The sequence below is a fragment of the Aotus nancymaae genome, unplaced genomic scaffold, assembly GCF_030222135.1.
Source record: "Aotus nancymaae isolate 86718 unplaced genomic scaffold, 86718_ANA_hifiasm-v0.15.2.pri h1tg000046l, whole genome shotgun sequence".
NCBI classification, from domain to species: Eukaryota; Metazoa; Chordata; class Mammalia; order Primates; family Aotidae; genus Aotus; species Aotus nancymaae.
The window spans coordinates 20,865,796-21,009,974 of record NW_026988460.1 but is presented as its reverse complement, the minus strand read 5'-3'; the positions used below and the strand labels follow the sequence as shown (position 1 = coordinate 21,009,974).

General features: G+C 45.2%; 1 protein-coding gene and 1 long non-coding RNA gene across 5 annotated transcripts; one reads left to right on the top strand and one right to left on the bottom strand.

Annotated features, from left to right (window-relative positions):
• The first annotated feature begins 25,008 nt into the window (after nucleotides 1-25,008).
• On the top strand, nucleotides 25,009-140,823 carry HRH1 (histamine receptor H1). Of its 4 annotated transcripts, none has more exons than XM_064361981.1 (2): nucleotides 25,009-25,162; nucleotides 137,382-140,823. In XM_064361981.1, exon 2 carries the CDS (start codon nucleotides 137,417-137,419, stop codon nucleotides 138,878-138,880), a length of 1,464 nt encoding a protein of 487 aa, XP_064218051.1. In that variant the 5' UTR covers nucleotides 25,009-25,162; nucleotides 137,382-137,416; the 3' UTR covers nucleotides 138,881-140,823. The 4 variants fall into 4 exon arrangements, with proteins under 4 accessions (XP_064218051.1, XP_064218052.1, XP_064218054.1 ...); XM_064361982.1 differs by lacking the exon at nucleotides 25,009-25,162 and adding an exon at nucleotides 39,245-39,290; XM_064361984.1 differs by lacking the exon at nucleotides 25,009-25,162 and adding an exon at nucleotides 109,853-109,896.
• LOC105731407 (uncharacterized) lies at nucleotides 29,161-33,059 on the bottom strand. Its single transcript, XR_001110717.2, has 3 exons — nucleotides 32,926-33,059; nucleotides 31,425-31,597; nucleotides 29,161-29,428 (listed from the first exon to the last, which is right to left on the bottom strand). It is a non-coding gene; the product is annotated as an uncharacterized LOC105731407 (long non-coding RNA).
• Nucleotides 140,824-144,179: the final 3,356 nt, after the last annotated feature.

The window sequence follows — 144,179 nt, the reverse complement described above, 5'->3', positions numbered from 1 at the left end:
CCTATAATCCCAGCACTTTGGGAGGCCGAGGCGGGTGGATCACGAGGTCAAGAGATCGAGACCATCCTGGTCAACAAGGTGAAACCCCGTCTCTACTAAAAATTCAGAAAAAAAATTAGCTGGGCATGGTGGCGCACACCTGTAGTCCCAACTACTTGGGAGGCTGAGGCAGGAGAATTGCTTGAACCCAGGAGGCGGAGGTTGCGGTGAGCCGAGATCGCGCCATTGCACCCCAGCCTGGGTAACAAAAGCGAAACTCCGTCTCAAAAAAAAAAAAGAAAAAAAAAAAAGGACTACCCTTTCTCCAATGAATTGTGTTTGCACCTCTGCCAAAAACCAGTTGGCCGTGTCTATGGGTCTCTTTCTGAACTCTTTATTCTCTTTCATTCATCTATATATTTATCATTTTGCAAATGACTCATGGTGTTTACTGTAGCTGTATAATAAAAATCATGAAATCAGGTAATGTTAATCTTCCAATTTAGTTCTTTTTCAAAATTGTCTATTCTAGTTCCTTCACTTTTCCATACAAATTTTAGAATCAACTTAACATCTACCAAAAAAAAAATTGGTAGATTCTAGAGGGAATTGCAGGTAATCTATATATAAAATTACAGAAAATTGAAATCTTAACAATCGTGTCTTTTAATCCATGAACACATTGTGTCTCTCCATTTTACATTATTCTAACCCTTTTTGTTTCCTAATGTAAATATTTAAAGCTATAAATTTAAACATTTATAGTTGCAGCATATAATTTTGCCTATCAAAATTATCATTTAGTTCAAAAAATGTCCTTAGTTTCCTTGTGATTCCTTTGACCATGGCTTATTTAGAATTCTTGCTTAATTCTGAGATTTATAAATTTTTCTAGTTTTACTTACTGTTAATCTTTTGAAATGTATCAAGACATTTTAAGGCCCAGTTTATGGTCTATCTTGGTAAATGTTCTATGCATCTGGAAAGAATAAGTATTCTGCAATTATTTTGTGTAGGTTCTATAAATGTCAGTTAGTGCAAGGTGATTGATAGTGTTCAAAGTTTCTATATCCTTGCTGATTTTTGTCTACTTTTCCATCAGTTACCAAGAGAATTGTTAAATTGCCAAACATGATGGTAGATGTATCTATTTTTCCCTTAAGCACAGGGCTTTGCTTCATTTATCAAGAAATTCTGTTATTAGGTGCATAATACATTTGGAACTGAACTGACTCTTATTCTTATGAAAAGTCTCTATCTCTGATAGTACTCTTTATCTTAATGTCTGCTTTATCTGATGTTTACAGAGTAACACCAGCTTTCTTTGGCTTACAGAGTAACTGCACCTGGTGGAGTAACACCAGCTCTCTTTGCATTACAGTTTATGTGGTATATATTCTTTCATCCTTTGATTTCCAGCCTATCTGTATATTTATATTTTCAGAATACTACTTGTGTCTGGATGCAGTGGCTCACACCTGTAATCCCAGCACTTGGGGTAGGCCGAGGCTGGTAGATCACCTGAGGTCAGCAGTTTGAGACCAGCCTGGCCAACATGGTGAAACCCCGTCTGTAATAAAAATACAAAAATTAGCTAGGCATGGTGGCAGGTGCCTGTAATCCCAGCTACTCAGGAGGCTGAGACAGGAGAATCACTTGAACCCAAGAGGTAGAGGTTGCAGTGAGCCAAGATTGTGTCATAGCATTGCACTCCAGCTGTGCGATAAGAGCAAAACTCCATCTAAAAAAAAATAAGACTACTACTTGTAACAGGATGTAATGAGGTCTTACCTTTGTTTAACATAGTTTGACCATCTCACCTTTTAACTGGAATGTTTAGTCCATTTACACAAAATGTAATTATTGATAGAGTCGAGTTTTAGTCTACCAATTTCTTATTATTTTATAGTTTTCTGCTTTTTGTTCTTCTGTTCCTCCTTTCATACCTCTTTTTGGGTTACTTAAATATTTTTCAATATTCCATTGTAGTTTATCCACTGTCTTCTTTGCTGTACCTTTTTGTATTAGATTTTAATGGAACTACAATATGAGTCTTTATCACAGTCTACTTAGAATATTGTATCATTTCATGTCAAATATATGATCCTTTGAACAGTGTATGTCTTCTTACAATGGTATGTGTATGTGTATACAAATCTATATATATACACACACACAATATTTCATTCCTTGTAGGATTAGTGTTTTATATTTTACTTCTACATATATTATAATGCCATAATATAATCTTAATATTCTTGCATTTATCAGTTGTCTTCTAAAGAAACTAAGAGAATATTTTTTAATTGTCTGTTATATTTACCCCCACCCCTTTTGTTGAAGTGTTAGGGCAGGGTTTTGAGTGATAGAGTGTGCTGGGCGGTAGTGGTGAGGAGGGGCTGAAAAGGGAGAAAGAGCTGGCTGGTCAGGACTGTGGGCCTGGGCCTGGTACAGGAGGTGGAGACGCGAAATAGTGGCTATTGAGAAGGAGGAAATATGCTTTCCCAAGGAAGGATTAACAGGACAGGTTAGCCACCACCTCTGAATGTCACATCCAGTTTTAGATAACACATTTTAAGATGCCTGTAAATGAGAGATTGCATGCTGGTGCCCAAAGGTTTTTGGTGGCCTGCATAGTGTTAACGCATATAGTTCAGTCTTATTATTAATTAACAATCAACTTAAAATATACAGACTTTTAAATATAAATCCACATTCTTTGTTTCTACTGGAAAATGAGGTCTGACAATGCTGGGGCCTCTCTTCTGCATGGCAGCAATTGGCTGAAACTCCTTTTGCCACAGTCCCCACCACTCCCTGTTATTATACTGCACCCACCTCCCTCACTGGTGTCACTTGCTTGGCCCCCATAAGCATTAAGTTTGCAATACCTGATTTAGATAAACTGGAGCATGTTTGAAGGAGAGGCCAGACTGGCTAGTGACTTAAAACCACTTTATATGAAGACCAGCTGGAGCAATGGGGGATATTTACCTTCTGGGGGCATGAACATAGCCCTCACATTTAAAGGACTAAGAGGGAGAAGGGGTTTCCATGAAACCTCAGGGTGGTCAGGAAGAGGGGAAACTAGGACCAGAGAAAATGCATGGGATGGGAATGGCACGGGGTGGAGAGGCAACAGTATTTACCCACACATATACCATTTCCATGGGTCTTCATTTCTTCCTGTGGATCTGAGTTTGCATCCAATATCATTTACCATAAGCCTAAAGAATCTCTATTAGCAATTCGTATGGCCAAGTTCTGCTTACAAGAAATTCTCTCAGCTTTTGTTGATCTGAAAATGTCTTTTTTTAACCCCTCATTTTTGATGGATATTTTCACTGTGTACGTGATGGTTTGATAGTTTTTCTTTCAGCACTTTAAATATGTCATCTACTGTGGTTTGGATATTGTTTGGCCCTGCCAAACCCCATGTTGACATTGGGTCACCAGTGTTGGAAGTGGGGCCTGGTGGGAGGTGTTTGGATCGGGGGCAGATCCCTCATGAATGACTTGGTGCCATCCTCAAGATAATGAGCCTGTTCTTTCTCTATTCATTCCCATGAAAACTAACTGTTAACAAGAGCCTGGCACCTCCCTCCCCTTTCTCTTGCTTCCTTCTTCTTGCTACATGACGTCTGCTTCTGCCATGAGTGGAAGCTTCTTGAAACCCTTAGTAAAAGCAGTTGCTAACATCATGCTTCTTGTACAGCTGCAGAACTGTGAGCCAAATAAACCTCTTTTCTTTATAAATTACCCAGCCTCAGGTATTCCTTTATTTGCAAGGGAAATGGACTCATACATCATCCTGCTGTCTTCTGGCCATCATTGTTCTTCGTAAAAATGCAGCCATCATTCATACCATGGTTCCCCTGTAGGCAATGTCTTTATTTCTCAGACTGCCTTTAAGATTGTCCTCCTATCCTTGATTTTCATCAGTATGATTCTGATGGACCACAGTGAGGTGCTCTGTGTATTATCCTGCTTAGGGTTTACTGAGCCGCTTGGATTTATAAATTGGATTGTTTTTTGTTGTGCTTATTGTTTTTTATCAGATTAGGTTAATTTCAGCCATTATCTCTTGAAATTTTTTCCACTTTTTTTTTTTTTTTTTTTTTGAGACAAAATCTCACTCTGTCACCCAGGCTGGAGTGCAGTGGCATGATCTTGGCTCACTGCAACCTCTGCCTCCCAGGTTCAACTGATTCTCCTACCTCAGCCTCCCGAGCAGCTGGGACTGCAGGCATGCACCACCACACCTGGCTAATGATTTTTTGCATTTTTAGTACAGACAGGGTTTTGTCATGTTGGCCAGGCTGGTCTTGAACTCCTAGCCTACAAGTGATCCTCCCACCTCGGCCTCCCAAAGTGCTGGGATTACAGGCCTGAGCCACCATGCCAGCCTTTTTCTGCCACATTCTTTGTGTCTTTCCCTACTGAAGTTTTAATTAGATGCCTATTAGACTGGTCACTGCGCCTCTGTTCATTTTCTTTTGCTATCTTGTTGTTATTCAGATTTTTTTAACTTATTTTTAATTGACAAATAATAACTGTGTATATTTATGGGGAACAATATTATGTTTTGATCTACGTACACCCTGTTGAAGATTCAATCAGCCAGGCACAGTGGCTCACACCTGTAATCCCAGCACTTTGGGAGGCCGAGGCGGGCAGATCACGAGATTAGGAGATGGAAATCATCCTGGCTAACATGGTAAAACCCCGTTTCTACTAAAAATAAAAATAAAAAAAATTAGCTGGGGGTGGTGGCACATGCCTGTAATCCCAGCTACTCAGGAGGCTGAGGCTTGAACCTGGGAGGTCAAGGTTTCAGTGAGCCGAGATTGTGCCACTGCACTCCAGCCTGGGCAACAGAGTGAGACTTAGAATCAAAAAAAGAAAAATTCAATCAAGCTAATCAATCAAGAAAAATTCAATCAATAACTAACATATTATTTTTCTCCTGTTCTCAGATTGGAAAATTTCTGTTGATTTGTCTTTAAGCTTATTGACCCTTTTCTCCTGCAGTCTCCAATATATTCTTAGATTCACCCAGTGAATTTCTTATTTATCGTATCGTATTTCACAGTTCTAGAATTCTTAGCTATTTTCCATGTCTTTATTGGATTTCTAATCTGTTCTCTCTAAAGTTCATCTTTTAAGTTTATGGACATATTGATACTAGCTATTTTAAGGTCTTTATCTGCTAATTCCAACATCCTGATCATTTGGGGATGTCTGTATCTCTTAACTGCTTTTTAATTTTATGTGGATCAGAATTTCCTGCTTCCTCACGTGTCTAGTGATTTCATTTTATTCTTCACATTGTTGGTGACACTGTAGGAATTTTAGATCAGGTTTTCTTCCTTTAGAGAGTATTGAGTTTTGTTCTGACAGGCAGTTAAATTGCTAGCACGTCCTCTTGGCCCTGTCGGGTTTGGTTTTGTTCTTGGTTATGGCTAGGGTTTTTTGCTATTGTCCTCTGTACTAGAATGTGGCCCTCATGCTTAATCCTTCTGCCTAATGTGTGGCCTTTCTGAGGTCTCAACTCATTGTCCCAGCTATTCAGTGAGGCCTGTCCTCTCTGGCTGGGATGAAGTTGCATTATGTGACCACCAGGACCTCCACTCAGCTCTTGGTGACAGCATTCACTGTCTGCAGGGCTTCGTGGAGTCTCACCCTGTGCATGTGCATACCAGCCCTTGGCCAAGATCCTACTAGAAACCCTTCTGCAGACTTCTTCTTCCCCTGCCACCCTCCCTGCCTAACTCTCTCCTCCCTGGTACTCTGCCCTGCAGATGTCACCTGCTCCAGCAGCTTCAAACTCCAATCTCTGCCACCACCCCACACTGTGGCCTGGACAGTGTCCCCAGGCTAGATATCAGGGAACCTGGGACTTCCCTCATGCCCTCAGGTGCTTCTCTTTTTTCAAAGGTCACTCCTCCATGAATGAACATGAAATTCCTATCATCATTTTTTAATTTCATAAATTAAAACACACAGTAAAAAATTAAAAGTACATAGAAAGTTACACAGTGAAGAATGTCTCAACCATCTTGACCCTAAATATTCTACTTCTTCTCCCCAGAGGCAACACCAGAATGTTATTTGTCCCTTCAGAGCTATTCTCTATATGCATATAAAGATCTATTCCTTGGTGAATATGGAAATGGCAGTGCACCAGAAACACTGCATAACAGACACCAGCAAGGTCTTCCACCCAGGCACCATTTCTATAAACACCAACCCTGCTTCAAACCCCAGTGCCTGATATTCTTTGCACCGAGCAGGCTGAAGTGCCAGGAAGTCAGTGCTCCCCTCTAAGGGCCAATCTCAACCAGCGATTCGTGGGAGTTGGTATAATTGCACTGTTCTCCTGCCTCTCCTACTGGGACAACTAAGAGACGCATCCTACACCACAGGAATCGAGCCCCAGTTTTGCAAAGCAATAACCTCAATAACACACCTTTGCTGGCCTCCTCTCCCTGTCTCTCGTCCCTCTCCCCTCCCAGTGCTTCCTGGGATAAACTGTTTTCATTCCCTTCCTCTCAAGATCTGCTTCTGGGAAAATGTGGGCTAACACACTGTCCTTTGCATCTTGATTTATCGGTGTAACAGTATGACTCAGATCATTCCACATCAGTTCATATTGATCTGTCTCATTCCTGTATCCAGCAGCCACCCACTTCTCACCACTACCATCTGGCGCAGGCACCACCATCTCCATCTCCCACCAGGATGACTGCAGTGGCATCCTAACAGCCTTCCTGTCCCCCACCTATCAGGAGGTATCCTGATACCTCATGCAATGTCACTCGCGTGCTCAGAGATCTCCCTGTGGCTCCCCTCTTTCAATCTCAGAATGAAGGTTTAAGTCCTTCCTGGCTATCAAGGGCCCCACCCTCTCCTCCTTACTTCATTCCAGCCACATCGGCCTCCTTGCTGTTTCTGGACCAAGCCAGGAACTCTTCAGTCTTAAGCCTTTCAATTCACTGTTGCCTGTGCTTGGGGAAATCTTTCCTGGGTATCCTCGTAGCTCCTCCACCACTTCCTTCAAGACTATTGATATGGGCCTTCCCAGAGAGGCCTCCCCTAGAAACAAGCTAAATTTCAACACCCCTCTCTCACCATTCCTGTCTTCCTTCCCTCCTTATCATTTTTTTTCTCTTTATCACATCTGACTAGAATGCAATGCCCTGGAATACTATGATCTCCTCACTAGCCAAATAGGAAGCAATCCCAATATGGTCTGTTTGTTAGTATCACCATCACCAGGATCACCATCCCTGTCCAGATCTGGTTCATAACCTGGGCATACCACACTGCAATTATTCTCATGTCTGTCTTCCTCACGACACCACATCCTCCTCAAGGGGTTGGCTAAGCCCTGTTCCAGCTCCGTGTCCTCCTGCTCAGGACAGAGATTAATAAAACAAAGGCCCTCTGAGTGTTTGCTTAATGAAGCCAGGAGGCCCTTTTCTGGTGCCAAAATAAGACGGGACTTAGATAACCAGACCAAAAACTAAACTGGAAGGAGAAAGCTTTCTTGGGCCATCTGGGACTGACCTGGCTGCCCTCAGGGCAGTAGGAGGAAGGCTCTGATTCCCCAGGCTTAGCTGGTAAAGCCCTGAGCACACACATCAGGACTGCTAGGTGCCAGGGCAGACACAGCTGGGGACTCAAGGGGAGCCGAATTTAAAGCCAGATCTGAGCCCAGCAGTGTGATGTGGACAAGTTTCCATAGCCTCGTTGCCTCATCTATAAAGTGGGCATTGTAATACTCACCTCAGACTGGCTGTGTGCATGGGGGAGCCACTATGGCGCCCCACACAAAACAGATCCTGAGCAAATGACGGTAAGGATGGACAAAGTTGACTGAGCCCTTGCCATGCACCAGGCACCACAAAACAGCCCTATACAAACACGGTCTTCTTTAATCCTTGCTGCATCTCTCCTCATCAGAGAGAAGCACTGTCAGCCCTGATAAGGTTGTGTCGTCATCCCCATTTCACAAATGAGAAAATCAAGGCTCAAGAAGTAATGTGAGTTTGCTGAAAGTGACGCAGCTGATTCATCACAGAGACTTGGAGCCCAAATCTGTCCATTTCTCTCAGCCAGCGCCACACTGATAAGTCAGCAAGTGCACCCTGTGACTCTCCTTACCCTCGACCTCTCCAGCGCCACTCTCAGGATCCTCCTCCCCTCCTGCCCCTCAGAGAACAGGGGCAGCGCTGCCTCCTCTGAGCCCCAGCTGTGTCACAGGTGTGTGGCACTGGGCAAGCCCATTCTGACCTTCAGTTTCCATACGAGTCTCCAAGGGCTGCTATGACAAATCACCACAGACTTGGTGGCTTAAAACAACACAGCCTTGGCCAGGCACGGTGGCTCACACCTGTAATACCAGCACTTTGGGAGGCCGAGGCGGGCAGATCATGAGGTCAGGAGTTCGAGACCAGCTTGGCCAACATGGCAAAACTCCATCTCTACTAAAAATACAAAAATTAGCAGAGCATGGTGGTGTGCACCTGTAATCCCAGCTGCTCGGGAGACTGAGGCAGGAGAATCACTTGAACCTGGGAGGTGGAGAGGTTGCAGTGAACCAAGATCATGCCATTGCACTCCAGCCTGGGTGACAAGAGCAAGATTCCGTCTCAATTAAAAAAAAAAACACACACACACACTTGCTATTGCCAGTTCTGCAGGTCAGAGGCCCAGGGGGCTCAGCCAGGTACTCTGCTTAAGGTCTCTCAGGTTGAAATCAAGGTGGTGTCTGGCCTGGGCTCTTATCTGGAGGCTCTGGGGAGAAGTCACTTCCAAGTGAACCTGAGCTCAGATTCAGATCCTGCAGCTGTAGGGCTGAGGTCCACTTCACTGCCAGCCATCAGCTGGGGCCAGTCTTTGATTCTAGGGCTGCTCACCTTCCTCTCCTGCTTTCCATGTGCTCCGTCCAACCACGGCAGGTCAAGTCTCTCACAGGCTTTCAAACTCTCCAGCTTCTTCTGTTGCATCTTTCTGGCTGCAGTTGGAGAAAGTTCTCTGCCTTTAGCAGCTCATGTAATTAGACTGGGGCCACCAGGATAATTTTGGTTAATCCACTTATTTTAAGACCTGTAAGTTTAATTACATCTGCTACAGCCCTTTGCCATGTAACATAACATACTCATAAGCCATTGGGATTAGGGCATTGATATATTGCGGAGGCCACTCTGCCTATCACAGTAGCTTTTCCTTTGCTCATTCTTTCAACAAGCATCCGTTAGCTTTGTAGCAGACACCATGGGTGCCCTGCTATACCTCTCCCTCTGTGCACTTCAGTACTCACCCAGTTCCCCACTGCCAGCACCCATATCACCTGGCCCGAGACTTTCTGACTTTTCAAAACCCATAGAGTCAGACAGAAGTGCTAGGGAATTCAGCCCCACCCAAGAACAACCCTCAACCTAGGACTGATGGGATTTGGTGGATAAATATCCCACCTCCATCACCCCTCCAGGGGGGATAACTAGAGGTGTGTGCCTGTACTGGCTCCTAGCAGGCTTCCTTTCCTGGTGCTCATAGTAGCAACTCAATTCCTAAAGCACCCCTATTGGTGACCTTCCCTTCCCTACTTCAAATCACCCTAAACAAAATACTTACACTAGTATCCTTGTCTCAGGGACTGCTTCTGGGGTAACCAAGACAAGCACTTGATCTATGACAGACACTCCTCTAGACACTGTTATCATCTCCATTTTATAGATGAGGACACAGACATGGAGAAATTAAGTAACTTGCCTGTGTGGTTAGCATCTGGCAGAGCTAGGATTTGAACACAGGCAGTCTGGCTCCTGGGTTCCTGCTCTAAAATAAACTTGTAGCAGTTTTTTCTTTAGCTGCAATTTGAGGGCAATATTCCCTATTTCACAGTGTCGCTGTGAGGATTAAGTGACATAGTGCTTGCAAAGAGTTATTTGGGATATGGTACACAGTGAGTGTTCAATAAATAACAGCTTAAAACACTACAGCTACTATTACTATACTGCCATTGAGAGCTGAAACCAATCTCTGAGGCCAGAGGCTGGGCCAGTGGCCTGCCAGCTTAAAGGGACTGGTCACTTGGAAGGCAGATCCATTATCTAAGAGGGAACAGACAGCTAAGTGTGGAAGAAGGTGGTGGGTGTTATAACAACTGGTGAGACTTTTTGTGCCCTCAAAGCCAAGAAGGTGGTGAAGCAGGGAAGGAAGAAGCTCCTGCCAGCACCCAAAGGAAGCCAGCAGGAAGCTAAGGGGGATCAAGACCCATGGGAGACCCCCTCTCAGCTAGACAAGTCCTGTCTCTCTGCGCTATCATGGCCAGGGAGCCCCGACTTCCATACCCTGGGCGGGGACCAGCAGGGGGCCAGGCAGGTGCTTCCCTGCTGAGGCTGAGGGAGAGAGATACTCAGAGGCCAGGCAAGGAGAGAGAACAGGGAAGGCCACAGCCCCCAGGCCCCAGCTGTGGGCAACCACAGGCAGTAAGCTTTGTGGATCAAGGAAAGCACATCCCTTACCCTGCGTGTAATTAGTGCTCCAGAGACACTGTCCAAACCCAAGGTCTGGCAGCTCCACGAAGGGACAGCCTGGCCCTCGTGGACTCTGACAGAAGAGCCTGCCAGTAGCTAACAGTATAACCATCCAACCTGAGAAATCAAGTCGCCTTCCTTCTGTCTCTCTTCCTCTTCATCTTATATGGTACTGATTTATATCTATGCATTGTCTTCCTCCATGATTGTGAGCTCCTCATCCAGCCAGCCATTGATTCATCCACCTTCCTATCCAACCTTCCACGCATCCTTTAATCCATCCATTTGTCCACCCACCCATCCATCCACCTATCCATCCATCCATTCATCCATCTATCTATTGATTCACCCATCTATCCATATATTGAGCTATAGTATATGCCAGGAGGCATGCAAGATTTGGCTGTAAGCAAATGAATCATGATCTCAGCCCTCTCAAAGCTCATAGTCTTATGAGAAAAGCAAATAGGCAGATAGGCATTGACTACACTGAGAAGGAAGCACATGATGTCAATGGTAGGCTGGGAGTTTCAAGCTGATGGTCTACAGGATATATTAACCACAGATGTGTTTTATTTGACCTTCAGACTGATTGAAAATAAAGAAAACTTTACATCAATTTTTTAATTTTCAGGTTTTCATGAAAACCCAGGATATCTGGCCACACTGAGCTTTCATTCTTACATAGCAACCATCACTAGAACCTAACAGCAGAAACTCTCAAGTTCTCCCCATTCACCAGCCGTTCCTACTGCCATACACCTGGCCTGACCCCTCCAGCCATTTTAGTTAGCCTGCCCAGAGATAGTTTCAAGAGGACTTAATATGGGGAAAAAAAAAAAAAAAAAAGACCTGAACCTCAAAGGTTTTTCTTCAAAATAGCAAACAAAGCTGTGCGGAAATCACAAACCCTCAACTCTGGGGATGTCATGAATAGTGGTATGTAAGCTGGAATGGGAGGGCTTGGACTGGAATATTCAGGGAGCATCAGCCTATGCACAGGCTCTGGGGCCCTCAGGCTGAAACCACCAGGTATGGAGCCTCAGGAACATAAACCACCCCAGCTAAGCCTCCAACACAGGTGTCCTGGCTGCCTCTCCAAGGCCACATCCACCTCTCCAGCTTGCCTGACTCAGGGCATTCTCAGAGCTCACTTCTCCCTTGAGATGGTTCTGGGCTTTCCTAGCACTCTGGCTTGTCTTATCAGACTTGGGATGAAATAATTAATTCTTCAGTTTGTGACTAACGGTCTGTGCTTCAGTTAAGGGTCTTAGGATGCAAGCAACAGAAATGCACTCAAGCTAATATTAATGTAAGCCAAAGGGAATTTACTGGATTCATACTAGGGGCTCAGAACCAAGTGAAGGCTAGAGAACCCGGCTGGAGCCAAGGCAGAAAGCAAAGCAATGTCTGAGGGCTGGCTGATGGGCCATGGGTCACCCCTTCAGGGAAGAAGGAGGATCCTATGCTTTACTCCCATTAGCTGTAGCCAAAGAGTGGAGGAAGCCATCAAAGGGAAATTGTCAGGAAATGATTCTAGATGTGCCCTGGTATAGGTTTCAGTGGGGAAGTATCCATCCAAATATTTTATACAAATGTAAGACAAAACCAAAATAAAAAAAAAAAAACACTAAAGGTAAAGTAGAATGAAACAAACCTACAAAAACCAACCACACAAATAATTATTTTTAAAAAAAACAGTAATTTGATTATACATCCTTGGTAGGATATATCCTGAAATCCTTAAGAACAAGAATAACTGCAAAAAAGGAAAAAGGTACTTAGTACCCACCATGCGTCATGTCTGTGTAGATGCTATGAAATAGTGAAAAACAAGGCAGGCATCTCTACCTTCCTCTCTGCCCTCCACTATCCATATCCCTTTCCAATACCATCCCAATTTCCTTAAAAACATTACTATGGAAAACCTCAAATGCATACAAAACTATACAGAATCATATAATAAACACTGATGTATCCACTACTCAGCATCCCCCATTATCCATCTTACTTCATTTCACCCCACCCATTTTCCCCCTCCCATATAATTCTGAAGCAAATTCCAGACAATATAATTTCAGTATGCCTTCATAAATATTTCAGTATATCTCTCTAAGTGACAACTTTAAAAAAATTAATGCAATACCATTATCACTCCTAAAACAAATAAATCCTTAATATCATCAAATATTCAGTCACCATTCAGATTTCCAATTATTCCATAAACATTATAAAATGTCTTAAAGATGGTTTCTTTCAACCAAAAAACAAACAAGGTTCACCCACTGTGACTGCTAGATATGTGTCTGAAGACTCTGTTCATTTATAGGTTCCCTCTCCATTGCTTTCTCCACCTTTTAAGGTATGCCTCAAAAAAAGGCCAGGTGCAGTAGTCTTGCCAGTAATTCCAATACTTTGGGAGGCTGAAGTTGGAGGATTGCTGGAAGCCAGGAATTCAAGACCAGCCTGAGCAAAACAGTGAGATCCCATTCTACAAAAACTTAAATAATTAGTTGGGCATGGTGGGACACACCTGTAGTCCTACCTACTTTGAAGGCTGAGGTGAGAGGATTGCTTGAGCCCAGGAGTTTGAAGTTTAGTGAGATATTATGGCACTCCAGCTTGGGCAACAGAACAAGACCCTGTCTGGGAAAAAAAAAAAAAGCTGGCATGATTTTCCTGTAGAGTTTCCCACGATCTAGGTTTTGCTGATTGCATCCCTGTGGTGTTGTTTAACATGTTTAACATTTTCCTCTGTCCTCTGAATTTCCTGGAAGCTGGTAGCTGATCTAGAGCTGTGCTGTGCAGTGCCATGGCCACCAGCCACATGTGGCTACTGAGCACTTGAAATGCAGCTGGTCCAAATTGCAATGTGCTGAAATTGTGAAAATACAGCCCAGGTTTAAAGATTTCATATGAGAAAAGAAGAGAAACTATTACATTGCTCACTTTTTCTACTGATTATATCCTGGAAAGCTAATATTTTGGATATACTGAGTTAAATAAAATGTATTATTAAAATCAATTTCACTTCTTTCTTTGTGCTTTTAAAAATGTGATTTCTAGAAAATTCCTAATTGCAGGCATGACATGTGTGACTCCCACTGACGTTTCATTGGAAATTGCCAGGCTAGAGGCTTGATCAGATTTAAGTTCCATTTTCTGGTAAGGCTCCCTTCAAGGTGTTGTATTCTTCCACCAGGAGCCACAGAGTGTCTCCTGGCCTCTCCTTCTGTGAGGTTTGCAGCCACTGGCACACAAAGTCTGGATACATTAATCCATTGGGGATTGCAAAATTATGATATTCTCCTTCTACTATTTTATCTTTATTAGCACTTTTCTGTAAAGAACAACTTCTTGTTGCCTTAGGGTAATGAAGTCACCTCCTCAGAAATGTCTTCCCTGATGTCCCTGTTTAAGGGAGTCCACAGTAGTTCCTTTCAGTGCACTGTCTCCTTCATGGCCCTCTCCTGTTGGCCATTAGCAATGTATTTGCTTGCTCGCCTGTTGATTGATGGCATCCTCCACTGCAGTGGAGGCCCCATAAGAGGAGGGTCTGCCTCTGGCTTGGTCATCCTCAAAGGCTTAGCCTCCCAGCCCTAAATGCCAGGGGTCTATGAGTGGAAGGGATAGAGGGATTCTGAAGCAGACAGAACTCCAGACCCTAACACGGGAAACCTGAGTTGTAATCTTCACTCTGCCATTTACCAAGGGACCCTGGGTCAGGCCCAACTTCTTTGGGCCTCAGTTTCTTCAAAGGGAGCAGGCAAGTGGGCAGGCTGGTTGCTGAAGCGTGGTTGCAGCTCTGAAGGGCTCTCCCTCTGCAAGACTGGCCTTTTATCAACTCATGCTTCTAGAGGTCTCTCTCCCACCAGGGCTGCACAGGGGCCAGGTGGCAGATGATTAAAGAGACACCCTGCAGCTAAGAAATCCAAAAGCTAATTAACCCCAGCCCAGCCGACTTAAGAGAAGCCAGTCTGGCACTGCAGTGATGGTGGGTGGCATTATTACCTAATGGTTCATAAATCACCCTCCTTCCCGAAATTCCTCCTGTTTCCAAAAGCACTTTCAATCAAGCAAAAAGCATCCACAAAGTGCCTCTGAGCCCTATCCCCTGGGAGAAAGAGGGCATGAAACAAAGCCACCCCACCAGGAGCTAATGAGAGAGCTGAATAGACAGGATTTAACATTCAGACCCACACCAAGCAGGGCAGGGTGAGGAGTTTGCTTGCCCCCATCACACAAAATTGAAAAATTCAAGGAAATAAGGGATGTGAAAGCTTTAACACTGCCTGGAGCATTCTAAATGCTCACAGCCAGTCTTGGTCTCTCCCAGTTCTGCAAGGTCATGTCAGTAGACAAGAATATCCCCACCTGGCCTTTTGGGAAACTGAGGCTCAAGATAAAAACTGATTTTGGCCAAGGCTATACAGCTAGTGGGTGGCAGAGGTGGAAAGCTAGCTCATGCAGACTTATTTGATCATTCAGAAATACTTCCTGGCACCTGCTGTGTGCTGGACCCTATGCCAGGCGTTCAGGACAAATAGGTGTGAGTCAGGTGGGGCTGAGAGCTAAGTGAGGGTGTGATTTCTGAGAGAAGCTGGCTTCAACCTGTTCTTCAGGGTAGGACCACTGAGTTGGTAAAGAGGCAGGATTGGTATCCTATGTCAGTCACTGGCCATGGCTTGTCCTGGGTATGAAAGGCAGGAACTCTCAAACAAGGGGTGTATTAGTCTGTTTTTATGCTGCTGATAAAGACGTTACCTCACACTGGGTAATTTATAAGTAAAAAGAGTTCCATGTGACTGGGGAGGCCTCACAATCATGGCGGAGGGTGAAAGCGTGTCTTCCATGGTGGCAGACAAGAGAAGAGAGCACGTGCACAGGGAAACTCCCCTTTATAAAACCATCAGATCTCGTGAGACTTATTCACTATCATGAGAACAGCATGAGAAAGACCCACCTCCATGATTCAATTACCTCCCACCAGGTCCCTCCCACAACACATGGGAATTGTAAGAGCTTCAATTCAAAATGAAATTTGGGTGGAGACACAGCCAAACCATATCTAGGGGGCTCCCTTTTGGCTGAGGACAATTCTCAAAACTGGAGGGGCACCAATGGTATCCACCACAGATGATAAACCAGACAAGATGCAGCCTCTACTCCCAGGGGCCTCACAGTATCAAAGGAAACCATCAGAAAATTCACTAAGGCCTCCTAATACCATATTATCAAGGTTCTCCCTTTTTATGGGAAGCCAAAGGGATTAACATTCATCAAAGACAATTTTGTGAGAACCTACTGCATGCCAAGCACTGTTGCAAGCCCTTGAGAAACAGAAGTGAAAAAGCAGAGCTTATATTCCAGTGGAGGGCAAGGCTACCCTGTTGTCCAACTTCAGGAGTTGCCATTGCTGCATCACATTGTAGTCAGTGAGAATGGTGACCTCTGTGGCTGTGCAGTGCACAGCCTGTGCCACAGGACATGACTGTCCCAGTTGGGGGAGGCAAGTAACAAGCAACATAGATAAGATACCATGTTACGTGGTGATAAATGTTGATGAACAGAAAGCAGGGATTGCAGAGATGGTGTGGGCATCAGTGAGGGTGCTGTTTTAGATAGAGTGACCAGGACAGCTCACTGAGAAGATCACTGCATCAGTCAGGGCCCAACAGAAAGTGGGTTGTTGAAGGAGAGTTAGGAAAGGGACTATTTACGGCAACGTGGGCAGGATGGCGGGAAACTACAGGGAGAGTGGGGCTATTCTCCTCTTGTGGCAGGAAGGGGAGGACACGGGACAGATCACAAAGAGAGACGGCAGTATGGAGAGGCCACTTGACAGTAGCCTGGGAAGCAAGCCTGGGAATAAATGCCTTGGCTTCACTCCTCTCTTCCCTCAGTCAATGCTCACACAGTACCCCCATGGGCCAAACCGGTGGAAGCCAGAGGACCAGGGAGGATGTTGATTTCATCCTGATCAGCACCTGGAGCACAGCAGAGTGGACATGCTATTGAGTGGATCTGGATGGATGGACCAAAGACTCTCACAGGACACTGAACAAAGCCCCAAAGGAGGCAAGGAGAAGGTCAGTGATGCCTGCAGGAGGGCGCCCCCAGCAGAGGGGATGGGCTGGGCAAGTCAGTAGACACCTGCAGGAGAGGGGCCTGGACGGAGGGGATGGCCTGGGCAGGTAGTGATGCCTGCAGGAGAGCACCCTGGGCGGAGGGGACGGCCTGGGCGAAGGCCCTGAGGTAGGAGTGTGCCTGCTGCATCCACGCAATAGCACGAGCGTACAGGCCTCTGTGGCCATGGCAGAGCGAGAGAGGGAAGGAGGAAATCAGAAGAGAGCAGGGTGCTGTGCAGGGCCTATCGTCTTGGCTTTCGCATGAGATAAGAAGCCCTGGAAGGATACTGAGTTGGGAAGGGGTATGATCTGACAGGTTTTAAGAGCTCCCTTTGACTGAGTTGCAGAGAACAGAGGGTACCAGGGCAGAGGTGGAGTCAGGAAAGTCAGGGAAGAGGCTGCTGCAGAGGTCCAGAAGAAAGATGAGGCTGGAACAAGAGTGAGAGGAGTGAGCTAGTCACACGTGGTTGGATAGTAATTCTACTTGAAAGTAGAGCAATAAGATTTGGCTGTAGGGTGGTCCTATGGTTTGAATGTTTGTCCCCCACAAAACTCATGGTGAAATTTCATCCCCAATGTGGCAGTATTGACAGGTGGGGCCTTTAAGAGGTGACTGGATCATAAGGGCTTTGACCTCATGAATGGATTAATCCATTCATTTATTAGTAAATTAATAGGTTAATTAATTAACGAGTTATCATGGGAGTGGGACTAGTGGCTTTCTAAGAAGAGAAAGACACACCTAAGCTGGCATGCTCAGCCCCCTCACCATGTGATGCCCCGAGTTGCCTCAGGACTCTGCAGCGTGTCCCCAGCAGCAAGAAGGCCCTCACCAGATGCAGCCCCTCAAACTTGGACTTCTCAGCCTTCAGAACTGGAAGAAATAAATTCCTACTCTATAAATTACCCAGTTTCAGCTATTCTTCTGTAAGCAACAGAAAACAGACTGAGCCAGATGTGAAAGGAAAAGAAATTGTAACTCTCTGCTGGCATCCTTAAGCAACTGATCCGCAGCCTGTGTGTGCCCCTTTTGAGACATGGCTTGCTTGTCATTGGTGGAGAAGGAGAACCTATAATGTCTGCAAATTCCCTGTAAAATCTCCAGAGATGACTGTTGGCTGGGGGCAGGGGAAGGAGCATAATATTAGTGTTACGGTTCTGCTTAAAAGAAGATGTCCTTGTCTCTTAGCGTTACATTCTGAAATACTTGCAGCTGAAATGATGAAAAGCCTGAGATATACTGCAAAATAGCATGAGGGTAGGTGAGGCTATAGAGGAAACAAAACTGGACATGGGGAGTTTTGAAGTTGGGTGATGGTACATGGTTGCTTATTATACTATGCTCCTTACGTTTGTGTAGTTTAAATTTTTCCCAAATCAAAGTTTAGGCCAGGCAAGGTGGCTGGCCAGGTGCAGTGGCTCACACCTGCAATCCCAGCACTTTGGGAGGTAAGGTGGGTGGATCACCTGAGGCCAGGAGTTTGAGACCAGCCTGGCCAACATGGTGAAACCTCATCTCTACTAAAAATATAAAAATTAACCAGGTGTGTTAGCTGGTACCTGTAATCCCAGCTGCTCAGGAGGCTGAGACATGAGAATTGCTTAAACCCAGGAGGCAGAGATTGCAGTGAGCCAAGATCGCACCACTGCACTCTAGCCTGGGCAACAGAGCAAAACTCCGTCTCACAAGAAAAAAAAAAAAAAACCTAGTGGTTTTTAAATTCTTTTCAGGTGTCCATGTGATGGAATTGTTTTGTATTTTGACTGTGGTGGTCACATGAATCTACCTATGTGATCAAATTACATTAATTATACACATGCACACACAGAAATGAGTGCATGTGAAACTGGCAAAATCTGAATAAAGTCAGTGGATTCCATCAATGCCAATATCTCTGGTGTGATATGGTGCTATAGTGACATGAGATGTTAACTGGGGAAAAATGGTGGAAAAATATGCGGAACCTCTCCATAGTAGTTCTTACAAGTAGCTACATGTAAAACTAAAATTATCTTAAAATTAAAAAAAAATAAGTTCCTAAAAAAATAGGGGAGAAAACAAAAAGTATTGGCAAAGATGTGGAGAAACTGGAGCTTTTGTAAACCGTCAGTGGGAATGTAAAATGGTGCAGTCGCTGTGGAAAATAGAATGACACATCCTCAAAAACTTATACATAGTATTACCATATGATACAGCAATTCCATTTTGGGTTTATCCACAAAAGAGTTGAAAGCAGGGACTTAAACAAATATTTGTATGCCCAAAGTTCATAGCAGCATTACTCACAATAGCCAAAAGGTAGAAACCACCAAGGGTCTATTGATGGATAAATTGGTAAGCAAAATGTGGTCTCTCCATACAATGCAATATTACTCAGCCTTAAAAAGGAAGGAAATTCTGACCCATGCTACAACATGAATGAACCTTGAAAACATCATGCTAAGTGAAATAACCCAGTCACAAAAAGACAAGTGCTATATGATTCCATTAATAGGAGGTACTCAGCATAGTCAGAAAGGAGAGGTATAAGGAGTGTAATGGGTACAGTTTCAATTGAAGATGAACATGTTCTGGAGCTGGATGGTGGTGATGCTTGCACAACACTGTGAATGTACTTAATGCCACAGAACTTCACACTTAAGAATGGTTAAGATAAGCCGGGTGTGGTGACTCACACCTGTAATCCCAGCACTTTGGGAGGCCAAGGCAGGCAGATCATCTGAGGTCAGGAGTATGAGTCCAACCTGGCCAACATGGTGAAACTCCATCTCTACTAAAAATACAAAAATTAGCCAGGCGTGGTGGTGATGCTTGCCTGTAATCCCAGCTACTCGGGAGACTGAGGCATAAGAATCTATTGAACCCGGGAGGTGGAGGTTGCAGTGAGCCAAGATCGCACCACTGCACTCTAGCCTGGGCAACAGAGAGAGACTCTGTCTCATAGAAAGAAAAAAAAAGAATGGGTAAGATGGTAAATTTTATGTCACATATATTTATCATTAAAAAAAAAAGATTAGGGGAAAACAGGTCCATCAGTTTCTCAAAAAAGGTAGAGGTGGGTTATAATTGGATGCCGCCAGGGCCCCTTGTTTTCTGCCCTGAATGACACAGTAGAAGGCAGAGGGAAAGACTTTGACAGACTCTCCGGGTGCCCTGCATTTCCATTTCAGTGCCATATAAAGAATTGCAGACAGAGCTCTCTCAGACAAAGGCAACATCCCTGATGTGGGAGTCCCTACAACAGTGAGGAATCAATTGTCAGACAGTCAGCCCACGCCGTGGTGGCAGCCATCCAAGACAGGTCCCTCTGCTTTGAGAACATGTAAAGGGATCCTGAAGCAACCAGCTAACTGCTACACATCCTCCAGATTCAAGCTCCAGTTCCCCTTTCTCAAGAAAACCTGTGATTTTCAGGACTAGGTCTTGCTTCTATATCTCAGGATCCCTGTATATCCCAATTTCTCCAGGAGAGTCCCAGTTTATGCCAGTTGTCCAGGCGTAATTATTAATGGCAGCGACTTCTACTCTTAAAGGCTCCAGGCTTAGTAAGTAAATCATATGGTCACCCCAGCTATTATAGACTTACAGAGCTGCTCAAAATTGACTGAGAAGGTATAATGTCTGTCTCCCTGGCTCCTAGAGGGCAGGGACATGCCTGTCTTCTTCACTGTCACATGTACAAGGCCTAGCGCAGAGCTTTGTGCATAGCACGTGTACTATAGCATACAAGAGCCCTCCCAATAAATCCCCTGCACATCTACTGTCTCAGTGTCTGTCTTAAAGGATCTGAACCGGCGTTCCAGCCACTGCAATAGCCCTGTGATGTGGGACCCCTACTCTGTTTCTCTCGTGCTGGCCAAGACACCCTGCTTCCCTCGGTAAGGAGGTGAGACCCTGCCCAGCCTCCTCCTCCAGTGCTCACAGCCGGTAGTGGAGAAATGCAGTCTCTGGCCAGTGCCCTTATACCTTCACAGATTTTTCTTTTCCATTTCTCCACCTTGACCAGTTAACTCTGGAAAATATCATTCTCTCTCTCCCTCCCTCTCTCCCCTACCTTCCCTCTGGGTCTCAACCTCTGTGAGTTTCTCACCAACTCTTACGTTCTCCCCTGCACCCACATTTAACTCTCCCATCCAAAATCAGCCTTATAAACATGAGATTCATCCATGGCATAAGCTAAATCAAGAAAAGGTATAACAAGAATTACACGACATGTGAAACTGTTGAAAGTATCCAGACATTGTCATCTGCATCTTCACAAATGTCTGGCCTCCACTAATTAAATTTGCCTTTCTCCAGCTGTAATATTCAAGATCAATTAAATAGAAAAGGGCATTGATTAAACTGCTCTAGCTCTAGGGGTGCATAAGCCTGGCTGCACATTAGAATCCCCAGGAAACTTCTAAAAAACAGCGATGCCCAGTCCCCACCCCAAGAGATTTATATTTAATTGCTCAGAGGTGGGGCTTAGCCATCAGCTTCCCCGGGGTATGAGAGTGTGTGGCCAAGTTAAGAACCACGGTTGCAAGAAGCTTTCTACATGCTTTAGCTAATTGTGTCAGGTGAGCGCTGGGATCTCATTTTGCAGCATGAGGAAACTGGTGCCTAGCGACCTGGAGGGAAGTAGAACTCAGATGTCCCAAATCTGGGTCCAGTGCTAGCCAGAGGCAGCCTGGGAGCAAGGAGAATGCACCAAGCAAGCATTTCCCCCTCTCCATCCCCAGCCCCCTCCACCCAGCTAATTCTCCAGCTGTTGCTTATGTCGCTGTTCTTTACCTTAAGATGCCAGTCCCTGGGTTGGGTTGGGTTTTCTTATGCAAACATCCTGGAACAGTTATTTATCCAATTATGCTCTGTAAGATAGTGCTTAGTTGTCATGTCTGTCTTCCCTGTCCCACACATCTGGGTCTTATGGTCATGCATTTGACTGTAGAACCCAGCACAATACTTGGCTCACAGTAGATGCTCCAAAAATGTTTGTTAAAGATTGTTTGGGCCCATGTTGAATGGGACAGAGGGACAGGTGAACAGTCAGACAGACAGGCAGGAATGGATGGTTGTGTGGGTGATAAATGGATGAATAGATGGAGAGGAATGCATGGCAATCAATTGGACAAGTGGATGGGTGGATAAAGAATGAATTTGTCTGTGCCCTGCCTTGTGTCACAAAGAATTTGAGATGCTTACAGTACAATTTTAAAATAAAATGTTAGCACTCTCTCTGTACCTGGCTCTGTTCTAGACACTTGGAATACATCAGTGAGCAAAAAATAAAGATGATTCCCCTTGCAAAGCTTATATTTTAGCTGCATGAGATAGACAATTAACAATAACCATAATAAGTAGATTATGAAATATGTTAGAAAGTTAAGGGCTAACAAACAAGAGAAAAGTACAGGGAAGAAACAGTGGGAAAGGCAGGGAGGTAGGGGTGGGACGCAAGTCTAAGTGGGGAGGTCAGGGAAGGTCTCGTTGAGAAGCTGAGCAAACACTTGAAGGAGGTAAGAGAGGTGCCTGCAGAGAGTGGGGCTTGAACTGCCCAGGTGGGGGAAAGGCTTGGAGTAGACATGTGCTGCTATGTTTGTGGGGCCACAGCAAAAGAGCCAGAGTGACTGGAGGAGCAGAGAGTGAAGCGGGCGGTACAAGGGGGTCAGAGGTCACGGGGTGGCCAGGTTCCATAGGGTCATGTAGGTGATGATGAGGACTTTTATGCCAAGTGACACGGGAGCATAGAAGGGCTATGATCTGGGTAGTTTTTGTTGTTGTTGTTGCTTGAAACAGAGTCTTGCTCTGTCGCCCAGGCTGGAGTGCAGTGGCGCGATCTCAGCTCACCGCAAACTCCGCCTCCCGGGTTTAAGCGCTTCTCCTGCCTCAAACTCCTGAGTAGCTGGGATTACAGGTGCACGCCACCACGCCCAGCTAATTTTTGTCAGGTGCACACCACCATGTCCTGCTAATTTTTGCATTTTTAGTAGAGACGGAGTTTGACAATGTTGGCCAGGATGGTCTCGATCTTCTGACCTCGTGATCCACCCACCTCAGCTTCCCAAAGTGCTGGGATTGCAGGCGTGAGCCACTGCACCTGGTCAATCTGGGGTAGATTTTTTAAGGATCTCTCTGGCCACTTTGTTGCAAATCAGTAAACCATAGGAAGTCAGGAAAGAATTAGAAAGAGGCACAAGAAGTTGTCCAGCTGAGAAGGGATGGTGGCTCTGATCAGGAGAGGAGGTGGTCAGAGTCTGGATACATTCTGAAAGTAGATCCATTCTTCATGGTGGCTTGGACATGGGGTGTGAGAGAAAGAAGGGAGTCGAGTTTAATGCCAGGGTTTTGGGACTGAGCAACTGAAAGAAAGGAATTGTCATCAACTTAATTGAGAAAATCTGGGGTCAGGTCAAGGGACAGGGAGGAATTGGGAGTTTGGTTTTGGACACAAAGGGTTTAGATGAGCATTGGCTGCCCACTGGGGATGTCAAAAAACAGCCAGAAGCCAGGTGTGGTGGCTGACGCCTATAATCCCAGCACTTTGGGAGGCCGAGGGGGGCAGATCACTTGAGGTCAGAGGTTTGAGACCAGCCTGGCCAACATGGTGAAACCCCATCTCTACTAAAACTACAGAAATTAGCCGGGCATGGTGGCATACACCTGTAATCCCAGCTACTCGAGAGGCTGAGGGAGGAGAGTCACAGTGAGCCGAAATTGTGCCACGGCACTCCAGCCTGGGTGACAGAACGAGACTCTGACTCAAAAATACAGTTGTATTATTAGTTAGAATTCAAGTGAGAGGTCGAGGTTAGAGATGTAAATGTGAGAGTCACATGTAAATGATATTGCAAGTGATGAGATTGGGTGAAATTACCAAGAGAGTGAATACAGATGGGTAAGAGAAGAGAACTGAGCCCCAGGTTATCCTAACCTTAAGAGGTTGAGGAGAGGAGAGAAAAGACAGGGAGTGAGACCAGTGAGGTAGTAGGAAAACTAGGAGAGCATGAGGCCCTGCAATCACGCAACGCAGGAACAGTCAACTGTGCCACGCCCAGTAGGATAAGGGCTGAGACTTGCCCATGGATCTTGCCATGTGGAGGCCATTGGTGACCTTGATGAAGGGCAACAATGGAGCAGTGAGAGTGAATGCCTGATTGGAATAGATTTAAGAAAAGTGGGAGGGAGGAACTGAGAGATTGAGGATGGACAGCTCTTTAGAGGAGTTTTGCTGCAAAGGGGAGAGTGCTGGTTTGTGGCTTGGTGGCCCACAAAGAATCTCACCTCCTGGTATTCAAGTCTTTGTGTATTTCCTCCCCTTGATCTGGGCTGTCCCTGTGATTTGCTTTAACCAACAGAATGTGGCAGAACCAACACAGTGTCAGTTCTGACCTAAAACTTAGCAAGGGTTTTTGTTGGTAGTATTCTTGTTGTTGTTTCAAAGATGGGAGAAATAATAGCATTGTGTATGCTTGATGAGAATGGTCCAAAGGAGGTAAAAAATGATTGCTGTAGCAAGAGGGGCAATTGCTGGAGAGATGTCCTTGAGCAGATGAAAGGCGCAGGGTCCACGGCACAAGTACAGACACGTAAGTGCACCATCAATTCATCTCTGGTGGAGCGTGTGGGTGGAGATGCTGGTGGACAGGGAGGTGTGTGGTGGGGTCTCAGGACATTCTAATTGCTTCCATTTTCCCAGTGAATAGGAAGCAGTCAGGTCAGGAGAGGAGTCAGTCTCTAGCAGAGCTGGAGAGAGAATGATGAGGGGAGCAGAGTATAATTGCCAGGCAGCATTGAGAGTGCTCTCAGCATTCAAGGTCATGACTCAAGTGAACAGAGTCAAAATGGTTGTGAAACACCATATGAAAAACATAGTTTTTCTCTAGACATGTTCTGCATGGGGGTATGGCAGGGTTGGTGCTGGGGTTTGAAGATCCTAAGATGATCTAAGGAAGGCAGCTGAATCCGCCTTCCAAACCCCTAGGTTGGACTCAGGCTCTCACACACCCGGGAGAGCCATTTCTAGGCACACCTTCTCGGGTGACTCATAAGCGCCAAGGCAGGCCTGTGTGTCCAAGCACCTGCACAGGCAGGAGCAAGGCTCTCTCCCCTAATCGGAATCCTTACCTTGCCCCTGGCAAACTCCCAGCTCCTGCCTGACAAGTTACTGCCTAACCCATGACTTATTTTGGGAATCCCTGACCCATTTCTTTATTATCCCTCATTTCAGAGCACACCATGCCTGCAGGGCTTGGAGGCGGGATGGGCTGGGAAGCTGACGGTTCAGTCAGACTGAGTCACTTCAAGAAGGGGAGTGGAGACAGCAGCGGGTGCCAGATGACACGGAGCTGTCGGCTTCCGTGTGCTTTTTCTTTTGACAGCAGCCGTAAAGAAGTTGTCAGCAAGGGAGCTCCCTAATGGGATTTTCCATTTAAGAAAAAGCACTCTGCTCGGGCACTGATGGAGAAATGAACTACGAGAAGCAAAACCCTGAGGTCTGGAGACAGGAAGCTACTGAAATCAATCAGGTGAGAGTCAGTGACCACCTAGACTCGGCTGGGTGGTGGGGAAGACAAAGGAGGGGTGACTGGCTCTGGGGGCTGAGTAGATGCTGGGATAATGGGGGATGAGTCACCATGGGCTGAGGTGGCTGATTGGATGCTGGGGTGATAGGGAGGAGTTACCATGGGCTCTGGTGGCTGATTGGATGGTGGCACAAGGTGAGGGGGAGGAGTCTTCATGGGTTGTGATGGCTGATTGGATGCTGGAGTGATGGGGGAGGAGTCCAGTCAGTCCTCAGTGTTCTGGCTTGAGCGTCTGAGTGATTGATTTCGTCCTTCATAAGGATGAGGAACATGAGCGGCAAGGGACCTTTCCCTTCAGATTCACACCCTCCATGCCTGGCACATAGCAGGCCATCTGTAAAGATACTGAGGTACTGAGTTGTCCCCTTGAGTTTAGGCCACCGATGCACTTTTGTTATGGTGTGAGAGTGTCTGATGCTCTGGCTGAGGTACTAAGATCCCTACCAGCCCAAAAGGAGCCCCGGTGTAAATTAGAAAAAGGCACTGTAATCCCAGCACTTTGGGAGGCCGAGGTGGGCAGATCACGAGGTCAAGAGATCGAGACCATTCTGGGCAACATGGTGAAACCCTTCTCTACTAAAAATACAAAAAAAGCTGGGCGAGGTGGTGCAAGCCTGTAGTCCCAGCTACTCTGGAGGCTGAGGCAGGAGAATCGCTGGAACTCGGGAGGCAGAGGTTGCAGTGAGCCAAGATGGTGCCACTGCACTCTAGCCTGGCAACAGAGCAAGACCTCGTCTCAAAAAAAGAAAGAAAGAAAGAAAGAAAAAGGCAGTACCCAGAGAATGGGAGAAAATATTTTCAACTCACATAGCTGATACAGGTGTACTATTCAGAATGCACAAGGAACTCTTACAACTGAACGCTAAAAAGACAGGCAACCCAACCAAAAAATGGGTAAAGAACTTGACCAGACATTTCTCCAAAGATACACAGATGGCCTACCACAATGAGGTACCATTTCACACTCAGCAGGAGTGCTATAAAAAGATGGACAGTAATAAATGTTGGCAAGGATGTGGAGACATTGGAACCCACAAACATTTCTAGATGGAATGTACCACGATGCAGTGACTTTGGAAAACAGTTTGATAGTTCCTCAAAAAGTTAATCGTGGGATTACCACATGATCCAACAAATCCATCCCCTGGTATATGCCCAGAAAAATGGAAAACATCTGTTCACACAAAAACTTGTACAAGAATGTTCAGGGCCAGGCGCGGTGGTTCACACCTGTAATCCCAGCACTTTGGGAGGCTGAGGTGGGTGGATGACGAGGTCAAGAGATCCAGACCATCCTGGCCAACATGGTGAAACCCCATCTCCACTAAAAATACAAAAATTAGCGGGGCATGTTGGCGGATGCCTGTAGTCCCAGCTACTCAGGAGGCTGAGGCAGGAGAATCACTTGAACCTGGGAGGTAGAGGTTGCAGTGAGCCAAGATTGCACCACTGCACTCCAGCCTGGAGATACGGTGAGACTCCATCTCAAAAAAAAAAAAAAAAAAAAAAAAAGAATGTTCATGGCTGCTTGTTTGTTTGTTTAGTGCAATGGTGTGATCACGGCTCACTGCAGCCTTCCTCTCCCAGGCTCAAGCAGTCCTCCCACCTTGGCCTCCCAAGTAGCTGGGACTACAAGTGTGTACCAACATGACAACCTACATTTTTTATTTTTTATAGAGACAGGGTTTCACCATGTTGCCCAGGCTGGTATCAAACTCCTGGGCTCAAATAATCCTCCCACCTCAGCTTCCTTAAGTGCTGAGATTACAGGTGTGAGCCACTGTGCATGGCCATAGCTGCATTATTCTTCTTTTTTTCTTTAGACAGAGTCTCGCTCTGCCACCCAAGCTGGAGTGCAGTGGTGCGATCTCAGCTCACTGCAACCTCTGCCTCCTGGGTTCAAGCAATTCTCATGCCTCAGCCTTCTGAGTAGCTGGGCTTAAAGGTACCCGCCACCATGACTGGCTAATTTTTGTGTATTTAGTATAGACAGCATTTCACCATGTTGGCAAAGCTGGTCTTGAACTCCTGACATCAGGTGATCTGCCCACCTCAGCCTTCCAAAGTGCTGGGATTACAGGCATGAGCCACCACACCCGGCCTGTTCTTAACAGCCAGTGGATATAACTCAAATGTCCATCAACTCATGAATGGATACACAAATTGTAAAATAGTCACACAATGAAATTGTTATTCAGTCATAAAAAGGAATGAAGTGCAGACACATACTACAACATGGGTAAAACTTGAAAAGTTTTAATTCTAAGTGAAAGAAGACGGTCACAAAAGACAGCAAATTATAGAACTCCATTTATATGAAAGTTCAGATTCATGGTTGCCAAGAGATGGGGAAAGGGGGGAATTGGGAATCATGGAGTTGTTTTTTGGGATGATGGAAATATTCTGAAAATTGATAGTGGTGATGGTTGCACAACATTGTGAATATACTAAAACTACTGAATTTTATACTTTAAAGTGGTTTAAATGGCAGATTCTGTTATGTGAATTTTAGCTCATAAAAAAACAATTTTTTAAAAGAAAAGAAAAAGGAAGCATTCCCTCTGGGCACATGCAGCCTTGCAAGCAGATGGCTTAGCAAACAAGGGGCAGCCCAGATTTCAGTCCATTTTGGCCTAGTGCCCATGTGCAGTGAACAAACTGTGCAGCTGTTCTTAGCTGCCCTGCGATGGGACATAAAAATTTCTGCCCACATCTGGACCTCTACCCACTGCATCTTACAGAAAGACAGAGTAAAGATTGAATGCATTTGCTAAGGCTGGATGAAACCCCAGCCCCACCCCCAGGGAGAACTAAATCACAGGAATGATTCCCACCCAAGAAGCAAAATAAGCCTCTTCTTCCCACCTTAGGCATAGCAATTGACTTTGGCCCCAATACCAAGACCTCTCATTGTACACACACCCTCCAGCTGCAATTCCATCTAATGTACCAAGCCTTTTCCACACGCCCAGGCTTGCTCATTCTTTCAGCTCCAGGTATGTTCCCCTCTTCGCCCCTTATACCCTGGGAGCCTCCTAGGGAGTCACTCTGCTTCTTCTCAGACCTTCCCAGGCACCATCTTCTTCCCCAAGCCACTTCCCCACTCTCAGAACCTGCCCCTGGCTGACCTCTTCCTGGAACCTCCCTCAGAGGAGCCCTGCCTTCCTCCTGCTATGCCCTTAGCACTTGTAAAAAACACCCAGTTGCTGGGTTTTACCTGAACTCTGCCACTTCTAGGTTGCTTGGCTCTGCAAGAATCCCACAACTTCCCTGGCCTCAGTGTCCCCATCTATAAAGTGTACAGGGCCATGCTTACCTGCCAGGTGGGATTCTGTGGAATTAAGGATGTGTAAGGCTTTGTAAGTGCAAAGTCCCAAGCCCTTAAAATGGGTTGTTGCTTTTCATCATTACTGTACATGCCTGTGTGTATTTCTCTGCAGAGAACTACCACACATTATGCATAGGCATCTGAACTTTGTTCCCTTGATTAAGCAGGTGCTCAAGGGCAGGGAGGGTGTTTGCTGCCTTGAAGTGTACCCTCTGTCATCCCAAGCTATGAGGCCCAAGTAGGAGCCAGAATCCAAAATTCCTCTCTCCCTCATGGGATCTCAGAGCCATATTTTGCCTGCATTCACAGGTTTTTGAGCTTCTATCTCTCAGATCTGACCATAAAATCCTTAAGGTCTGGGACTCTGCAGGGAAGAGATTTCACTCTTTCTGAACCTCAGTTTCTATATCTGCAAGATGGGGATAATAAAAGTATCTATCTCACAGCATTATCGGAAATTTAAATGAAAAATCACATACTATGCTCCCAACAAACATCAGGAATGAATACAAGGGTGATGTATTTGTTATCTTTCTGCATAATGAATCACCCCAACATGTAGTGGTTTAAAATAATAATAATTTATTATCTTTCATAATTTTGGAGGTCAGGATTTCAGAGCAGCTTCGTTGGGCAGTTTTAGCCTGTGGTCACTCATGAGGCTGGGGCTTCAGTCATCTGAAGGCTTGACTTGGCTGGAGGATCCACTTCCAAGTGGTTCACTCACATGCCCCAAGTTGATGCTGGCTGTTGGTGGGAGGCATTGGTTCTTCTCCCAATGAGGCTCTCCACAGAGCTGCTTGAGTGTCCTCACAACATAGCAGCTGGCTTCCCCCAGTAGGTGATATAAGAGTCCGAAGTGGAAGCCACACTTTCGTGATCTAGATTCAGAAGTCACACACTGTCACTCCTGCAGTGTTCTGTTGGTCATGCAAATCACCCCTAATTCAGTGTAGGTTACCCAAGAACATGAATACCAGAAGGTGTCAGGGCCCTCCTGGACACAAGGTATCATAGATGATGCTGTGTACATTCTTCATGTGTGATTACGTGTAGGGCAACTAGAAAGTGACACGGCCAAGATTTGAATTCATGTCTGCCTAGCTCCTGTTCCCAGCTCCTAACCACTGCCTTGTGTTGGCACCCATTATCTTCATGCAAGCAAAATCTTACTTGTTCAACAAGCCTTATCTGAGCACCAACTGTACTAGATATAGGTAATCTCCTCTGCCCTCAAGGAGCCCTCAGTCTACAAGATACGTGGTGGCAGAGCTAGACCAGCTCCCAAGTCCCCTGGCTTCTAGTTCACTGCTCTTTCTACCCTGACATATGCACCAGAGGGGGAAATCACCAAAGACTGGCAGCCCCTTTAGCAGAAAAGGGTGGAAGAGAATTACAGAAAATGAACTGACCTTAGTGACAGTAGTCCTGGAATCTAGGTCTGTCTCTGACATTGATTTGCAGGATACCTTTGACAAGTCCCTTCTCTTCTCTGGGCCCTGCTGCCTTGTTTGCCTAAGGACCTTGCCTATGCAGATCATCCATTCAATTACCATTTATTGAGGACCTGCTATGGGCCAATCGTTGCTCTAAGTTCTGGGGGTACAGTGAGGAACAAGATAGAAACCCTGTGTTTGAGTCACTTGGATTCAGATGGATGATTAGACACAATAAACAAATAAACAAAGAAAAAGACTATCAGAGATAGTGATGAGGACTAAGAAAGCCAAGTGATAGGCAGGGGCACTACCTTACCCAGGAAAGCCTTCTCCAATGAGCCACAAGTGAGCAAAGATTGAATGATGAGGCCAGGTGCACTGGCTCACGCCTGTAATCCCAACACTTTGGGAGGCCAAGGTGGGCGGAACATGAGGTCAGGAGTTCAAGACCAGCCTGGCCAACATAGTGAAATCCTGTCTCTACTAAACATACAAAAAATTAGCTAGGCATGGTGGCGGGCACCTGTACTCCCAGCTATTTGGGAGGCTGAGGCAGGAGAATTGCTTGAACCGGGTAGGCAGAGGTTGCAGTGAGCCGAGATCACCACTGCACTCCAGCCTGGGCGATAGAGCAAGACCCCATCTGGAGGGGGTGGAGATTGAATGATGATGAGGTGTCCGTGGCAAGATCTGGGGACTGAGTGTCCCAGGCATAGAGAACAGCAAGTGCAAAGGCCCCAAGACAGGACAAAAGCTTGCTGTGCTTGCAGGGCTGCAAAGAGCTGGAGGGCAGTGAGCCCAGGGAAGAGTGAAAGGAGGTGAGGACAGAGAGGCGCAGGGATCAGATGATGTGAAGCCTCATAGGCCACAGGGAGGTGTGCAAAGTTGCTTCTAAGTAGGGTAAGAAGCGGAGGGTTTGCAGTGAGAGTGTTCTGATGTGTGTCCATAGGGTCCTCAACTGCTGTGTGGAGAGTTGGCTGCAGAGGGCAAGAGTCTTAGTTCTTTTTGGTCAAGACCTCCAGATAACTCAGCCTGAGAAGGCTGTATGACCTGGGGAAGGAGAAGGGAGGGACATTACCACCCTGTATTACTGGGACACTCCACCAGTCTCTGAGCTCTCCAACTAGCCAACTCCTGTGGGACCAGGGCAGGTGGAAGTTGGCTCCAGGGAAGCCAGCTGATGGGAAAGACAACACGGAGCTCTGACCCCAGAAGCCATTCCTTATATTCCCCAGGGAGTTTTCCCAAACATCCCTGGAACATCCAGATGCCTATTCTAGTACACAGGTTCGTTGGTCGGGTTAATCCAAACTCACCCTGGCATTCCAGATCCTTCTGGTCTGACTCTTCCAGTCTCCCTTGTAGAGGAGTAAATGAATGGTGACCCCTGGTCTGACCCCTGCAAATGAATCTCCCTGCAGACTCATCTAATACTCACCATCCCCTGAGTGTTTCCTCTTCTTTCCTGCCTCCAGGGGTTTGATTGTGCTGTTCTCTCCTTTTGAAACACATCCTCGCCCTTCAAGCCAGATTTTGTTTAGTTATCTTCTAGCTCCATCCCAAAATGCACATCCTCCATGAAAAGACATTTTTCAAAAGATATACAAGAGGCTAAAAAACATGAAAAAATGCTTAACATAACTAATCATCAGAGAAATGCAAATTGAAACTAAAATGAGATGTCATCTTACACCGATCAGAATGGCTATTGCTAAAAAGTAAAAAACCAACAGATGATGGCAGAGATGCAGAGAAAGGGGACCACTTATACCCTGTTGGTGGGAATGTAAATCAGTGCAACCTCTAAGGAAACCAGTATGGAGATTTCTCAAAGAACTAAAAATAGAACTACCCTTTGATCCAGCAATCCCACTACTGTCTACCCAGAGGAAAATAAATCACTGTATCCAAAAGACACCTGCACCACGTGTGTGTTTCTTGCAGCACTATTCACAATAGCAAAGTCATAGAATCAAACCAAGTGTCCATCAATGGATAATTGGATCAAAAATGTGATATGTATATGTGTGTGTGTATATATATGTGTGTGTGTATATAGGTGTGTGTGTATATATATGTGTGTGTGTATATAGGTGTGTGTACATATATATATGTGTGTGTATATATGTGTGTGTGTATATAGGTGTGTGTGCATATATATATGTGTGTGTGTATATAGGTGTGTGTGCATATATATGTGTGTGTGTATATAGGTGTGTGTGTATGTATGTGTGTGTGTATATAGGTGTGTGTGCATATATATGTATGTGTATATATATATGTATACACACACACATACATACACACACATCATGGAATACTACTCAGCCATGGCAAAGAATAAAATCATGTCTTTTGCAGCATCTTCAAGCTGGAACTAGAGGCCATTATCACATGTCCTACAGCCCAGAGATGGGGTCATCACCACTTTAACTACATAGCCTGAGGGCAGGGAGGAGCAGGGCTTCCCGGGACCAACAGTTTTGTCTTAAGCAAAAAGGGAAGCAGGAGCCGAACAGAGAAAAACAACATCTGGCCAACCACAACTTATAAATGTACCTCCTCCTAACTTTTTCTCAATAAATGGCTCTACCTTGCCATGAAAGGCAAGAACCCATGAGTCTCCTTAACAATTTCCTCTCCTGTCCTCCTATATTCCCAGTTACCAAAATCTTCCTCCTAAGTATCACTGGACACTCCTCTCCCAACCCCAATCCCCATGGCCCCTGCCCTAGCTCAGGCCACATACCCCATCTATGGATGACTGCAACCACCTCTAAACCGCCCTCTTCCCTTCCTCCAGAGTGATATCCTTAAAGTCCAACTCCAATCACAACTCTTCAGAGCCTCCCTGGGGCCTCCCTTTGGTTTGTGTGGCTGTCAGATCTGACTCCCATTGATGTTTGTGGCTTCGTCGTTTGTCCTTTCCCCACACTTACCTTCTCTCAGTCAACTTCTCTTGGGATGCAGTGAGTGCCCTTGCATGCTGTTCCTTGCTTGTAATACACATTGGCTGCTCTGTGGTCCATAGCATGGCTCTCTGCTTCCAGCAAGCCTCCAAAAATTGTTCAACTGAAATAAATTTAAATGTTCTTGACCTCAGTTTCCCCATTTGTAACACAGGTATAAATGGCCACAAAGGTCAACACAGTTTGGACATTCTTAGTGTCTATTATATGAAATTTGCAAACTATAGAAAAACATTTTTTAAACTAGCCAGAGATAGCCATTGTGTATAGCTTTTGATCTTTATTTCTTCTGCATAAACACATATGCATGCTTTGCATATAAATAGAAGCCCACTGTACATACCATTTTGTAATCAGCCATTTTCACTTAATAACACAGGAAGAAACTTTTGCTTTTGCCTATGAAAAAACTAGCCTGTGGCCAGGCACGGTGGCTCACACCTGTAATCTCAGCACTTTGGGAGGCCAAGGCAGGTGGATCACCTCTAGTCAGGAGTTTAGCCTAGCCAATGTGGTAAAACCCCATCTCTACTAAAAATACAAAAAATTAGCTGGGCGTGGTGGCGCACACCTGTAATCCCAGCTACTTGGGAGGCTGAGGTAGGAGAATTGCTTGAACTTGGGAGGCAGAGGTTGCAGTGAGCGGCGATCACACCATTGCACTCCAGCCTGGGCAACAAGAGAGAAACTCCATCTCAGAAAAAAGAAAAAACTAGCTTGTAAAGATCAATCTTTTCCATAAACAATTAGAAAACCTGGGTAAAATTGTTCAAAGAAAATAAAAATGTTAGAAGGCACGAAAGAGCTATCCAGGAAGCCAGAACTTGAGGGATCAAGATCTCAGAGTGAAGAGAAATGCATCATGCGAGGGCCTGACATTCTATGTGCTCTTTTCCATGAATTTGCCAATTCATAAACAGCTAAATCAAGAGACTGAGATACTGAGAAGAAAGCAAATGCTAAGAAGCAGAGAAGCTAAGCAGAACTTTCAGCATTCTCACAGGGCTGGAAAGACAAACGGAATTTATGCTGAACACATTTCTGAGCCATTACATGTTCTCCTACAGGACATATGAACATTCACTGGAGCTCAAAGACCATATCCATAACAGAGAATTTCTGGAAAGAACTCCAGAGATAACGAAACCAAACATCTATTGCCTGGATGTGGCAACAGAAACCCAGAGACACTGAGTGACTTGCCTAGGAGCACAGAGCCAGTTGGTCCCACCTCCTGGTCCAGCCTTCATTCAATGCAGTGCTCTGCAGCTGTAGCTTCTGCTCCCAGCATTAACCTCCCCATTTCTCCCTGCACATCCTTGCCAGAGAGAAAGATCAATTTAATCTCACTTCTCATTGTGATCTTTTAATAAATGAAAGTGCCTTTCTAAAAGGAAATCAAATACAAATCCTTTTATAAAAATTACTGGTCATTTTTTCTAATTGCTAAAATAATACAAATTTGATAAAGAAATGTTAGAAAATACAGATAAGTAAAAGCAAGTGAAAGCCAAAACTCTGGAACTGAATTAGGGCCACACTGAAAATGGTACATTTTGATCACTCTAATAACATGCTGGCCCCTGGGCCACTTTGGTCCTGAAGGATGCACTTTGACTCTCATAATGTGAGCAGGAAATAAATCAAGAGAAGGGCCATCTTGCCCACTTGGGGCAGCTTCATATAAAAGAACCATTTGAATCTCTCAGCACCCAGTGGGTGCAGTCCCCAGAGGAAATGGCTGACTCCATGATGCGATGGGTGGGGAGCTGGACTGGGCTCCCTGCCCAGACCTCCCAGTCCTCAGCTTGTTGCATAGCCTGGTAGCCCAACTCAGTGACACTCATTTCCTCTGGACCTTAAGGGCTTTGCGATTTTCCCATCTCCCCTGTGCAAATGCAAAGATGACTCCCTTGGTTAGTAGAGGATTTAAAATTATCAGCGAAGACTTTAACTGGAACTTGTTTCAGAGATGGGGGACATGGGTTCTGTGGCTATTTAGCTAGGCAGCTTGGGCAAGTCCCTTCCCCTCCCTGGGCCTTCCTTGGTTTCCCCATGTGAACAAGGAAGCAGTTCGGCTGGATTTGGTGAGCCGCGATTCCTGTTTCCTACAGGAGGGAGGAAGGGAGAGGATTCAGTTACTGAGCATCTACCAGAGCCAAGCACCATGCTGAGCACTTTGCCTGCGTGAGCTTATCTAATCCTGACAACAGCACTGTGAGGGAGAGGGCATCTGTGTTCCTGCCTGTCTGGGACCCCAGTTATTCTGCTAATGGCACCTTGATTTTCTTTTAAGGAACCGTCTCTCACCCACTCCTAGTTCCAGCGGCCTAGCAAGGGCTGACCCTACCCCTTGACTTCAGACACAGGCATGTGACTCAGGCTTAGCCAACCAAAACAACTATAATGGTTTCAGGACTGGACATGTGATCCAAGCCAAGCTAATTGGAGTCGACCCTGGGATTTTTGCTGGAAGTATTTAGAAAGATGTGATATCTTTGCCTTCAGGTTGTTTAGCCATTTCCACCTCCCTGTGGAAAGAGCCAGCCTGCTAATAAAACTGGCACATATGTATAAAATAAAACTGACAGAAAAGAAAACAGAGTCAGCACAGAGGGAGACAGATTCATGACAATTACCTTTGAGCTTTTGGAAGCATCTGAATCCAGGCCTACCTCCTAAACATTTCCGTTTAAGAACTTTTTAACAAAAGCTGGTTATAATTGAGTTGTTACCTGCAATCAAAAGGCTGTGGCCTGTATGTTGTTAGTAAATTGATTATGCTGTCCTGCTCCCCATCCTTCATACAGCCTGGGATACCTCCTGATCTGCAGTTCCAAACGCCACCGCAAAACAACACACACCCTGATTACCAGGGGCTTGAAATCATGTCTAAATGCTTGAAATGCTGTCTAAGATGCTAATTTTTCTAAAAGTCATGAATATTCTTTTTTTTTTTTTTTTTTTGGTCTTGCTCTGTGGTCCAGGCTGAAGTGTAGTGTTCAATCATATCTCACTGCAGCTTTGATCTCCCAGGTTCAAGCAATCCTCCCACCTAAGCCTCCTGAGTAGCTGGGACTATAGTCTGGTGCCCCCATGCTCAGCTAATTTATTTATTTTTTGCAGAGACAAGGTCTCCCCATGTTGCCCAGGCTAATCTCACATTCCTGGGCTCAAGTGATCCTCCCACGTTGGCCTCCCCAGTCCTTCTTGGGGATTACAGGGGTAAGCCACCATGCCCAGCCCATCACTAAAATTCTGGGTGTGACACAAACATTACTATTCTCATTTTACATACAGATGAGGAAACTGAGGCTCAGAGCAGCAAAGTAAACACAGAGCTAGTAAGCGACAGAGCAGGTATTTTTAATCTACTTATTTCTTCTCATTACCTTCAGTCTCTACCCAGGGACTGAGGTTGTCCCCTTTTCTGTTTCTTCCACAAAGCACAGAAGTAGGAGTGGGGCTGTGGATCCAGACTGCTCTAGGCTCCAGATCTGGCTCATCTGCTTCCCACCTGTCTGATCTTGGGAAGACTTACTAGCTGTATACTCTGAACAAGCTCCTTCATCTCTTTGTGCCTCAGTTTTCTCGTCTGCAAAATGGGATGACAATAGTACCTACCTCATGGAATTGTGAGGAATCGATGTATTATTTAATTACGTAAAGCTCTTAAATTGAGCCTGACACACAGTAAGCAGTAAGCATGGGGTTAGCTGTTGTTTTTCTGCTGTGGCCTGTATGTTGTTAGTAAGTTGATTATGCCCTCCTGCTCCCCCATCCTTCATACAGCCTGGGGTACCTCCTGATCTGTCAGTTCCAAATGCCACAGCAAAACAACACACACCCTGATTACTAGGGGCTTGAAATCACGTCTAACGTGCTGTTTCTAAAAGTGCTGATCACTATGGGTTTAGCAGGCCTAAAACTAGCCCAGGAAGTGGAACTTTGGGGAGGAATTCCAAATAACCAAGCCTTTGCTGAAATGCAGAATGGAGAGAGGAGGGATGAAAGTGGACACAGCCTCGGCCGGGCGCGGTGGCTCACGCCTGTAATCCCAGCACTTTGGGAGGCCGAGGCAGGCAGATCACGAGGTCAGGAGATTGAGACCATCCTGGCCAAACATGGTGAAACCCTGTCTCTAGTAAAAATACAAAAAAATTAGCCAGGCTTGGTGGCGTGTGCCTGTAGTCCCAGCTACTCCAGAGGCTGAGGCAGAAGAATCCTTTGAACCCAGGAGGTGGAGGTTGCAGTGAGCCGAGATCACACCACTGCACTCCAGACTGGGCGACAGACGGAGACTCTGGCTCACAAAAAAAAAAAAAAGAGAGAGAGAAAGTGGACACAGCCATTTCCCAGGTTTCCCTCTGCCCTGCCCCCTTCCCCCCCGACTTCTTCACCTCCTGTAAGCCCTGCAGTTGTAGAGAGAGGAAATGTATTTCCTTTAGAGTTTATAACAATTGCTATCCTGACTGCTGAGTTCCAAAGGGTGCATTAGTCTGGTAAAGTGTAAAATATGGAGGCCCTGGAGAATCACCAGGGCCTGGGAGAGGGCTTATGTGGATCCGGGGTGAGTCTTGGCTGTGGGGTTGTGCTAATGTGCAGAGGGCTGGCCAGAAAACCAAATGGGACATCCCTGACCTCTCACATCCATAATGCCCAGAACAGTGACATGGCCTACCATTATCCCAAAGCAAGAGTCCCATATCTCTGGGCAGATAAAGGTCCTTTAATCCCCACCTTGCAGATGGGATCAGTGATCTCTGAGCTACCATTTATGGAGCACTAAGCCCCTTACAGAAATGGCATCATGAAACTTTCCAACAGCCCCACTGAGATGAAGTTATAATGTAACAGAACCTTGGACCTTGGGGCCAGGCTGCATAGGGTGGGTGCTCAGTTCTCCTACGTGTGACCTTGTGCAAGTTACTCAACCTCTGTGCCTTCATTTTCTCATCTGTAAAATAGGGATAATAATAGTTCCTACCTACTAGGACCTATTATTGTTGTGAGGATTAAATGAGTAAGCACCTGTAGCATTTAGAAGAACATCTGGCACAATGGCAGCTGTCTATTAACCCCTGTGTTACTGACGTGGGCACAATGGCACCTGTCTTTATTAATTCCCGTGTTACTGACATGGGCCCTGAGACCAGGAAAGGGGACCATGCACCTACCATACACAGCTTATGAAGCTGGGCCTCAGACCCAGTCCACAACCAGTGCTGGTGCGACTGCTCGTACTGGAAGGTGATTTAAATGCCCCTCTGACTCCTAACCCTCACACCCTAACCCACCACGTCCCACCTTCTCAAACACCCTCCCCTCCCTGTGAGCTTGGGTCGTCCTTCGCAAGTGCTGGGGTAAGATCTGAAGCCATAACTGTTCAGAGGTTCAAATGGAGTTTTCTAGAAGCCGAGGAGGGAGAAAAAACTCAACCTCTCTCTCTCAGCTCTGGAAAGGAAGGCAGCCAGGAAGAATCCTCAGGCTCCCAGAGCCAGGGACAGAAGTTCCCTGGGACCTGCGGAGGGGCCTCACCCTAACCCCACCCCTCCCCTCTCCTCGCTGCCCAAGGTGGCACAGGATGCTAATTAAAACACAGCCTATTTTGAAATGCGGACCCATTCATCAGGACGGGCTAGGGAGAAACAGAAGAGAAGTGTGAGGTTGCAGACCCTGGGGTCTCTTTAGTTCCCCACGAAGCCTCTAGGGGTAGGGTCCCTATTTGTCAATCTTGTTCCATCTCTGTCTGACTTTGCCTTTTTCGATTTTGGCGCCCCTAGCAGGAATGAGGGCACAGGTATCACTATTTGTCTTTTTCAGTCTACCTGTGATTGACTCTGCCAACCATCGTTTCATCTCTATTTCCATCTCTGCCTGTTTGTCTTGATTTATCTGTGTCTGTCGTTTTGTGTGCCTCCAAGTGCGTGGGTGGGGAAGGAGTTGTCTCACCAAGGTTCTGACCCTTCTGCCACCTCTCTTTCCAAACCCAAGGAGCCATCCACCGCGCAGATCCGGCGCTCGGGTACCCAGCGGGAGCAGCTCCAAACCTGGGGCGAAAGCCTGGAGAGGGTGTCCGAGCGAGAGGCGCGCCCCTAGCGTCCCCACTCTCGGCGGGGGCGGCCCTGGGCGCGTGGAGCCGGGTGCGGGGGCGCTGCAGGCCCTCAGGTCCCGGGTCCCGGCCTTCCCCGCTGCTTGCGGGTGGGCCCCTAGGCGCGGCTCCTCCTCCTGCGCCCCGCCTCCCCGAGCTCTCCCCTGCGCCCCCGCCGCCGCCCTGGAGGCACACCGAGCAGCCTGGCAGCCGCACCACCAAACTTTCCCGGGAGCCAGCGCCGGTGAGTCGCAGCGGGGCGCAGGCTTGGGCGGGAGCGGGGCCGCCGCAGCGGGACGAGGCTGTGCGCTGGCAAGGCTGGGATCCGGGCATCCCTGCGGGGCAGCGGGGACCCCCGGAGCCGGCCGCTTGAAATGGGCTCGCTTGAGTACCCTCGCGACGCGGGTGGCCTGGGTAGGGTGGCGGAGCGCAGTTCGCTCGGTGGCACCGCTCCCCTCTCCGCATTATGGCCCCAGCACTCGACATGCAGACACCTTTAGCTTCCCCAGGCTTGGGCAGGGTGCGCGCCCCGAGCGTCGGTCTTTGGGGTCCGGTGCGCAGAGAGGGAGCCTTGTTTTCTTTGAGCCTCCTCATGGTCTGAGTTTGCTGCTAACCCTAGTGCCAGCCCATCGATTGAGAGCATTCTCTGTGCCAGGCTTTGGGCATACGTTATCTGTTGCAATTCTCCTTGTAACTCGACGAACCGGGTATTGTTATACTAATGTTACAGAGGAGGAAACTGAGGCTCGGGGAGGCAAAGTTGTGCCCAGGAGCACCAGCTAGTTAAAGGGAGAGAGCCAGGATTTTGATCGGAGTCATCCTGACCCAAATCACTTGACTACACTGGGGTGAGCCCCAGGCTCGGTGTCACCTGGAGTCGGAGGTGGGGAGTGTCCCGACCACCACCCACCCTCCTCCTGCAGTTTGGTGGCACCTGGGGGTGTGGAGCAAGAGGCGGATCACCTCCTCCTCATTGTACTCGAAAGAGGATGCTTTGGGAGAATGAGTGGATATTATGGCCAGGGAGTGGATTCTGGTGACAGAAGCGCACCGGGGCTGCTCTTTTAGAGATCAGATTCTGGAAGTTGCTCTCAGTTTTTCTGGAAGGAGGCCAGGAAGCCAGGAGCAGGAGCCGGAGTACAGCAGCTCCTCAAGGAAGCCACCTCTCCCTCTCTGTTACCCCACCCCCTAACCCCCAGTCCTCCATGAAGATCCCACTCCTCCCCTCCTAATTCCCTGATCCCTCCGAGATGTCCGCTTGCCTGGGAGCTGGTCATGCAGAGATGTTCCAGGCAGAGTGGCTGTCCTCCAGCAGAGGGCTCCCACCTCAGACTGGAGCAGACAGGAGGGGGCAGCCTGGGAGTCCCTGTGAGCAAGGTTCCCAGGCTGGAAGGTGCCTGAAGATCGCATTTTATGATTGAGGGGCCAGAAACCTGTGACAGGAGCACAGACAGACTGTGTCCCTGGAACATGAAGGAGAGGGGAATTGAGGGACTTATAGGAAGGGTCTTGGAGACAGCCAAAAACCAGCAGGGACTGGGAGAGAGGGAGGGTGGACACATGAGAGCATCATTATGCATTATTTCACTTAATACTCACACCATTCTTGCAAGGTAATTACTATTACTGAACAGATAGTCTACTGAGGCTCAGAGAGGTTACGTGGCTTGCTTAAGATTGCCCAGCTGGCCCATGGCAGAGTTGGAGTTTGAACACCCATCTTGCCTGACTCCCTCTAGATTATGAATGAAACTCAGGTGGCCGATGGGACCTTAGGTCCTTCTGTGCTTGTGGCTGGCAGCAGCAGAGGTGAATAGAGGGAAGCCAAGTAGCAGGTCTGCTGTTCACAGGAATCCCGGACAGCCCCATGTAAATCCCCAGTGTGATTCAGGCATTTCTCCTGGGGAGAGTCTATGGAGAAGGGCAGGGGATATCTGGCATTGATTTTGTTTTCAAATGTGACAGAGAATCCTGTGAAGGCAGGAGATGGGCATGTGCCACCTGTCCATGATTTCAGAGCTGGGTGGAGGCCGGAGTTGCTTGCCAAGAGACCCTGCACCCCAGAGTAGTTTGGCCAATGCTGGGCTGGGAGTGGTCCTTCCTAGCCCTCAGCTGAGTGTCCAAGGGAGGAGGGACTTGTATGTGAGCCTCCTCCTCTTCAGCTCTCTCTGAATTCTGTGTTCGCACTTTCCTCTTCACAATGGAGTGTCTGGCTTTTCCTTAGCAGAGAAAACACATAGCAAAGACATAGAGAGTGTGGGATTCTGAAGCTTACCTGCCTGGGTTCAAATCCCAGGACTGTCGCTTATGAGTTTTGTGGCCTTGGTCAAGTTGCTACATGGCTCTGTTCCTTAGTTTCTCCATTTTTAGAATGGGGGTATTCCTGGCACCTTCCTCCCTGGGTTGGTAAGAGAATTCGGTGTGTTCATGTTCATAAAGCACTTGAGTGGTGCCACGTAATACCTGTCAGTGTTAAGAGTCAGTTGTTATTATTGTTGCTATTAAGGTCAAACAGTACCAGCTCTGTATCCTGGCTCTGCCACCTGCAAATTGCCCAGCTTCTGCAGGCCTCTTGTCTTCTCATCTGTAAAGTGACAGCAGGTCTGGTTAGATAGAGTGTGTGCCCCCGAAGTCTTACTGTAGTCTCAAGCTTTAAATAGCCTGAAACTTGAAGTCTTAGTGTGGACCTGTATAAACTTCTGACACTCTGCTAGGCACTCAGCAGGCGTTGGGCATTGTCATGAGTGTCACTCGTGTGGCTGATATTGCTGCTGCACAGTGCAGCTTGAACTTTGTACTCTGGCTTGGTTCCGAGGAGCATGGATTGGGACCGTTTTCAATCAGATGTTTTCTAGAGGGACAGAAAGCTTAGGGTGGAACCTCAGCTCTGGCCCTTAGAACCGAGTGACCATGGGCTTCGGTTTCCTCATCTGCAAAATGGCCATTAGTTCTGTTTGCCAGTATCTATTTCTCCGGATTAATGTTAGGTTGGAAATGTGGAGAAAAGAAGGAATAAAGCAGATGGTATAAATGGCAAAGAATTACATGCAATTGTAAGTGATTCTCATTAGCATTCAGGCTGGGCATTAGCTCTAATTGCTCCTGATCTAAGATGTTTTATCTGAAAGATGTACCTGGCAGAGGATCATTCAAGCCCCAGTCACCTGCTGCCCTCACTTTCACAGTGACGCTGAGCATTTCTGAATCTTGGGATGTAATTATAATAAAGCTCCCGTATCTTATTTATAAGTGACTCACTTCTGCCATTAATGGTTGTGGAGGACTCAGACGCATACTCTTCGGGAACAATGCTGCTGATGCTGTTGGGGCGGGGGGGAGCAGGATGCCTGCCTCTTTTATGCATTCATCCTCCCTGCTGTAATTCTCCAGTGATAATGCAGGGGGATCACATGGGCCAGGATCAAAGCTGGCAGCTCTCAATTTGTGCAGCAGCTTGAATGGTGAGGGCCATTGAAACTTGCTGCTGCCGGAAGAGTGCACGTTAGAAACTATCACATTCCAACAGAGGAATGAGCAAAAGAGGTTGAGGAAACTGCCCCCAAGGAGTTCTTAAAAGCACGGACTTGGATTCCAACGGACCTGAGTTTGAATCTGAGTTCTGCCAGTGTGTTCATTGAAGTGTGATTTCTGACTGTTTTTCCAGCCATAATGTCGGCTCTAATAGATCAGGGAGCACATTTGTCTTATGCACCAGGACATTCACAGCTCCTAGCACATAGAAGGTATTCTTGAATGTCTACAGAATGGATGAATATGTGAATGACAAATTGCTTAACTGGGTCTCAGCTTTCTCATCTGTAAAACGGGGCTAATATAGCACCCACTTTACAGGTTGCTGTGAGGACCAAATGAAGAAATGTTATGAACAGAGTAAACATTCAGCGATGCCCTTGATGGCATATAGATGGGCATAAGCAAGCAAGTTGGCTTAGTCTGGGACATTTCACTTTTTCCCCACCCTTAGACCAACAAGGGGCAAAAATCCTAGTTGTAAGAATGTCCTGTATTTATATGGCACTCTGCAAAGTGCTCTCTTATCCATTGACTTCTAACAAGAAATTATTATCCATATTTTATAAGAGAATAAATAGATTCAGAGGGGTTGGCAAAATGTCCAAAGTCACAGAGTTTAGAAGCAGCAGAAATTGGAATATAAATCCAGGTTGCTCTGATTTCTAAATACCAGCTGTTACACTGAGCTTTCTGTTGCCTTCTAGAGGGTGGAAGGTGTAGTATTTAGTCTTTCATGAACATGATATCTCTCTACTTATTTAGGATATTTTTAACATCTTTAACATTTCGTGGCATAGTTTCTTAATTTTCCCTTGGTTTTTTTTTATATCTTTTGTTAGATATATTTCTATTATTTGATAATTTGTACGCTATTATACATTTTTGATAAATTAGTGCTCTGTTAGTTATTTGTTGGAGAAATGTGCTTGCCTTTTGCATATTGATCTTATATCCAGAAATCTTGTTTTTTTTTTTTTGTTTTTTTTTTTAGAAAGAAAGAAAGAAAGAAAGAAAAAGAATAAAGAAGAGGAGGTAAAAGGAAGAGAAAGAGAGAGAGAGAATGGGAGTATTGCTTTCTTGCCCAGGCTAGAATGCAGTTTAGTAATGGGTATTGAAAACCTCTTTTATACCAATAATTATACTTGATGTAAACAGGAAGGAATAAGGGAAGAAAATAACAAACGAGCAGCCAACCAATATTTCATTTAAACCTACGAAATGCTATGCGATTACTGAGGAGTGATTTACTTCCAATTATGTAGTCACTTATGGAATAGGTGTGAGGTGGTAATGTATGTTTTATGTATTTGAAGTGGAGAGTTCTATAAATGTTTATTAAGTTTACTTGTTCCGGGTCTGAGTTCAAGTCCTGGATGTCCTTGTTAATTTTCTGTCTTGTTGATCTATAAAATCGTTAGCTCTTCTTGTTACATTGATCCTTTTGCCATTATGTAATGTCCTTCTTTGCCTCTTTTGCTCTTTGTTGCTTTAAAGTCTACTTTATCAGAGGCGAGAATTGCATCTGCTGGTTTTTATTTATTTGTTTATTTTTACTCTCTGATTGGTTGATAAATCTTCCTCCTTCTCTTTGAGTCTTTGTGTATCATTGCATGTGAGATGGGTCTGGATGCAGCATACCAATGGGTTTTGGCTTTTTATCCGATTAGAATATATATAACTTTAATACTGGCATTTGATGCTAGCTGGCTGTTTTGCCCGTTAGTTAGTGTAAATTTTCGTTGTGTTGATGTTCTTTTCTTTTTGATATATTTTTGGAAAGGCTGATATTGGTTGTTCCTTTATATGTATAGTGCTTCTTTCAGAAGCTCTTGTAAAGCAGGCCTGGTGGTGGTGAACTCTCTAAGTACTTGTTGGTTCGCAAAGGATTTAATTTTTCCTTCGATTATAAAGCTTAGTTTGGCTGGATAGGAAATTCTGGGTTGAAAGTTCTTTTCTTTAAGGATGTTAAATATTGGTCCCCACTCTTTTCTGGCTTGTAGGGTTTCTGCTGAGAGATCTGCTGTAAGTCTGATAGGTTTCCCTTTATGGGTAACCTGACCTTTCTCTCTGGCTGCCCTTAGTATTTTCTCCTTCATTTCAACCCTAATAAATCTGGCAATTATGTGCCTTGGGGTTGGTCTTCTTGAAGAATATCTTTGTGGTGTTCTCTGTATTACCTGGAGTCGAATACTACCCTGCCTTGCCAGGTTGGGAAAGTTTTCCTGAATGATATCCTGAAGAGTATTTTCCAACTTGGATTCATTCTCTTCATCACATTCAGGTACAACTATCAAACATAAATTAGGTCTTTTCACATAGTCCCATATTTCCTGGAGACTTTGCTCGTTCCTTTTCATCCTTTTTTCTCCAATCTTGTCTTGTTTCATTTCACTGAGCTGGTTCTCGACTTCTGATATCGTTTCTACTACTTGATCAATTCGACTGTTTAAACTTGTGCATGCTTCGCGAAGTTCTTGTGTTGTGTTTTTCAGCTCCATCAATTCACTTATATTCCTCTCTAAATTGTCCATTCTCGTTAACATTTCATCAAACCTTTTTTCAAGGTTCTTAGTTTCTTTGCATTGGGTTAGAATAAGTTCTTTTAATTCACAGAAGTTTCTTATCACCCACGTTTTGAAGCCTGCTTCTGTTATTGGAACACACTCGTAATCTATTAAGCCTTGTTCCGTTACTGATGAGGAACTGCGATCCCCTGTAGAGGGAGAGGCATTCTGATTTTGAGTATTCTCTGCCTTTTTATGCTGATTTCTTCCCTTCATTATATATTTATCCGTCTGTTGACTTTGTAATTACCGACTTTCTAACTGGGTCTCTGAGCAGACGTCCAACTTGTTGATTCCCAGTGCCGAAATCTGAGCAATCCACTGCGCCGGCCAAAACAGCAGTGTTAAGATTGATGGTGCTTTTCTGCCCGGGAATCTCCAGACTCTGCACCAAAAACTGGCGCACTAAGGCACCAGCAAAACCGCCGCGCCAGCCACAAGAGTCGCCCTGGCAACCTGTGGGGCTCCTCTGCTGGGAATCTCCTAGTCCGTGAGCAACAAATATTCATCTGAAAGTGTGGCGTCCTCTCGTTCTCTGTGCTTTCACTGGGAACTACGAGCCCGAGCTGCTAGTGATCAGCCATCTTGGATCTCTCTCTCCCAGAAATCTTGTTAAACTCTCTTACTAATTTTAAAAAAATGTATTTGTAGATTCTTTTGAAAACACTTTATATCATTGTAAGAAGTACAAATAACAGTTTCGTTTCTTCCTTTCTAATCCTTTTATTCTTTCCTTTTTATTCTTGCCTTACTACCCTTCTAAGACCTCAGTACAATAATGAATTGAAGAAATGGCCGGGCGCAGTGACTCACGCCAGTAATCCCAGCACTTTGGGAGGCCGAGGTGGGTGGATCACCTGAGGTCAGGAGTTCGCGACCGGCCTGGCCAACATGGTGAAACCCCATCTTTACTAAAAATACAAAAATTTGCTGTACATGGTGGTGTGTGCCTGTAGTCTGAGCTACTTGGGAGGCTGAGGCAGGAGAATCGCTTGAACCTGGGAGCCAGAGGTTGCAGTGAGTTGAGATTGCAGCACTGCTCTCCAGCGTAGGCAACAGAGTGAGACTTTGTCTCAAAAATCAAAACAAAACAAAGACAGTGGACAAATTGTCTTTTGAAGCTCTATGGAAGAGCTGTCCACATTTGATAATGAGGTATCATGTTTACTCTAGGTGTTTGGTAGATACTCTCTATCAGATTAAAGAAGTTCCTTTCTATTCCCAGTTTGCTGAGTGTTTCTTTTATTTTTAGTCATAAATGGAAGTACAGTTTTAACAGATGCTTGTTCTGCATCTGCCCAGATGGTCACATGATTTTTCTTTTTCAATCTGTTAACATGATGCATGACGTCGACTTTTACATTTCTGGAATAAACCCAATTTGAGTCATCTTGTAGCATCATTATTGCCAGCTTATATTTACAAACCCTTTTTCTTAGGATTTTAAAATGATGCATTCGTGAGTGATATTCACTGGTGATTTCCTTTCTCATGCTTACTTTTCAGGCTTTAGTACCAAGGTTATGCTGGCCTCGCAAAATGAAGTGGGCAAGATCCCAGTTTTCTGTTCTCTGGAAGAGATTGCACAAGATGGGTGTTGTTCTTCCTTGAATATTCAATGAAACTCACCAGTGAGGCCCCAGTGGATAAATGCTAAGGTGGAGAGTGCGGAAGAAAGCCAGTTTTGAAGGAGGAACTTACTACCAGTCAGAGGCTCACCCTGCCTCTGGTGGAAGTAAACAGAGATGAACCTGTCTGTCCTGAATGTCATGGGAGAGCCCAGCCTTGAATTTTGGATGAGAGTTCTCCTAACCAGACATCCAGATGAAGGGCACTCAGCCCAGGATAAAACCCTAATATCTTCTGAAGTCTCCATTCACTTCTAAAATTGCGGCTGCTGCAGACAGTATACTTGTATATTTTTGTTCCCTGGTGGCCACAGATTGAGGGACAATCCAATTCCATTGACCATTCCTGTGCCAGTTTTTAGGAGAGGCTCTCCTTCTCTGTCATGTTATCAGTTTTTGTGGAATCTCCATATTATGACCTAAGGACTGTGCCCCTTTCTGCCAATTCACCCTTTCCCCACCCCTAGGATAACTAGATTTGAGCAAGTTTCTCAGCTGGAATCTTGCCTCAGTTCTCTTTTTAATAAAGTGCCAGGCACTGTCCTAACTTGGATCATCTCTCTTAACCCCCATAGCAATGCTATGAGGTAGTTACTCCTATTCCTATTATTCAGATTCGAAAAACAAGGTTTCTCATTGTCATTAGTTTAATGGGTTTATATTTTAGACTAAATTATCACTCTCTAACCTATTTGGATTTTGAAGAAAGATAAAAGTCTAAATTAATTTTCCTTTTCACATACTTAACCAGTGGTCCTCATCCTATTCCTCTTCCTGTTACTAAATCTTTCTTCCTTTGCTCCCCACCTTTCTTTCCTCCATCACCTGCAGCAGCACTAAATTACAATATATCTTTGGAGGCAGAGCCACCAAATCACCGCACTCAACTCTAGGGAACACCATTTGCACAGTTCTCTATCTTGGCCTTAGGGCATGTAACCTGGAAACCCAGTCATTGGCAGCAGGTCTCTTTCTGGGCTGTCTGTTCTGATCTGTTGAACCGTCTGCTGATTCTAACAGCTGACTATCAGATAGGGCCATGGCAAAAAACAGAGGGCACATGCTAACTGGGTGATTGAGAAGGGTTTTTATAAAGGGCCTGTTACCTTGTATAGACTTTTCGGTCTGGGGAACTAACATGGGACAGTGCAGTACCCTAGGATATCAATGGGGAGAGGAGAGTTGTTTCTGCCTCTTAGTTTGGAGGGGCAAGAGAAGGGAATAAACACTCAATGTCATTCTCCTCCTGCCCTGCCTGTGGCCAAACCCAACCAGAAGTCGGTGGACAAGCAAGAGAGTCTTTGATGTGGTTCTTCGTCACAGAGCACAGGAGGAGGACTGGGGATCTGTGCCATGCTGATTTGATGATTATTCCTATAGGTTGTATTTTAATAGCTAGCAAAGGCATCTGCTTTCCCTTCTTTTTTCATTTCTTTCAGACTTTTCCAGGCAATTTTCACTTGGTTTTCTCTTTCAGGAGCGTTCCTTTTATTTACTAGCTAGCTTTTCCTTGTTCCTGGAGAGAATCACTAATCATCATTAATAAGTACATCCTGCTGCCCCTTGCCCTGGGTCCAGGTGAGGCGCATTTCCACCACCGGTCCACACCTGTGGTCTGGAGAGTCTGTGGATGTGACTGTTGATCCCAGGCTCATATGGGAAGCCTGGTTTTCTTTCCTCCGTCCTGGGCGTCTGGCTGCTTGAGTGGCGGGGCTACCCTGATGAACCTAACATGGGCCTCAGGTAGGGTCTGCATTCATAACACAGCACCTGGCACTTCATGGTGCTCACAAACCTTTGAATGGAACAGCTTTCTAGGCATCTTGAAAGTGATAAGAAACACTGGGCCAGGGTAAGATTTTTTCCCTGTTATATCAGGAGCTCAGTAAATATTTGTCAGTCGTTTATTGATTGATTCTCACGGCACCGGCTTTGACCAAGCCTTGAAAAGCTCCATTAACAAGTCAGGACCTCAAGATGGGGTTTTCTCCCACTGGTCTCTCCTGTCGGGGGACGGGTTGGAAGGGCCAATAAATAGCACTCCTTTGCCCAGCCTGAGTTTGTGCCAATCGAGAATGAAAACAAAAGGCAAGGCAAGGCAGCTGGAGAACAAAATGTCACGGTTATTACTAATCAGAGCGACAATGGAGCATGTGGGCTTGCAAATGCTAAAGGCCAGGATGGGCTGAGTTGCCCACTCAGGTACAGGCAGTGCTGGGCTGTGCCGGGGGTGCCCCCTCCCTGTCCTTCCTGGAGAGGATGCCTGCTCCCTGCAGGCACACTGGCTCCCAAAAGAAAGGGCTGAGTTATAGTTGCCTGTTTCATCTCTCAGATTCACTCAGAAACAGGGCACCATGCAGGGAACCAGGGGAGAAGCCAGTGAGGAGCTGGAGAGGGGCCAGGGTTATTAAGGTGATGAAGCTCCCATCGAATGGCAGGAGATATGAGGAATGGGCAGGAAGAATTTTCCTCTCCTTGGTGGGGGAGTGTGGGAAGGGGGTTGGGGTGATCCAGAGGTCCCTAGCACCTGCTATTATCTGGACCAGCAGGGTATGGGAGAAATAGAGTCCCTGACCTTTCTGACCCTCCCATCCTGGTGACTGAGGAAAGGCACTGCCATCTGTTGAGAAGGCACTCCAGGGCGTTCCATTTGTGATGTCACCCAGTCCTCTCAACAGCTCTACGAGATACATTCGTGTGCCCAGTTTATTGATGAGACAACTGAGGCTACAGACATGGAGTAACTTATGCTAGAGTGTAACTGGGGAGACCAGTAATGAGGCTATTGCTGTTATCCAGATGGGAGAGGATGGCCACTTGGACTGGCAGTGGCCAAAGAGAGAAACAGACAGATGGAGACTGCTGCGGAGTCCATGCCTAGGACTGGATGGGTGGCTAGGTGTGGTGAGGCTGGATGGGCTGTTACTAGGAGGCAGAGTTAAAGCAATGCTCTTGGGTAATATGTGGTTATTCTTGGGTTTTGTTTTGTTTGGGGGTTTTTTTTGTTTTGTTTTGTTTTTGCAAAATAGATGTGAAACTCCTAGGCAAAGATTATTCAAAGAATTAAGAATTCCACAGGCACCACCACATCTGCACATCTTAGTGGAACTGAAGCTGCTGCTCGCTTTCTCTTAATTGGAAGTGCTAGCTGGAGCGTGCTTAGTGGGGGTTAAAATGTGCAGACCTGGAAGAGGTCTAGTTGGGAAAGAGATCCTGAGACAACCTTCCCGACTGCCTTCTTGCCCTTCTGATCACCCTAGAGGTGGTCACTGCTGCATCCCGCTGCAGCACCGTGTTTCTGGAGCTCCTTCCCACTGTGAATCTCCCCATCCCAGCCTGAACATGGGCCTCATCCTCCTCTGCACCCCCAACACAGGCTTCTCTGTCTCCAGGTAGGCCCCTCATGTCCCTAGAGGTCCCTTTCCCAGGGACAGATCTGACCATTTCACTTTCCTGCTCAAAATCCAGTGACATTCCCTGCAGCCATTAAATAGAAGGAAACCTGAGTTGTACCATCTGGAAAGATGTCATGATAAGTACATTGGACAAGGGCAAGTGGCAGAATGACCTGGTCAGCCTCAAATGGCAGAGTACAGTGATCAAAACATGGGCTGGGAGACTCCAGTGAGTTTGAACCCCAGCTCTGCCACTTAGTCACTGTATGACCAGGAGCAAGTCCAGAATTTCTCTGTGCCTCAACTTCCTCATCTGTGAAATGGGAATGATAATAGACCACACCCCTACAAAGTTAATGCATCAAATGTACTAGTCCAGCAGTGCTGCTCCTAGTAGCATCCAATAAATACTAGTTATTACAATAGGTTATGAGTACATGTGAACACATACAATCATAAGTCACATCGATGGCTATGATTATATGTGTTCTTATGTATTTATATGTACCTCTTTTCACCTAATTCTCTCTCTTTTCACCTAATTCTTCAGCACTCTGGTTAGAGGTATGCTCTTCCAGAAAGTCTTCCCTGAACACCCCCTACCCCTAAAGCTGGATTTAGGATCTTTCTCTGGCCTCACACCACTTCTGGACTCACATCTTTCATACATGTCCTTATTGTCATCATCGCCCCCCACCCCCTTGGCTGTGAGCAGCTTGAGGACATAGGTTGTAACTGATTTCCCTCTGGAGATACTTGTTGAATGAATGAATGAGTGACGAGGACTTTGAAATATAAGGGATCAATGGGTAAAGACATGGAGGGAGGACAGCCAGGCATAGAGGTTGGCCTGAGCCAAGGTACAGAGGTGGAAAGGGATGCTCCAGAAAGAGCACACGGCCGGGGCTGGCCAAGCTTTAGAGAGTGACAGGGAGGTTAACAGGAAGTAATTAAGATGCTCAAGGTGGGTAGGGACCAAAGGAATATTCTGTGTAAAGAAGGGAAAGGAGCTGTGATGGGTAGGCATGAAGAAGAAAGGGGTGGATTGAGGGCAGTATTGTTTCTTTCATTTAAATCCTTATCCCCCAGGCTTGCTTAGATGCTTCCATGGCACTGTGCACTCATCAGGATGCAAAATGAATACCTGGTTTACTTGTTTCTACCACCAGGCTAGAAACTCCTCGAGAGATGGTAATTTATGGTGTTTTTTTTCCTAAAAATTTTGCACACAAAGATAAGCTATTTCCTCCCCCACGCCTACTTTTTCTCTGCCACGTAGGGCTATAGATATAGATAGTGTTGTGCATTCTGATAACTGGATATTAATAGAAGTCACTCCAGTTCTTGCGGGAATAGAAAATTTATAGCTTCTCCAATTCAGTGGAACTCATTCTCTCAACCCTACTTCCTTGAATCAAGCTGGAAACAGGAACAGCTGGGCAGTTCACTCTTGGGTCAAATGCAGACACAGGACTTTTGAGCAGTGACCTGCAGAAGAACAAGTTCTCACTGAATTTCTTGGTGCTGAACTGAATGGACTTGAACTGCTTGCCACACCCAACTGGGAAGGGTCCCAGCAGCGAGGTGCAGGAAGGTAAAACAGGAGTTGGAATCTGTTCATGGCAATCATGTGCCTGCTGTGTGGTAGGGATGCTAGGACAGACACAGCTGCTGCCCTTACGGGTGACAAAGTAAAGAAGACAGCTGCTAGACCAGTAAGAACAAAGCAGGATGTGACATTCTCAGATGAGAAAACACAGTGCTAAGAGAGGCTCAGATAGGCTAAGTGACTCGCCTAATGTCACGCAGCTCATAAGTAGCAAGGTTGAAACAGAGACCCTTGACTCCTTTACATTGTGCTGCAAACCCCCTCAAAGTATGATGCTAACTGCCTGAAACATTTGGGGCAATAGCCCAGCACTTTGTAATCCTTCTCATTCTCTGCTTGGTATCTCACATTGCAATCAACCCTTAATTCCGTCCACCTATAAATGTCAAAAGTGGCTATTTCTAGGTACCGGGCATATATCCTTTTTCCTGAGTTCCAGGCTGGATAACAGGAATAAGTCACAAAATTAATCCTGGAGTTTCTGATGTTGATTGCTCCCTGATACCCAGAGATGTAGTTTTTTTTTTTTCTCTGTTACAGAGAAAACACACACATACACACAAGAAGAGAAGAAAAAGCAAATGATCAATTAGCTCTGTAGATTGAAGCACAAACTTTGTGTAAGTTTCAGGGATTTGGACATTCAAAGTTTGGAACTAACAGTGGGCCAGGTTGCACCATCAGTGCCAAGAATCGTAACGGTGATCTCACTGTGCCAGTTCTGAATACAGAGGGCTTTCTCTGCGTTGGTCACTAGGAGAAACCTCTCTCTGGAATCAAGCATTTTTCTGATGAATGCATTTTACTTCCTTTCTTCCCAGACACAGAGCCGTGTGTCTGTCTGTGCACTAAATGTTACTCTGAAAACACTGCAGTTTGGAGCTGAGCCCAGCTTCTGTGCTTATTAGTTTGTAATATTGCCCTCCCAAGCTTTCTTGGCATTGCCTAACACAGAGTAAGGGAATAATGACGTATATTGAGCGTCTCCTATGTACTGGGCTTCGTGCTGAGAACTTTGTATCTGTCGCTTCATTTGCTCTCCTAAACAACCTTGTGAGGTCAGGACTATGATGATCTGCATCTTGGCCCTAAGCCGAGCCCCATAGGCGCTGTGCACCCTGGTCCCTCCACACTGGGCAACCAGCCCTTCCCCAGACACATCTTACGCATTCTCATCAGCTTGTCTCCACGGCCCACATGTGCGCCCACCTTCTCAGCCCACACAAACCCCACGGCCCCATCGAGTTGTACACTTAAAACAAGTGAATTCTGGGATATTTTTTAATTGTGATAAAACTACATAGCAACATGAGTGAATGCTAAAATATGTGAATGATTACTCCATGAAGCTGCTGAAAAAGAAAGAAGGGGAGAAATGCTCTTCCCAAGTTCCCCAGTCCATGCACGTACCAAATAACTCCTCTATTCTCCACTCCACCATTCATTCAACAACATCGATTGAGCACCTCTGGTATACGAGGCGCTTCTCTAGACACATGGTATTCCTGCAGAACAGAGCAGACAAGCATTCCTGCCCTGGTAAGGCCTGCATTCTACTTTCTGACTTCTCCAGGCCCATGACACCTGCTATCCCCTGGATTCTCCAGGCCCGTGACACCTGCTGTCCCCTGGATTCTCCAGGCCCGTGACATCTGCTATCCCCTGGATTCTCCAGGCCCGTGACACCTGCTGTCCCCCGGCTCCTCCAGGCCCATGACATCTGTAGTTCATGGTTTGTGGAGCCTCATGGTTTTTGATTTCTGCCCCTGAGCCCAATCAACTGCTACTTCACTGTATGTTTCATACTCAGCTTCCTAAGAGGGAATTTGTTTAGTTCAGTCAGTCGGTATCCGCTTGGCCAGAAATGTTGCTGTAGGCTGCCCTGTAGGTAGCCTGTGAATGACTGTTTTGGCCAAGTGCTCACGGGTGGTCCAGTCCCCAGTAACGGGGTCATGACATCACGTGCTCAGCTCTCCTCAGAGGGAGGGGCCCAGCAGGCCTTGCCCATTCACTTGACAAATATTTATCAACAGTTAATATTTTCTCTGCCCAGTAGGTGTCAGGGATTGTTCTGGGTGCTGAGATACAAGGATGCACAAGGCGTGAGAGCCTGCCTTCCTAGGCTTCCACCCCAGCAGAGGGACATGCAGGAAATGAATCAAGGTGTGAGGTGAAACGCAGTGTGAAGATGAGCTGGCACCGTGTGGAAGAATGGGAGGGTTCCTTCTATATAGGGTGGGATCGGTGACGTTCAAGTCAAGGGAGGATTGAAGCATGCGTGTTCATATCTGAGGGAAAAGCATTCTTGGCAAAAGGGACAGCAAGGCCTGGCTAGAAGTGGTTTGGGACGTTCCAGAAAGAGTGAGGAGGCCAGAGTGGCTGGGTGCAGTGAGTGAGGGTGAGTGTAGGAGATGGGGTCAGAAGTCACTGGGCCAGATGTGGAGGGCACTGCCAGCACTAGGAGGACTCGGCTCTTTTCAGAAGACACTGAGAGCCTGCAGGGTTTTCAGCCTGCAAGGATGCAATGGGATGTGTGGGGGACACACAGAGGAAGGTGGGGACCCCACTGGAGGCCAGTGCTATCCAAGCTTGGATGGCAGAGGCCTAGGCCAGGGTGCAATGTGCAGGCAGTGAGAAGCGAACAGCTTCCAGGTCTGTTTCGAAGGCAGGGCTGAGCGTAAGGGACATCTCTGATGTGCCTGCTCCAACTTACGCCGCATGGTGCCACAGTGGGTTGCCTGATCTATAACATGAGCGTAATCCTTGTGTCTGCGTCCCGGGGTGGCGGTGAGTATGCAGGACCCTAGCAGGACTCTTGGCACAAAGTGGACACACAATGATGACAGGTGCCCCTGCTGTGAGGAACCCCGGGGCTGGGGGTGCAGGCTGTGTGTAAAGAACTCCTCTAATATGGGTTTTGCCCCATGGCTTTGGGATACCCACTAGCCATGTGCCATCCAGGAACTGGGGAGTAAGTTCTCTCTGGTTGGAAATGAAGGAAGAGACCCTTTTACTGAGCTCCAACCAGGAGCCTGGGGTTTTCTCCAACTTATTTAAATCCTCACAGCCCCACAGAGCAATGGGACTTTCAGTCCCATTTTGCAGAGCCTCAGGGAATGAAGAGATTCACTCACAGGTCAGCAGCAAGGAGCAGAACTCAGGCCTGAACCACTGACCCCGAGCCACAGGACAGGGTGGTGTAGTGATTAAACACCTGGGCTCGAGGCCTGCAGGAATCTGAGTTTGAATCCTGGCTCTGCCACTGACTGGCTATGTGACACTGAGCATGTCCCTTCCTCTCTCTGTGCCTCAGTCTCCCCATCTGTGGAATAGGATCATACTGGGCTCCTCACCTGTTGGGGGTGAAGACTAAGGGAGGTGACGGATGTAGAGTCAGACAGAACCCATATGTGGGTGCTTAACAGATAGGGGCTCCATTCCCTCGCTCCCCAGCCCTGTGTCGCGGGCTCCTGCATGACATCCCTGCCAGCAGTTTGAAGTAGATGCCTCATTGCCAGCTGCTGTCATGGAAACCAAAAGATGGGGAAAGTAAAAGAGGCCTGGAGGAGTGAGGAGGGGCCGTCATTCCATTGCTCACACTCCTGGCCCACCTTATCCAGCTCATTATAACAGGGAGGGCTCAGAGCACAGAGTAGGGGTGGGAAGACAAAGTGGTGGACGGGACAAAGGCTGGCGGGGGGACTTGGTTCCTATAGGAAGTGTGTGGTAGGGAGCACCACCTACGAAGCCGGGGCAGGCTGGAGCCGGGATGTGACTCATTCTAGAAATCCTCATTCATCGGCCCTCCTCTCTGCACTCTTCAAGAGGCAACACATTCTATTTCCCTTTGATAAAGCTCCCCACCCCATCTCCATCAAGACAAAGCTGATGAGCCTTCTGGCTACTTTTGCGAATCAATATCCACGTGAGTTGCTCACTGTCTTACAGACAAGAACCACTCCGTTTGGGGTTTGGACCTGGTCCTCCTCATCCAGGTGTCCTTTAATAACTAGATCCTTTTTTGACACCTCATCCTTAGAAAAGGTTCCCATCCCCCTTCTCATGCCCCAGCCCTCTTGGACCCTATCCCGCAACTCTTACTGCCTCCTCCTCCTCCCCGCAGCATACAACCTTGTTAGGTCCCCCTCTCCCCAGCTTTGCAGGCCCCAGAACTCAACAGAAGGGTGCCTTGGAGCCACCCAGAGCTGAGTTGGAATCCCTGCTCTGCCACCACAAACGAACTGCATGACAGGTGAATGACCCCTCTGAGTCTGTGTTATGATCTGTTCAAGGGGTGGAAAGCTGGAGCTGCTTTCCATAAGTTATCCCAGGCCAAGCTCTTGCAAACCGTATTATCATGACTGTCCAGCGGGCATGGTGGCTCATGCCTGTAATCCAAGCACTGTGGAGGCCAAGGCGGGCAGATCACCTGAGGTTGGGAGTTCAAGATCATGACTGTCATTTCATGCCTTTTTAAAACTCAGGAACAAAGAAGGAAGCAGAAAAGCAAACCATAAACAATCTTTATTTATAAAATTAAGTCATTTGTCTTAGAGATGGAAAGAAGCTGCTGAACTTTTCCCTTGGAGATGTCGCCAGCTTTGAATCAGCTCGACACACAACTATTTGCACACCTACTGTGTGCCACACCCCACACTGGGCAGTGGGAAGATAAATGGGGACAAAGCATGCTCCATGCTTTTGAACCTGCAGCCTGGTGGGGAAGGCGGAACCGGAACAGGCAGTCTTCCATGGGCAAGGAGCCCACTATGATCCTATTCCACAGACTGAGGCACAGGGAGGGGAAGGGACATTCTCAGAGTCACACAGCCAGTCAGTGGCAGAGCCAGGATTCAAGATAGGTGTCATAATCACATGAACACAAGGATTACAAGCACACAGAAGTTAGCAGGGAGCACTTATCTCAGCCTGTGGACCCTGGGAAAGCTTCCTGGAGGAGGAGGAGGTATGCCAGGAAAATTTCAAAGAGGAATAGGATTTAATTCAGCTAAGTAAGGTGAGAAAGGCTTTCAGGCAGGAGGTGTAGCTGAGCAGAGTATGATGGTCTGAAATAGCAGGAGGTAGGTGAAAGTCAAGCGTGAAGTCAAGGTTAAGGGCAGGGTTGTGGGAGATGAACAAACTAGAGAGATAAGCAAGGTCATATTTTTGGGGGACCTTTCAAAGTTAGGGATTGCCTCCCTCCCTGTCTTTCTCTAACCTAGAGTCTCTTCGTGGAAATGAGTCTGTTTGAGGATCACCAGGAAACCAAGAGGAGTAGCAGGGTTTTGGAGTTCTTTGTTTTTGTTTTTGCTTTTTTATTATTTTGTTTGTTTTTCAGACAGAGTCTCACTCTGTTGCCCAGGCTGCAGTCCAGTGGCACAATCTCAGCTCACTGTAACTTCCCATACCCAGGTTCAAGAAATTCTTGTGCCTCAGCCTCTCAAGTAGCTAAGACTACAGGCAGGCACCACAATGCCCAGCTAATGTTGTATTTTTAGTAGAGTTGGGTTTTCACCATGTTGGCCAGGCTGGTCTCAAACTTCTGACCTCAAGTGATCCACCTGGCGTGGCCTCCCAAAGTGCTGGGATTACAGGCGTGTGCTACCGTGACTGGCCAGGGTTGCAGGGTTTTGTGAGCCCGTTCATTCTCTGGGATCTTGCTCATCATGCAGTGGCCCCCACTGCACCAATGTGACTCAGGAGCTTTTTTAAGAAATGCAGAGTCCCAGGCTCCACCCCAAACCTGCAGAATCAGAATCTGCATTTCAACAAACTCCCTGCCTTACAGATTGAAATGCACTGGGCTAGCTCATGCAGTGCCAAGAAGCATTCAGACATCTGCTTCCAGCATCCTGGCAAAGATGAACTTCTCACTCTTCAAGCAGTCCGGGACCCCTGAATAGCCCATGTGTTATTGCTCTTAGAGGACTAGAAGGGGACTCCCCCAACTCTGGGACTGCTCTCAAAAGATGTGTGAACCCCTTTTATTACCTCCCTGGGTTCCGTGGTGACCTCCGTTCCTATCTCTGTTGTCTCATCTGGAGCAGGATGAAGTAGGATATCTAAACTCAGCTTGCTTGCTTACTCAGTAAGGGGAAGACTTTTCTCTCTGTTCCGTGTTAGAAATGGTCTCCAGAGAAGATATGTTTGTGCAAGAGATTTGTAGGTGCTACTTGGCTTCTTCCATGAGCTGATTTATTTTCAAGGACAGGGCACCTAGACCTTGTGTGTATCACTTGTGTCACAGCCTACATTTGTTCATTTGTGTGTTCTCTTGAGAAAGGGAAAATGGTGACACAGTCTCCCCCATCTCCAAACACCTTGAAAACCAGGGCGAGTGTTTTGGATTTTTGCTAGGGCACTAGGGACCCATTGAAGAATTCTGAGGAAGGGAGTGTCAAGTTCAATGTTTTTTATTTAGACACTGCTCTGCCAGCAGTGAGGTAGTGGCAATGAGAGTCTGGTGATCTCAGCATGGAGGTATAGGGGCCAAATGGGAAAGATAAGGCCTGGGTCCAGGCAGTGGCCCTGTTAGGTCACACTGCCCCAGCCCTCAGAGAGCCACTGCTTTCTCCTGCTAAGCAGGCAGTGGCTTCAGGAATTCTGAATTTATTACCTATTTCGTCTGCTAAAGACTTAAGCCACAGCTAAGTTTAAAGCAAGAATTTAGAACTGAGAATAGAACTTGGAACTCTCTATGGGTTATATGTGATGGATGAAGTCATCTATTTAGATCTGGACAATTTAGGAGCTGCTTGCTTGAAACTCGACTTCTGGGAACCCCTCTTTATGCTCACACTAGCACCTGAGGCCTGCTAAGGGACTCAGGACCCCCAGGCCCAGCTGAAACGGGAAAGCAAGAGAAGCAAGACCTTGAAAATACTTTTGTGGCTTTTGGCAAATCTTCTAGGAGCAAACTAGAGCAGTGTTTTCCAAAGTTGCTCTGTGGGGCCCCGGATAAAGAGGTTTCCTGTCTGAGTAAGCTTGAAATGCTGGATATCATATGCCCTTCTTAGGGTGGAATAATTTGGGTCAGAGAGTACCTGGCTTTGAATCTCAGCTCCACCATTTACTATATGATCTTGGAAAATGAACTTTTCATGGGTTGATTCATTTTTCTTGTCTGTAAAATGGAAATAATGACAGTGCTGATGAGATAAAGTTATGATAATTACTGAGATAATACATAGCACATGTCTGGCACATTAGGAAATAGTCAATAAAGGGTACCTGTCAAATAATAATAATTATATTTTTGATATTTATTATTAGATTATCCTTTATACAAATTTATTTTAAATATATAAATTAGTTTTTCTTTTACTCTTAAAGGCTCTGAGAAGTCCTGCAGCAAAAATCTGCTTGATTTAACATTGTGAATTTATTTGATCTTGGAGTCCCTTTTTTCATGTAACATACAGGAATTTCCTGAGGAATTCATCTTCTGTGAGACTCAGAGAAATACTGATTTTGCGTTTTGGAGACAGTTTGGGGAAGCCAATGTGTCTGAGCCAGGATTCAGTCCAAACACAGACTCTTCCAGGTGTAAAGAGTTGTGTTTCAGCCTCAGTTCTTTCTTCATTTCCTCTTCCTCCAAGACTGCCACTCAGGCATGGGATAACCACGCCAGAGTTGTAGGGCTAGGAATGAGGAGTAGGGCTTGAAGGTCTAGCTCAGCCCTGGGAAAACTCCTACTCATCCTTCAATACCCCATTCCAATGTTAACTTTTCTCAGAAGGCTTCACATCTTGCCCATGCAGAATTAGTGGACCATTCCCACAAACTCCAAGAACTACAACCTCCAGTAGAAACTTCACAGTCAATATGTACCACATTGAACTGTAGTTATCTTTTACGTGACTGTCTCCGTAGCTAGACTGTGAAGCTCTTTAGGGCAGCATCATGTGTGCAGCATCTCAGTAATACCCGCTAGCACTTGTCCAAGACCAGATACTATGGCTCAACTTCTAGGGATCTCTAATCACTCAGCTGGGGCAGGAGGTGTGAGGAGATACCCCTGAGTCTTCTGAAGCTGGGAGAGGCCATCTCAGCACCAGCAACTCTGCCCCAGAGCTTTGAGGCTTTCCTCAGAGCTGATTCCCTCTGATTGCCAAAGGCATGGTTCAGGGTCTTTCTGGGGTCTCTGAATGCAGAGACCCAGGAGGCAGGAGATAATGTCTGTCTGTTGGGACTTCTTTTGACATGGACTTGTTTAGAGAAGAGAAAAACACAGCTTCTGTGGTGAAAAGGCAGAGAGAACCACAAAGGAATGATGATTTAAAAATACAAAAACAAAAAAAAGGCCGGGCATGGTGGCTCATGCCCATAATCCCAGCACTTTGGGAGGCCAAGGTGGGTGGATCGCAAGGTCAAGAGATCGAGACCATCCTGGCCAACATGATAAAACCCTGTTTCTACTAAGAATCACTTGAACCCGGGAGGCGGAGGTTGCAGTGAGCCAAGATCACACCACTGCATTCCAGCCTGGCGACAGAGTGAGACTCTGTCTCAAAAAAAAAAAAAAAAAAAAAAAAAAATTAAGATAGTAGGCCAAGCATGGAGGCTCACACCTATAATTCCAGCACTTTGGGGGGCCGAAGTGGGTGAATCACTTGAGCTCAAGAGTTCAAGACTGGCCTGGCCAACATGATGAAACCCTGTCTCTATGAAAAATACAAAAATTAGCTGGGCGTGGTGGCGCATGCCTGTAATCTGAGCTTTTGGGGAGGCTGAGAATCCCTTAAACCTGGGAGACAGAGGTTGCAGTGAGACAAGATTGCACCACTGCACTCCAGCCTGAATGATGGAGTGACACTCTGTCCCAAAAAAAAAAAAAAAAAAAAATTAAGGTTGTAGCCAGGCGCAGTGGCTCACTCCTATAATCCCAGCATTTTGGGGGTGCTAATTAAGGTGGGAGGATCACTTGAGGCCCAGGAGTTCAAGACGAGCCTGGGTGACATAGCGAGACCCTGTCTCTATAAATAAATACATAAATAAAGTTAAGCTTGTACTTTTTGGGACTAATGGCATGGGAGTCTAGAGGTAGCATCATGCAGTGTCCAGAGCATAACCAGGACTCAAGTGCAACCCCAGATCTACAGCCCGTCAGCCAAGTTCCTCTGAAATGCACTCCCTCATTCTTTTGCTGATGAACTCCTGTGTATCCCAACTCAAACATCACCTCTTTCATGAATTATCCCCATTTCCAGGGGAAAGGCGTATCCTCCCCTCTGGGCTTCTGCGCTCGCATTCATAACTCTCACCACAGCACTTATCCCCCTGAGCTGTGATCCCTGATGTGTTTATTTTTCCTGGTAGGTTCTGAGCTCCTTGAGAGCAGAGACTTTGTTCAATTTATCTTAAGGCCCCCAGCCCCCTTCCCTCCAGTGTCCAACATAGTGCCAGCCTGGTACCTCCCAGGCATTAATCAATGCAGTATGAATGAATGTTTGATGGAATGAATTCACTTTGCTTGCTAAGTTGCTCACAGAACAGACCCCTTGTACTGAGTGACTAAGTGGAGCAAGTCACAGTCACCCGGGATTCACCAACTGTTGATGTCCTCTCTTCAAACAGCAGATTCTTGCTTGGCACAAAGGCAGGAGTCAGAGTGTTCCTGCTACCACCCCACCTCCCTCTGAAGAGATTTGTCCGGAAGAGTTCCCTCGGTAGGGTTTCTTCCCAACATGCATGCAGCCTGCCATCATCTCTGTCCTCTGGCTCCATCCACTCCCATGCCAGAGCTTCCAGCAGCAGAGAAGAGGTGGTGTGATGGCATTTAGATCCAGGCCATGGAGGAAGGGTGCTGCTCGCCTGACCCTGTCATCGTCCTTCAGTACCCATCACTCTACCCCATGCATATTTTATTCCTCTCTTGTCCCCTCTGGTGCCCAGGTTCAAGTCCCTGTCCAGCTTCTGACTGCTGGGCACAGCCCTCCTTTCCTTCTGGTTCAAGCTCATCCTCCTCTCTCCTGTGACTCACACACTGGGAATTGCTGCCAGGCTTCGCCTATGGGTGATTCTTCTTGAAGAGGCTTTGGCGACAAATGTGGTTTCAAATCCCAGGTTCTTTAGTTCCTCGTTAGGTGCCTGGAGGTGACAGTGTTGGTGTTCTGCCTAAATCCCCTTGGATTCCTTTACAGTTTCTGCACAACTCTCTTCCAACCTGACTGTGCCTTTGCCTCCAAAGGCATGCACCTGTGATCTTTCTGCAGCGGGGTGCTGTGAGGCTGGGAGCCATTTTGTCTGCAAGTGCAGAGTCCAGAAATGCCCATGAATTTCCACCTTCCACCCCACCCCCTGCGGCCTTTGATGGATGACTGTTGAGTCCAGGGACATGAAATCCCACCTCCCTTGCTTTGGTTGGGCCTACTCCAAGGTGTGAGTTACACTTCAGGATCCTCCATAGGATGACACAGGCTTTTGCCCTCCACCCAGACCCTTTCTGCTTTCTCCAAGAGCCCTTCCTTCTTATGTCCCTTGTCACTGGAATGGCATCTGGGGAACCTGAGCTAAGACGGCAGCTTGGGTAAATCACTTCACCTCTCGGAGCCTTAGCTTTCTCCCTTGTAACTGTGGATTAGGAACTCATACTTTTTAAAGATGTTGGCTGGATTAAGTAAAATAGTGCACATAAACTGCCTGGCGTGTAATAGGTCCACAGTTCCTTTAATGCCTCTTTTCAGAAGAAAGTCAGCCAGGCCGGATGTGGCGGCTCACGCTTGTAATCCCAGCACTTTGAGAGGCCAAGGCAGACAGATTACCTGAGGTCAGGAGTTCAAGACCAGCCTGGCCAATGTGGCAAAACCCCATCTCTACTAAAAATACAAAAATTAGCCAGGCATGGTGGTGCACACATGTAATCCCAGCTACTTGGGAGGCTGAGGCAGGAGAATTGCTGGAACCCGGGAGGTGGAGGTAGCACTGAGCCGAGATCGAGCCACTGCACTCCAGCCTGGGCGACAGAGTGAGACTTCATCTCAAAAAACAAAAAAAAAATTAAGATTAAAAAATTTAAAAAAAAGAAAGTCAGCCAGAAGGGTTTCACCCTGGAAGCTGGGGGACCTGACTTCAGTTCTGAAAACACTGATTTGAGTAAGTCTCTTTGCCTCCTTAGGCCTCAATTTCTTGCTTTTGTGCACGTGTGTGCATGTGGCTTTTTTTTCTTTCTTTTTTTTTTTTTTGTTTTAGAGACAAGGTCTCACTCTGCCAGCCAGGCTGGAGAGCAGTGGCATGATCATGTTTCACTGCAGCCTCAGTCTCCTGGGCTCAAGCAATCCTCCCACCTCAGCCTCCTCAGTAGGTGAGACCACAGGCATGCACCACCATGCCTGGCTAATTTTTTGTAGAGACAGGGTCTCACTGTGTTGCCCAGGCTGGTCTCAAACTCCTGGGCTCAAGTGATCCTCCTGCCTTGGCCTCCCAAAGCGCTGGGATTACAGGCATGCACCACCACACCCAGCCCTCTTTTGTGTTTTAAATGGCCTTATTAAGATGTAATTCAAATACCATATTATTCACCTGTTTAACCTATACAATTCGGTGGTTTTTAGTATGTTCATAGAGATGTGCAACCATCATCACTATCTAACTTAAGGACTTTTTCATCACCTCGAAAAAAAAGCCTCTACTCATTCCACTCACTCTCCATATCCTCCTACACCAGCAGTCCCACCCTTTTTGGCAACAGGGACCAGTTTATCCATGGACAATTTTTCTATGGATGGTGGGGGGCATGCAGGTGATGGTTTGGGGATGAAACTGTGCCACCTCAGATCATCAGGCATTAGTTAGATTCTCATAAGGAGTGTGCAACCTAGATCCCTCGCAATACACAGTTCGCAATAAAGTTCAAGCTCCTATGAGAATCTTCTACCACTGCGGATCTGACAGGAGGCAGAGCTCAGGTGGCAAAGCTCACTGGCCTACTGCCCACCTCCTGCTGTGTGGCCTGGTTCCTACCAGGCCACTGATCAGTACCAGTCTGCAGCCCAGGTGTTGGGGACTCCTGTCCTACACCACACTCACCTCCAGCCCCTGGCAACCTCTACTCTCTGCCTCAATGGATTTGCCTGCTCTGGACCTTTCATACAAATGGAATCCCACAATATGTGGTGTTTGTGACTGGCTTTTGTCACTTGGCATAATGTTTTTAAGGTTGATCCACACTGTAGCATGTATCGCTACTTTACTCCTATTTATTGCTGAATAGTATTCCATTGTGTGGATTAACCACATTTTGGTTATTTATTCATCAGTTGATGGATATTTGGATTGTTTTTACTTTTTGGCTATTATAAATAATGCTGCTATGAACAAGTTTCCGTGTGGACATACACTTCTCTCGGGCATGTACATACACACACACACACACACGGCCAGGTGAAGAGGTTCATGCCTGTAATCTCAGCACTTTGGGAGGCTGAGGCAGTAGGATATCTTGAACCCAGGAGTTCAAGACCAGCCTGAGAAATATGGCAAAATCCCATCTCTACAAAAATTAGCTAGGCGTGGTGGCATGTGCCTGTAGTCCCAGCTACTCAGAAGCCTGAGAGGTAAGATTTCCTGATCCCAGAAGGTTGAGGCTGCTGTGAGCCATGATGTGCCATTGCACTCCAGCCTGGGTGACAGTGCAAGACCCTGTCTCCAAAAAATAGTAATAATAAAATATGTATACATATATACAATATATCATTTGCATATATATAATGTAGAAGTGGAATTTCACAGTCATATTGAGGAATTTCCTGTTTTCCAAAGTGGCTGGACCATTTTACAGTCCCACTAGCAAGGTATGAAGGTTCTGATTTCTCCACATCCTTGCCAACATTTGTTATTCTCTTTTTGATTTTAACAACCCTACTGTGTAGGAAGTACTATCTCATTGCGGATTTGCATTGATGGCTAATGATGTTGAGCATCTTTTCATGGGCTTACTGACCATTTATATATCTTCTTTGAATAAATGTCTGTTCAGATCCCTTGCTCATTTTTAAATTAATTTGTCTTTTCACTGTTAATGCAGAAAAATTCGTATATTTTCTGAATATTAGTCTCTTATCAGATATATAGGGCCTCAGTTCCCTCATCTGTAACTTGCTATGTTTAAATAAAAAGTACATAATGGGCCTGACATATATCAGGTGGCTGTTAGCTGTTATCATTAATAGAACATTCTTTTTTTTTTTTTTTGAGACAGAGTCTCACTCTGTTGCCTAGGCTGGAGTGCAGTGGCACAATCTCGGGTCACTGCAACCTCCACCTCCCAGGTTCAAGCAATTCTTCTGCCTCAGCCTCCTGAGTAGCTGGGACTACAGGTGCATGCCACCACGCCCTGCCAATTTTTGTATTTTTAGTAGAGACAGGGTTTCACCATGTTGGCCAGGCTGGTATCGAACTCCTGACCTCGTGATCTGTTAGCCTCAGCCTCTCAAAGTGCTAGAATTAAAGGCATGAGCCACCGTGCCCGGCCAAAACATTATTTTAATTCATGGCACTTCAGGGTCATATAAGCTTCCAGATATCATTCAGTCTGACTCTCCCCTATCTACCCATTTCATGGATGAAGCAACTCAGGCCAGGGAGGGAAAGTTACTTCCTGCTCAGGCCTTCAGCAGTGGTTTTCAGCAGATCTAGAATGAGCCCAGCTGTCTGCCTGTGGACAGGTCATCTCAGCATATGCATCTGTGAAACAGAGGGGAGGGAAGGTGCTGCAACACGCCTCCATGGAGCTTCTACCTCGGCAAGCACTGCCCCAAAGCATCCAGCCCATATCCTGTTCAGTCCTCCCAACTGCCCTGAGATATTCCTACCTGCCCATTTCACAGAGGTAGAAACTGATACTCAGAGAAGTGAAGTTTCTTACCCAAGGGCTCATGTTTAGGAAATGACAGAATCAGTATCAAACCCAGGATTTTCCAGCCCCGGTTCTTGTCCTCTCTTTTGCTGTCACACCTTTCCTCCTGGGATACGCCATATCCCGGGACCCTTATAAAGCACTTTTCTGCTGTTTATTGTTATTATATCAGAAATGTTCTCTTTTCTTTCTTCTTTTTTTTTCTTTTTTTTTCTTTTTTTTTTTTCAAGACGGAGTTTTGCTCTTGTTGCCCAGGCTGGAGTGCAGTGGCACAATCTCAGCTCACCGCAACCTCCACCTCCCAGGTTCAAGTGATTCTCCTGCCACTGCCTTCCAAGTAGCTGGGATTCCAGGCACGCACCACCACGCCCAGCTAATTTTTGTATTTTTAGTAGAGATGGGGTTTCACTATCTTGGCCAGGCTGGTCTTGAACTCCTGACCTTGTGATCCACTCGCCTTGGCCTCCCAAAGTGCTAGGATTACAGGCATGAGCCACCGTGCCTGGCCCAGAAATGTTCTAATAACCACAAAGGAACCTGAAGAAAATAGAAAATGCATCCTCGCCTCCCCCACAACCCCTGGCCATCTCTGATGCTTTCGTCACCTCTTAGACCCACTAGAACTGAAACTTTCTAATGCAATCCAGACCCAGCCCAGTCCCACCTTTTTAAAGTGGTGGCCTGGGGAGGCTTGGAATGTAACCATGTCCAAGCCAACCTCAGCCTAGACAGTGCTGAGTTTGGGGGGCAAGGATTCCTTGGGGCTCTCCCGTACATCAGGCCGATCTGCCTCCTCACTACAGCAGGGTCAGGTGGAGGTGTCTCTTTGGCAGGAGACCTCAGATTCTAAAGCAGTGGTTCTTATCCAGAGGTGATTTTGACCCTAGGGACACTTGCCAATGTCTGGGCGCATTTTTGGCTGTCAGAACTTGCAAAGGAGGGTGCTACTGGCATCTAGTAGGTGGAGGCCAGGGATGCTCCTGAACCTCCTACAATGCACAGGGCAGCCCCCAACACAGAATTATCCTGCCCCAAAGTGCCAGGAGTACAGAGGTTGAGAAATCCTTCTCTAGGCAAACCCAGCTACAGAATTTGTCCTGCTCTCCCCATGGGCCCTGCCCGGGCAGCGGCATGCCTGTGTATGAGGGTGAATCCCACTGCTGAGGAAGACCTTCCTTCCTTGATTTCCAGGCATCGTTTTGTACCCTGTTCCCCTTTCCATATTCTAGGCTAGAAATTTCAAGCAAGCTTTTGATGAAACCAGACAGTTGGAAAGCTTGTCCTTTTTTTTTTTTTTTTTTTTTTTTTTTTAAGTGCTGGCCATCCTGTTCCAGGTCCTTGCTTCTCAGAGAGGCAGGTAGTGTGATTATGTGTGCCATCTCTCCAAGCCTGGGACCTCTTAAGGTCAGGCACTGTGTCTCATTCACTGCTCCATCTCCAGTGCCCGGCACAGTAAATGAACAGAGCCAGTGCTCCGGCAGAGGGTGCCAAGTGAAAACAGGATTAAAAGACCCCCAGTCTTGACCATGGCCAGCCCCCACCTTCCAGCTTAAAGCTTAACATTATGAGAGCAAATTGTTAGATAAAACCTACTATATCTGACAGGCACTATTCTAAGTCCTTTACGTAGATGAATGCAGTTAATCTTCACACAACTTATGAGACAGATGCTTCTATTATCCCCATTTTACAGATGAAGAAACAGAGACACAGAGAGGTTAAGAAACTTGTCCAACCACCGAGTGGTTAAGAAAATTGCACCACTCAGAAGTAGCAGCAGAAACGGAATCCAAACTCAGGCGGTCCAGGTCCAAGCTCTTCACCACTGAATGTCTAGTTTCCTCTCTTAGAATGGCCAGTGGAGCACAGCTTACCCTCTTTTGTGTCTCAGGTTGGCTTTCTTCCAGACAGGCATAAATTCTCAGAGCTTAAAGCCTTCCCTATAAGTGTCAGGCATTATTGGAGGGAGAGAAGCACTTTCCTAACATGCCCAGATAATGATTTCCAAGCACAAAGGAAAAAATCAGGCTAATTTTGGTCAGGTGCAATGACTCACTCCTGTAATCCCAGTACAGGCCAAGGCAGGTGGGTCACCTGAGGTCAGGAGTTCAAGATCAGCCTGGCCAACTTGGTGAAACCCTGTCTCTGTTAAAAATATAAAAATTAGCCAGGCATTGTGGCGGACGACTGTAATCCCAGTTACTCAGGAGGCTGAGGCAGGAGAAATCGCCTGAACCTGGGAGGCAGAGGCTGCAGTGAGCTGAGATGGGTCCACTGCACTCCAGCCTGGGCAACAGAGTGAGACTCCATCTCAAAAAAAAAACATGCTAATTTTGATAGGCTCCGTGGACATGAGGTTTAACCCTTGGACTTCTGGCTTTATTTTTCTATTGCATTTAAAGTTTTTATTAAAATAAACAATACTAATTAAAAAAAAAAACCCTGCTAGTAGCTTCCCATTGTATCTCGGGCCCCAAATATACATCCTCAGGTAAAAACCTGGGGACTGTGAAAAAACAAATGAAGTGCCTGGGCCCTAGTGCTATAAATTCAGATTCAGAAGGTCTGGAGTAAGGCATCCCTGGAAATTCTAAAGGATAGCCAGCGAGGTCAGGAGCCTGGAGCATAGCTCTGAGACTCAGGAACCTGCACTTTCACTTGTTGAGGACGAAACCACTCCTTACTGGAGAAAACATCCTTTGAGTTCTGTCTCATAAGTCACCTCCTCTGGGCAGCCTTCCCTGAAGTTTCAAAGTAGTAAGTCAGTCACTCCCCTGACTTCCCACAGCACTGTGTATACCCATTAAATGTGGCAGTGGATGGGAATTATTTATTTGGTCCTTCTGAGCAAGAACCGTGTCTTATCTGCCTCTGTATACCCAGCACTCTCAGTATCGAGGATGAAGTTGGTGCTCCGTGCATGCTTATTGAGCAACCAGAGGACTAACCAGACACTCCACTTTGGCCCTTGTCTACAGTGCCTTGTGGTCTGGACTTTAGACTGAAAAGACCGGAGTTGTAACTTTGCCACTTTCTGTCACCTTGACTTTGGGCTGTGGTGAGCTCCATCTGAGTCTTCATTTGCCCATCTGGAAAATGGGAATAATGACAGTCCCTCCCTCCTGGGGAAGCTCTGATGATACAGGCCAACAGTGGTGATGGCGTTTGTAAACCCTGAGGTGTCATGTTGGCACACGTGTGTGGAGGGGGTGGAGTGGGCCTGTTATTCGTGTCCTGGAATGTGGGCACTCTGAGACGTTGTTTACAGTGACTTCTGGGCTCTGTGCCTGATTTCCCTGGCCTCCAGCACTTGGGGGGTAGGTGGCAGTTCCACGTATGAATGTGTTGCCTTCCAGGAATGGCATCACCAGATTTGTTGGGTGTTCTGTGGAAGCCCCAACCTCCAGCCCCCTCTAACTGCCTTCCAGATTTTCTGCTCTGCCCAGAATTCCCTTGTTCCTCCTGCCTATCTTGCATGGCCCAGTGGGTTCCTGGTTCCCTCCCAACCAAGATCAAGCCCTATTTTAAGCCCTTTCAGTGCTGGGCTCTGAAGTCAAGCTTGGCATCTGGACAACTCCACACTTTCCTCTTTCTAGGGATCTGCCTGTAGGAGTTCTGTACCCTTTGGATGTGGGCAGCCAGACCTTTAGATGTATTGACCAGCTGTCAAAAATCTATGCTGCTTGCTCCTTGTTAAACTGCAGCCAAAGTGATGGGCATTATTTGCTTAGGAACAGGAGAGAGCTGTTCTGCCATCACACCAGTGCCCTTAGTCATCATAACCACAGCTTTTACCATTGCACCTTTGCCAGGTATCAGATGAGTGGATCCTTGCCACATAGTGTAGATATTATTATAATCATTGTGCAGATGTGAAAACTGAGGCCCCAGGAGGTGAGCTAACTTACCCAAGAGTAATCTACTCCTTGAGTCACTCACTGTCTCTGAGTAAATGAACAACTGAATGTAATGCCTGGAGCTTCTCTCTGCCTTGGAGGATCAGGATCTGAGACCACTCTGATTCCTCTCACAGGGTTAAGGGATCATCACCATGTAGTTATGGGTGTCTAAGTAGCACAGGCTGGGGGACCTGGATTCTAGTCTCATTTGTCCCACAGGCTTGTTTTGGGCTAACACGTTCAGGTCTGAGAGTGCCTGGCTCTGCTCTAGGTAGTCAGGCAGGGAGGCATCACAGAAGAGAGTTCAGAAACAGACTCAAATGCAGATAGGAATTTAGTATGTATAAAAGGTAGCACTGCAAATTGCTGGAGAAAAGACAGATTATTCAATAAATGGACTTGGACCAATTTAAGAACCACCTGGAAAATATTAAGCTGGATTGCAGCTCCTTTCTCCAGAATTAATTCCAGATAGATCCAAAATTTAAATTAAAAAACAGATAAAATCATACAAGTACTAGAAGATATGGTGTTCTTAAAATAATCTCAGGGCAGGGAAGGCCTTTCTAACTATAATGTAAAATCTGAAGTACACCAAAAAGTTTTTATAAATTCTAATACCTACAAAGTTTAAATGTCTTCATCACAATACTCTAAATACTGTATATAAGCAAAGTCAAAAGACAAAAGAGTCACCTGGAAAAACTGGCCATGAACATATATCCAAACATGAGCTAATTTTCTTAATATATAGAGTCCCTACCAATCAATAAGAAAACAGATAAATGGTCAAAGAACATGAACAGAAAAAGAAATAAAAATGGCATTTAAAGGTGTGAAATGCTCAACTTCTCCCATTATAAAAAGTGTTAGTTCAACGAGCTGCCGTATTTTAGCCTGTCAGGTTAGCAAAGATTTAAAAGTTAGACAAGACATTATGTTACTAAGCTTGTGCAGAAACAGACACTCTCATAAACTGCTCCATGAATAGTCTAGCCTCTGTCTATGGAGAGCACTTTGGAGCTTACATAATCTTAAATGCACAAATCCTTTGACCCAGTAACACCACTTCTAGAACTCCATTCTAGATTAATGGACTTCATCCACACATGTGAAGTGATGATTGTATGAAGAGAGTCTGGCATGGAAAAGCTTGGAGACAGTTGTAAATATCCACCCACAGGGTACTAGTTAGATAAAGGTTGATATACATCCATATATGCCTTACTCTGCAACTGTGAAAATAACAAAGCCAGTCCACGTGAACTCTTAGAGAATGATTTTCAAAGACCATTTGTTTACAAGTAAGGAAGGAATGAGGGGGAAGGGAGAGAAAGACAAAAGGAGGAAGGAGGAACACGGAAAGAAGGAAGGAAGAGAGAAGGTAGGGAGAAGGAGGAGAAAAGAGCTTGTTTATGTGTGGAGACACACACACACACACACACACACACGCTTGTTTGTGCACAGTCTAGTCCTGGAAGGATACACAGGACACTAGTCACAGACATGCTCATCCTAGTGACTGAAATTCTCACTATGGGGCTCAATTTTGTTATCTGTAAAACAGGCCCATCTGTGTCTAATGTTAGGCGATCCTTGGCCCTGCAGGTCTGGAAGGCTTCCTGCTTGTTCTAACAGGAGCTACTCCATCTCCTCTCCTCCCTAGTCAATTGGAGACCCCTCAAGATTATGCAGTTTGCCTTCCATTGGCTCTCAGGGTTATGCAATTCCAGACCTGCCTTTTCCCAAGCCTCAGAGGAGGGTGGGGCCAGAGGGGATCCTCTAGCCTGGAATAACACAACCTCAAGATCATCAGTGTGAGCCCTGGCTTTCTACTACTGAGAAAGATACCTTTTTCTCTGCTGAACAGAATTATTAATACTTAAGCAAGCAAAGAGTTTTCAGTCTCCTGTGTCACAAACACAGATGTTTGTTAAAACGGTATAGGAAACGGGTGGACCATTTGGAAAGTCAACTGAAAATCTGTCCTTATATTTTTTTCTTTTAACTATAAAGGTTATATAATAGAATTACAAAACATTTTAAACTAAGGAAAAAGAGTATCTTCAGAAATCCCAACCCTAAATCCTATGATTCACATTCTGTTTTCTATCCTGTTTTTTTTTTTTTTTTTTTTTTGAGGCAGAGCCTTGCTCTGTCAGTCACTCAGGCTGGAGTACAGTGGCGCCATTTCGGCTCACTTACCTTCACCTCCCGGGTTCAAGCAATTCTTCTGCCTCAGCCTCCCGAGTAGCTGGGATTACAGGAGCCTACCACCATGCCCAGCTAATATTTTGTATTTTAGTAGAGACAGGGTTTCACCATGTTGGCCAGGATGGTCTCCGTCTCCTGACCTTGTAATCCGCCTGCCTCGGCCTCCCAAAGTGCTGGGATTACAGGCGTGAGCCACTGCGCCCAGACAGTCCTGCTCTTCCTTCTTTAACATATGTCCTAGGTGTTTTTCCATATTGCCAAAGTCTCTGTAGCAGTTGTAATGGTTGCATAACGTTCCATCAGTTGCTTGTGCCTTGATTGACTTAACATTTCCTGATTGCTGAACATTTCAATTTCATCTCATTTTTTCTGTTATTAAAATGTGTGATGCAAAGCTTTCCTGTGTGTAACATACAAAATAATTCTTTAAGGGGATGTTGTTCAAGCCAAGTCAGCAAAGAGATACAAATGGACAGAAAATATTTGGGGGAAAAATAGCCACCTTCATTAGTAAGTAAATTAAAATTGGGATACACATAAAATATCATTGTCTAACTTTATCAAATTGACATTCAATTTTTTTAATTGACAGTATCTAGCATTGATAAGAATACAATCAAAGCATAAAGCAGCATGGCTTTTAAGAAGAGCAATTGGGCCGGGCGCGGTGGCTCATGCCTATAATCAGCACTTTGGGAGGCCGAGGCGGGTGGATCACGAGGTCAAGAGATCGAGACCATCCTGGTCAACAAGATGAAACCCCATCTCTACTGAAAATACAAAAATTAGCTGGGCGTGTTGGCGCGCGCCTGTAGTCCCAGCTACTCAGGAGGCTGAGGCAGGAGAATTGCTTGAACCCAGGAGGCGGAGGTTGTGGTGAGCCGAGATCGCGCCATTGCACTCCAGCCTGGGTAACAAGAGCAAAACTCCATCTCAAAAAAAAAAAAAAGAAGAAGAAGAAGAAGAGCAATTGATTATGTATATTAAGAGTTTTAAGAATATCCATGCCTTTTGATTCTATAATTCCACTTTTAGGAAGTTATCATAAAGAATCAGGCCGGGCGTGCTGGCTCATGCCTATAATCCCAACACCTTGAGAAGCTGAGGTGGGTGGATCACTTGAAGCCAGGAGTTCAAGACCAGCCTGGCCAACATGGCAAAACTTGGTCCCTACAAAAAATACAAAACTTAGCCAGGCATGGTGCTACCTTAGAAGGTTGAGGCATGAGAATTACTTGAACCCAGGAGATAGAGGTTGCAGTGAGCTGAGATCACACCACTGCACTCCAGCCTGGGTGACAGAGCAAGACACTGTCTCAGAAAAAAAAAAAAGAATCAGATATACACCCAAAGATTTATACACAAGGATGTGCATTACAATTCTATTTATATTAAAAAATGAGAAACACTTGAATGTTCAACAGTAAGTTAATGGTTAAATAAATTATGGCAAATCTGTATGATAGAAATTTTATGTAGCTATTAAAAATCGTGTTCTTGAAAAATATATAATGGCATGGGGGAAAAGCTCACAATATCGTGTTCAGTGAAAAGTAGAGGATGTAAAACCAAGACAGCCAAAATAGCATCATCCTAATTTTAGAAGAGACGTATGTTAACAGATCAAGTCCACAGAGAAAAGTGGGTGTCTGGTTTTTCTTCTCCTTTAAGATCTGAAGTGCTTCCGAAGACAGGAGTATCATTAGACTTAATTTCCTCATTCCTGTTCCTTCATGCATAAGTTTGCCAAATATGAAATAACGTATACCTGACTTTTCTACAGCGTGTGCAGGACTTAGAAACTTAGTATATTTGCATCAGTTATCTCTTCTGACCTTCCCAGAAACCCTCTGAGTGAGCAGGGAAGGTTTTGCCCCCAGTTCTACAGAATGGGCTCAGTGAGGTTGAGTGGTCTGTGCAAAGTCACGTGTCTCCTGTGTGGATGTAACCCCAGATTTCTGTATTCTCAGACTAATGTGTTACCCTTCCGAGTCCAGGAGACACTATCAGGCTTACGTCATAGACCAGCGGAGTGGGTAGGAGAATGGCTCTGGATTCATAACTACCTGAGATTGATTTCTCTGACTCAGTTTTCTTGTCTGTAAAATTGGGAAGATAATAGTACTTACCTCAAGAAATAAATAACCTAATACATAGAAAGTGCTTAGAATAGTGCTGGGGACATCATTCGCTCCCAGTCAGTATTGGCCAGTATTACAATGAGATCCTTGGCATCTGTGGGTGTAACAAGTTTCACAGTTCTCTAGGGACCCCTCTGGTCCATGATGGGTAATGGTTTGTTGTTTTGCTGCGACAAAAGTTAACTGCTCACATGGAATGATATTATGACAATAATTTGAAAACACACACATACTCTTCTTTGTAAAAAATGGCCACTGGCTGGGTGTGGTGGCTCACACCTGTAATCCCAGCACTTGGGGAGGCCAAAGCCTGGAGTTTGAGACCAGCCTGGCCAACATGCTGAAACCCTATCTTTACTAAAAATGAAAAAAAAAATAGCCAGGTGTCATGGCGCACACCTGTAATCCCAGCTACTCAGGTGGCTGAGGCACGAGAATCACTTGAACCCAGGAAGCAAAGGTTGCAGTGAGCCAAGATCGTGCCACTGCACTCCAGCCTGGGTGACAGAGTAAGACTCTGTCTCAAAAAAAAAAACAAAGAAAAGAAAAATGGTCACTAAAGGAGTGGGAGTGGTAAAAATGCAGGACATTGGAGGAGAGATGAGCAGGAATGGTGTGCCTCTGAGAGTCTGTGATCAGGAGAAGTCAGGAGTCTCCTAGCCTTTCTGGTGTGTTCTAGGGTACCTTTGGGACACCCTGATAGATGTTTACGCAAGGGTATCATCAGAATGATGTTTAGTCCGGGACCCAGGAATCCCTGGACCTGCCCTTAATCAGCTGTCCCAGCCCAAAAAGTCCAAAGGGGGAATGTAAGTACCCAAAGAACATTGACTAGTCCAAGCGCAGTGGCTCACGCCTGTAATCCCAACACTTCTGGAGGCCAAGACAGGAGGATGGTTTGAGCTCAGGGGTTCAAGACGAGCCTGAGCAACATAGTGAGACCCTGTCTTTAGGGAAAAACAATTTAATTAGCTGGTGCACCCTGTGGTCCCAGCTACTGGGCAGGCTGTAGGAGGATCACTTGAACCCGGAGGTTGAGACTGCAGTGAACTCTGCTCACGTTGAGCAGCCAGTCACTCTGAACTTGTGGCTCCAGAAACCCTCCTGGCCTCTAAGTGAGACAGGAAGACCCTCCTTCCTGGTCCACACTTGGGCCTCAGTGTTTGCCACACATGGTGCCTCCAAGGCCACTGACTGAGCTTCTTGTTCAAGTCTCCTGAGGACAAGGTATCGGGCCAGCCACTGTGTGGGAGGAAGAGTTCAGAGTTCATGCCCTTTCATCCCTTGTTCAGCACCACGAAGCCTCCACCTCTGGCCCAGTGGCCAGCAACCTTCTTGGTCTTGGAATCTGGCATCCTGAGCAATACTTCCTCCCTCCTCAGTTGCTTTGTCTTGCTTAGGGAATCAAAGTTCGGGAACACTTAAGAAATTAGAATGTTGACATGTCCAACTGTGCTGACCAGGACCTAATTATCTGTAACGGGGTGTACACTTGTAGTCAACATATCCTGCTACTGAAACCTGCAGTGCACAGAAAGGAGTGGGGAGCCATGAGCAACTCCTTGATTGTCACATGTCAAGCATGAGCCATGTTAGTTTCTCAACACACCTGCAAGGTCCTTAGCAAAGGAAATGTCTGGTGGAAAAGGAGAGGTCAAAGACCTGCCTCCACCCCTTCCCATAGCACCAAAGAACCAGATTCCAGGAACTTCAGGTGTTAGTGAAAGGCTGAAAATGGGATCGGTTCGGGAAACCATATCTCTTAACTTGCCTGAGTGTCTACAGAAGCCAAGTAGAGAATCTGTAATTCTGAGCAACTGTTTGATCTTCATAAGCATCTCCCACCCGACTGTGCTCTTTCTACAGGAAATATAGTCAGCGTCAAAGTCCCCAGACCCTGGGGGCTGCATGGAGACAGCCTCAGACTCAGTTATCACATCATTGCTAACTAACTAGAGGAATTAAGTATATAAGTCCAGCCGATCCTCATGGCTTAACTCAGGCCTTTCCTCACAAGAGCACAGTTGGCATGTTGGGAGATAATTCTTCAACCAAGAAATGTGGGAGCCCCTGAGCATTCCTGGCCCAGCCCGTTAAATGCTATAGCAACCCTGGTCCCTAGGACCACAAAAATGACCCCATGAATTTCCAAACATCCCTCTGGGAGTAGCATGGCCCTTGACCTTGTTGAATTGAGTGCAGTGCTAGACTCTTCTTATGGGCAAAAGAAGCCTGTTTAAAAGACTATGGTGGACAAAAATGGAAGTGGTTTGAGCCCTCATCCCTTTGGGTTTCATCCTGACTCCCACTGCCCAGACATTGTCCATTGGGTGTGATCAGTCACCTATCCATGGACCTTTATTAGTAGCAGTGATGGTAGTAATTACTTTTTATTGAAATATAGTATACATAAAAGCATACATGGCTAGGCGCAGTGGCTCATGCCTGTAATCCCAGCACTTTGGGAGGCCAAGGTGGGTGGATCACCTGAGGTGAGGAGTTCAAGACCAGCCTGACCAACATGGTGAAATCCCATCTCTACTAAAAGTGCAAAATTAGCTGGGCATGGTGGCACGTGCCTGTATTCCCAGCTACTCGGGAGGCTGAGGCGGGAGAATCACTTGAATCCGGGAGGTGGAGGTTGCAGTGAGCCAAGATCGCACCATTGCACTCCAGCCTGGGCAACAAGAAAGAAATTCCATCTCAAAAAAAAAAAGCATACACATGTCAAATGCACAGTTGGGTGAATTTTTATCAGTTGAACACACCTGTGTAACCAGCGTCCTCATGAAGAAAGAGAACATGACTAGCACCCTGAAGCCTCCTCATGCCCCATTCCAGGGCAGCCACTATCCTGATTTTTAACAATATAGATTGCTTTTGCCTGCTTTTGCACTGGCTTTTTTTTTCTTTTAGCTCTAATTATGTTTGTGATAGCCATCCATGCTGTTGTGTATAGCTGTAGTTCATTCTTTCTCATTGATGTATCATATTCCACAGTGTAAATATACACAAACGTATGCATCTGCTATTGAGGTAGGTGCAGGCTGTCCCGTTTGGGGTGATGAAAAATAGGGCTGTTGTGGACATTCTAGACCTTCTGGTGAACATATGCATTAAGTCACAGGCACTTGTTTTTGTTTGTTTGTTCAGTAAGAGTAATCACTTGCAGTCCCAGCTATTCAGGAGGCTGAGGCAGGAGGATCACTTGAGCCCAGGAGTTTGAGACCAGCCTGGGCAATGTAGCAAGACCCTGTCTCTAAAAAAAATTTTACATAGAGCATTTGCAACAATTAAGTCAGATCTCCAAGTATCATCTAAGCAGATAAGATGGGCAGTCAACAGGCCTCCCTCCCATCCTAGATGGAACCCAGTCTTCTTGTAGTTCTCTGTCCCTTCATTCATCAGAGCTAGACCTTGCTGTCTTGGGTTCATCTCTCCCAGGGATGAAATGGGCTGTGCCCCAGACCTGGGTCCTTTATGAGATGCTTGTATGAAGGACACCTGTTTTTTTCTAGAAGAGAGAGAGGGTGCTTTCTTGTTAAGGGCAGTACAATGTAGTTAAAGAGTCAGGGAACTGAGAGCAAACAGACCTAGGGCACCTTCTGACTGTATACATTTGAGCAAGTTCTTTCATTTCTCCAAGACTAGTTTTCTCCACAGTGAAATAGGAACAACAATTCCCACCCTGCTTGTTGTCAGGATTAGAGATAACAAAGGCACTCATTAAATAGTGGTATCACCTTTGGCTCCCACACCGTCTCAGACTCTGTGCCAGACACTTACCCACGCTTCATCTCAACACTACATACATTTCACAACTTTTGCCCCCTTTACCAACTGCATTATTATTTACTTAATAACTTTTGAAGTCAGCTCACAGCTGGGTGTGGTGGCTCACGCCTGTAATCCCAGCACTTTGGGAGGCCGAGGGGGTGGATCACTAGAGGTCAGGAGTTTCAGACCAGCCTGGCCAACATGGTGAAACCCCATCTCTACTAAAAATACAAAAAATTAGCTGGGTGTGGTGGTGGGTGCCTGTAATCCCAGCTACTTGGGAGGCTGAGGCAGGAGAATGGCTTGAACCAGGAGGCAGAGGTTGCTGTGAGCCAAGATCATGCCATTGCACTCCAGCCTGGGCTACAGAGCAAGATTCTGTCTCAAAATAAAAAATAAAGTCAGCTCACTTTTAATGTAAGCCTCATCTGAGCAATAAAAGCTGTGAAATTACCAGTTTGATATGTTTTTTTCTAATATACCTTAAATTTGATGCATAATCCTTAAAACAACAGTTTCTTTGTGAGATACTGAAAAAATCGTAACTGTGCTTACCAACATTTCTATGCATACCATACTTCAGGGTGCTCCAGATTCCCCAGAGACATCCTGGCAAGAGAAGCACTACCCTCCCTCTTAGAGACACTGAAATAGATTTCCCATCAATATCACGAATTCAGCCGAAACCTTTGAGAGGTCAGTTTGACATCCCTCCAGGACATTTTCCTTTTAAGCAGAATCTCAGATCCTGCATCCTCTTGTTACCCATAACCAAGAGGAGCAAAACATCGTCAAAAGTGGTTCCTTGGAAAACAGACAGCTTCTGCAAAGTTGTTTTCCTTTTAAAAAGATCCTTTTCCTCTTAGTCCCTTGTAAATCAAACCCAAAGTGCCAACATGAGGGGAAGCCATAAAGAGCTGTGCCTGGGGTTAGCAGGACAGTCTCAGCCGCTGGCTTTGAAAGCCAACTGTGCTTCCAGCTGGAACCATATAGAGGCATATCTTCCATGTGGTTCCTCGACCCCCCATCACTGGAAACCCCCTCCACTTCAGCATAGGGGGTGGGAATGACCTAGTGTGACTGCACTGAAGCTTAAGAGTCTACATGTATTCATCAGAACCATGTGACTCTCATGACCGTATTGGATGAAACAAGCTATCTGGAGAACCTCTTCCTGGTGTCCTGCTTCGTGCCCTTTTGAAAGCCTCAATTCAGGTGTATTATCCAGGACTCAAACGACCTCAAGTTGCTCCTTGTAAGGATATAAAGGCATCCCAAAGAAATCAAGGCAGAGCTGCAGATGAGCTTCAGAAAGGGCTGGAACCAGGGGCTGAAATGAGCAAACCACCCCCTATCCCCCTATCCCATGTTTGTCCCCACCCCAAACACGCTCTCTTCCGGTTACTTCCTGTGTGTCTGATTCATTCTCTGTTCTTAGCAGACTGTGTCACTGTTTCCAGCATCCTGTGGCAAAAAAGCAGCCAGCAACAGCTTTGGAGTTTTATGACCACCAGAGAGAGACTAAAATGTTTTCTGTCTCAGACTTAGTTCCACCCTCCCAGGGCACTCTGGCGCCTCCAAGTCCATTCTCTTTCCTGCAGCCAGAGTGATCGTTTCAAAATGTAAATCTGGCTGTATTCCCTCCTCCCTCTTAAAACTCCTTGGTGCCCCTGGCATTCTTAGACTGGAGGCAGAACTCTCCACACGGTCTTGCATGGTCCAGCCTCTGCCTAACTCTCCAGCCTCATCCCTCCCTGGCCCTGCGCAGCCTCACTGCAGTCACCCAGCTCCTCAGCCAGGCCCCTCAGCCAGGCCTTTGCCTGTACTATTCCTGCATCCTGGAGCACTCTTTCCTCCCCCTTCTGCCTCCCTAACCAGGTCACGTCCCCAACTTACAGACACTCTTCACATTTGTCACAGAGGCACTGTATTAGTCTGATTCCTTGATTTTTTTTTTTTTTTTTTTTGAGACAGAATTTTGCTCTTACAGCCCAGGCTGGAGTGCAACGGCACAATCTCAGCTTGCTGCAACCTCCACCTCGTGGGTTCAAGCAATTCTCAGCCTCAGCCTCCCAAGTAGCTGGGATTACAGGCACCCACCACCACACCTGGCTAATTTTTTGTATTTTTAGTAGAGACGGGGTTTCACCATGTTGGCCAGGCTGGTCTAAACTCCTGACCTTAGGTGATCCACCCACCTCAGACTCCCCAATTTTTTTTTTTTTTGAGATCGAGTCTCTCGCTCTGTTGCCCAAGCTGGAGTGTAGTGACATGATCTCTGCTCACAGCAACCTCTGCCTCCCAGGTTCAAGTGATTATCCTTGATTTTTACTTGTCTACCCCTCTTCAGCTGCTCACTCCATTAGGATAGAGGTCTGCCTGTTTATTCACCTAGCACGTGAGAGGTGCCCTACTGATGGTGAAGCTAATCCTTAAGCCATTTATTGAGTCATCTAGCGCATATGAAATATTGGAGAAGCTGCCTTTTGGAAACTGTGTGTGATGCTGTCACAGGATATTATGTCCCCAATCATACATAGCTGTTCAGCTACTTCAAGTGTGGCATACAGACCAGCAGCATCAGGATCACCTGGCAGCTCGTTAAAAATGCAGAATCTCAGGCTGGCCCCAGCCCTATTCAACTGGAATCTGAAATTTAACAAGATTCCCCGGTGATTCATGAGCATGTTAAATTTGAGCAGCATTGAGTTAGAATACCCTTTTTTATGCTCCTATAACTGCCCTTGATTTCTTTCCATTTATAATGCTCCCTTGTGTTTGACTTCTCTCCTAGGCTGTGACCTTCCTGAGGGGCAGCACCCTGGATGTTTTGCCCAGTTCTAGAACCTCAGTGCCTGGTACAGTGCCTGGCATCTATAGGCAAAGATGTTTCTCCCCCTAAAATTATCCCCCAGAAAAGGGGCCATACGAAGCCTTTTATATTATAGGATGCTCTATAAATATTTTGTTTTAAACAAAAGATATTGTCTGAGAAAGGCACATTGATCTGAAAATGACCTCAGTGCCAGTTTGGATGTTTATAGCAGTCACTCAATGAATTCAATAAAAAATAGGTAAAGAAATGCAATTCAATTTAGTAATCATTTCTGGAAAGTATGACTTCACAATTGTAATCACTGGTCATCACTGTAAACGTGCCTTTTAAAGACCATCTTTAAAAGTATTACAGTACATGGTTACATTCTGGGGTCAGGGCATACATCCACAAAGCTAATTTAAGGGAAAAGACAGCTCATTGAAGGCTCCTTTGCTGTCTGCACACTGCTTGTAACCCTTCAGCATTAACTCTTGGGAACTGAGGAAGGACCACATTTGGCAGGTCTGTGATTGGGAATTCCTGCTCGGCCTTTTATTAGCTGGTAATTGCCAGTGTGTCTCTCAACTCCATTCTCTCCCCGCCTGGGAAATTCAGAGGCTGCTCCCGACTCTGCTTGTCTTTCGGCATCATTTATTCTACCATTTAGCTGAAGACTCAGTTGCCCGGTTCTCCCTGGGCCCTCATTACTCCCCAGTGCCCTCAGTCATCTACCTCCTTTCACTAGCTTTAGCATGGAGGAAGTGGAGGGTTCAGGCTCCACTTCTGCAAAGCTGTGAGGTCCTAACAGCTGCAGTTTGCTGTTTGCATCTTCATATGTCCTGTCCTGGCACACCGCCTACCTTGCCCGCCGAGGAGTTCGGGCCCACAGTGCCTGCTCCTTCCCCTGAGTGTCTGCCCTTCCCCACAAAGGCACACCCAAACCAGCTTCCATCCCCTTTCCCCCCACATTCCAGTTCCCCATGCTCTAAACATTCTCTCCCTCTGATCTATATCATTTCCATTTTTCTGCTGCCAGGATTTTATTTAATGAAGGGACAAAATGACAGTAGCAAGTGAATGACTGAGAGACCCAGCTCTTATTATTATAATAATCACTGCTATTCATTGAATGTCTGTTTTTGCCTGGTTTCTGGATTAGAGATGCAGGTAGATGGTAGGGCCATTCTCTGAGATAGAGAAAGGAGAGTGAGGACTTCCTGTCAAAATCCCTAATAAAGACTGGGCAATAATCCCAGAGCTTTGGGAGGCTGAGGCAGGAGGACCACTTGAGCCCAGGAGTTCAAGGTTACAGTGAGCTATGATTGCATCACTGCACTCCAGCCAGCCTGAGTGACAGAGTGAGACTCTATCTGGATTTTAAAAAAAAGGGCTGACTGAGCTGACCATCTTCATAATAACCATAAGAAGATAATTGCAATAGTTAAGAATGTACAATGTGGTGAAAGCTTTATAGAAGTGACCTTTTTTGAACCCCACACTACCCTGTGTATTGTAGTCTCTCTTTCTCCCTCTTTCTCTACACACACACACGTGTGTGTGTGTGTGTGTGTGTGTATTTTTTTTTTTTCTGAGACAGAGTATTACTCCATCAGTCAAGCTGGAGTGCAGTGACACCATCTCAGTTCACTGCAACCTCTGCTTCCTGGGTTCAAGCAATTCTCATACCTCATCCTCCTGAGTTGCTAGAATTACAGGTGGGTGCCACCGCATCCGGCTAATTTTTGTATTTTTAGTAGAGACAGGGTTTTGCCATGTTGGCCAGACTTGTCTTAAACTCCTGGACTCAAGTGATCCACCTGCCTTGGCCTCCCAGAGTGCTGGGATTACAAGCGTCTAATCTCTATATTACAGGTGAAATAGTTCAGGGACAGAGAGGTTAAGCAGTTTGCCTATGGTTGTATTTTCCATTAGTGGTGACCCCAGGATCTGAGCAAATTTCCTTGGCTCAGAGGTCTTGGTTACTTATGAAGCACACTGCCAGTCCCAAGAGCTGCCTCACTTTCCCTCACCAGAGGGCCTTTTCGCATGCTGTTCCCTCTGCCTGCAGTGCCCCACTATCTCCTTACCCAGCTAATGCCCGCTCTCCCTTCAGGCCCTGCTTTTGACAATGCGTCCTCCAGGAAGCCTTTCCTGTCCTGAGCAGAGTGAGCTGCCTCCCCAGTACTCTCACAGTCCCCACTTTCCTGCTGCAGCACCTGTCCCGCAGTGTTGTCATTGCCTGTCTGCCTATCTGTTCCCCTTCTAGGCAGAGGACTGGGCCTGTCTGGCCCTTGACAGTCTGCAGGGCACACATTAGGCACACAGGCATATTTGTCACTTGCTGTTGATCTAAGAGCGTGCTTGACTGGAGAGATGTACAGTTGACCACGTTGCTGGTTCCATCTCAGGTGTTCCCCAGATGAGGAACCTGAGAAATGGCCATTTGGGTTGGTTCGTGTGATAGTCACAGTTGGCAGCTATCCCCCTGCCTCATCTTGTTCAGGTAACTACCCTTTGGAGAAGGTGACCCCATTCTCAGCTCAGCCCATCATGGGAAACCCAATCCTGTTGTTGCTGATTTGTTCAGTAGTGGGCATAACACATGCGGGAGGTTGGTGAGGCTGGGGTCCAGGTGCCTCTAGAAAAGTTCCTTGATCTTAGGAGAGACACAGAGAGAAAGATCCCTGGATGTTATTGTGTCTAGGTATAACCTCCGGGGTACTGTGGCAGCCACGTTGTGGACCAGGAGGTGATCTGGTTTGAGGACAAAACTGACAGATACTGAGAATGGCCGAACCAATGATGGAGAGGACAGGAGTCCTTGATGATGTCTTTAAGGTGTGAAACTAACCAGCCCTGGAGTTGCCCTAACTGGGGACTTCTCATTAGAGGGAGTATACATTTCCTTATTACATAAGCCAAGTGAGTTGGGGTTTTCTATTACTCTTAGCCTAGATCATCCTAATGACTTTGCCATAGAGAGACCATACGGTCTTTTGATTGTTTGGAGAATAGAGCAGAGACATGGGCTCAGCTCTGGCATTGAAGAGCCTGGGACATCCTTTGTGCACAACTCGGATGCCACTTCTCCACAAAGCCTTCCTAAAGGCCTGGCCAAGAAATCATTCCTCCCTCCTCTGTCTGGCATCTCCATGATCCAGGCATTCATCTCTCCCTGAAGCTTGTGAGCTCTCCAAGAGCAGGAACTATATGCTGTTCATTTCTGCATCCCCACACTTATACCTCGCACAAAGTAGGCACTTGAAAAATGATTAGCGAATACATGGAAGGATGAGGAAATTAATACTAACATATTACCATTACCTAACTCCTAAGCAGAAAGGCATTTCCCCTAATCATTCCATTTGGCTTACAAATGAGTAAGGCAGTTGGGCTCAGCTCCTTCATCTGCAAAATGGGAAGGCTGGACTAGATCACCAGCTCAAAAAACTCCATGACTTGATATCATTTTATAGTAATGGCCTACTGTGTACAGGGCTATGAAACAGAGGAAGGGATTAGACAGATCCCCTTCCATTGAGATGCTGAGGGTCTAGAGTAGAATTATTTGTTTTTTAAGGGGTAATAGATTCCTTTGAGGGCATCTCCTCAGAAAGATGCTCCTGCCCTCAAAATGCTGTGTGCAGTTTTAGGGGATTCGCTAGAGCAAGACCTCCAAAGGCCCACTTCTACTTACTGACCCCGTTCAAGCTGGAGCTCAAACAGAGGAAGCGTGCCATCTTTCTCAGAGCATCCCTCAGTCTAGAAGGGGAAGCAGAGTGCACATAAACCAACCACCCTACAGCCCGAGAGGGGCCAACAGAAGCAAGCCCCTGATGTACAGGAGAAGGATTTGACTCCGCCTGCTTGTATGGAAGTTTGCCAGGTGCTCAGACGGAGGAAGCCCTCTTATAGGCAAAGGGGACAGCATGTGCACAAGCTGCAGACTGTGAAAGGGCACTGGGTATTATGGGGTGGTGAGTAGTTGTGCAGCCAGAGCAAAGCAGAGAGACTAGACTTGGGGAACGGTAGAGGGTGGTGGGAGGGGCAGAGAAAGGCATGAGGGGAAGGAGTTAAGAGGAAGTCACTGTGTCCTGGATGCTATGGGGTGTGTGCCTGAGAGTGGGGATCCGAGTGGGAGAAACCTCTGCAGGTTCATAAGGACATGAGGTTGAACATGGGCTTCCAAGAAACAGGCTGAAAATCCAGCATATCCTCAGACTAGTTGGTGAAGGGCTGTCTGAAAATTCCAGGTGTTGCCAGGGGTGTTGCCACACCCTCGAGGAGGACCTGCCCAGGAAGAAAGCTTTTCTGTCTGGGCCTTGTTATGCACATGCTGAGCTGCTCACAGGAAGCGTGTCCAGCTCAGAAAAATAAAAGCAGGGACCTTGCCCCTCTCTGTGAAGTCCAGGCTATTGTTAACATTTCTAGGAAATTAAAGGAAGTAATTTATCTGCCACCTGGGCCTGGGGCAGTGCTGGGGAGCCTCCTGTTTTGCCAAGTTGCCTGGGCTGGCCGTCTCTGCCTACTCCTCTCACCAGAGGCAGGCACCAGGACTGAAGAGCTGGAGGTCTTGAGGGAATTCAGAGGTGGGGAAAATGGATTCTTCCTTAATACGTGAGTTGAGTTTTGCAGGAGATAAAATTATTTCTAATTTCTAATAAAGGGAAAGATTAAAAGGAACCTTTGAGGCTGGGCATGGTGACTCACGCCTGTAATCCCAACACTTTGGGAGGCCAAGGTGGGCGGATCATCTGAGGTCAGGAGTTCGTGACCAGCCTGGCCAGCATGACAAAACCCCATCTCTTCTAAAAATATAAAAATTAGCCCAGCTTGGTAGTGAGCACCTGTAATCACAGCTACTCGGGAGGCTGAGGCAGAAGAATCGCTTGAACCCAGGAGGCAGAGGTTGCAGTGAGCTGAGATGGAGCCACTGCACTCCAGCCTGGGTGACAGAGCAAGACTTTGTCTCAAAAATAAAAATAAAAGGAACCTTTGTTTGGGAACCACTTTAGATAATTTCTAAGACTTCTTTCAGCTTTTAACATCCTGACCCTACATGGTGGCCTCCTGGCCTCTACCCGCCTCCATCCTCTAGCCAAGGTGTTTAGTTCTGTTTGTTTTGTTTTGTTTTAACAAACACTTTTTTTTCAAGCAGTCTTAGATTCACAGCAAAATTGTGCTGAAGATAAAGAGATTTACATGTACCCTCTGTCCTCACTTATGCACAGCCCCCCACACTGTCCACATCCCCACAGAGTGGTGTATTTGCTACCACAGATGACCTTACATGACACATCATTGTCACCCAGAGTCACAGTTTCTGCTAGGGCTTGCTCTTGATGTTGCACTTAAAGTTGGTTTGGACAAATGGATAATATGTATCCACCATTATAATGCCACACATTTTTTACTCCCCTAAAAATCCTCTGTGATCTGCCTATTCATCCCTTCCCCGGCCAATCCCTGCTAACCATTGGTCTTGTTACTGTTTCCAAAGTTTTGCCTTTTCCAAGACTTCACACAGTTGGAACCGTATAGTCTGTAGCCTTTTCAGATGGGCTTCTTTCACTTAATAGTATGCATTGCAATTTCCTCCAGGTCTTCCCATGGCTTGATAGCTTATTTCTTTTTAACGTTGAATAATATCCCATTATTTGGATGAACCATAGTTTATCCATTTACTTACCAAAGGACATCTTAGTTACCTCCAAGTTTTGGCAATTATAAATAAAGCTGCTTTAAACACCCATGTGCAGGTTTTTGTGTAGAAACAAGTTTTCAACTCTTGGGTAAACCCCAAGGAGTGCAATTGCTGGATGGTATGGTAAGAGTATATTTAGTTTTGTCAGAAAAAACCAAACTGTCTTCCAAAATGGCTGTACGATTTTGCATTCCAGCTGCTCAATTAATTATATCTTTCAAGGAATGCGCCTTTGGTATTGTGTCTAAAAATTATTGCCTAAAGATTTAAACATAAAACCTAACACCATAAAAACACCAGAAGAAAACGTACGCAAAACCATCCAGGACATAGGGATAGGCAAGGACTTCATGACTAAAACACCAAAAGCAATGACAACAAAAGCCAAAATAGACAAATGGGATCTAATTAAAATTCAGAGCTTCTGTACAGCAAAAGAAACCATCATTAGAGTGAACCAGCAACCGAAAGAATTGAAAAAAAATTTTTGCAGTCTACCCAACTGACAAAGGGCTAATATCATGAATCTACAAAGAACTAAAACAGATATACAAGAAAAAAACAAACAACCCCATTCAAAAGAAGGATAGGAACAGACACTTTTCAAAAGAAGACATATATGAGGCTAACAAACACAAAAAAATGCTCATCGTCACTGGTCATTAGAGAAATGCAAATCAAAACTACATTGAGATACCATCTCACGCCAGTTAGAATGGCGATCATTAAAAAATCTGGAGACAAGAGACGTTGGAGATGATGTGGAGAAATAGGAACACTCTTACACAGTTGGTGGGAGTGTAAATTAGTTCAACCATTGTGGAAGACAGTGTGGCGATTTCTCAAGGATCTAGAAACAGAAATTCCATTTGACCCAACAATCGCATTACTGGCTATATACCCAAAGAACTGTAAATCGTTCTAATATAAAGACACATGCACACGTATGTTCATTGCAGCCCTGTGTACAATAGCAAAGACCTGGAACCAACCCAAATGCCCATCGATGATAGACTGGACAAAGAAAATGTGGCACATATACACCATAGAATACTACGCAGCCATAAAAAATGATGAGTTCATGTCCTTTGTAGGGACTTGGATAAGTCTAGAAACCATCATTCTCAGCAAACTGACACAAGAATAGAAAACCAACCACTGCATGTTCTCACTCATAGGTGGGTGTTGAACAATGAAAACACGTGGACTCAGGGAGAGGAGCATCACACACTAGGGGCAGTTGGGGGGTCTGGGGGAGGGACAGCATGGGGTGGGGAGGGATAACATGGGGAGAAATGCCCGATATAGTGTGCACCTATGCAACAATCCTGCATGACCTGCACATGTACCCCAGAACCTAAAGTAAAATAAAAAATAAAACTAAAAAATTATTGCCCACTCAGGGTCATCTAGGTTTTCTCCTGTGTTATCTTCTAGGAGTTTCATAGTTTTGCATTTTATGCTTAGGCCTATGGTCCACTTCGAGTTGCTTCATCTGAAGGGTGTAAGGTGTGTGTCTAGATTTACTTTTTTGCATGTGGATGTCCAGTTGTTCCAGCACCATTTGCTGAAAAGAATTTTTCTCCATTGTATTGACTGCCCCTTTGTCAAAAACAACTTGACTATATTTATGTAGGTTTGTCTCTGGATTCTGGATTCTGTTCCATTGCTCTATTTATTTATCTGTTCTTTCACCAATACCATACTGTTTTAATTATTGTAGCTTTATAGTAAGTCTTAAAGTCAGATAGTGTCAGTCTGCCAACTTTGTTCTTCTCCCTCAATATTGTGTTGGTTATTCTGGGTCTTTTGCTCTCCATATAAACTTTAGAATCAGTTTGCTTATATCCACAAAATAACTTGCTGGAATTTTGATTGGGGTTGCATTAAATCTGTAAATCAAGTTGGTAAAAACTGACATCTAGACAATATTGGGTGTTCCTATCCATGAAGATGCTATCCTTTAAGCTAGCTAGATGCCTGCTTCTAACTTTTCCTTAATCAAAATGAATGGGAGAATAGGTATATCATTCAACAAATACCTACTGTGTGCCAAAAATCATTTAATAATTTCACAGTACCATGAGGATGAGATTATGGTTCCCATTTGACATTCACTGAGGCTCAATGGGATGTTCATATCCATCCATTAAACAGACATGAATGGAGGCTTATCACCTACTCTGTGATAAGCCCTGAACCAGGAGCTGGAGATGCAACAGAGAACACAATAGAAGTGTCCCCTCCACTCATGGAGCTTACTGACTGTGAGGGAGAGAGGGACACTTACTAAATAATCCCATAGATAAATGATGTTAGGAGAGTTTATTCTGGGGCTAGGGAAGCCTTCCTGGAGAAGGTGCTATTCAAGCTGAGATTGGAAGGATAAGTAGGTACTAACCAGGGGCCAGGTGTTCCAATCAGAGGGAATAGCACTTGCAAAGCCCATGAGACAGGAAGGAGCTTAGAGCCTTCCCAGGTCTCAGAGGTGGGTGTATAGCCAGAGCATGGAAGGGAGGATGAAATAAGCTGACCCTCACTGAATCACCAAAGGGGAAAGCCATCAGTTCTACACAATCTCGTGTGCCTCAAAAAGGGAGGGCATGGAGAAAGAGAACAAACTATACGTTTAAGGTGTTATGCCAGGTGCTAACACGCACATGATCACCTTTGATCCCTGCAGCTACCTCATGGTAAATATTATTACCATCTCCATTTTACAAATGAGAAAACAGAGGCTCAGAGAGGGTCAGTCCTCCATTGGTCAGAGGTAGAGGCAGGCTTCCCAAAGCCCAATTCCAAATCCCATGTTCAGGAGCCTGGATGCACCAGGTGCAGTCAGTTCAGGAGCCTGGATGCACCAGGTGCAGTCCCCACTGAGTAGTGCCTGGCCCCTGCTTTCCCAGATGTGAGATTTCCTGCAGAGAGAGCCCAGCCAGGCTCCCTTCAGCCCCACGTTTTTGGCTTCTGGCCTGTCTCTGTGGCATCCTTGCTTGAAATCAGAGAGAGAAACGTGGGTCTGGTAATTGTATTCCATTAAGCCTAATTAAGATGCAAATTTGCACAGTTAATGAAGAAGGCAATTTGGAAGCAATTTTGCCAGTGACACAGGACTCTCATCAGTGCAGCCGTTCTTGGTAGGTAGGTCTGAGAGATGGGAATGTATGCACTGCCACCCACCAGGCTACATCTGGCCAGTCTCCAGGGACAAACCTTCCTTCTGGAGAAGGACAACCTGCCCTAGATAGAATGCATTGTATAGAAGCTGCTAGCATCATGTGATCCCCTGTGTGAAGATCACCTAGTTCTGGACCCCTAGAGTCCCACCTGTAGGCTCTGCCCTGCCCTGGCCCCTTGATGTTGAGCAGGAGGGCCTGAAGCAGTTCTCTGGAATCATACTGCCTAGGTTCAAATCCCAGCTCCACCATTCGCTAGCTGTATGTCCTTGGAAAAGTGTGTTAACTTCTCTCGGCCTCACTTTAGTCCTCTCTGAAATGAGATAACAATATCAGCTGAGAAAGGCTGCCATGAGGATGAAATGAATTATTTCCATTTCACTCAGCAAGCACATGGCATATGAATGGTGGACATTTTCATGAGCTCTCCCAGCACGTGTTTCACGTCGGTAAGAGCTCAGCCCCCAGGTTTACAGGTTTTCTTTTCTTCTGAAAGAGTCTTGCTCTGTCACCCAGGCTGGAGTACAGTGGCACGATCTCAGCTCACTGCAACCTCCCCCTCCCAGGCTTAAGCGATTCTTCTGCCTCAGCCTCCCGAGTAGCTGGGACTTCAGGTGTGTGCCACCACACCCAGCTAATTTTTGTATTTTTAGTAGAGACAGGGTTTCACTATATTGGCCAGCCTGGTCTTGAACTCCTGACCTTGTGATCTGCCTGCCTTGGCCTCCCAAAGTGCTGGGATTACAGGCGTGAGCCACCACGCCTGGCCCATCGGTTTTCTTTTGCTGCTACCAGATGGCTGCCATTTGGGTGCTGAACCTTCCCCAGGCCCTGGATGCCCAGTCCCTGAAGTCTGTCTGGCTTGAAGCTGGGGGACACCCAGCAGCTGGCCTCTTGCATGGGTTGCCACCTGGTAGTTGGCTGTTTTCACATCTTTGTTTTTTTGTTTTGAGACAGACTCTCTGTCACCCAGGCTGGAGTGCAGTGGTGCCATCTCGGCTCCCTGCACCTTCTGCTTCCCAGGTTCAAGCAATTACCCTGCCTCAGCCTCCCGAGTAGCTGGGATCAGAGGCATATGCCACCACACCCGGCTAATTTTTGTATTTTTAGTAGAGATGGAGTTTCACCATGTTGGCCAGGCTGGTCTCCAACTCCTGATCTCAGGTGATCCACCTGCCTTGGCCTCCCGAAGTGCTGGGATTACAGGCGTGAGCCCACACCAAGCCTGCCAGTTTTCACATCTTTGTATACTAACGTTGGCCTGCCAGCCTGGACTTCCCTCCAGCACTTGACTCCACTTCTTCACTCCCCCTCCATTTTAGTGGCCACGTTTGTTTCTAAGTAAATTACTTGACTGACATTATTGTTATTATAGCTAAGATTTGTGGACTGCTCACTGTGCCAGGTACTTTACCTTTAATTATGTAATTTCATTCTTACGGCAATGCAGGGACCGAGGCACAGAGAGGAAGAGTGACTTGCCTGAGTCACACGGCGGGCAAGGGGTGTACCTGGAAGTCACACCCTGTGTGTCTAACTTCCAAACTCATTTTTTTTTTTTTTTTGAGACGGAGTCTCGCTCTTGTTACCCAGGCTGGAGTGCAATGGCATGATCTCGGCTCACCGCAACCTCCGCCTCCTGGGTTCAGGCAATTCTCCTGCCTCAATCTCCTGAGTAGCTGGGATTACAGGCACGTGCCACCGTGCCCAGCTAATTTTTTTGTATTAGTAGAAACGGGGTTTCACAATGTTGACCAGGATGGTCTCGATCTCTCGACCTCGTGATCCACCCGCCTCGGCCTCCCAAAGTGCTGGGATTACAGGCTTGAGCCACCGCGCCCGGCCCCAAACTCATTTTTAAGCCTTCTGGTCAGCCTCTTCTATAGTGCCCAGGTGCCTATGCCTGGCACATGGGAATGCAGAGACCAGTATCTGCACCCTTGAAGGGCACAAAGACCTGTAGAAAGGGACAAACAAGGGAAAGTCGACAGAACAGGGTGGGCGAGCTGAGGAGGGGGAAGTTGGAGGAGGAGTGTGGGCTGATCTGAGGAGGGCGTTTGTCTTCTCAGGGTGGAGTCAAGGAAGGAGGGATTACAAGAGGGGCACACTTGGCCTGAGAGTTGAAGGATGGATGGAAGTCTCTGGAGGTTTGCAGTGGAACGGACTTCAGGGAGGGAACAGCAGGTCAGCAGGTGCAGCGGCACAAAGGTGTGAGATACTAGGGTGTATTGGAGCTTGGGGCCTGGCGGTTGATGGTGGGCAGGGGCGGCAGTGGGAGGGGAAGTTGGGAAAGATAGACAGAGGCCAGGTCATGCTGACCCTTGAAGGCAGAACTTACTAGAGGTTCAGAGTGGTGGGTCCTAGAAAGAGGCCGACCTGAACTGGAGTGTGAACTCCTTTACTTACTTGCTGTGTGATCTTGGACAAGACCCTTGACCTCTGTAAGCCTTAGTTTCTTCTTCAATAAAATGGCGGCAATCAAAAGGCCTCTCTCCTAGGGTGGTTGTGAGAAGGTCTACAAGAAATTTCAGCTCAGTTTCTGTACCTGGTGATCCTTCCATCAACGGGAACTGTTCCCCCACTTGGAGGCCCTAGGGAGCCACTGCAGGATCGAGGGAGGGCAGTGGGCATCCCCATGTACCCAGCGGGCCTGTCTGGCCCATGCCCCGACATCTGTCAGGAAGTGTGGGTGTCATGGACCATCAAAACTGGGTCAATGGATAAATAAAAGGAAGAGGTTTTCCCACTAAGAAGTTTATCACTTAGAAGCAAGAGCAGACAGTCTTTCCACGCAAAAACAGGATGAAGAATTTAAAACTGTGTTTGCCAAACGTTCACACTCCCCTTCGCCATTTTGTCACATCTCTTTTCTGCCTGTTCTATTATTTCCTCAACACTTTTCTTTAAAACAATTTTAGATTGACTCCAGTTTTTTCTTTTTTCCTTTTAGAGACAGGATCTCGCTCTGTCGCCCAGGCTGGGGTGCAGTGGCACAATCTCGGCTCACGGCAACCTCCGCCTCCCGGGTTCAAGTTATTCTTATGCCTCAGCCTCCCAAGTAGCTGAAATTCCAGACATGCACCACGACACCCAGCTAATTTTTGTGTTTTTTTGTAGGGACAGGGTTTTGCCACATTGGCCAGGCTGGTCTCCAACTCTTGAGCTCAAGCGATCCACACGCCTTGGCCGCCCGAAGTGCTGGAATTACAGGCATGAGCCACCACGCCCGGCCACTCCAGTGTTTTTTTTGTTGTTGTTGTTTTTTTGGCTTAGCTTCCTAACATAACACTATCGCTTAAATCAAAAGTTTGAAAAAAAAATCACTTGAAATCCTTCTACCAAGATAAAGCCATTGTGAGCAATCCAGAGAATATTTTTGTAGACTTTTCTGCAGGCATACACACCCATACATACGATGTTACAGAAATATGATTATGTATCATTTTGTCATCTTAATTTGACAAACTATTATGGACACGTTCCCATGTGAGCAGAGAAAGCCACGTGATTATTAATCCCCGCATACCATCCCGGGGTTCTTGGGTGCCAACACGGGAACAGTCTCATAATGACTGCATTTATATTGCTTCCCATTTTCCAATAATGAAAACAATACTATAGTGAACATCTTTTTGGACCCTGTGGAATGAAAGAATCTCAGAAATAGAATTGCAGAGCTAAAGAATAATACATTTTAAAGGTTTTGAGTAAAAGCTACAAAACCTCCCACAGAGAGCAATAATTTGCATCACCCCCACCCCCATGAGATGCCAGTTTCCTTTACCCTCACCTGCCTTGCACTGCTCATGTAGATGCTAAAATCTAAACAGCCCAACCAGGAAATACTTATTAACAGAGAGATTTGAAAACAATTGATTTGTATGGTAATTCTTTTTAAGAGTCTTCCTCTGTTGCCCAGGCTGGAGTGCAGTAGTGTGATCATAGCTCACTACAATCTCAAACTCCTGGGCTCAAGCGATCCTCCCACCTTAGCCTCCCAAGTAGCTGGGACTACAGGCATATACCACCATGCCTGACTAATTTTTATATTTTTTCTAGAGGTAGGTTTTGCTCTATTGCCCAGGCTGATCTTGAAGTCCTGGCCTCACGTGATCCTCCCACCTCAGATTCCCAAAGTGCTGGGATTATGGGCCTGAGCCACCACACCTAGCCCGTGACAGTAATTTTTAATTGCCTAGAGATTCTTGACTCTTTTCTTTGTGCCTTTAGCTTGATAATAAAACTACTTCTGGTCTGTGCGATGGAATTAAAGTTATCAGTGGTTCACAGTGTTTGGCTACTAGCCCTAACTTCCAGAATCACTACTGTTTTAGTTCAGGCTGCTATATATAACAAAATACCATGGACTGGGTGGCTTAAACAGCAGACTTTGATTTCTCACAGGTCTGGTGGTTGGAAGTGTGAGATCAGGGTGCCACCGTGGCTATGCTCTGGTATGGGGCCTCTTCTGGCTTGCAGGTGGCTGCGTCTTGCTGTGATCTCACATAGCAGAAGACTGGTAACTTAGTACTCCATTATTTTTCTGAATTATTACTCCATTTTACAGAGGAGGGAGCTGAGGTTCAGCTTAAGAGATGGGGCTCAGATGTGGAGGCGAACTCTAATTGCACAGGTAGACCCTGAACTCCTGGGGTTAGGGGCTTCTCTTGCTTGTCTCTGGATCCTATCCCAGTGTCAATACAAGGTAGATCACATCAAATGCAGTTGTCATGAGACACAATGAAGACCTTGGCATTAGATGACTTAAATTTGAATTTCACCTCTTCCCTTACCGGCTGGGTGACTTTGCCGTTGGTTTTCACATCTCTTATGTGGAGTTAATAGGGCCACATGCAGTGGCTCACACCTGTAATCCCAGCAGTTTGCGAGGCTAAAGCAGGCAGATCACTTGAGCCCAGGAGTTCAGACCAGCTTGATAAACATGGTGAAACTTTGTCTCTACCAAAAAAAAAAAAAATACAAAAATTAGCAGGGCATGGTGGTGTGTGCCTATGATCCCAGCTCCTCGGGAGGCTGAAGTGGGAGAATTGCTTGAGCCTAGGAGGTCAAGGCTGCAGTGAACTATTGCACACACCACTGTACTCCAGCCTGGGTGACAAAACAAGACCCTGTCTCAAAAAATTAAAAAATGGAGTTAATAATCTCAACCTTGCAAAACTACTCTGAGGATAAAATGAGATGGTGTGTACTCCCAGTACATAGTAAGCACTAAATAAAAGCAGTTATTGGCCAGGTGCAGTAGCTCATACCTGTAATCCCAGCACCCTGGGAGTCCAGGGTGGATTGGATCAGTTGAGCCCAGGTGTTTGAGACTAGCCTGGGCAACATACTGAAACCCCATCTCTGCCAAAAAAATACAAAAATTAGTCAGGTGTGGTGGTGTGCACTCACAGTCCCAGCTACTGAGGAGGCCAAGGTGCGAGGATTACTTGAGCCCAGGAGGCTTAGGTTGCAGTGAGTCAAGATTGTGCCACTGCACTCCAGCCTATGTGATGGAGCAAGATCTTGTCTCAAAAGAAAAAAAAAAGCAACTGTTGTTATTTTTGGTGTATCTGTTTAGTCCCCAAAGACCACTGGATAATAAGTAGAGCATCGTGCAGTTAGAGTGATTCCAGAACCCTCAGAGTATGACAACATTCATTCATTTATCATTGATTCATTCAGCAACTATCAGTTGAGTCCCTGTTATGTGCAAAGCATCAAAATACAATGTTGAACCTGACAAGATCACAGTTCTTAAAGAACTTATCTTCTAGAAGGATTGCAACAGATGATAAAGTAGCAAGCAAATAAGTCAATTCGTAACTCAAGTAGTGGTGGATGCTTTGAAGGAAAATAAAGCAGGCCAAGAGGTTAGAAATAGCAAGAGAGGGGCATTGGGAAAGAGAATCATTTAAACCAATGGGTAAGGAAGATGGCATCTGAGCAGGGACCTGAATGAAGCGGAGTGTACCACAGGAAGATTTTAATTCGCAAGTTTGGTGCCCAAAGCCAGCAACTAACGGGGCCCTCAGACCAGCTTTGTAATTCATGAGGAAGGGGTGCGAGCCAGGGCTGCATCTGGTGGCTCCTTATTCCAGTAAATTACATTAATAATAGACTCAGGGCCCTTTTGTTTCCGCCTGCTAAGGGAGTACCTACTGTCAACATGTAGATTCAACAAATTAAGAAGGTGTTTCATAATCACAATTAGGCATTGCTGTGATACTTTATGATCCGAGGCTTAGGCAAGGTCTGCCCCCTTCTCCAGCTATGGCTTGTCTCCAGGGTCCAGGGCAGTTCCATGCCCCAGCACCAGGGCCTTCCTGGCTATGACCCAGAGAGCAAATGCTGGGCAGAGTCCAGAAGCTCAAGTCAGGAAGATAAATGAAGAGGGTTGAGATGGACAGAGGCAAGGACTGGGATTTCAAGACTCTCTACCACTCTGATTTGGCCAGGAGCATTCTGACCTCTGCCAGGAGCTAACACATGCCTCTTTGTGGTCTGAGAAAGGATTGGGGTCACCTCATCTTTTAAGCATAGATCCAGAAGGCTGGGGCTACTAGGACTCTTCCTGTGGTTTGGGGAAGTGTTTCTTAGACCGCCTGCATCAGAATCATTGGAGATTCTATATTTAAAATGCAGTGTCAAGGCTTCCTCCCAGACCTCCTGATTCAGAGTTCCCAGAATCAGCATATTAACTTATGTACTCCCAAGTCTGAAAATAACTGGTTGGTTGGCAGTGGGGGGCAACCGATCAGAAGAATATTTGCTATTGGGATTGTCCTGGGAATGCCAGGGCACATGCTTGCTGTCCTGCCATCAGATGGCACTTCCTCCTTAGGTTGATGGGGGCTGGCCACATCCCCAGATATGATGTCCTCTTGCCTCTGAGAGAATTGAGACAGGCGTAAGGACAGGAATTTCAGAAGTTGGTTTCCATCCTGCTGTGAGGCAGTGTGTGTGAGAAGGCTCTGCCTTACTTCAAATGAGAAGGCAAAAGAAAAGAAAAAGCTTTATGTGTGTGTGTGTGTGTATGTGCGTGTGTGTGTGTGTGTGTGTATTGGAAGCAAATGTGTCACTTTCAGATGGGTTCTTTTCCAGTCTGGGCACAATTTTCAATTCTCTCTGGTGAGTCACTGCAGACATTGGCTTTTTCTCACTGCCTCTTGTTAGCAAAGGACATATTTCATAGAAGGGCTGAGACCCATCTGGGGCAGGTCTGGAAAATTTACGCTTTGCAAATCCAGTTTGAAGACCCACTGGGGCCATCACAGGGCCCCACCCAGTCCTGCGCTGTGGGAGCCACAGAGACTCCTAGCAAGCAAGGTGACAGGCATTTCCCCCCTTCTTAATTAGCCCTCCTTGTTAGCCCACATCCTGCCCTCTCATGGATGGTTTCTAGACTCTCTGGCCACCATCCTGCTGGTTTTAATGAGAAAAACGTCCCCAAGTACCTTTTGGCATTTATTCATGTAATCCATCAGTAGTATAGCAATTGAGGACATGGGCTCTGGGAATTGTCCTTTAGTGGTTCCCTATTTAATCAAACTCAAAACCAAAGTTTCTGCCATATCCATGAGGCCTTCCGTGATCCAACTCCTGTCACTTAAGTTTATCTCCCCTCACTTACTCAGCTCCAGCCACACTGAACTACTTCCTGCTTCTCTAATATGTCAAAGATGCACCCACCCCAGGCCCTTTGCACAGGCTGTTCCCACCTCCTGTGATGTTTTTTCCTGCAGATCTCTGCTCAACTCACTTTCTTTAGATCTCTGCTCAAATGTTGCCCGATCACCTCGACCACTGTTTATAAACAGCAGAGCCATTTCAGCCATCACTAACCCTCTTTCTTCCTCATAGCATTTATCACCGCCTGTCACAGCATTTATTTACTTGTATTTTTCTTTAGGATATGTTTCTTCCCACTAGAATGGTAGCTCCTCATGGATGAGCACTTTGACTTAATTACTGTTATTTTCCCAACATCTAGACTATGACTAGCACCTTATCGACCTTTAATAAATAAGTGAATATTGGTTGATTGAACGAATTAATGAATGAATGCCTGCCTTGTTCCTTACTAGCTGTGTGGCCTTGGGCTCCTTAGCATCTCTGAGTCTCAATTCCTGTGTCAATAAAATGGACATGGCTATAGAGGTTTGCAAGATAAAGGAGATAATACAAGTCTGTTTGTATGCTTTAATAAAATACCTGAGACTGGGTAATTTATAAAGTACAGAAATTTCTTTCCTCTGAAGCCTGGAAAGTCCAAGATCAAGGTGCCAGCAGGTTAAATGTCTGGCAAGGATTCCTTCCTCATAGATGGCATCATCTAGACATCCTCCTGTGATGGAAGAGATGGAAGGGACAATGTGTTCTCGCAGGACAGGAAAGACAGAAGAGCCAGGCAGCCCTCTGGAGCCTCTCTTACAAGGGCATTAATCCCATTCATCAGGGTGGAGCCCTCATGACCTCCCAAAGCTCCGACATGAATTTTGGAGAGACACAAACATTCAGACCATAATGGCATGTAAGTCATTTGCATGGTGACTAGCACACTCAAAGCTCTCAATAAACGGTGGCTGCTCTAGACTGTTATCACTTAGACCAGCAAAATAAGATAGAATGTGCTCAAGAAAATCAAAGGTGTTTGCAAAGGACTGTCTCATGGAGACATGGCAGATTTTCTGCCCAAGTGGTTAGAATGAGGAGAGGCTCCTTGGCAGGTAGCATCTGAGCTGGGCCTGGGGCCGGGCAGGATCTCAGTGGGTCAGCATGGGGAATATGGAAGGGTGGTGTGGGAAGATGGAAAAGCTCGAGCAAAGAGTCAGAAGGGAGATGTTCAGGGACAGGTCAGGTGTGTTTCCCGAACTCCAGAGACTGCAAAACAGGACAGGGAGGGGAAAGCAGAATGAGGAGATAGAAGCCTTTTTTTCCTTTCTGGAAGAAGAGAGGCTGGCCAGTGCTTTCCAAAAGCTGTACAACAGTGGCACAAAACAAGAAGTCTGATTTACAGCCTCCTTCTTGGGGCAGAGTGCTTCGCAGGTCTTCTGAGAATCACTTTGTTGATGTGTCACAACCCTCCTGGAGACAGGCCGAAGTTATTAGGTGTTTGTGATTCTAGAATTGAGGTCACCTGCAAAGAACCCTCACATTGAAAAGAAACCAGTTGGTAATGGTGGGATTTCTGAGCACTATGGCCTTCTGCTGTCCTGTAGACTGGGAAGAAATTCAGAGTACAGATGTCAGGGAATCACAACAAGGATGATGTGAGGGAGAAAGACTGAATGGTGAGCTTTGGAAAGCAGAAGACCATGCATTGTCATTCATTCATTCAATGAACACTGAACACTTACCATGTACGAAACAGTATAGTTAGGTCAGGGGCCCAGGGACCAGGACTTTAGACACTTTGTATATGTTTAATTTTCCACCTGATTTTTTTTTTTTTTTTTTTTTTTTTTTTTTTTTTTTGAGATGGAGTCTCACTCTGTTGCCAGGCTGGAGTGCAGCGGTACAATCTTGGCTTACTGCAACATCCACCTCCTGAGTTCAAGTGATTCTCCTGCCTCAGCCTCCTGAATAACTGGGACTACAGGTGCCCACCACCACACCTGACTAATTTTTGTGTTTTTAGTAGAGACAGGGTTTCACCATGTTGGCCAGGATGGTCTCGTCTCAATCTCCTGACCTCGTGATCCACCTGCCTTGGCCTCCCAGAGTTCTGGGATTACAGGTGTGAGCCACCACTCCTAGCCTCTACTGATTTTTTTAAAAGCCTTCTATGACCTGAGGAGGTTGGAGAGGCAGCATAGGTTTCATGTCACATGACATGTCAGCTCCAGTTGATTTGTTGTGGCTAACCAGAGGATTCTGATACTACAGTGTGGATTTAGCAGGATAGAATCTGGTAATGGGTTCGTGATATCAGCCATGGGTTTAGGATGGGAGAATGGTAGGACAAACGTCACATATTTGGTCCTGCAGGAATGAATTCTATATATACCTATAATATGCTGACCTGAAGGTTTGCAGCAGAATAAAAATGGTCTCTTGACTGTACATAGTTGGTGAGTGTGATGTGGCTGGCCACTTACCGTAGAGAGCTGTGAAAATTGAGGACAATAAAGGTGACAAGAATTGATGCTTCAGCGTGATAACTCAGAAAGATCATTCCCCTCCAAGAGGTGGTGTCCCAGGCTTTGACCCTTGTCTCATCCACCCCTAACTTAATACTAGTTTAAGGCATCTTCTCCAAATATTTGACTCTGTTCTCATGGAGACCTTTTTGCACTCATATTTTACCTTCTTGTGTCATGTACAATTCATTCATACTATATATAATACAACTGGAATAGACAAGTTTGACGACTAACTTGGGACTGAGGTGACTCTTACTCACTGTACAACTGAATGGTAGGGAGCAGAGGGTGTAAAAGCAAAAACTGTTGGGTCACTGTGTTTTACAAGTGGCAGGGGTGAGGGACTTTGGCTAATTCAGTGAATCAGTTAAGGGAAGGTCAGTTAAGAGAGCTCCTCCTACTAATACACAGTCGTCTTTTCACCAAAACTATGGATTACTGTACACATACACATTCTGTTTTGTAGCCTCCTTTCTTTTTTAACTTAAACAAGTATTAGAGACATCTTTTCATGTCATCAAGTACTCTTCCACAACAATATTTGAAATGCCTACCTGGGATTCCATGTTAGGGATCTATCATTTAATGGATCCCCTGTTATTGAACTTCCATGCAGTTCCCAGTTTGGGACCATTAGAGGGAACATTACCTTTCAGATCCCAATATGGGTAGTTGACAGCACTGAACACTCCCTGAGTGGTGAGCAGTGGAAATGAACAATAAAAGAGAATAAAGGATGGGAATCTAAAACAGTGTAGCCACTACGGAAAACAGTATGACAGCTTCTCAAAAAATTAAACATAGAATTACCATGTGATTTAGCAATTCCATTTCTGAGTATATATCCAAAAGAATTGAAAGCAGGGCCGTGAAGAGATGTCTATACACCCATGTTCACAGCAGCATATTCGTAATAGCCGAAGAGTGAAAACAGACAGTGTCCATCAGTGGATGAATGGATACACAAAATGTGGCATATTTATACGATAAAATGTCATTTGGCATCAAAAAGAAAGGAAATCTTGTCATATGCTACAACATGGATGAAACCTGAGGACATTATGCTGAGAGAAATCAGCCAGTCACAAAAGGACTAGTATATGAATCTGCCTATATGAAATCCCTGGAGTTCTCAAACTCATAGAGACAGAAAGTGGAGTTCGGGCAGGGTGACTCACGTCTATAATCCCAGCATTTTGGGATGCAGAGGCAGGTGGATCTCCTGAGGTCAAGAGTTTAAGATCAGCCTGGGTAACATGGTGAAACCCTGTCTCTACTAAAAATACAAAAAATTAGCTGGGCATGCCAGCATGTGCCTGTGATCCCAGCTACTTGGGAGACTGAGGCAGTAGAATTGCTTGAACCCAGGAGGCGGAGGTTGCAGTGAGCCAAGATCATACCACTGCACGCCAGCCTGGGTGACAGAGCTAGATTCTGTCTAAAAAAAAAACCAGAAAGGAAAAGGAAGTGAGACCAGTCCTGATGGCTCACACCTGTAATTCCAGCACTTTGGGAAGCTGAGGCAGGCAGATCACCTGAGATCAGGAGTTCAAGACCAGCCTGGCCAGGATGGTGAAACCCCATCTGCAAAAATGCAAAAAGTAGCAAGGCATGATGGTGGGTGCCCATAATCCCAGCTACTTGGAAGGCTGAAGCAGCAGAATCACTTGAACCCCAGAGGCAGAGGTTGCAGTGAGCCGAGATCACACCATTGCACTCTAGCCTGGGTGACAGAGCAAGACTCGGTCTCAAAAAAAAAAAAGAAAGAAAGAAAAAGAAAAGGGAAGTGGAATGGTGGGTGCGAGGGGTTGGGGGAGGGGGAAATGGGGAGTTGTTCAGTAAATATAGTTTCAGTTTTACAAGATAAGGAGAGTTCTGGAGATTGGCTGCACAACAATATGAGTGTACTTAACACTACTGATCTGTACACTTTAAAATGGTTAAGATGGTAAATTCTGTATTATGTATATTTTACACAATTAGAAAACTTTTTTAAATTTTTAAGGAAATAGAGGAATAGATATAGGGATTAAGTATTATTAACAGCTGCTAAGATTATTAGAAAATGAAACAACCAGACATTATATGCCACCTAAAGAAGCCAAGCCCCACCTGCAGTCTTACCAAAGGGATCAAACCAGAGCCTGAGCCAGTCTCTGGCTTCCGCTGGCAATTCACAGGATGATCGCACGACAGAGCAGTGTGTTGAACACAACCTCAAGTGTGCAGTCAGCAACATCGGGCTGTGGGAGATGCGACAGTCAAACTTCCAGATTCTTTCATGGAAAAAGTATAAGGAACTGAAAGGATGAATGAGGAACCCATAAATTTAAAAAGAATTAAAAGGCAGCAAATTTTTTAAATGGTAAGAATGTGGTATCTAGGGATGCACATTTGAGTAATAAAACAATTTTAAAAGACACGAGATTGATTCCTTAAAAGTCAGGACGGTGGTTTCTTACAGGGGCCATGGGTGGGATGGGACGCATGGGAGGCACACACAGCAAAGTTCTTTTTCTCATTTATTTATTTATTTTTCAGATGGAGTCTAACTCTGTTGCGCAGACTGGAGTACAGTGTCGCAATCTCAGCTCACTGCAACCCCTGCCTCCCAGGTTCAAGCAATTCTCCCACCTCAGCCTCCCAAATAGCTGGGATTATAGGCGTGAGCCACCACACCCAGCTAATTTTTGTATTTTTAGTAGAGATGGGTTTTCACCATGTTGGCCAGGCTGGTCTCGAACTCCTGACCTCAGATGATCCACCTGCCTTGGCCTCCCAAAGTGCGGGAATTATATGCATGAGCCACCAGGCCTGGCTTTTTTTTTTTTTTTTTTTTTTTTGACAGAGTCTTACTCTGTCACCCAGGCTGGAGTGCAGTGGTGTGATCTCAGCTCACTGCAACCTCCACCTCCTAGATTCAAGCAATTCTCCTGCCTCAACCTCCTGAGTAGCTGGGATTACAGGCATAAGCCACCACACCCTGTTATTTTTTTTTTTTTTTTTTTTTTTTTTTTTTTTTTTTTTTGAGACGGAGTTTCGCTCTTGATACCCAGGCTGGAGTGCAATGGCGCGATCTCGGCTCACCGCAACCTCCGCCTCCTGGGTTCAGGCAATTCTCTTGCCTCAGCCTCCTGAGTAGCTGGGATTACAGGCACGCGCCACCGTGCCCAGCTAATTTTTTGTATTAGTAGAGACGGGGTTTCACCATGTTGACCAGGATGGTCTTGATCTCTTGACCTCGTGATCCACCCGCCTCGGCCTCCCAAAGTGCTGGGATTACAGGCTTGAGCCACCGCGCCCGGCCCCTGTTATTTTTTTATATTTTTAGTAGAGATGGGGTTTCACCATGTTGCACAGGCAGGTCTCGAATGTCTGAGCTCAGGCAGTCTGCCCACCTCAGCCTCCCAAAGTGGTAAGATTACAGGTGTACACCACCACGGCCAGCCACTATTTACTTATTTATTTATTTATTTATTTTGAGATGGAGTTTCACTCTTGTCACCCAGGCTGGTCTTGCTGCCCAGGCTGGAGTGCAATGGCCAGATCTCAACCCACTGAAACCTCTGCTTTCTGAGTTTAAGCGATTCTCCTGCCTCAGCCTCCCAAGTAGCTGGGATTGCAGGCACCCACCACCATGCCTGGCTAATTTTTTGAATTTTTAGTAGAGACGGGACTTCACCATATTGGCCAGGCTGTTCTCAAACTCCTGACCTGGTGATCCACCCACCTCAGCCTCCCAAAGTGCTGGGATTACAGGCATGAGCCACCGCGCCTGGCCTAAATTTTCTTATACACTCATATTCTCATGCCTAAATACCTCAGGGGGCAGTGACTCCAGAAAACCATACAAACCTAACACATGAATTAATGGATTATTATAAGAATTCTGGAGATGGATGGTAGTGATGAGTGCATGGTGGTTGCTACTTGCGTGGTTGCGAATGTAGTTAGTGTCATTGAACTGTACATATAAAATGGTTAAAATGGTAAGTGTTATGCTGTAGGTATTTTACCACAATTAAAAATAAATAAATAGGCCAGATGTGGTGGCTCCTGCCTGTAATCCCAGCACTTTGGGAGGCCGAGGCTGGCAGAGATCACAAGGTGAAGCGTTCGAGACCAATTTGGCCAACATAGTGAAACCACATCTCTACTAAAAATACCAAATTGGCTGGCACCCTGACTCATGCCTATAATCCCAGTTACTCAGGAGGTGAGGTGGGAGAATCACTTGAACGTGGGAGGTGGAGATTGCAGTGAGTCGAGATTACGCCACTGCACTCCAGCCTGGGCAACAGAGTGAGACTTTGTCTCAAAAAAAAAAAAAAGAAAAGAAAATTTAATGTTCAACAATTCAGTCAGTGCACTGGTGTCTGCTACAAGACACATCCATTCAGTCTACCCTGGATTCCCAGGAAGATTTCTTCCTAAGTGCCCTTAAACTGACAAATCCTTTAATGTTAGACCTTGTCAAAATGCTTTAAGGAGCTGTTTAGTTTCTCATTTATTTATTTTCATTGTGGTAACTTAATTTTTTTACCAAAAGTCTTCTGAAAAAGGAAGGAAGGAAATACTAGATACAAACAGATAGTCACACAGACCGAGGTTAAAATCTAGATTCTGCCTTTTGTTAGCTCCGTGACTTTTGGCAAATTACTTAAGCTCTCTAAGACTCAGTAAAAGTAATCTGGAAAAGTAATTATAACACTAATTACCTCCTAGCATTGTGGTGGGACTTTAATAAAACAATACCTATCAATCCCCAAGCACCACGCCTGGCCTGGGGTAGCTGCTATAAATGTTAGTTGTTTGGTTCCAAAAAGAATTAGGCCTGGGTCTAAGAAACCCAAAGTGCCATTGTCATCTCCAACTCTGACTTACTGTGTAGTCTTGGTAAAGCCACCTGTCTCTCAGGCTGGTTACCTCATAACTGTCCCAAGAATCCCCTGTCCTCTGTGAGAACAGTACTGCTGAGGAGGAGGGTCCTGCTTGCTGGGATGAAAGTGGCTTAAGGATGAGGCTGCCGGTACTTGGGTCTCCTACAACCCACTCCAGAGCCTGCAGCTACTCCAGCAGGCAGCCAGCAGGAGGAGGTGTGGAGTTGCAGGGCTTCCCTTTGCAACCCGGCAGGTGAAAATGTGCCCCAGACACACAACTGAGACAGTAAATTGGTTTCTGTCATCCAGTGCAGGGAAGATCATGCTGGTTTTACCCTTCTTGTCAGACTGCGTCTTGTAAACTTTGTTTGCCTTCTTTTATCAGGCTGTGCTGAACTTAAAGAACAGACAGGTTGAGGTTCATTATAGCAACCCCAGGGAAGGGTTGCCTACCTCTCAAAGATTCACTTTTCCCCCTGCATTTCTGTTTTACATAAGTAGAATCATAATGCACACATTATTTTCCTGCATTTCATGTTTTTCTGATTGTTCTATGTCAATAACAAAAAAAGACAACCAACCTCAAGATAGTCGGTTTTATTCAGATTTCTGCTTCCCCAGGAGCATAAGAGACCAATCCCCGATTCCTTAACTGAGATAAGGAAATATCAAGTCAAATGTTAAATGGAGCTTCTGGAGTCACTGCCCCCTGAAGTACCTAGGCGTGGGAATATGAGTGTATAAGAAAATTTGGTTTAAGGTGCAACAACACAATCAATGCACTGCTCTCTACTACAAGACACCTCCATCCAGTCTACCATGAATTCCCAAGAGGATTTCTTCTTAAGATGCCCTTAATTGACAAATCCTTTCATCTTAGACCTTGTCAAAGGGCTTTAAGGAGCTGTTTAGTTTCTCATTTACTTATTTTTAATTGTGATAAAATATCCCTAATACTTACCACTTTAGCCATTTTATGTACATTCACAACCATGCACCTGTCCCCTCCCATCACCACCATCCACCTCCAGAGCCCTTCACCTTACGAAACTGAAATCCTGTGCCCATTCAACACTAACTCTCCTTTCCTCTTTCCCACAGCCCTTGGCAGCCACCATTCCACTTTCTGTCTCTATGAATTTGACTGCTCTAGGGACTTCATATAAGTACAATCATGCAGTATTTCTCTTTCTCTGATCGGTATATTTTACTTAGCAGAATGCCCTCAAGGTTCATCATGGTTCATCGAGGTGGTACCACATGCCAGATACCCTTCCTCTTTTTTTTCCTTTTTTTTTTAGACAGAGTTTCACTCTTGTTGCCCAGGCTGGAGTGCAATGGTGAAATCTCGGCTCCCTGCAACCTCCACCTCCCAGATTCAAGCAATTCTCATGCTTCAGTCTCCTGAGTAGCTGGGATTACAAGTGCATGCCACCACATTGAGCTAATTTTTGTATTTTTAGTAGAGACTGGGTTTCACCATGTTGGTCATGCTGGTCTTGAACTCCTGACCTCATGATCCGCCCGCCTCAGCCCTCCAAAGTGCTGGGATTACAGGTGTGAGCCACCGTGCCCAGCCTGCCCTTCCTTTTTTAAGGCTTAAAAATGTTGCATGGTATGTGAGGACCACATTCTGTTTACCCGTTCATCTGCTGATGGACATGTGGGTTGCTTCCACCTTCTGGTTATTGTGAATAATGCTGCTATGAACATGAATATATCAGTTTCTCTTTAAAAGTGTCCAGTAATACTTTCTTCCAGTGATAGTGTGGTTGTTCTGATTGTACAGGGGAGCACCTCCACTAGATATCAATAGTCAGTTAATAGCTCTCTTGAACACCTACAGCCTGGATAGGAATCTGTTCAGGAACTGGGTAAATAGCAAGGTAGCAGGAGACACAGGACAGGGTGGGAGTGAGGGTGGGTGCAGCCACAGCTGTAAGTGCGCACAGCTGTAACTTCCCGGCATTGAGCAGGTCCTCATGGGAACGATTTATGAAAACTATGATGATTTTTCCATTTCCTTGACTCCATGATTGTTTTCATAAGAAGCTAAGTGGTTCCTGTGTGATTATATATCCCAGGTGTTGTGCAGAATTTTAACTAAAATGCCAAAATCTAGGGCTATTTGTCTATCACGCATCCATTTATTCAACTTCCCCCAGCAAGTTCACAGCACTATGTAAATTGCTTAGAACCAGTGGAAGTTTTCTGTGAGTTCTGGAAAACAAGAGGAGGGGAAAATCAATGGAAAAAAGTAGGAGTCGGCTGAGCGCAGTGGCTCACACCTGCAATCCCAGCACTTTGGGAGGCTGAGGTGGGCAGATCACCTGAGGTTGGGAGTTCGAGACCAGCCTGGCCAACATGGTGAAACCCCATCTCTACTAAAAATACAAAATTAGCTGGGTGTAGTGGCACTTGCCTGTAATCACAGCTACTCGGGAGGCTGAGGCAGGAGGATTGCTTGAACCCTGGAGGCGGAGGTTGCAGTAAACTAAAATCACCCCATTGCACTCCAACCTAGGTAACAAGAGCAAAACTTTGAATCAAGAAGAAAAAGAAAAAAGAAAGAGAAAAAGTAGGAGTGAAGCAGATACCCAATTAGAAGAAGATGGCAGGCTGACAGGAAAGTACAGCGGCCGAGTGTCTGCTGGCAAGCTGTGCGTCAGGGCTCACTGGCACAAATGGTAAGGCAGACTAGTGGCACCCTAGACCCGGGGGGTTTGGAGTCCCTGGGAAACGTCAACTCTCCATCCTAAGACCACACTACACCCTTCTGCTCCTAATCAAGGCCCTTACATTCCAGCATTCAAGTGCATTAAATAATAGTTGTCCAAATGTGTGGAAAAGGATTTTCTGTTTTCAGAGTCACCCTTTCAAAATGTAGATGCTCCTTACAGAGCTCTCTGAGTTTTAAGGTCCTTTCGAGTTCCTCCAGCTTGACTGTTCTCAAACTGCTCTGAAGGGCCTCTGGTGAGTCTGGGGCAAAGAGGAGGTGTCAAATAGACAGGGCTCTGCATCTCCCCTCTCCACTCCAGCTACTGCAGCAAGCTGCTTCTATCTGTCTTATATAAATTGTTACATAAACCAGTAGTTGCACTACCGAGAAAAGCGGGGAGGGGAAATGTGTGAAAAATCCCTGATCTTGAGCAACCCCCTTGTTTAAAGAAGGAGGCCTTGAGAAGTTGAGAGAAGGGTTCAAAGTCACACAGCAAAGTCATTCAACAAATATTTTTTACTGTGCCAGACACACAGTAAACAAAGATGAGTGCACAAATCCCTGCCCGGAAGACTGGGCCCTTCTCTCCAGGATGGCTCTTCTGCAGCCTTGAGGGGACACATGGGGCACTGTCAGCAAGGAGGGGGACAGCCTTCTCCCCATAATATGTTCAGCCACATCATGCTGTCACCCCAAATATGAGTGAGGCCATTTCTCCTGTGTATACAAAAGGGAACAGACATTAGTTCTCTTTAGAGTATTGTCCCTCAACCATCTCGTTTCACTCTTTCTGAAGCCCTGTAATGTGTATGCCTACCATATGCCAAGCAGTTCTAGCATGTGAGGCCACAAAGCTGATTAAGACATGGCCTCTGCTCCCAAGGATCTAGCAGCCAAACAGGGGAGAGAAGATCACAGTACAGAGTCAGTTCTACACACTGATAAGTTATCAGCCTTGGAGTCTGGGTCAGGAAGGGAAGAGACACATCTAGCTAGGGGATGTGTCTCTCTTCTCTTTCCAACTTTCAATTAAGAAATCGGGTTGGGGCTGGGTGTGGTGGCTCATGCCTGTAATCACAACACTTTGGGAGGCCAAGGTGGGCGGATCATGAGATCAGGAGTTCAAGACCATCCTGGCTAACACAGTGAAACCCTGTCTCTGCTAAAAATACAAAAAATTAGCTGGGCATGGTGGCACACAGCTGTAGCCCCAGCTACTCGGCAGGCTGAGGCAGGAGAATTGCTTGAACCCAGAGGCAGAGGTTGCAGTGAGCTGAGATGGAGCCACTGCACTCCAGCCTGGGCAACAAGAGTGAAACTCTGTCTCAAAAAAAAAAGAAAAATCGGATACTGGAGTCAGGCAGCCCTTACTTCAAAGCCCAGTGGGCCTTATAACTATGTGAGCTTGGACCAGGGGCGTAGGTTCCCAGAGCCTCATTTGAAAAATGGGGATGATAATTACAGTTCCTACTCCTGAGGGTTGCTGTGGGGATTGAATGAGATAACGCAGGTCCAACTCTTAGCCTCAATAAATATGCCCCTTATTTAAGGACTTTAGGAATGAGGTGAGGATGAGACAGAAGCACTCCAAAGGCTCTGCCCAGGCAGGTAGCAGAGAGGGGAAAGTAGGCAGCATGGAAGTGGGTGCTCTACCTGCGGCGCTGAGAGCTGGGAAGTGCCGCAGGAAAGGGGGAGCAGGGCCAGAAGACAGAGGGGCCCCTCCAAGGCCAAACTGAGGACTTGGGCCCCTGGAACTCATTTTTGAGTTCTAAAAGTTTTCTTGTAGTTTCCCTAGGAGTTTCTACAAATAAGACCGTGTCGTCTGCAAATAGATAGTTTTACTTCTTTCTTTCAAGTCTGGATGCCTTCATTTCCTTTCCTTGTCTAATCGCTTGGCTTCTTTTAACTCCTTTTATTTTTGACTGTGCGAGAACCAGGGCTAGCTGGAGTCAGAGAGAGGGACAGACTGCTCTCTAAAAGGCTGGCCAGACATGGGAGGATATGTAGGCCTAGTCAGGTGACTGCCAGGGCAGATCTCTGAAACTCTGATCTGGCAGGCACTCCAAGTATCCCCGAGGGATGATCAGGGAGGAGGGGACAGGTGAATGCCTCTTTGGAGCACCTAGTGATGGGAACGTATTTCTGGAGCATTCAGTAACTTCATTAAGTGCCTCCTGAGTTCTTGGCTCTGAGGACACAGAGATGACTCCAACCCACATGTGATACCCACAGTCTAGTGAAAAAAGTCTCATCAGTAATTAAAGGATTATAACCTAGCTTTATTTATTTATTTATTTTTGAGACAGAGTCGTGCTCTGTTGTTCAGGCTGGAGTGCAGTGGCACGATCTCCGCTCACTGCAAACTCTGCTTCCCAGGTTCAAGCAATTCTCATGCCTCAGCCTCCCAAGTGCTGAGATTAGAGGTGCACATCACCACACCCAGATAATTTTTTGTATTTTTAGTAGAGACAGGGTTTTTGCCATGTTGCCCAGGCTGGTATCGAACTCCTGAACTCAGGCAATCTGCCTGCCTTGGCCTCCCAAGGTGCTGGGATTACAGGCATGAGCCACCGTACCTAGCCACAGCCCAGCTTTATAAGGGTTGTAATTGAGGTCTGTGCAGAGTTCAGCAAAGCGCTAGAGAAGGAAGTGAATTAACCCTGCCCAGTGAGATTGAGGAATGGCTAAAAGGAAGTGACATCAGAACTGGGTCATAAAGAACTAACTGAATGTCTTGCCAGGGTAAGAGGATGGGAACAGGCATTTCCCGCAGGAGAACCACATTTGCAAAGGTATGGAGTGTACATGAGCAGGGCCTATTTGTGGGGAGTGGAGAATCAGAGATGAGGCTACACAGTAAGATGAGTCCAGGTGGAAAAAGCTCTGTGTGATGGGTCAAAGATGTTGATATATAACTAGCCACTGCCCAGCCCTCTCCCTCTGTTTCCAGAGTAGACCTGTTTGCTTATCTCTTGGGCATTTGCCAGGCTGATTGGAGTAGTGAATAAAGAAAAGACAGTACTAGAAAAGCTAAGTTGATTTATATTAGAAATTACATGATACTCTTCAATAAATCAGAAAGATTTAAGAGTGGGCGAGAGAAGGGAAAAGGGAATTAAAGAGGAACCAAGGCAAGCTGAATTTTTGAGAGCGTGGGCAGGGAGATTTGAGGATGAGCAGGTGACGCTGTAGCTGGCTTTGTGGGGTGACAGATGGGAAAAGAAGTTCTTTGTGATGGTTTTGCCTCTTGGAAAGTCTTCAGTAAGGGTCGAAGTTACTTTTCCGTATCGTTTTATTTTCTAGATGTTAGACTTGAATTTCTTTTGAATGTGGTACCATGAGGCCGTGTGCGGTGACTTACGCCTGTAATCCCAGCGCTTCGGGAGGCTAAGGTGGCTGAATCACTTGAGGTTGGAATTTGGAGACCAGCCTGGCCAACATGGTGAAACCCCGTCTCTACTAAAAATACAAAAAATAGCCGGGTGTCTTGGTGGGCACCTGTAATCCCAGCTAGTCAGGAAGCTGAGGCACGAGAATCACTTGAAGGCGGAGGTTGCAGTGAGCCGAGATGGTGCCATTGCACTCCACCCTGGGCTACAGAGCGAGACATTCTGGTCTTGAACTCCTGACCTCAGGTGATCAGCCCACCTCTGCCTCCCAAAGTGCTGGGATTGCAGGTGTGAGCCACCATGCCCGACCTTATATTTTCTTTATGTAAATACACACCCAGAAGGAGGTTTGTCTGAGCTGCACAGGACTTCAGTCTACACTTAAGCATCTCCCTTTCACTTCTGCAGTGCTTGGAGAAATCAAGATAAGACCACTTTTTGTGTGATTTCTTGACTTGCCCACACCCACTAGGAACTTCCTCTCTCTGAGAGTGAATAGAGTCTGTCCTTAGCTGGCACTTGCCCAAGGAGGCAGCCAGAAGTAAGATTTGCTATCAGTCACTAGGGAAATGATTGCTGTTGGAGCTGGCCCAATTAACTAGCAGGACAGAACATTCTTGGATGAACTAAGACAGGCCCCAGCCATCCCTAAGGCATACCAGAAACAAGGGGAGAATTGGGAGTCTTATTCACATTTCTATCTCTAGTGGCTTGGCCTAGCATAATACCTCGTACTACATTATTGTTTAATTAATAGTTCCTGAATATATTAATGAATTAGCATAACATGAAACTCTGAATGTGGTCATGTTGGGTCAGAACTGTGGTGCATTAGAGGCAGATTCCTCTACTTACTCATTCATCACTTATTGAACTCCTCCTACTATAATTCAGCTTTGGTTAGGAAACTGGTTCACAGTATTGGTTGCACTGGAACCATGTGGAGAGTTTTTAAAAATCCAGGCCAGGCACAGTGGCTGATGCCTGTAATCCTAGTGCTTTGGGAGGTCAAGGCAGGAAAATTGCTTGAGGCCAGGAGTTCAAGGTCACATTGAGCCATGGTCGTGCCACCGCACTCTAGCCTGGGCAACAGAACAAGAACCTGTCTCTAACAAATTTTTTTTTAATCCTGAAATCCGGATACACCCCAGACCAGTTACATCAGAATCAAGTCCAGGAATGGTGAGTCCTTGGCATCAGTATTTTTTTAAAGCTCTGTTTATGATTCCAGTGTGCAGCCAAGTTTGAAAGCCACTGGGCTAGGTGCTGGAAATACAAATGAATATCACAGTGCCCCTCCCCTTGTAGGGATCCAAGTATAAGTGAAGGATACCTGAATTCATTCTATAGAATGTAGTGGGCCAGGCACGGTGGCTCACTCCTGTAATCTCAGCACTTTGAGAGGCTGAGGTGAGTGGATTACTGAGGTCAGGAGTTTGACATCAGCCTGGCCAACATGGTGAAACCCCATCTCTACTAAAAAAAAAAAAAAATAGAAAAATTAGCCAGGTGCAGTGGCATGCACTTGTAGTCCCAGCTACTCAGGAGGCTGAGGCAGGAGAATCGCTTGAACCCAGGAGGCGGAGGTTGCAGTGAAACGAGATCGTGCCAATGCACTCCAGCCTGGGCAACAGAGTGAGACTCTGTCTCAAAAAAAAAAAAAAAAAAAAAAAAGAACATAGTGTTAAATGCCTTAATAGAGATACGGAAACAATACTGTGGGAACCCAGAAGAAGAAGTGCTTAGATATGGCTAAAGGATACAGGAAAGCTTTAAAAAAGAAGGAACACTTAAGATGAGCTTTGTAGAATAAATAGAAGTTCATCGATATTTTCCTTCCCTCTGCCTCCCTCCCTTCCTTTTTCTTCCCATCTTCTTTGTCAACCTTTCCACATCTGCTTCCTCCTTTTCATTCTTCTCACCTACTTTGTTTCAGGTGGCATCTGAAATAGGCCCATAAGTAGACAATAGTAAACATAAATGAAGTGCCAGTCTGCAAGATACATCCTCTTCCCTGAAAAGGGAATACCGTGTGTAGAGCCCCCAAAAACGGAAAGAACCTGGGGTGTTTGGGGACAGCGAGCTCATTTTTACTGGAGTGCAGTGGGTCAAAACGTGAAGGAAATGGCATACCAACAGCCTAAGGAGTTTGAACTTTTCCTTCAAGGCATTTAGGAACAAAACAATATATTTAAAACAGTGTTTACCACATCTTGGGTGTTACCTGAAGTGACTCTAAATGGTACAGAGATGTACCATTAATTAATTTTGAGTGACACTGATTTTCAAGTCTTATTTGTATATTTCAGTCCTTCTGATTACCTCCAAGAGAATCTCAATTTGGTGCTGGTAGGTCATTAATACACATCTTATCTTGCTAAGGTTACTCTTTAACAAAGCAGAGCCTTTCTCACAATGTCTGGCTAGAATTAAATCACATTGTTCTATTGTCATTTATGCCTATGGAAAGTTCTGTAGGTAACAAAAAAATGATAACTGGTTTTTGATATGTGGTAGTGAAATAAAGTTAAATTAAAAAAAAGTGGATCCACTTATATATAAAGTAAATGCACTTATATATAAAGTAAATGGTGGTATAGGAAAGACATAGATCAGCAAAAATTGTGATGGGAATAAGTAACTGAAGGAGAGAAATGTGGATTTAGAAAGATTGCCTGCAGTTGACATGGGTGGGGACTGGAGCGGGTGAGATTAGAAGCAGGCTGGCCAGTTAGGGGGCTGTTGCAATATCCCAGATGAGAGCAAACTTGAGCTTGGACCAATGCAGCCTCCAAATGATGAACAAATGGAGTAGACAGCTGGCCTCTAGAAGGCCAATGACGGACAGGAGATACTGGATCTAGGGAGGTGACACTGGCTGAAGCCCACTGGGTAGGTTTAGGGGCAGATGAGAGAGACCAAGTCCCAGGGCCTGACCCCAGGTCTAAGACAGTGAAAGTACTGCGCATGCAGACAATAATTTTGAATTCCATTATTGGCTGTGGGTGCTAAGGTGAGCTCATACACAGAGGAATCTGGGAGCAAGACGCAGCTTGCTGCTGGATCCCAAGCCTGGCTGGGCAGCACATTCACCGGAGGAGCTATTAAAAAACACACAGTTATTGGTACCAGTCCAGACCTACTGGATCCTACTGAATCCACTAAGCTGGATCCCAGTGTACCGTATATTTCACAGTTGCTCTGATAATTCTTATGAACCCAGCATGGATGTAACCGCAGTGTAGAAGCTTTTGCTACTCCAAGTGAAGTTGGTGGGCCAACAGCATGGGCATCACCTGGGAGCTTGTTAGAGATGCAGAATCTCTGGCCCTACCTCAGATCTCCTGAGCCATTTTAATGAGACTCAGAAAATGTATTTGCACTTCAGGGTTCAGGAATCACTGGCTAGACTAGTGACTTTTTAAATCCTGGTTGCATACTGGATCACCTGAGGACCTTTAAACAAGAGTGGCTGGGAGTCTGGGAGTGGGGCCAAGGGATAAGTATGAGTTTTCTTTCTTTTTTTTTTTTCTTTCTTTCTTTTTATTTATTTATTTATTTATTTTGGAGATGAGAGTCTTGCTCTGTTGCCAGGCTGGAGTGCAGTGGTGCAATCACAGCTCACTGCAACCTCCGCCTCCCGGGTTCAACCAATTCTCCTGCCTCAGCCTCCCGAGTAGCTGGGACTACAGGCATGCACCACCATGCCAAACTAATTTTTGTATTTTTAGTAGAAACAGAGTTTCACCACATTGGCCAGGATGGTCTCGGTCTCTTGACCTCCTGATCCACCTGCCTCGCCTCCCAAAGTGCTGGGATTACGGGCATGAGCCACGATGCCCAGCCAGTGTGAGTTTTCTTACATTAAGCCTTTTAGGAACACTCAGTTGTAGGAAATAATACAGGCAATCCTGCATATACTTTACTCAATTTCCTCCAATGGTAGCATATTGCAAAACTAGTAAAATATCACAGCCAACATATTGACATAAAGACAATCAAGTACAGGAGAGTTCCTTCTGTAGCCACATCCCCTTTCCTCTCACCTCCCCCATTACTAACCCCTGGCAACCACTAATCTGTTCTCCATTTCTATAATTATGTCATTTCCGGAATGTTATATAATGTCATACAGTTAGTAACCTTTTGGGGCTGACTTCTTTCACTTCACATAATTCTCTGCAGACTCATCCAAGTTGATGGGAATAGCACTAGTGCATTCCTTTTTACTGCTGCATAGTATTCCACAGTTGGTTGCTCATTCACCCATCAAAGGGTATCCGGTTGTTTCCAGCTTTGAGCTATTATGAATAAAGCTGCTATAAACATTCACATTCAGGTTTTTTTTGTGGGCAAATAAGTTTTAGTTTCTCCAGGATAAATATACAGAAGTACAATGGCTCAAATATATGGTAGTTATACATTTAGTATTATAAGAAACTGTCATACTCTTACAAAATGGTTGTATCATTTTCATTCCCACCAGAAATGTATAAGTGATACAGTTTCTCTGTAGTGTTCATCAGCATTTGGTGTTGCCACTGCCTTTTATTTTAGCCATTCTGATGGCTGTGCAATGATATCTCATTGTGGTTTTGATGTGCATTTCTCTGATGGCTAGTAATATTGAACATCTTTTCACGTGCAGATGTACTGCCATCTGTATAATCTATTTGATAAAATGTTTTCTCATGTCATTTGCCCATTTTCTCATTGGATTGTCTAGTTTTTACTGTTGAGTTTTGAGAGTTCTTTATATATTCTAAATACTAGTCCTTTGTTAGATATGTGGCTGGCAAATATTTTCTCCTTATCTTTTTATCCTCTTAACAAGGTCTTTCACAAAACAAAATTTTTCCTTTTGATGGGATCCAATTCATTGTTTTTTCTTTTCATAGATCATGTTTTTAGTCACAAGTCTAAGAACTTTTTGCTTAGCTGTGGTTCCTGAAGATTTCCTCTAATGTGTTTTTCTATAAGTTTTGTAGTTTACATTTTCAATGTAATGGTCTGTGGACCATTTCGAGTTAATTTTTTACAAGGCATGAGGTTGAGGTTGTGGTTCAGTTTTTTGCATGAGATGTCCAATTGTGCCAGCGCCATTTGTTGAAAATACTTTCCGTCCTCTATTAAACTAATTTTGTATCTTTGTCAAATATCACTTGAGAATATTTGTGTGGTTCTGTTTCTATTTCTTGGCTCTCTGTTCTGTTCTATTGATTTATGTGTTTATTCCTCCACCAATACCAGTCTTGATTACTGTAGCTATTAATATATAGTAGTTTTTTAATTGGGTAGGTTGATTTCTCCCATTTTATTCTCTTTTTTCTCAAAATTATTTGAGTTATTCTAGTGTCTTCACCTTTCCATATAAATTATAGAAAAGTCTTGTCTATATGTCTTGCTGATATTTTGATGAAAATTGCATTAAATCTGTACATTAATTTGGGAAGAATTGACGTATTTACTCTGTTGAGACTTCCGATCCATAAACACTCTCCATTTATTTACATCTTTGATTTATTTCATCAGCACGTTGTAGCTTTCAGCACACAGTTCTGTATAAGTTCGTCTGAGAATGTACTGATTTCCCTCTATTCTATGTAGACATTTTCACTGAGTGTACAAGTCTGGGCTGACAGTTCTTTTCTTTCAGCATCTGAAAAATATAATGCCATTTTCTTCTTGTCTCTGTGTTTTCTATGAGAAATCTGCTATCATTCTCATTATGGTAAGGTGTTTTTCTCTGGTACTTTCAAGATTTTTTTGTCTTTCATTTTCAGGAGCTTAATTATTATGTGTTTTGATGTATATTTGGGGGCTTATCCTGTTTGATTAATAGTTTCTTGATTCTGTAGGTTTAGGTCTGTTGCCAAATTTGTGAAGTTTTCAGCCATTATTTCTCAAAGCACATTATCATTGCCACCATCCTTCTCATCTCCTTCTGGGACTATGATTATATGAATGTTACATCTTTTGTTATAGTCCCAGAGGACCCTGGGGTTCTGTTTGCTTATTTATTTATTCATTTACTTATTTAGTCTGTTTTCCCTCTGATGTTCAGATTTGGGAATTTCTGTTGTTGTATCTTCCAGGTCACTGATTCTTTCCTCTGTTCCTGCCATCTTTCTTTTGAGCCCCTCCATTGGGTTCTTATTTCAATTATTATTTCCATCCTAAATTCCCATTGGTTCTTCTTTATATGCCAAGACTTTTTTTTTCATTTGTCTCAAGTATGTTCACATTTGCATGTTGAAGCATTTTTATAATGATTACTTTAAATGTTGTCAGACCATTCTAACACTTGGAATCTATTAATTCCTTTATTCATTTTTAAATTTATCCTTTTATTTTTATTTTATTTTTTTAAAGACAGGATCTTGCTCTGTTGCCCAGGCTGGAGTAGAGTGGCACAATTATAGATCACTGCAGCCTCAAACTCCTGGTTTAAGCAATCCTCCTGCCTCAGCCTCCCGAGTGGCTGGGACTACAGGTGCACACCACCACGTCTGGTTAATTTAAAAAAAATAAATTTTATAGATGGGGTCTTGCTATGTTGCCCAGGCTGGTCTCAAATTCCTGGGCTGAAGTGATCCTCCTGCCTCAGCCTTCCAAAGTATGATTGCTTTTTAAAAATCCTATTTGAAATCCTTTCTCATTTTTTGATGTGAAAAGTGATTTTCAATTGAAATATGGACATTTTAGGTATTATGAGACCTAGGATCAAATTTAAATCTCCTGTTTTATCTGGTTTTGACTGACACTGCCATAGCAGGGGAAGCTGGAGGACACAAGGGGAGAGTGTGCTGCCTCATTACTTCCAGGTGAGGGTAGATGTCCTGGCTCCCCACTTGGCTTTTCTTGACACCTGAAGGGCGTGGATTCCTCATTACTGCTGAGCAGATGTGGGAGCTCCATCTCCCCACTAGGCCTCTGCAGATAAGTCCCCAGCTGGGAGGGAGGGATGAGAGTGCCTCCTCACTGCTCCCCATGCACCCCTACTGACACTGTGGTGGTAGGTGCAGGACTTGTCACCATCTGATAGGATGCAAGTCCCAGCTCCCTGCTAGGAATGGCAGGAACACCACCCCAGCAAGGGGAGCTGAGTCACTTCATTAGAGCTCAACAAGGATGGAAGTCTTGGCTCCCCTCCCCATTTAGCCTCATCTGGCTAGGACAGGACCAGGACACAGTATTTTTCTATGGTGTTTGGCTGAAATAGAGCAGGTGCTGTCTGAAAGTGTTCTATTGCTAGGCAGCCCCTTTCCCGGTCTTGGCAAGACACAGCAGGCTTTTGTTTTGCCTGTGCCGATTGGCATTTCTGAGCTGCAAGCTTCTTCAGCTCAAAGTCTCTGATCTATGTGGCTGCACAAAATCCCTAGGAACTCATCACAGGGTCACTCATTGGGTCCCAATGTTCCTCACTGCTTTGCCTTTGCCTCTCCACCTGTCACAGTCTTCTTGTGTTTGCTTTAAATATAACATCCAGAGTTTTAGTTGTACTTAGCAGAAGAATAGAGAAAAGTACCTCTACCCAATCTTCCTGAAAGGAGACATCTCAGTATGTTTTAAAAGCTCTTGGCCAGGCGCAATGGCTCACACCTGTAATCCCAGCACTTTGGGAGGCCGAACCATTTGATGTCAGCAGTTTGAGACCAGCCTGGCCAACACAGTGAAACCCTGTCTCTACTAAAAATATAAAAATCAACCAGATATGGTGGCAGATGCCTGTTATCCCAGCAACTGGGGAGGCTGAGGCAGGAGAACTTCTTGAATTAGGGAGGTGAAAGTTGCAGTGGGCTGAGATCATGCCATTGCAATCCAGTCTGGGCAACAGAACGAGGCTCCATCTCAAAAAAACAAAAACAAACAAACAAAAAAAGCTCTCAGGCAGCCAGAGTTGAGAACTACTGGTATAGGCTGGCACCTCCATGAGAATAGGAACTGTGTTCATCCCTCGGCTATCATAATATCTGTACCTGGCAAGAATATTCATCAGTGAAGATTTTGTGGATGGTTTGATGAAAGAAAAGGAGAATGAATGGATATATGAATGAATAAATGATTGATCTATGAATATCAGAATAGAACTAGGAGCTAGGTTGACTCACACTCATCTATGCCCCTATATATAAATAACTCATATATATAAATATATAAATAACCCCTATATATAAATAGCCTGGCCCCAGAACCAGCAAGAGGGCTCAACCAGCAGGTGGTGCTAAAGAGCCCCAGGTGTGGGATGAGGTGGCAGGTGCAGGCAGGTGTCCCTGATCAGGTCACTTGACTGAAAGACGAAAGTTACAAGAACTCCTAATCACCTATGAGCTCTCTCTTATAAATGCCCCATCTCCCTCTTCTTTTTCTCCTGCCAGCTCTTCTATTTAGTTCAATATCATCAATCACTCTCTTTTGCCTCAAGAAGAGAACAGCCCAAATAACTCTGGTCTTCCTCAGAGTTTTTAATCTCTAAGGAGTCAGAACAAAATGAAAACATTATTCATCATGTCCTGAAATGATACTTGTGTATTTGCTGGGTTTGGTGGCATGACCACTGTGTCGTTGTCTCATGTTGGCACAGATGTCCATATTTTCCAATTCCCTGGAATCTTTATTTAAAGCATTTATTTATTTTCCTGACTTCACCGTGAAAAGGAGGATGGTATATGCATTGTGTCCTCTTCTCCTGTTAGCAAGGATGTCCGTGTTTTCAATTCCCTGGAATCTTTATTTAAAGTGTTTATTTATATCCCTCTCTTCACAATGAAAAAGAGGATGGGGCGGGGAGAGTATGTGAAGTTTACTCATAGATCTTAGCAGATGGGTGCCACTTGGACCATTAAGTGAAACTTGCTCTTCAGTCACTCTGGAATCTCTTAGTGCAGGCACCAAGCCCTGTAAATGCCAGAAGCCTCTGTTTCCACATCATTAAAATGGGAGGTTGTGGCAGAATTATTTTCATGAGGTCACCAGCAAGATGAGGATTAAATGATGCAATATGGCAAATCTCCCAGCCTGATGCAATCCAGAAAATGCTACTTTTCTTTTTCTTCATTGCTTTTTGGGGTCAGAAGGTAAGAGATAACTAAGCTGGGCTTTTAATGCTGCTTTTTTGCCATTTAGTGACAATATCCTTCAGCTTCCCTTTCTTTCACTGAGCTTTAATAATCCAAGCCTGTCACCCCAGGGCTGGGGGTTGTAGGGAGTAGACAAACAATCAAGCAAGTTCAATCCCTTAAACCAAAGTATAAAATGAGAGAAGATCACAGACGTGCAGGAGGAAAGGGTTTGATGTAGCTCAGTCATTTCTCTCCTTCCACTTCTGATGACTAAGTTAGAAGTTACCCATAACATCTCCCTGCCCCTTTTACAAGAAATCATGAGATCTATTTAATCTAAACCTTGGTTCTGACTAAAGCAGTTCTTCTGCTAAGCAACTAGTTTATTTTCATTTAAATGACACTGAGAATCTCATAATTGATTCTGTTTCCCAGAATCTGGTGTAATGAAATAGATTTTTAAAACAGAGAGATCTGGAACCCAAAGCAGCCTCTTTCTTAGTCCACTGAAAATATTTTTTAAAAACTTGATTGAGGTGTAATTTACGTATCATAAAATTCACCCATTCTAAGTGAATCATACAACTCCAGTTATTGTTAGTAAATTTACAGAGTTGTATAATCATCATCAGAATCCAATTTTAGGACATTTCTGTCTTTTCCAAAAGATCCCTTCCTGTTCCCCCTCCACTATCAAGCAACCACTAATCTATTCTCTGTCTCTATAAATTTGCCTATTTTGGACATTTCACATAAATTGAATCATTCCATGTGTTGCCTTTTGCCTCTGGCTTCATTCACCTAGCATGATGCTTTACAGTTCATTCATGCTGTAACTTGGAACAGTATTTTGTTCCTCTTTATTGACAAATAGACCACATTTTGATTATCCATTCACCAGTTGATGAACATTTGGGCTTTTTCCACTTTTTGGCTGTTATGAATAATGCTATAAATATCTGCATGCAAGTTTTTCTGTGGTCACGTTATCAGTTCTCTTGGGTATATATCTAGGTGTGGAAGCAGGTCATATGGTAACTATGTTTAACCATTTGGAGAACTGTCAGACTGCTTTTTACAGTAGCAGCACCATTTTACATTTCTACCAAACAGACAGCTGACTGGTTGGGGGGCAGACAGATCAGCTGATTGGGTGAGGCGCAGACAGGTTAGCTGACTGGGTGGGGCACAGACAGATCAGGTAACTGGTTGGGTAGGAAAATTATGAAGCCTTCCAAAGAAATTTACAAGCCAAGCTTCAGTCTTGAGCTTTCAAGGGTCCATAAATTGTTGGGGAATCAGATTTGGTACTTCTATCCTGTGTGTATTTAATATGCAAGTTGAGAATTAAATGCTGCCAGTTCTAAACAGGGCCTGGTGCATGTGGAAAATAAGAACTTTGAGAATTCTTATTTCTCCACATCTTCACCCACACTTGTTACTGTCCTTCTTTCTAAGTTATAGTCATCCTAGTAGATGTGAAGTGCTATCTCACTGTGGTTTTTATTTTTATTTTCCTAATGACTAATGATGTTGAACATCTTTTCATGTGCTTTTGAGCCATTCCTGTATCTTGTTTGGTGAAATGTCTGTATAAATCCTTTGCCCGTTTATAAATTGGGTTATTTATCTTCTTATGATTTGAGTTGGAAGAGTTATTTCTATATTTTGGATACATCAGATATATGATGTATCAGATACATGACCTATAAATATTTTCTTTCATTCTGTAGCTTTTCATTTTCTTAGTGGTACCTCTTGAAACCCAAAAGTTTCTCATCTTGACGAAGTCCAATTTAGCAGTTTTTAAGAAATTCCTTGTGCCTTCGGTGTCATATCTAAGAAATCTTTGCCTAACTCAAGGTCACAAAGATTTAGCTCTTACATTTAGGACTATCATTAATTATGAGTTAATTTTTTAGTATGATATGAGGGAAAGGTCTAAATTCATCCTTCTGCAGGTAGATCTCTGTTGTTCCAGCATATGAATTATTGCATTGTGTCTGCTGCCTTCTTCTATTCCCTCCTTTATTTCAGCATTCCCAGAGGTGAACAACCCTCCCCCTCTTGCCCCCAGTGGCAGCCCCCCACCCCCTACTTACTCACCACTTTAGTATATGAGACCAACAGACTGTCTTTATGGGACAACTCCAATTCCAGTGTTCCAGAACAGAGAACTGGGATGACTGATCTGTTCTGGGTCAGGGGACAACTTCTGGTTCAATCACATGTGCCCAGGGATCAGGGTTACATGGCATGGCTATGGCTGCCAGAGCCCACCCTAGGTGAGATGATGGTTCTCAGAGAGGAAGCTTGACTTGAACTGGGAAAATACCCCAAAAGGTGTTCACTCCTGGGTCATTATCTCATATTCAGCATTCTACATCCCCTACGAACCAGCTTGAGGTTCCTACCTGGGGGCTCACAGGTCAAATCCCCCAGATTGGTTTTGTTTACCCTGGGGAGTGTTCAAGGAGATAAATGAAACAATTGAATAATTGATAGCATTTAAAAACTTTAAAATTTCATGTAAAAACTCCAGATTTTGTTTCCTTTTAAAAGCAGGCAGATCTGAGTCTGCAGCAGTTGGTGGCATGTGAGTGGCAGCTGTACTCTTAAAGCAGAGAACGGGCTCTCCAAGTTGCCCCAGTCCCTACCACTCCCTCTTGCTCTACACACAGTCCTCTGTTCTTAGTAGCTTTTCTTCTCTGACTCTGTAGACTCTTTACATATGTACCTCCACCCCTGGAAAAGCCACTGGGGCCACTGCCTGCCCACAAGGTCATCTGCTTCTTGCATCTTACCCAGAGACTGAAGCCAGAACTCCCCTAGATTCTGAGTCAGTCAGGTTCCTGCAACACTGAGCTCATAATGGAATTTTGCTATTTGCAGTCTGCTCTGTTCATCACAACTGGTGAAATAGATAAGCCTGGGTGTTTCATGGAAATTATGACCTGGCCAGACTTAATGAGACTGTGCAGTACTGGAGCACCCTCATGCATGGTGCCTCTTTCTCAGAATTAAGTCAAAGAAGTGTTCTGACTTACTTGACTAGAATAACCAGCCATACAAATGAGGAAGAGGATAGAGCAGTTTGCACTGGGGAGTAGCAGGTGAATCAGTTTAGAATAAATCAAGAAAGGAATCCCAAACTCTCACTTTGTACTAGAGAAAATAGAAGTTGTGCTAAGCATGTGGAAAACATTTCTTTATTTTTATTTTGTTTATTAAAGGAATCTATTTTATTTTTTTTTTCCAAAATGAATGCAGTTAGCTCTCATTTTCCCTATTATAAAATGAAGACAATCTCATTGTTGAAATCCTGGGAAATACCAAAGATAATAAGTATCATCCAGTACGCAGAGAAAACCATGGCTGATGTAACATAACAGAGATTCGCCCTGGATAGAAGCCTGTTGGTTAATGGTATTGACGTTGTCCTGTACAAATAAACCACATCTTTTATAAATTTGATTCCATCATGAGCGTTTTCCCATCTCATTTCTGGTGCTCCATAATGATTATCAATGACCCCATGATAATCTATTCTGTAGCTACCTCAGATACATTTAGTTCCCAAATGCCAGCTCATTTCCCTTTGTTTCCTATCAAAACTAATGTTGCAGTAAGCATTTCTGTGCATAAATCTTTATTTACATTTTAAATTACCATGAGAGAAATTTCTAACTATAAAGTGTCCAGGGAAAAGTAGAAAAGTGGACCCATACTTTTGGGTCCACTCAGGTGATCCACCCGCCTGGGCCTCTCAATTTTGGGTTGTCATGACTGGGAGCTGACAGCTACTGGCATCAAGTGAGTGGAGGCTAGGGATGATGCTAAACGTCATCACCCATTACACAGGACAGCCCCCCACAATGAAGAATCATACAGCTCAAATGTCAATGCTAAGACCAAGGTTAAGAAACCCTGAGTTAGGGCCAGGCATGGTGGCTCATGCCTGTAATCCCAGCACTTTGGGAGAATGAGGCAGGCAAATCCCTTGAGGTCTGGAGTTTGAGACTAGCCTGGCCAACATAGAAAACCCCTCTACTAAAAATACAAAAATTAGCTGAGTATAGTGGTGCACACCTATAGTCCAAGGTACTCAGGAGGCTGAGGTAGGGGAATCACTTCAACCCGGGAGACAGAGGTGGCACTGAGCCGAGATCATGCCACTGCACTCCAGCCTGGGTGACGGAGAGAGACTTCATCTAAAAATAAAAAAAAATTAAAAAAAGATAGAAGCCCTGAATTAGATAGACCTAGGTCCATACCTTAACTTCAGCAACCACTTCCCAGCTGTGTGCCAGCTGTGTGACCCTGAGTAAGCTGCTTCACCCCTTGAGCTGGAGCTGACCATTTCCTCCCCTCCACCTCGGGGATCACCAGATATTCATTCCTCTTGGGCTTGTGGGCATTTAGTAACTGATGTGTGAGAAGCGCCAGCCCTGGGGCTTGGCTCCTTGCTGTTTCAGCTGCCCCTGTTGGTGTGGCACGATATGCAAGGAACGCTGACTGGGTTGTTTGCTGGAACATGGGCCTGATGGGATTAGACTATAATCACTCTAGTCAAAGCCCTTTCCCACTTAATGGTTTCAGAATGTAGTCATTGCCTTAATTCAAAAATGATGATTTGCTTGTACACTCTTAGAGAAGAAGAGTCCATTTCTGCTTTTTACTAAGTAATCGCAGAGCTTTCCCACTCCACTGTCTCCATTGATCCTCCCAACGGCCCAGACAGGAGGGCTTACTATTCTCCTTACTTTAAAGGTGAGAAAACTGGCACCCAAAGCTGTTTACTCAAGGCACGCATGCTCACACACACAGTCTTACACACTCACACACATATACTCACACTCATACATGCTCATACACACACTCACAAACCACACACACATCTACACTCACATATACACACATACACTGACACACATTCATACACACATCACACACACTCATACACACTCACACATACACTGACACATTTGCACACTCACCCATACACACATACACAGACTCTCACACATAGTAACACATGTACACTCACACACACACATGCACATACACATTCACTCACACATTCACACACACACACACACATCCCGGTAAGCAGCAGAGCACAGAGTGTGGGTGAAGACCCAGCTCCTGCCTCTGGAACTCTCCCTAGGCTGCTAATCTGAGAACGCAGCACTAGGGAGGACCTGCAGGTGACCACCTTCCTTGCAGACAAGCCCTCATCTCATGTGGCTCTTCTAGCTTTTATTCTCTCTGCCCAGAGCATCTGTCCAGCACTGTTTCCATAGGCTTGGCTTTATCCTCAGAGAGGGCACCTCAGACCCAGTGGGGTCTCCTGGGTGGTGTGTAGTGACATAGGATCCATGTCCCCAGATAGCTCCCACATCTTTACCAGAGTATCTGACTTTTCTTTGAAATTTATACAAGGAAAACCTCAGGGACCAGATTTTTCAAAATGCAGGTTCCTGAGGGAGGGAAAAACACCTTACATTAGTCATCTCACTAACCAGAAGTATCCATTCAAGCTATTTTTTATTCATTTCTCAGTACATTGCAGGCATTGGTAGATTTCACCCTTAAATGTTTAATATGCTACACTAGTTTTTAGTTCAGTAATGTTAATTCAATCATACCTTTTCTTTCTTTAAACAGAAAGGAAAAATATAGATTTTTTAATAAAAACAAATCATGGCTGGAGATGGTGACTTACGCACCTGTAATCCCAGCACTTTGGGAGGCCAAGGTGGGCCAAGGAGTTAGAGACCAGCCTGGGCAATACAGTGAGACCCTCTCTCAACAGAAAATACAAAAAATTAGCCAGGTGTGGTGGTGCGTGCCTATGGTCCCTCCCAGCTACTCAGGAGACCGTGGTGGGAGAATTGCTTGAATCATTTTCTGTCAAATATGATTGTTAGATGATAAAGTGTATTCACAATTTTTTTGAGATGGATTCTCACTCTGTTGCCAGTCTGAAACGCAATGGCATGATATTGGCTCACTGTGATGGCATGGATACTGCCAGGTATCCCCTAGGGGATAGAACCACTGATCTAACTGAAGAGCATGCATCTTGGGTTCATGACAACCATTCAACACCACGCCCAGCCTCACAATTTTTAAAAAATGGGTTTTCAGATGGGTGCAGTGGCTCACATCTGTAACTCCTGCATTTTGGTAGGCTGAGGCGGGTGGATCACTGAGGTCAGGAGTTTGAGACCAGCCTAACCAACATGGTGAAACCTATCCCTACTAAAAATACAAAATTAGCCAGGGGTGGTGGCATATGCCTGTAATCCCAGCTACATGGGAGGCTGAGGCAAGAGAATTGCTTGAACCCAGGAGGCAGAGGTTGCAGTGAGTTGAGATTGCGTCATTGCACTCCAGCTTGGGCAACGAGAACAAAACTCCATCTCAAATAAAATTAAAATTAAAAAATAAAATAGAAAATTGTTTCTCTCTCTTCTATGTGCCAGACAATGAGGAAAAAAGAGAAAGGAGACATCCCCAGAGGCCAGGGAGCTCAGAGCCACCTCAAGAATGCCAAGTTGGGGAAGTGTTTAGGGGAACGACTTCCTGCTTCCTTCCAAACAAAATAATAAAATATAAAAATCCCTGAGACAATACTGCCTTAGCCTTATGAACACCAAAAATCAGAGACAGGTCTCAGTTAATTTAGAAAGTTTATTTTGCCAAGGTTCAGAACGCACCCCCATGACACAGCAACAGGAGGTCCTGACGATGTGCCCAAGGTGGTCAGAGCAGTTTGGTTTTATACATTCTAGGGAAATATGAGACATCAATCAACATATGCAAGATGAACATTTGTTTGGTCTGGGAAAGGCAGGACAACTTGAAGTGGGGAGGAAGCTCCCATGTCATAGGTAGATGTTAGAAACAAGTGCTAGTGCTGCAAAGAAAACCAGCACATAGGCAGAAAATTACCCAGCAAGGCAAATTCACTTCTGCAGAAGGGTGCAGCTAGCGCCAGTCATGATCTCAAGAACACACTGAGCAGGGTGGAGCAGGGGTTTTTATCCCTAATGTAGTTCCTGGCACTTCTATGTCCTTTCCACATTGGTTGGGGTTGGGCCTCACCATCTAAGCTAACTTGATTGGCTAAGGTTTAAAATTGAATAGGGTCTATTAGGTGGGAAGGAAGACGGACTGTCCATTACTAGGCAGGAAGGCATATCTGGACTTGTCTGGGCACAGCAAAGGCAGGAAGGTTGTTTACAGATCAGGTAGCTAGGAGACAAGGAAGTTGGTCTTAAGAAACAAAGAACAGGGAAATAAAGCTTTTTGAACAGGAATTTACATCTCTGATAATTTCCCCATCTTGATTTTATACTTTTTACTCTTCAAAATGCCTTAGCATATCTAGGCTCTGATGTTCTTCTTGGGTGTCAAGAAGGAAGAGTTTATCTTAATAAGGTGGGGGTGAACTAAAGGAGGTATTGGTGAGAGCTGTTTCTGTAAGTCTTTGCACTAAACCACAAATATAGGATTATGATACAGCATCCTAGAAGAATGAGCACACCTTTAACGATTACAAGAGAGGCGAATATTGAGGTCATAATTCTTTTCCATTTCCTGAACTATTTCTCCACAAAGCTTGTAAAGGGGTCATCTATTTCAGAATTTTAACTAACTCATTTGATAAGGAGGTAAGGCCTTGTAAGGCTTTCGTTATTGTTCCATCAGGGGTGGTGGTATTAGGAATAAAAGTACAACATTGAACTCCAATCATGACACACACTCTGCCTTTTTCAGCTAATATCATGTCAAGGGCTCTTCTATTTTCCCAGGCCATTTGGCTGGTAGGGCCTAATTGTTCAGCTATTTCTTTAATTGCATCTCTAGTAAAATTAGCAAAGTGTTATGATAGATATAATTTATCCAAGCTGCTTTCTTGTTTACAGTTGACTACCAGAACAATATAGACTCAAATCCTGCAACTATTTGATTTCAGGCTTTGAATTCATCTCGTACCCCTCATGGTACTCTGATAGCATCTATATAAACATGAGGATCAAAGGGTCCATGAGGGACATCTCTCTTTTTAAGATATTCTGTCTTCAACTTTCTTGGTTGATGAAACGCCGAGGTGAAAGGGATAGCCAATTGAATTAGAGTGCAAGTGTCACTCCAGTTACTTGGCAGAGTACCCAGCAATAGTCCCCTGCAATACCACCATACATCTGCTCAGGAATGAACAAGGGCAGACTGATCAGTAAGCTCTTGAAAAGGCTTCGTTTCACTACACCCTGTTGTTAGGTCCCCAGGGAATGCTAACTTTACCCCTGCTGTGAAAGACACTAAGTGAAGTTAACTTCAGGGGCTGGAGGCGGGATGGCCCTCAGGCACTGACCTGCAGGGCTTTTGACTTCAGGGAACAGCAGTGAAAGAGTCTTGCATGACTGATTACCCCAGGCTGTGGAGTTCTGGAAGAGAGCTACCATACAGCTCATGCCTCATTGATCAGATGACCATCCAAGTGGGAAGGGGACAGTTTGGGTTTCTGGCCTACCTGTCGCACAAGCGTAACAGTTGCTTTTATTTAGCCTGCAGACAGAATATTTAATCCATTCTAACCAGGCATTTGCATCTTGACATCATGTTTGAATAGCTAGAGTTTGCTTTAAATCTTTAACTTCTGCAATGGCTACTTTAGCTTTATCATTGGGGTGAAGCGAGAAAAAGTTTGGTTAGTGGAGGGTTTAGGAGGAAAGGGAGAAGGGGGTGAAGGAGGTGGAGGGGCAATGAAGTGCATTTTGAAATATCCTATAGGGTCTGTCCTTGAGAATTCTGCTCCTATACCATAAAAATGGGTCAAGGAAGGGTAAGAACCTTGGGAAGTTGGGATAGTAGTGGAAATTTGTACAGAATTATACTGGTTATATTGGCAATTGGGAGGAATACTCCTTTTAGTGAAATAAATGTATGGTTTTAGGAATATGCAACTACCCATTGGGGCAGGCCATCCTTGGTTTTTGGTGGTCCATAGAACTTTGGACCAACTACAGCAGAGATGCTGATGCTCTGCTTTAGGAGGAAAAGATTCCCAATCAGTGGATTCTCCATTAAAATCTTCCCAGACTAATTGACCCTGGTTAACAGATTTCCAGTCTGAGGAGAGCCAGGAAGGACAAAGATACTTTTCTAAAGTAGACAGTTGGCTTTGACCTTGCAGATCTCCACGGGATATGACAAGACAAGCATCAGAAGTGATAGTTTGAGGTGAGCTAGACTTGGTAATATTAATAATAAGATGTGGGGTAGCTGGGGGAAAGAGGAAACAAGGAGGAGGAATGTTACTTTGGTGGGGGTAGGTCCTGGAACAACAGTTCATGACTTTGGAGAGGGTAACACCTTTTTGACTCGGATATGATGGGTCCATCCTCTCTCAGCAGTCTGGACTGCTGTCTCAGTTGTGAGAGCACTAGGTAAGGTCCTTGCCAAGTGGGTTGAAGCTCTCCTTCTTTCCAGCTTCTGGTAAGGACATGATCTCCGGGCTGGTGTTGATGAACTGGGAATTCAAGGGATGGAGTTTGTGCTAGGAGGCCTGGAGTCCTAGGGGAGGAGAGGGTAGAAGATAGGCCTAATACATAGTTTCTAAGAAATTGATCTTTCATTTCAAATGTAGGAAGATCAGAAGCAGAATGTAGATAGACGATCCGTAAAGCATCTCATAAGAGGATAGGCCTGTCTTTTGAGGGAGCAGTTCACACTCTCAACAGGGCAATAGGCCTTTCTACTTTCCCTAATGAGGGCATATGCTACATCGTGGTATTCCTATTTTCTTTAGGGTTTGTTTGTTGGTTTTTCTGCACACTATGCAACTATCTGCAACTTGTCTAGCAAGGGTATAAATTCCTATGCCTCTATAAACTCTAAGGACTGCATCACACCTAGCATGGGGGGCCCCGGTGAGTTCCTTGATGTAGCTGTGACAATATCTCTTGTATGAGGGGCTTAGACAGCATTTCTCTTGTCTGGTAGTGCCATTTTCTCTGGTGGCTTTCTTTGGCTTCTATTTCTTTAAACTCTTCTTGCTCTATAGGGGAGAAGATAGAGACTGCAGCTGGAGGGGGAAGATAAGGGGCTAGGTGGAAAATGGGTGCTACTTGAGAAGAGGCAGCTTGTTTGGCTACTTGGGCAGCCAGATTATTCCCTTGGCTCTCGAAGGAAAGATTCTTCTAGTGACCTGGAACATGAACAACTGCTGTCTCTTCTGGCAGCTGTAAGTTCTCTAGTACCTGGATTATCAAGTCTCTATGGACTAAGTTTTGGCCTTTACTGTTAGTGAGGCCTCGCTCTGCCCAAATTTTCCCAAAGGTGTGGACTACTCCAAAGATATACTTGGAGTGAGTATAAATAGTTCCTTCCTGGTTTTGCAGAAATTTTAAGGCTTGGTTTAGTGCAAACAACTCACATGCTTGCACAGACCAGTCATTAGGTAGGGCGTCTCCGTCTACTACTGAGTACCTGTTATGCCTTTTCCCTTTTATTACTTGAGAAGAACCATCTACAAAAAGGTATCTTCCGGTTTGAGAGGGAGTTTATCTAAACATCTATGCCCAAGTTCTTCTGGGGATTTCCTGTTAAGAAGGCAGCAGGGTTAAGTGAATCATCAGTGGTTAGGGTTAAGTCATCTTTTTCTTGTTGGAGAATCAAGAAAATAGAAAATGTGAAGCTATCTTTTAGATATAACAAGATATTTAACATTTTTATTTTAAAATTCTTGAGTCAGTAAGCCACCTTTCTACCTTCTGACTTAGGATAGTTCAGACCTGACCTGGTGAGGTGTGCTCACAATGAGGTTTCCTCCAAAAGTTACTTTTCTGCTTTCTTCTGTTAGCAAGGCAGTTGCCGCTACAGATTTAATGCATTTGGACCATCCGAGGGTTACTGGGTCAAGAATTTTTATAGGAAGGCTATGGGTTGCCGGTGGCCTTCATGCTTTTGAGTAAGTATTCCTAAGGCTATGCCCTTGTTTACATTGACAAAAAGATGAAACGGATGCTTAAGGAGGGTAAAGCTAGGACAGGAGCAGTTACTAATAGATGTTTTAACCTTTCCATCTGTTGGATTTCTGGTAATTGCCAAATGAGGGGTTCGGGCTTGTCTTGCGTGAGCTTTTTGTATAAGGGTTTTGTTTCTAGGGCCTAAGAGTCTATCCATAGAAGACAGTATCCAACTAATCCTCCTTCAATCCATTCAAGCCCAATTTTCTGTTTACCTTTGCTAATTAAATGCCCTAAGTATGTTTACTTCAGTTTCTACAAATTGGAGTTTGTTTTTCAAGACTCTTAACCCTTCATCCCATAGAAAATTTAAGACAAGGGGTGAGAAGACTGCTACTCCTTCTCTATCATCTCTTGAAATTAGAAGATTATCCATGTACTGGAGGAGGCATATGCACAAGGGCAGGGAAAGTTTCTCTAGCACTTGTTCTGACATTTGACTAAATACATTTGGAGACTCCATAAATCCTTGGGATAAGACTGTTCATCGGTATTGCTGTTTTCAACCACAGTGAGGGTCTTCCCACTCAAAGGCAAATAGGTCCCAGCTGTCCTTTGCTAACAGACAAGCCCAGAAGGCATCATTTAAATCTAGTATTGTAAACCACTGGTGGCTGTATGGGATCCTACTGATAATAGTATAAGGATTGGGAACAACAGGGTGTGTAGTTTGGAGTATCTGTTTAATAGCTCTAAGGTCTTGTGCTAACCAGTATGACCCATCTGGCTTCTTTACAAACAATATTGGAGTGTTATAGGGTGACACACAGGGTTCAAGAAGCCCATCACAAAGAAGACTTTCAATTATAGGTGGTCTTAAATTTACCCTCGCTTCTAAAGGAATAGGATATTGCTTTCGCTTTACTACTTCCCCAGGGGTTTTTAATTTAACATGAATGACAGAATCTGTAACTTTCCTCAATTCACATCTTTTGACCGTACCTTGGGATGACTGTGTTCTTTGTCTGCAGTGGTGAGCAAGTTTAGGGAGGGGAGGAATTTTCCATGGTTGATTTGGGGACCTACGCCTAATTTTAGCATTAAATCTCTTCCTGATAGATTTGTCCCTGCTTCTGGAATTAACAAATTTGATACTAGCTGATTGGTTTTTATATTTCACTTCTGTCTCCTCTAAGATTTTTGCTTTAAATCCTTCTCCTTTTACCCCTAAGATAAAAAGTTCTTCTTGTGAACAAGTTACACTAGATGGAAGATAACAAACTGAGGAGCAAACTGCTCCAGAAGCAATTAAAAAGGTAATAAGCTCAGGTTTAGGTCCCACTTCTAAATGTATTAAGGACTCTGTGGGACTCAAGATAAAAAGATAGAGCCCCTGACTTCCCTAGTCTTCTTCAGAAGCCATTCTTCCTTTTCCCACTGGGGACATTGTCTTTTAAAGTGACCTATTTTTCCCTATTTGAAACATTTGTTCTTAATTTCTTAGTAATGTCTGGTCAGCTACTGGTGACAAAGTGGAGCTTTAACATTCTTTGTCCAAGGGGGTCTTCTGATTCTAGGCCAGCATATTTTCTCATTTGCATTTTAAGCCTTTCTAAAAATTCTGTCAGTCCCTCATCTTTTCCCTGTTTTATATTAAAGACCTTGGTAAGATTTTGGGTGTGGGGCACCAATTCTCAAATTCTTTTATTACCATCTCCCTAAGGTCCTTTATATTTCCTCAATGGGCTATCTTGTTGTTATCCCATTGGGGATCCTGGGCTGGGAATTTTGTTCAGCCACTGGGACGTTCTGACCAAGAGGGTGTTCACTTTCCCAAACAGTCATGGTGGCCCTGTGTATCATGCTCCTTTCTTCTCCTGAGAATAAGATGCCTAAGATAGACATTAACTCGGCCCAAGTATATAACTGGGATTCTAAAACTGATTGATTTGATCTGACACTCCATAAGGGTCATCTAAGAGTGGTTTAAGCTTCTCTTTTAGGTTTCAGACTTCTAGCTGGTTAAGGGGCATTCACAAAGCCAACACCTCCTCCTCCAAGAGGCACTTCCCTTAAGGGAAAAAGAGAGCAGACTCTTTGGAGGTGCTGAGGAAATGAAAATTTTACATATCTTTCTTACATTATTCTATCTCATGCTGAAGTCCTCTTGAGGGGTGACACTCAGGATTATAGCGGGGAGGAATAACACGAGTAGGGGAAGGGTCTGGGGTGGCAGCTGCCTTGGGGAGAGGAAGGTTTTTTAGTCCAAATAAAACAGCAGTATTTTATCATTTGCTGCTTTTTCTTGTGTTTGGTCTTTCCATTATCCTTCCAATATTCTAACATTAGGCCCACGGGACTATCAGAGGAGATATTATCATGATCATAATCTTTCCTATCTTTCATCTTACTTACTATATTTCCTGTCCTGGAGAAAGTATCTTTCCCTGAGTCCGTGGGACTCAATCTCTCTTACTAGAGATTTCTTGCACCCAGTGAGTCTGTGGGGCTCAACCTCTCCTACTAGAGATTTCTTGCACCCAGTGAGTCTGTGGGGCTCAACCTCTCGTACTAGAGATTTCTTGCACCCTAGCGAGTCTATGGGGCTCAACTTCTCCTACTAAAGCTTTCTTGTACCCTAGAGGCTCAGCCCCCACCCCCTCCGCCCCCACTGGAGGTTTCTTGCACTCTTCAGCTTTTTCTTCATCCTTCTCTGTCTGCTTCCCTTGTGGAAATTTTCAGTTCCCTCTTTGCATCGGCAGGTTGGTATAAACCCCACAACAGGCAAGACCCTTTAAGCTATATGAGGCATCCGCAGAACCAGATCCAGACTCTGAACTTGCTCCACACTCAATTATGCATCTCACGCACTTTTAACCTCCAGGATGTCCCGACCACCAAGGAAATACTTCACCACCACTGTGGGTTTTCTTACCTTAGTCTGTGCACAGAGTTACCTGGTCACTGTGGTATCTATAGGCCTTTTCTTCCCACATTGTTGAGAGTCCAGGTTTATTTGTCACACCAGGTGGGTCTTGATCCCTTACCCCTGAGGCCACTGCAACAAGGCAGCAGGACGTGTCTTGAATGGGCCCCCAAAGTGTTAGAAACAAGTGCCCAGTGTTGCAAAGAAAACCAGCACATAGGCAGAAAATTCCCCAGCAAGGCAAATTTACTTCTGCAGAAGGATGCAGCTTGCACCTGTCACAATATCAAGAGCACACCAAGCGGGGTAGGGGAGGGGTTTCTATCCCTAATGCAGTTCCTAGCACTTCTGTGTCTTCTCCCCATTGGCTAGGGCTGGACCTCACAATCTAAGCTAACTCAATTAGCTAAGGTCTAAAATTTAATAGGGTCTATTAGGCAGGAAGGAAGAGGGACTGTCTGTTACTAGGTGGGAAGGCATATGTGGACTTGTCTGGGCATGGCAAAGGCGGTAAGGTTGTTTACAGAACAGGTAGCCAGGAAACAAGGAAGTACAAGGAAGTTGGCCTTAAGAAACAAAGAACAGGGAACTAAAGATTTTTCAAGAGGAATTTGTCATCTCTAACAATAGATAAGAGACATGATTGCATTCTTTTGAGTTTCTGATTAGCCTCTCCAAAAGAGGCAATTGGATATGCATTTATCTCGGTGAGCAGAGGGGTGACTGAATATAATGGGAGGCAGGTTTACCCTAAGCAGTTCCCAGGTTGACTTTTCCCTTTAACTTAGTGATTTGGGGGCCCCAAGATAGTTTCCTTTCATGGCCTCCTTTCTTCCTTCCAGTGGTGGCTGTGGACAATTCCACAGGGTTTGGACTTGATCACGGCAGAAGGTTAAGCTACAAGGTATTAGATGTGAGAATGGAGAAAAATACAGACTGGAGCTGTGGGTTTGGGTGTTGTCCTCATAGGAGGTGATGGCTAAGGGGTAGGGAAGTGAGAGGATGACACCACTGAGTCTGACAGCACAGAGTGACAGGAGCACAGGGCAGGACTTTGGGTCATCCAAGGAGAGAGTGATGCTATTGAAGAAGTCAGAGGTGGTGCCATCAGCAATCAGAGGATTGCTCTGATTGGCAGCTCAGAGCTGGAGGACATCAAAAAATGCCTCGAGGAAGGCTGTAAAAAAGAGACCTGGAAAAGCCTTCAGAGATTGTCTACCCTACCCTACACATTTGACACATGAGAAGACAGAGGTCAAGAGATTACTGAGAAAATAAATGGCAGAGTGTGGGCAAAAGCAGTGCTGCCCCAAATGGTGCTTTTCCAACAAAGACATTTAAAAGTTTCCCTCCATAAGGATCAAACACCTTGAGTTTTTTATTTTTATCTTAAAAAATTATATAAATTTCACCTTCTACTCAAGAACTTATCTAGCTTTGTCTTAATGTAAAAATAATTTGTTTTTGCTAAATTATTGAGAGAAAATTACACTATTTATTAGTTTCTCAGTTTTCTTTAAACTCATCACTTTTTGATGAATATGAAAATCTAAAAACTTGGCTGAGATCAGTGGCTTACACCTGTAATCCCAGTACTTTGGAAGGCCGAGGTGGGCAGATCATCTGAGGTCAGGAGTTCAAGACCAGCCTGACCAACATGATGAAACCCCTTCTCTACTAAAAATACAAAAATTAGCCAGGCGTGGTGGTGCAGTTCTGTAATCCCAGTTACTTGGGAGGCTGAGGCATAAGAATTGCTTGAACCTGGAAGGCAGAGGTTGCAGTGAGCTGAGATGGTACCACTGCGCTCTGGCCTGGGTGACAGAGTAAGACTCTGTCAAAAAAAAAAAAAAAAAAACACACACACACACAAAAAAAACAGCCAGATGTGGTGGCTCACACCTGTAATCCCAGAACTTTGGGAGTCTGAGGTGGGTGGATCACCTGAGGTCAGGAGTTCTAGACCACCCTGGCCAACATGGTGAAAACCAATCTCTATTTTAAGAAATTAAAAAAAAAATGTTGGGTGGGGTGGTTCCCTCCTGTAATCCCAGCACTTTGGGAGGCTGAGGCAGATGGATCATGAGGTCAGGCATTCAAGACCAGCCTAGCCAACAAAGTGAAATCCCATCTCTACTAAAAATACAATAAAGTAACAGGGCGTGTTGGTGGGCGCCTGTAATCCCAGCGACTTGGGAGGCTGAGGCAGGAGAATTGCTTGAACCTGGGAGGCGCAGGTTGCAGTGAGCTGAAATTGCACCACTGCACTCCAGCCTGGGCAACAGTGCAAGACTCCATCTCAAAAAAGAAAAAAAATAGCTGGATGTGGTGACACAATCCTATAATCCCAGCTACTTGGGAGGCTGAGGCAGGAGAATCACTTGAACCTGGAAGCTGGAGGTTGCAATGAGCTGAGATGGTGCCAGTGCACTCCAGCCTGGGTGACAGAGTGAGACTCCATCTCAAAAAAAGAAAAAAAAAAAAATCTAAAAACTCCTTCCAGAAGATTTAATACTTACTTTCACCCAATCACACCACTTGAGGATCACCAATAACAGAGTATATAGTCTGTTTTCAGTAGAGCCTTACTAGCAAAGGGTTTTTGTTTTTGTTTTTCACATACAAGATCTTGCTCTGTCCCCTAAGCTGGACTACAGTGATGTGATCAGAGTTCACTGCAGCCTCCCAAGTAGCTAGGATTACAGGCACCCACTGGGTGCCAGTAGTACTGGGCTACTTTTTTTTTTTAATTTCTTTTTTTTTTTTAAATTAAGAGACAGGGTTCCACTGTGTTACCCAGGCTGCAACTCCTGGCCTCAAGTGATCATTCCACCTTTAACTCTGGCCTCAATCAATCCTCCCACCTCAGACTCCCAAAATGCTGGGAATACAGGTGTGAGCTGTAATCCCATTTCCAGCCTACCAGCTTGTTACCTATTACTTGGCATGATTTATAGAATTTAAACAATTGTTTGTTTTTCAAATAGAAAAGTAAAATAACAAATATGCTTTTCCAAATAACATAATCCCCTTCCCACTTGGGAATTTTCCTCGAAGAAGATATGCTAGATTTATTTCATGTTTTATGTGCCTCTGCTATGTCCCCTTATAACCTCCTCCATATCAATTAGAGATGCTTTTAGCTGAAAGTAAGAACTCCCACAACAGTGATGTAAGAAAAAAAAGAAAGCAAAGCAAAACAAAATGCAGTTATTTCCTATAATAACAAGTCTGGGAGAAGAAGATTCCAGAGTTGGCTCAGCAGCTTAGTGATAGCAGGACCCTAGGTTGGCATTTTCTTGGCATTCCCGGCTGGTCCCAAGATGACTGTCATGGCCTCAAACATCACTTCCTCACATCTTGTCAGGAAGAAGAAGGCAATGAGCAACAACAATTTTTCTTGTTTTGCTCATTTGTCAGAGAGGAAGAACTTTTCTAAAAACTCTACCTCTGCCGTTTGACTTCCTCATCTGATTCCTTGGACATGATGGTATCTTGTGGTCACTCCTTTATCCACCACTGTAAAGAGGAACTAGATTGTCATATTCTGCTTAGACATATGAGGATGCAGCCCGCCTTCCCATAACATGTGCAGAATTAGATTTCCACAAACTCTTTATTTACCTTGCTTCTGCCCAACTCTTTCACTAGAATGCATGTTCCGTAAGGGCAAACATTTTTGTTGGTTTTGTTTACAGCTATATCCCCAACACCTAGAAGAGTGCCAGGAATTCAATAAATAGTTGTTGAATGAGCAAATGAATGCATGAATAAGGAAAAATGGGACATGGCTGTTGAGTAGGTAACCAGCAGTGTCTATCACTCCCAAAAGTATAGTACTCCAGTCTGATGAACATCATGCTACTAAGTGGCCACTGATCACCAAGTCTCTGACCTTACTTTTTCTGTCTTTTCTCCCAGGGAGTGAGCCATAACTGGTGGCTGCTCTGGTACCAATGATCTTCCCCAATTCCTCCTGCCTCTTAGAAGACAAGATGTGTGAGGGGAACAAGACCACCATGGCCAGCCCCCAGTTGATGCCCCTGGTGGTGGTCCTAAGCACCATCTCCTTGGTAACAGTGGGGCTCAACCTGCTGGTGCTGTGTGCTGTACGGAGCGAGCGGAAGCTGCACACCGTGGGGAACCTGTACATTGTCAGCCTCTCGGCGGCAGACCTGATCGTGGGTGCCGTCGTCATGCCTATGAACATCCTCTACCTGCTCATGTCCAGATGGTCGCTGGGCCGTCCTCTCTGCCTCTTTTGGCTTTCCATGGACTACGTGGCCAGCACAGCGTCCATTTTCAGTGTCTTCATCCTGTGCATTGACCGCTACCGCTCCGTCCAGCAGCCCCTCAGGTACCTGAAGTATCGCACCAAGACCCGAGCCTCGGCCACCATTCTGGGGGCCTGGTTTCTCTCCTTTCTGTGGGTTATTCCCATTCTAGGCTGGAATCACTTCATGCGGCAGACCTCAGTGCGCCGAGAGGACAAGTGTGAGACAGACTTCTATGATGTCACCTGGTTCAAGGTCATGACTGCCATCATCAACTTCTACCTGCCCACCTTGCTCATGCTCTGGTTCTATGCCAAGATCTACAAGGCTGTCCGGCAACACTGCCAGCACCGGGAGCTCATCAATGGCTCCCTTCCTTCCTTCTCAGAAATTAAGCTGAGGCCAGAGAACCCCAAGGGGAGTGTCAAGAAACCAGGGAAGGAGTCTCCCTGGGAAGTTCTGAAAAGGAAGCCAAAAGATGCTGGTGGTGGATCTGTCTTGAAGTCACCATCCCAAACCCCCGAGGAGATGAAATCCCCAGTTGTCTTCAGCCAAGAGGATGATGGAGAAGTGGACAAACTCCGCTGCCTCCCACTTGATATTGCGCAGATGCAGACTGCTGCAGAGGGGAGTAGCAGGGACTATGCAGCCAGCAACCAGAGCCATGGCCAGCTCAAGATGGAAGAGCAGGGCCTGAACACACATGGGGCCAGTGAGACGTCAGAGGATCAGATGTTAGGTGATAGCCAATCCTTCTCTCGAACAGACTCAGACACCACCACAGAGACAGCACCAGGCAAAGGCAAATTGAGGAGTGGGTCTAACACAGGCCTGGATTACATCAAGTTTACTTGGAAGAGACTCCGCTCACATTCGAGACAGTATGTGTCTGGGTTGCACATGAACCGTGAAAGGAAGGCTGCCAAACAGTTGGGTTTTATCATGGCAGCCTTCATCCTCTGCTGGATCCCTTACTTCATCTTCTTCATGGTCATTGCCTTCTGCAAGAACTGTTGCAATGAACATTTGCACATGTTCACCATATGGCTGGGCTATATCAACTCCACACTGAACCCCCTCATCTACCCCTTGTGCAATGAGAACTTCAAGAAGACTTTCAAGAGAATTCTGCACATTCGCTCCTAAGGGAGGCTCCAAGGGGATGCAACAAAGTAATCCTTATGATGTCCAACAAGGAAATAAGGACAAAGGCCTGTGTGTTGTCAGGCAGGCACCTGGGCTTCCTGGAACCCAAACCACAGTCTTGGGGGCTGGGTAGTTTGGAAAGATCTTAGGCACCATGGAAGAACAGCAAATGGCTGTGATCAGCAGACAGCTTGAACTTTGAGGAGGAAGCAGAATCTTTTCAAGAGAATTAGACCTGTTTCTTATAAGCGGGTTCAAAAAGAAAAAAAAAAAAAAAACATAAAAATAGAGAGAGAATTAGACCTGGATGGAGCTCTCCTGCTTCTCAGGAACTGTGGGAGCCTCAGACTCCCATTGTAATTCAAGCTTTCAGAGTCAAATGATTGAAAACTGGAGGAACACATGGCTAGGGTTCCATCAGAGAATTGAAAAGAACTCTTGAGCCTTCCTAGAATGGATCTGTATGACTGTGTAGAGACCTTATCCATGTGAATAGTTGCTGTCCCCTTCCAGGGGTCACTCTGAGAGGCATGACAGCTGTTCCACAGGGGCTGTCCTTTCTCAGAAAACTTCTATTCTGAGCCTCTTTTACAGCTTTCTCCAGAACCAGTGTCTGAACCACCCGGGATATTCTGCCTTATTATTTCTTAATCACACATGTTTAGAGTGGATAGAAAATTATGCAGCTTGCACACCCATTGTTTTTAACTCCAGATTTCCTTTGGCTATTAAAAAAGTGGTGGCAAAAGCCATCCTCAAAAGAAAAAAAAATGAAATATTTGTGAATGGTTGCACATTAAAAATTAAAAGAAGGAATGAGGAGAGAATGCCATATGTTTTGAGGGCTGTACTAGTTTTATCTTATTTAAGCCCTACAACACCCTACAGGAGGGTAGTTTTCTAACTCTAGTTTGCAGAGGAGCAAATTGAGGTGCAGCAAGGTGAGAGAGGTACCCAAGGTCACATAGCTAGTTATGTGAGAAAGTTAGAATAAAAATCCTCTGGGGTTCCAGCTTATTGTAGCATATTTCCTCCAAAATGTCTGGTCGTGGTGGCTTAAGCCTGTAATCCCAGCACTTTGGGAGGCCGAGGTGGGCAGATCATTTGACGCTAGGAGTTCGAGACCAGTCTGATCAACAGACAAGGCAAAACCTTGTCTCTACTAAAAATACAAAAATTAGCTGGGCATGATGGGGCATGCCCATCATGTCCCATTGGGAATCTGAGGCACGAGAATCGCTTGAACCCAGGAGATGGAGGTTGCAGTGAGCTGATATCACATCACTGTACTCCAGCCTGGGCAACAGAGTGAGACTCTGTCTCAATAAAATAAAATATTTTAACAATGTGCCCTCTTAAGTGTGCATACATATACACACACACTATTCCCAAGAGTGGTGGCAGCTCAAAACAATATGTTGAATAGAAGAACAGCTGACATGGAGTTCCTGTGCACCTACAGAAGGTGAGGCTTTGAAGGAACCAGGTACATTTATCTGTGAGTTCTGTTGTCAAAAAGTCATTGTAATTTTTTATAGCCATACCTGTAAAACAAAAACTAGCAAAGACATAGGAACATACAGTTTTACTTGGTGTTTATGTTGCAATCTGGTTGTGATTTACATTTTAAAACTTGATGCTAAACCATAATATGTATAGCAAATGGAGTGCCTGTACAAGCTGGTATTTTGTATTTTGTGTTCCCCTTTGCATGATCTGCTAAAATGAGATATTTTTACCTACCTAAAATATGATGCTTAAAACTAGACTGTATGTGATTTATTTATTTCTACCTTTCTGAGTGTCTTGGACTAAGATGTATTGAAATGTACTATCAAATGTTAACAAAGTTTGATGTGGGGTTTCTCTTCAGTTTCTGATCACATTTATAAATGTCTTTTCAAAAGGATTTACTTTTTATAAAAAGCTTCATTCTCACTCTGCTTTGCATCCCCAAAACTTCTTCTTGTTCAAAACTGGGGGACTTTAGGAGACTTTAATCCCAGTTTCAGAAGCTGCAGCTGTTCTGTTTCCAGGTCAGAAACCATTGTTCAGAAGATCTCCCTGTGAGAGAGTCGCTCCTCAGGGTCCTCAGGACCAAAGAACACTCACAAAGAGCACTCCACACAGACAAGTAGCTAAGTGTCTATCATTTATCTTGAACGTTCGAGGCAACTAGTGGAGAGAACTGATTGTGAGTTCTGCCTGTGGGTCAAAGAGACCTGGATTTGAGGCTGACAAGAATAAGAAATGGTCAATAAATATAAATTCTCAGAGTCTAAGGAACAAGGTCTACGCTTTATTGTATACAGTGTCTATAGTGCTTGCATAGTGTCTGGTATACAGAGGGCACTCCTATGCATTTTTAAAACACGCTGAGCACATACCATGTGCCAGGCTTTGTGTTTTCTCTAATGTTATGTAGTGTTATTGCTGCCATTTTCGAATGTTACCTTTACAACAACCTCATGAAGGAGATTTCCCTTTTTACAAATAGGCAAACTGAGGCCCAGAGAGGTTGAGGAACTGCTCAAAGTTCTGATTCTGGAATGTGCTTCCTTTCCACTGTCTCAATCTGCTCTTCCTACTCCTGTCTGAACAATAGAAATTAAGTTTTGACTGTATAAAAGACAACAGACCGTAATACAGAAATGTCATCCCCAGCCCACTAAGAAAGCCCCAGCCCTCAGTGGCTGATGGCTTGCAAAAAATCCAGATGAAGCCAGGCCTTCTGCCCTAAATACTAAAGTAAGACCTCCTAAGAGAAGGCTGTCATAGGGACCTTGATCGTTAAATAAGAACCTCGCCGACCTAGAAACTCCTTCAGGATTCTTTTTATGGGTTTAAGGCTGATTAACTTCAAGCCAGTTCTTCAATTGACCAACTGCCCAATTTACCAAACATTGGCTTCTTTGTAACTATTCACAAAGTTTACTGAAATTCATATCGGATGAGGTTTCTAATCACGTTTTCCTACAATGGTTGTGAAGTTGCAGTATATGATTTTGGATTTTTTCATGGCAGCACATTGAAGAATGTTCAATTTGTCTTTGCCTCCAGCTTGCTGCTACTGCAGGGAGAGACAGGAAAGGAGAAATAGAGGTAAAGAGACTGCGGGTGACAGAGGGGAAAAATAGGAGGAAATGGGGGTGGGGAGACAGGCATCAAAGAGGAGGGACTAAGGAGAAAAGGTGGGGGACAGTGAATGGGAGAGAGAGGACAAGGGATGTGCAGGAGACGAGGATACTGAAAGGCAGAAATGGGGAGTGATTGTGAGAGGAGTGATTGTACTTCTTAGTAGAGAGGAGCTGGGCATAGTGGCTTATACTGGTAATCTCAACTCTTTGGGAGGCTGAGGTGGGAGGATCACTTGAGCCCAGGAGTTGGAGGCTGCAGTGAGCTATGATCATACCACTGCACTCCAGCCTGGGCAACAGAGCAAGACCCTGTTTCTGAGAAAAAAAAAAGAGGCAGAGAGATGGAAATATGAGGAGGAGGCAACGGGAGAAACTGAGACATGGGGAGACAGAAGAGAAGCAGAGTAAGGGAGTGAAAAGAAAGTAAATTGAATGGCATAATATTAATACACTCTAGAAAAATCCACATTCAGGAACATATTCTTCATTAATGTACTCATAAGTTAAATATATTCAAAGGCAGAATAAACCACCCTCATATTTTGATAAATAGAAAATTCCTTAAAATGCTCCGCTGAAAACAAAATAAAAACCAATGAGAGCAAAAGAGAGTATCACATCAATCTTTAAAAGCTTGTGAAGCCCCTCCACTCAATAGAAATTGCTATAAACCTTATACATTGGTAATGTTAGCAAAGAGTTAGAAAATCTTTGAGCTTGCAAATTGTCCGTTTAATAAATTGGTCATTTGGCTACTTGGCTTGTGGACAAACTCTGACCTCTTTTGAAGATGGGCACTGCATGGACTTCCAGGAGTTGGATTTAATAGTCTTAACTCAGGATGAAAAAGATGCTAGGACACCCCTGGTTGTTTATGCACCCTAAGTGCCATAGAGAAACATGCTGTTCGCCAGGCATGGTGGCTCATGCCTGTAATCCCAACACTTTAGGAGGCTGACATGGGCAGATGGCTGGAGTCCAGGAGTTTGAGACAAGCCTGGGCACCATGGTAAAACCCTATCGCTACTAAAAATACAAAAATTAGCCAGGCGTGGTGGCACACACCTGCAGTCCCAGCTACTTGGGGGGCTGAGGCAGGAGGATCACTTGAGCCCAGAAAGTTGAGGCTGCAGTTAGTCGAGATTAGGCCACTGCACTCCAGCCTGGGTGATAAGGTGAGACTCTCTCTCAAAATAAAATAAAAATGGAACAATGCTGTTAAAGATCCTATTTGCCAATATCTATCATTCTACAGTTTGTTGGGCTTTCAAAGCCTAGCTTGACTTGACGTATCATGCTTATTGTGGAGAGCATGTACTCTCCTCAACTGAGATGCAAGACAAATGATGAGGGTGGATTGACCTGAATCACTGTAGCCTTGAATAAGTGTCACAGAGCCTCGTGACCCTGCTGTGTCTGAGAACATTCTTTGCCTTTTTAAGTCTCCTGGCTCTGCATCTTTCTTAATGCTCCATGTTCTTGGAGCTCCAGTGGTCTGCCTACCCCATCCCAGGCAGCAGAGGCAGGTCTTCTTCTCTGAGCCTCATCCTGTCTCCCTGCTAACAAGGAAGCTTCATTTGTGGTCTAAGCAATCATTAGCTCTGGTCTCCACATCTATGTTGGATTCCCAGACCCTATCTGTTAATTAACAAATATTTTTCCAGAACTTCTTAGGCCTTTAGGAGACAATGCCTGGTCCGAGACAGAAATACATGATTTCAACCCTGTGAAGCTACTTCAGGTTTGCAAATGACAGAAATCAACTTTTTTGAATGGTTACTAGAATATCTTAGTCTGTTTTGTGCTTCTATAACAGAATACCACAGAATGGGTAATTTATAAAGAACAGAAATTTATTGGCTCACAGTTCTGGAGACTAGAAAGTCTAATATCAAGGCACTGGCGTCTAGTGAGGACCTTCCTGATGCTTCATGACATGGTGGAATAGCAAAGAGAGGGCAAGAGAGAGCAAAAGGGAGCAATCCCACTCCTGTAATAAAGAATCACTCCCATGATAACAGCATTAGTGCATGCATGAGGCTGGAGACCCAAGACTTAAACACCTCTTAAAGATCCCACCTCCCAATATGATCGCAATGGCAATTACATTTTAACATGAGTTTTGGAGGGGCAGTCGTTCAAGCCACATAGCATGGCATGCT

Excerpts from the sequence above, each read along its gene's own strand:
- HRH1 (XM_064361981.1), top strand. The coding sequence starts at position 137,417 with ATGATCTTCCCCAATTCCTCCTGCCTCTTAGAAGACAAGATGTGTGAG.